A 144,179-nucleotide genomic window follows, 5' to 3' on the forward strand; every position below is an offset into this window, starting at 1 on the left:
TAAACGTCGCAGATTCTGCAGGCAGGGAATGCAGGCACGGCTCAGCTGGGTGATTCTTGCGCTTCTGGTGGACCTTGAGATTACTTAGCGGCACTCAGTCAGCAGGTGGGTTAGTCTGAGGGTTCACAATGCTAAACATCCAGTAATGCGCAAGACAACCCCCACCCACTCTTCCTCACAGAGGATTATTCAGCCCGAAATGTCCATAGTGCTGATACTGAGAGATTCTGTAGTAGATCCAAGGACCCAAGAGAAACAGCAGCTGTTGTAAGGCCTTCTGAAGCCACACAGGGTCACTTCTCCCCCGTTGCTTACAGGAGGTTCACAAAGCCGGTCTAGGGACAGGGACTGGACTCCACCTGTTGATGGGGGGTTGGCAAGTCACTTTGCGCAAGAGATGTGGACAGCACAATTTTGGAAATCACAATTTACTCAGACAGAGATGGAAACATAAAACAGATGTGGGAGGGGAGCAGTTAGTGCCAGAAACGTTGGGATCCAGAATATATATAAAATGCAGTTGGGGAAGGGAATGGACCCAGTCGATGTGCTTTATTGAAAAAGCCAGGAGGGAAGACTACCTCCCCCCATCTCTGGTATGATTGATGCAACAAACCAGTGACAGGGGTGCCTGTTGGGAAGACCTGGCCTTCCCCTCCTGCTGGTTCCTTGGAACACTGATGCTGAGGTCACTGACCTTAGGCCACCAATATTCTCACCAGAGGTACTCACTCTCTGAGCCCTTGGTACCCAGGGAGGTTATGGGGAACAGTTGTTAGGCTCGTGTTCATTCTTGTGTTGCCTTCCCCTTAGGGCCGATCTCCTGTGAGGCCAAACCGCTGAGCCTCCACTCTGCCTTCTGTCAACATGAGTTCTTTTCCGAGAGGCTCCTTGGGCCTCTGTGTAAGTCACCAACCAGTCAAATTTGATTTGCAGTTGTATTTTGCTTATTTTAAAAAAGTATTTATTACAAATCTTTAAAAGACATTGAAACAAGTTGTCAATATCTATAAATTAGAAATTTCACACAAAATTAAAAAAAAAAAAAGACTTTCTTGCTTCCTTTGAAAGCCTAGGAGATCTAGCTATACTGGGTCCACATCTTGACAGCAACAATTGTCAGAATTGGGTAGCATCAAAAAAGTCTGTGAAATACTAGAGAGAGTCCCCATTTAGGGATCCCCATAGCACACTGGCATATTAAACTCCCTGGCACGCCCTGAATCATGCTGGCAATAATGATAATAATCACTGTGTAATTTTATTTAAGGCAACGTTTCTGATGGGCAAGAAAACTTTCCTTTAAAAAAATAGACTTTGAAAAAAAATAGACTTTGAGACATGTAGAAGCAAAATGTAAGGAGGCCCTCGTGAGAGCCTGTGCTTTGCACTTGCATGAAAATGCCTAAATCTAGGATCTTTGGTATTTTATGATCATATATATATATGATCATAAAATATCATCATAAAATATATGCTTGAACCCAGTCAATGTGCTTTGTAGAAAAAATGTGATATGTGATATCATATATATTATATAATAATATTTATATTATGCTTTATATCTGTATACATATATATTTTGCAGAAATAGGTACAACAGTTTTCCTGTTTGTGTTCGTGCCTTTGTTCAGTCGCCTTTCTTAGTGACTTTGACTCGTTTGGCTAATAGAAGAATAACAAATATGACACAGGCATAGATTTAAAATTCCTCTGTCTTGCCTCTCACTTGCTGAGCTTAGAATTCTGAGAGCTGAGCTGCCTGCTGGAGAGGCCAGGTGGTGAGGACTGAGGTGTCCCAGCCTCCAGCCCCGCCAACGGGCACACTTGGGAAGGGGCTCTCTGGGACCAACCAGCCTATAGGCGATTTTCCAACTAACTGCAAGTAAATACACGAACCCAGCTGACGTGGTTTGGAACAGTTTGGACTGTTCCTAGCTGAGCCCAGCCCAAATTGCCAGTGCCCAGAATCATAAGAAAATAAGTGGTTGCCATGTTATGTTACTAAACTTTGGGGTTGAACGGCGATGGAGACAGACAGCTATCACCAGCTGAAATTACGTATGAAGATTTCCTTAGTCACTGTCCTCCTTTCTAGGATTTAGACTCATGAAGGCAGGAGCTTCTTGTCTACACTGTGGTTGGCAAGCTTAGAGCAGAGTCTGGAAGCCACCCACGGAAAGCTTCAGGAAATATATGTTGAATGAATGAGATCGTCCTGGGAATCTCTCATGGAGCAGCCTCACCTGCTCCTCCTGCTTCCTGGAGAAAGGGACGAGGAGGAGGCATCAGGAGAAGTGAGGGGACTACAAATCTAGGTGACCTGGGGTAAACAACGCTTGACACTTTTTTAAGAGTGGAAGATTTCAATCCGCACAGGGGTAGAGGGACTGGTTGAATGCCCTCCTCCTGAACTTGAATTCCTTCTTCAACAATTATAAATTTATGACCCATACTGTTTCACTTATTCCGAGTGAAAACATTTCTCAACCATCTGAACTTGGCCACCCCGTTAGACACAAGGTGTGCCTGCCTGTTTTTTAACTCGGTTGATTCTTGGTCTGTTAGAGAGAAAAATGATTTGAAGGCCTTTTAATTTTTTCCTGAATGTAATATTACAAATGAAGCAGCCACACTTACTCATAAAATTCCAATTCTCTCAAAATCTTGGTGTACCATTTTAAAGACTGCTCTAGATAACTGCACACTGGGAACTCAGTCCAGAAATCTGAATAAAGAGAAAATTCCTATTTGGATGGGGAAAAAAAAAAGGCAATTAATTTTAACTGGTAAAGAGGAAGAAAAGAAAGAAAATGCAAGATTAAGACCAAGATTATTTTTTTCATGTGAAATCATCAACCCAGGTGAAATTATTTCAGAGGAAAGATCAAAGGCCTGATATCTTGTGAGGAAGCCAAAGAATGTACCATATGTGCTCTGTGGGTCCACACATATGGAGGCCTGGGCTTATATCCTCTTGATTGAACAGACTCTTTTAATGGAATCGGTTCAAGTTCTAAATGAAGTTTAATTTCAAAGGACCACCATTGAGCATCAGCCCTTTATTACTCAGAACTATTTTACTACCCAATGACTTTACTGTCAAGTTACCTCTGCAGACACTGTTGCTTCCATATTTTTTTTGTTTAAATAGACTTTCTTCGGTTTACAAAATTACCTGAGAATCTCAGGATCAAGACCTGTGAGACTGTAAAGGCCATATTATTCCTGCCTCAATTTTTACCGTTAAAATAGGCAAGCAAAACAGTTGAAACAAAACTTGGGCATAAAAAATAGGTAACTGTATCACGTACCCTCATCAAAACTGTAATTATTATATTTTTGAAATTATGCATATGGTCAAACATCAAATGTTACAAAGGATATATAGAGAAAAGGAGCCCTATATTGTACTTTGCCCACCGGTCCCACAGGGCTTTTTCCCAGAGTTAACAATCTGAGTTGTTTCTTGTCCCTCTGTAGAGATCCTCAAGGCACACACGAGCGTCAGGTAGGTGCCTCTGTTTTCTTCCTCTCGTTCGGGCGATAACATGATACACACGCTCTCAAGCACCCTCTTTCCTTTTCCCACCGTATCCAGCGTACGCTGGCCATCGTTCTATGTTACAATGCCTGGCACTTCCTCATTGTTTTCGACGTTGCCTAGGATTCCATTATAAGATGTTTTATCATTTTCTTATTGACGGATGTTTAAGTTTTAATCTTTAGCTACCATAGAACGTGCCACAATTAGTAGTCGACCACACTGTCTAGGTACAGGCGTACCTGTAGGATAAAAACACTCGAACAGAATTGCGGAGATACACACATTTTGAATTTTAATATCTACTGATAAATTTTATAGAGATCATAAAAAAATTGTACCACCGATAACAATGTATCATGTGCTTATTTTTCCAATAAGCTCAGTGTCTTACAGAATCTTGCCAATACGATAGGTGAGAAATGGTATCTTACTGTAGTTTTCATTTGCAAGTGTCTTATTTTGGGGTCACTATCTTTTCCTAAGTATAAAGATATTCCTATTTCTTTTCTGAGAATTTACCTATTCATGAACTTTTTCTGTGTGCCTAGGATTATTGTTTTGTTATTAAAAATTTATAATAAATCAATAATATTTATAGTAACCATCATATATCTATTTATATAGTTAGAGACATTAACTTTTACATGAATATGGCCAATATTTTTTTGCAGTTTCCTATTTATCGGTTGACTTTGATCATGTTGTGGTGGAATTTTTTTATATCATTGATTTATTTTTTAAATGATTTTATTTATTTATTTATTTGACAGAGAAAGAGAAAGAGAGAGAAACCACAAGCAGGGGAAGGAAAAGCGGGAGAGGGAGAAGCCCGACGTGGGGCTGGATCCCAGAACCCTGGGATCATGACCTGAGCCAAAGGCAGGCGCTAACCTGACTGAGACACCCAGGTGCCCCCATTAATTTATTTTATAAGCAACCTGTTCTACCTTTGAAGTTCCCTGTCTGGGAGTCAACACTATTTTGTTCTGAGAGTTTTGATTTAATCTGAATTTTAAAAACTGTCTGCTGGGAACCGTGCGTGCCAGCATGCTTCCTGGGTGAAATCCAAGAAGATTCTAGCATCGGCCAGTGGGCATGAGCACACTCAAGTAGAATCTGACCACAAAGAGTTGATCTCTGAGAAAGTTCTACTGACATTTTAGAGGATAAAGAACAGAGCACTTAAGACACAGGAAATGAGTCTCCATTTGAAAATATTTACTGTGGAGCACCTGGTGACTCCATCAGTTGAGCGTCGGACTCTGGGTTTCGGCTCAGGCCATGACCTCAGGGTCACGAGATCCAGCCCTGCGTCGGCCTCCAGGCTCCGGTGAGAGGTCCCCTGGAGCCTCTCTCTCCCTCTCCCTTTGCTCCTCCCCCTTCTCTCGAGTGTTCTCTCTCTCTCTCTCTGAAATAAGTAGAATCTTTTAAAAAATATTTACCGTGAAAAACAGAGATTACCTTGGGGAAACATTTGCTTCCATGCTCAATAAAGTGCGGCAGCACGTGAATGCTGTGAAATAAGAGACTGATGACAAGATGAAAGTCCCAGTGCTAAAAAAATATAAATAAATAAATAAATAAATAAATAAATAAATAAATAAATAAATAAAAAGAAAGAAAGAAAGTCCCAGCGTTGTCCGGGTAGGCATGTACCCGAGAGGTGGGTGGAAATAAAAGATAACTGGATGCGGTGGGGAGGAATGAACACGATGCCAAGATGAAATTATGGAGGTAAGAGCGTCGCTGGAAGACTAATTGCTGCTGCAGACAAACACCAGTGAGAGAGAACACAAATACCTCGGAATACGCAGGGAGAGGACAGAAGTACAGTACGAGGGGCGCGGGGAACCGCGAGGAGAGGTGGCTGTGCAGAGGCCACGGGCCGCCCGCGATGGGGACAGCGGTGGCCGCGGACAGCAAGGCCCAGGGCCGTCTAGGCCTCGACGCGGCAACTGCGAGCTCTGGGGCCCCAGGAGCCCCGGGCGGAGGCTGAGCTCGGGCACCTCCGCGGAGGCCCCGCTGGGCGAGGAGGCCTGGTGGCCGGGTAGGCCCAGAGCTCGCGGCCTGGGCCCGGGGACTGGGTGCGGCCTGGAGCGGAGCCTCGGGGTGCCTGTGCGCCTCGGCCTGTACGGGGGCACCGGCTTGGCCAAAGGAGAACCTTCATCACTAAAAACAGGAAACACCTTGGAGTGCGGGCTGGACTTCGAGACGTGTTTCTCATAAATAGAACACGATAAAAGTGAAGGCCTAGCCCTACGTCGCCCAGGTCCCAAAGGCCGACTGGCTGCTTGTTGGACCCGGCCGCCCGGCGCTTGTCCCCTGCTCACTTAGGGACCCAGGCTGCCGGGCCAAGCTGCCCCCCCACCCCGAGGAACAGGAGGCGTCTCAGGCCAGGAGCTGAGTCCCTCTCGGTTCCACATTCGGTGGAAACGTGGACCCCTGCCCCGGGGCTTGCAGGCAGATCCTGCCCCACCTGAACCTGGAGGGAGCTCCCAGCTCACTGACACCTTGACTGTGTCCTGGGAGACGGGCTGAGCCCGAGCGCGGCTGGGCCGCCCCGGGGGTTCCCGACCCACGGAGATGGTGACATAGGCCGAGCTGTTCGAATCTGCTCGGTTTTACAGAACTTGTTATGAAGCGATGGAAAACCAAGTCAAAAACGGACCAAACTACTTCTTAATGAGTCTTAGGTGCAGAGGTAACCAAGACTAAGACTATTGATTCCTTGTGGGGCGGGGGGGGGGGCAATGAAAGGAAAATCACACGTCAAAACATACAGGTGAGCTGTTACTTCTGACCTCAGAGGTAGAGTTTGTGGCCGAGCTGTCCCCGGCGGGAGCGGCCACAGCTGGTTGCAGCGAAGAAGAGGGGCTGTTTGAAGGACTCAGCGGCCGTGGAAGCGGCTTGGAAGGAAGGGGCCAAGCTCCTGGAGAGAGGCCAACGTATTGACCTGGATTTCTGCCCAGGCTGGGAGCTGAGGGGCTAATATCCCAGAGTGGAAGGAGAAGCTGGAAGCTGGTAGAGAAACTGTTTCCCTCTCCTCGCCCTTCCCTCCCCTGGAAAGACCAGGTGGGTGCAGCTTGCCCACGTGCAGGCAGCCGCTTCCGCAGCCTCGGCCGGCGGCCCTGGGCCTCACCCCAACTCCTGGGAATGCTAATTCCTAATAAACTAGCAGCTCCCGACACCTCTGCCTGACGCTCTGCTCAGTGCGGACACCTGATGCAAAATAAATGAACAGAAACTAAAACATTTTTAAGACACCAACAATAGCTAATTTAGGAGACCTAAGTGGGAAATGCACCCCAGAAATTTTCTTAGGTTGTGTTTTCATTACCAGTTAAGAATAATTTCTAGTTGCCATTTGTGATTTCTCCTCCAGAACCATAAATCGATATACGTGAAGGGCTAAAATAGGTACCTACGGGGTAAGCACTGTGTAAGTTCTCGCTCTCATCGAAAAGCGTAAAGATACATGAACATGCTCCTATATTTACACACGTACAAGCAGACGGTATAACAAGAAAAACTTACAGTACGTATGACAAACAGAACAATAACAGCTGGCGTTTCCGGGGTGTCCTAGATGTCTCTATGACACGACCCTGTACTTTTATCCACATTTTACAGATGAGGAAACTAAGGCCCAGGATTTTGTCCAGGTCGTCCAGCTGCTAAGTGACAGAGCCCAAATCTGAACAGAGGCAAACTTCTTTTTATATAAAGAGCTTTTGAATTCTGGTCCAGTTTATAAATGACAAGGAGTGACCTAATAAAGACTTTCTCTTTTCCAACCCTATAAAAACGTAGCAAATATGCAAGCAAACTCATGCGACACTGGAAGGCCCGTGGGGGTGCCCGCGGCGTAACAGGACAGGGAATTCTGGAACGTGAGTGCTGACAGAGCTGAGAACGCCCAACCCACACCTTCCCGCACTGGAACTTGAGCTCCAAGAGGTCAGCGGGCACAGGAGGAAGCAGGGGCGGTGGTGGCGTGCCACGTGACACACGGCAGCAGCCGGACAGGAGCGCTCTTGTCCCTACTCAGAGAGACAAGCCGCCCTGGAACACATTCTCAGGCTGCTGGTATAGGTGGGAGCTCTGGGGCTGGGCCGTCGGCGCAGAGCTCCGAAGCATCCAAGGTGCCCCAGGAGCCCACGTCTCCAAGACCCCCTGAGGGACGTGGAGAGCTCACATCCACGCACGTGGAGAGCCGGTCCAGCCCTGTGTCTGTGGGTCTGTCTGTCCGCATGCCTCTCCTCTCCACCTTGCCTGCCTCCCCTCCCTCCAGCCCTCACCCTCCCTCTACTCCGTTCAGCACCAACTGCTGTGTTGAATGGAAAACATGAACCAAACAAAGATCCTTCCAGACTAAATTAGGCAACAGAAAGAGCTAAATTATTATTATAATTATATTACATAATGTGTGCATGTTTATGTAAACATTACATACATATCTGTTATATTAAAAGATATAAAACTTTAAAAATAAAATATAAATGTATATCATATAAACATAATAATGAAAAAGCTCAATAAATAATCATCAGCATGTTCAGAGAGTTTCAATATAAAACTAAATGAATACAAATCCAACAGACTTACTGGGGGATTTTCAGAGCTATCTTGAAAATCAGCATGTCAAGTAGAGAACAATTGTCAGCATATACATGACTTTGTACCAAACAAAATAAGAACTTGAAATCTTTTCAAGCACTTATGGAAAAATTACAAATGTTCACCACAAGTACCGGGTTACAAAGAAAATCTTAAGTCTTCCAAAGCAAAGAAACCACGTCCTCAGTCCACAATGATATAAAAGCAAAAATAAATCATAAAAAGGTATGCTCTTCTCTTAAATATATGGTCTTTGAAAATTTTTGAACTATTAAAAAATACTATCTAAGTGAAATAAAAAAATAAAACAGAAATTACATTGTAGAATTGAATGAAAGCAGTGGATTTCTGCTATGGCAATACTTTCAAAAATTATTTATAGTTTTCAAAATACAGCAACAACCACAAAAATAAAGTTAATTGAATCAAAACTTCAGTTTTTGAGAAGTCACAAGTGAGACAGCACAAATAAACTATTAGGCTTAAGGACATAATTATAAATATTTTTCAAATAAAATGTGAAACTCTGCATCATTATCTTTGAAAATCTATACGAAAAAGGGTTTTCTAAGGAAATACAAGATGAGGGAAGAAACCTCAAATAATAGAGGCTAACAACGTAAGGGGGGAAAGCTCACAAAGAGAGAGCAAAAAAATATTTGCTACGCATGTAGCATTAGGGATTAGTGACCAACGTATACAAATTACCCTTAAAAGACACCTATAAGAAAACTAAACATTTTTAAAAATATTCAAAAGATATAAGTAGGCTATTCACAGAAAAGGAGAAAAATGAATAATAAACAGAAAGTAACACAATGCCACTGGTCATCAGGAAAATGCAGATAAAAACCAGAAGACTGGTTAGGTGCTCTCTCTGTCCACATTATAATTTCAAATATTCAAGAGCTGGATTAGGTCCTCTTCTTTGTGAGGTGAAGGAAAACAGGTGGAAGATAAATTAATGAACCAGTTTGCAATGTATTGGGGCAGCACCTATCAAAATTTAAACCGTGCCATCTATTTTTTATTTTAGATTTCTACTTCCAGAGACCTTCTGTATGGAAATATTCAAACAAAATGTGTTAGTAGAAGCCTCCTATGGAAAACAATGGACACCTAAACAATTAAATAAATTAAGCACATTCAAAATAGGAATTAACGCCTACGGTTTTAAAAAGAATTATATCCAAGGTATTTTGGAAAGAGACGTTTAATGTAATTTTAGGTCTCCTTCTAGAACGCCATTTGGCTATGGTACCAAAAGTTGTGTCCATAAGCCTTGGCACTCTTCCTGCTGCCATCCTGGGTCTGTAGGCCCCCCCCCCCCCCCCCCCCCCCCCCCCGCCCAACACTGTCCCCATCCCAGAGCCAACGGTTGCCACGGCGCCAGCCTGCAGGGTAAGATCAGCATCTGACATGGGTGAAGCAGTATCAGCGGAGGAGAAACAGGACCCCTACAGGCAAGCACATCGCAGGCCCGGCGGGGACTAGCACCTGAAATGGAGGAACCTGCCAGGAAAAGGAGAGCAACGAAGTCAGGGTGAAAAGAAGTCAGCGGAAGGCCATTTCCAAACTAAGTCCGCAACGGTTTACACAGGTTGCTAGAGTCACCATCCAGAAGTCTTAGAACGTTCTCTTGGTCATCACAAGGCCACATGTCTACAGGAGCCCAGCTTTAGACACCTACATAATTTGGGGGGAAGAAGCCAGGGTCAGAAAGCGCATCTAGCAGCGGCTGAGAATTTCAAAGTTCAAGGTGAAGCTGCCTAGAACAGTCCAGAAAAATAGAGACTCCAACTGCATAAGAGGAGGATGCAGAAAAGGAAGTTAAGGCAAACGATGTGAACGCTCAGGACGTGGAACTGATCACGTCATGAGCAAATGTGTCAAGCGCAAAGGCAGCTGAAGCGCTGCACAGCAACGGCAATGGCACCGTAACTGCTGTTACGGAATTAACAGTGTGACCCTCCCAAAGTTAGGACTCTTACTTATTTTGCTGTTTCAAAAGAGTGACTGTAGCTTGGTTTTACGTTTGTACTGTCTCCATCATTAATACAAGAGCGGCTTCTGTTCCATGTTGCTTGGCCTGTTGGTTCTCATATAGTGATTCTTCTTTAGGAAATAATCAGAAAACACAAAGAAAAATTATTTTTCTATTTGCTTTTCTAGCAAAAATCTCTATTTTTGCTCATACAACTATTATTGAAGTATAAAAACCCAAATAAACAACAATGACAAACACAGAAAAAAATGAGAAGAATGAACAATACTCTAAATGTCCTTGGAGAAAATAAATGGGACCTCCACATGGTTTAGTGTCATCTTGATGATGTGGGGTCGTCGGGTGCAACGGTCAAGAAGGAATCCTTGAGATGGTTTATGAGGAAAAATGGTGCTTTTACTACAGCACAGGGACAGGACCCGTGGGCCGAAAGAATGGTGCTGGTATCGTGAGGAGTGACTGATTATATAGGGTTTTCTAGCCTATGGAGGGGAACTTGATTTTAGGGCTCCAGGAAGTTGAGTCTCTAGGTTCCTGGAGGTCCGGCTATTATTAAGCTTGTGTTTTACTTGTAAATCATTAAGACAGTTACAAACTGTGGTGGAGTTTCGTGTCCTGAGGACTGTGATCTTTATCAGTTGACCATTTGTTTCTTCCCTGCCCTTTGTTCTTGGGCAGTCACCAGTGCCTGAGGAATGTGCCTCGTTACTGCACCTGTGGCGGGAGCTGGGTGGTATGTGGGCTGTCCCCTTGCCTTTTGCACTCTCATCAATCTCACCCTCAATCTCACCTCATATCTTAGAGGAATATGAGGAAATGATCAAAATATACTGTCTGTAGAGTAGACTTCCCTTGGCTGAGCCATAATGTTTGGGAGGACGACAGAGCCTAGTTGATTCACTAAAGGAAATCTTTCTGATGAGTACGCATTCCCCAAGACCAGCCCGTGGAGATTTCATATTCTGCTAATAGGTGTTCCTATTATGAACGCCCGGTGTCTGGTCCTCACCCCTCCACCCCTGCCCCACACCGAAATCCCTCTTTGTCTTTCTTTCCCAAGGGTGTTGGGGAAGAGCTCTGATGCCTTCCAGCCCTTCAGGGAGAAGCACTGATGAAACAAAAAGGAAGTGTTAATTTGCATACCCTAACTTTTCTCCCTTAGCAGGGACCCCTCTTTGGGGGACCCCTCTTTGACTCCCACCCCCTCCCGCATTGTTCCTACAGTGGAGAGTTTGCCTCTTTTCCTGCTCCTACCGAACGCCTCTCCTGGGAAGGGGTTTCTGGGGTGGACAGAAAAGCTCTAACACTGCAAAGGCATGTTTATTAAGCCTGAGTAATAGAAGCAGCCATCACATCACTGTTTTTTCTATTTTATTTTCTGTATTTTTCAAAATTTCAACAAATAACATATGTAGGGAAGGAAAGATAAATTTCCCTCTGCTCTTCTAGGTTCTTGGCTGAGAACCTCCCCCCTCCCTGTAATAAAAGCGTAACAGGAGAAAAACAAACAGAAGGTTAATCCTGTAGATACATGGGAGACACCTCCCTCCCCTAAAACATCACCTGAAAGCTAAAGACAGAATGATGCTGGGGGGAGGTGCCCAGGGAAAGCTCGGGAAATACGGTGAGGTTTGTTATGTTCATCTAAACTGAAGCCTTCTCCATTGACGAGATTCTCCATGGGCTTTAGAGTCATCCTCCTGGTACCAGAGGGAAACACCCTTACGCCTGCAGATTTCCCTCTGAAATATAAAGGCCCCTAAATGAGGGTAACCTCTTTATTTTCCAGGGCTTTTGCTGTGGCTGCTTTTTCTTTTTAAAAATAATCAGTTCAAAATAATCTTTAGGCCAAAGAGGCATATGTTTTGGGGTGGCATGTTTGTCTTCCCTTCTTATAGAAAATCTGAAAAAAATATTATCAATGTTATTAAGTTTTTTTTCTTTTTGTCTTAAGAGTTACTAATATGACATCTGGAGATTAGGGATTTCTTTCTAAGTGTTTTTGTTCCTAAACCCACCCTATGAGGATTACATTTTCCTCTACCAGTCACATTTTTCCTTTTCATCACTATTGCCTCTCTTAGAAATGCAGGTGTCATTCCCATCGCTTTCATCAAAATACTTACTGTTTAGTACATGAATTTCAGGATGAATTAGAGAAGCATATCTTTCTATTTTCGGAGTTTTGAAGTCTATATTATTGTGAGTTCATAATTCTTCACATCTAATTCTTAGCTTCCATGAAGCTAATGTCAGAACCAAAATAGTCTTTGAAATCGGTGGGAAGTTTGTTCACTGAGCACTGGAAAAGATGAAACATTAAGCCAAAAGTGACTTTCAACAGTTTGTGAGGAGTTACCTTTCGCCCATGCATTACTTTCAATCTATTTTAAATTAGCTCTTTAAGCCTGTGTTCTTGTATTATGCAAAGGCTAATGTCTTTGGACCCTGTCCTTCTTTCGTAATTGTTTCTACTTCTTTCAGAATTAAAAAAAGAAGGAACTTTAATACTTAACTACTCATTTTTTTTTTACTTCTAAAACTTTTCATAATATCCTTGTTTGAATAGTTTATAATTTCCTTTTCAGTGCTGCTTTTTAAAAATTTTAACTATTTCTCCTATACTCATACTTCCAGAAGAGTTTTGCAGTTATTTGGGATGGGACCTTGGCATTATTGACGTCTGGGGCCAGACAGGTTTTTTTGAGGGAGCTATTCTGTGTATGGTAGGCGATTCAGCAGCACCGTGGTTCGCAGCCCAACTCCTCTCCAGAAGCACTGCCCACTGATTGGGACACCCTCATCTCATCTCTGTGGGGTGATCAGACAGGGGCCTGCAAGTGTGTGGAGACCCAGAAGGTTGGAAGCCTGCAGCAAGGGTGGTGAAAGGATTCAGCAGAGGCAGGACAAAGGAGATAGACGTTCACGGAGCACACCACAAGGGGGCAGTGGGCAGGCCAGCAGAGCAGAGGAGAGGCTCGATGGATGGATGGATGTGCTTATCTTTAAAGATTTGATTTTTTTATTCAGGAGAGACAGAGAGAGGGAGGCAGAGACACAGGCAGAGGGAGAAGCAGGCTCCCTGCAGGGAGCCCAATGCGGGACTCGATCCCAGGACCCTGGAATCAAGACTTGAGTCAAAGAAAGACACTCAGTCACTGAGCGACCCAGGTGCCCAGAGAGGCTGTATTTAAAGCAGAAAGGTCAAGAGGAATGAGAATGCAGTTTGCTTTTTTTGGTGGTTGTGCCTGGTTGTAAGTAACCCATTATTTAGTCAAGGCCTGTGGGTATCTTGGGTGGGTTGCCTGATGGGCTGTCTGTATTCAGCTCAGGGATCGCTGTGGGCCCTTTTGCCTGGAGCAAGTTGCCATTGCTCAACCTGGTTGCCTGAAAGCCGGCTCTAGAGTCTCCAGAATGGACAAGTATCCCCTGGGATGGGAGGAGACACAAGTGGGCAAAGTCGCTCCTGGTGGAGATCCACAGAATTAGGGTGGGTTTTAGGCTTGTGCCGCCATTTCTCAGTCATGATTTATAAATGAATTATTCTCTGAAACGTGAAAGTGAACCAGCCTTTTACACCTGGATATTTGTTTAAGGCGGTACACAGCTGAGAGCCTAGGAGGGTGTCATACTTACTCAACTCAATGACCCTTCACTTCTGTTATTTTCTCCCTGCCACTGGTCGTCAAAACACAACTTTGAAAGAGTATGGCCCTGATACTTCAGGTTTTCAATCTCCAAAGGTCGGGCCCATAATACTCCTACCTCCCCGGTGCCCTGTCCTCACCCCCTGCTACTCAGGAGCAGAGACGTGAAAGCGTGGAATACCCACCATTTGCTTCAACGTGGATGGAACTGGAGGGTATTATGCTGAGGGAAGTAAGTCATTCGGAGAAGGACAAACATTATATGTTCTCATTCATTTGGGGAATATAAATAATAGTGAAAGGGAATATAAGGGAAGGGAGAAGAAATGTGTGGGAAATATCAGAAAGGGAGACAGAACATGAAGACTCCTGACTCTGGGAAACGAACTAGGGGTGATGGAAGGGGAGGAGGGCGGGGGGTGGGGGTGACTGGGTGATGGGCACTGAGGGGGCACTTGATGGGATGAGCACTGGGTGTTATTCTGTATGTTGGCAAATTGAACACCAATAAAAAATAAATTTATTAAAAAAAAAAAGAAAGTCAAGTTTACCTCTATCAGAAACAAGACATCAGGCCCCCAGTGGGGACTCCTCTGCTAACCACCACATTACCAATCCAAGACTTAATTATGGTTTCTGTTCTCCCAGAAGTGGAATCTGAACCTGTCAGTCAGGAGTCTCCCGACCAGCACCAGTCATCTGCCTCATGGACCCCCGCCAGCCCGAAGGGAAAGTGACCTTGCAATAACCAACCCACTTTTTTGCTCAGTGTAACTTCCTTGCTCCCGTTCTCTTCTGCCAAGGCTTTCGTTTTGTACGGCTGCTCAGAGCTGCTCAGAGCTCCTTTCCATCTGCTGCATTGGGTGCTACCAGGGTAGCATCGATTTTCGCTCAAACTTAACATTTTTAATATGCCTCCACTTACCTTTTGACACTACACTCCCATGTTCGCTGCAGCATTATTTACAATAGCTGAGATATATACATGGATGGAGAAAATGTGCTCTATATACACAGTAGAATATCATTTAGCCTAAAAAAAAGAAAGAAATCCTGCCACTTGGAGCAACATGGATGGACTTGGAGGATATGACGCCAAGTGCGATAAGCCAGAGGAAGACAAATACCGTACGGTCTCACGTGTATATGGAATCCAGAAATGTCCAACTCACAGAAGAGTGGTTAAAAACTAAGGATTCTTTTTTTTTTTTTTTTAAGGAGAAGGCCACCTCTAGGAGCAGGAGTTTCTTTTTTGGTCTGCTATCAGTTAGATAGCACCGGAGGCATCAGGCGAGTAGGTCAGGGGATGGTCTGCTGCCGCTGACTAGTTGCCTGAACGGGCACCACTCACCTTCTCCGGCTTTCCTCTCCCATCAGGAGAGTGAGGATAACCGCACCTGCTCCACAGCACCGTGGAGAAGATGAAATAAATTAACACGTGCTCAGCGCTTGGAATGGTTCCTGACCCAGTAAACGATCCATCACTCTTAGTTATCGTTGGTTAAGTGCAAGAGAATTGTTCATGTAGTTAAAGGTTCATTCATTTTTAACATAGATCTTTAAAAGTGCTAAAAATCACTTCATTTCTTTTGTTCTTTATATAAATTTTTTGGGCTACCCATTAATACCAACGCATTTGTACTTAGGACTGGGAGCAAACCATACATTTCACATGTACATAAATGATCTGGCTTCAATAACTTCTGATCTGTTGGTGGAGAGAGACAAGTAGAGAGAGTAAGAGGAGAGGGCTGCGGCCCAGGCTCGCTAGGGACCTGCGTGATCCCTGCCCCACCTGGGAGGGGGTCTCAGAGGGCTGCCCAGAGGACTGTAAGGAAAGTTTTTAGGGACGCCTGGGTGGTGCGGTTGGTTAAGCATCTGACCCTTGCTTTTGGCTCAGGTCATGATCTCAGGGTCTTGAGATCGAGCCCTGTGTCCAGCTCTGAGTTGGCTTGAGACTCTCTCTCCCTCTCCCTCTGCAACCCCTCCACTATCTAAAATAAACAAAACTTTTTAAATCTGGTTACTTTAAGTGGTAGAAATTTGTAATTAACAATAACGATTTAACAGGTTTGTAATACACAAAATTGGGAAACAATAATCCGTAATTAATAATTAACAATGATGGACAATATTGGAAATTCGTAATTATCAACAATATTGTTTTAAAAAATTTGACAATAATCTTTAAATTAAATTGTCATCAACAATATTGGAATCTTCTGAACACTTGCCTCAGCATTCTTTGCAGATTGCCCAGGCTGTAAACTTTTCTTGGAGACTCGTGCCATGCCCTTCATTGTAAACACCAGTGATTATGCAAAGCTACAAGGCGAGCGTACTTCCAGTGGCTTAGTAAACTGCCTATAGAGTTGTTTGCTCTTAAATGAACTCTTACTGCTAAGGTTTTTATTTATTTTTATAATACTTTATTTTTAAAAGTAGTTTATTTGTTTTTTGGTAATCTCTACATCCAACATGGGGCTGGAACGCACAACCCCGAAATCAAGAGTGACATACTCTTCCGACTGAGCCAGCAAGGGTCCCCCCCTCCACCCCAGCTAAGACTCTTAAATCACTGGCTCTGCTTCTTTGGGAGGAGACCTGGAACATTAGCTGCTGTTTTGCAAAACTCCTACTCTGCTTACGTTTCTAGATTCATTATTTGTAATTTGCTGTGGATAGGGAAGGCGAGCAGAGATATTAGGATTATATTTAAGATCAAATATAACAGATCTAGTGGTTTCGCTTGATAGGAAAGTAAAGCGCGTGGGGTGGGCTGCAATGGTCTTCTGGGGGCCGATTTGTTTATTTCCTCGTTCTCAGGTGGTTCGAGGTCGCATTGGACGGAATAGTGACTTCTCAGTAATTGAGTGGTCTACCGTCTTCTGTAGTGACATTGTTCTTCCACTATTTCACTATGTACCATGTTCACTTTTATCCTGCTTATCACTGCCTTTATTTCTTATGAACTTGAGTTGTACCCTCAGTCACCCTTCCTCGTCCCTGCAGTCCTCATACGTGAGTCTAATACCCACAGCAGTTTCTCTCGCCTCTTGATTTTGTGAGTTGCTGAGCTGGAGGCAAAGCCGGCATACTCCTATCTAGCCTGCAAAGCCCAGTTCAAATGACTCGCTCGGAGAAACTTTTTCTTACGATAATCATGTTTCTCCTGCAGAATAGTTTATATGTGTAGTTCCATTGTGATTTTAATCTTCCTCCTGTAACTCTTAATCTGCACAACATGTTCATGTCTATATGCCTGTCTTTTTACTTGGACTATGGCTCTTTTGAAGTCAGGTCCATTCATCTCTCAAAGTCTGTTACCCAAAAAATTGTCACTTGGTAATTGTTGATTTTACAAAATATGGTGTTTTATGGTTTGCACTCAATCTCTTTTTGATAATGCCTATCATTTGTGGGATCCTCCAATTCCCCCACTCACTTAACCCCCCTGCCAGCACATGGAGCTCACGCTTATAGCATCAAAAATTATTTTTTAACTGTATTAACCTAGTCCACCTATTCACAACTTCCTGCATTTAAGAAACCTTCTTACTCTAGGTTTTGCATTTCAGTATCTTTTGGAGTGCAATGTCACCTTGTCGGTTTAGCCGGGAGGGGCTAAGTTTGAGCGTTCTGCTGGGCAGGAGGGTAGGAGCTGACAAGTACTGTAAATCCAATGGGCTAAAAGTCAAATTCCAAGATGGGGGGAGGGTTAGCATCTGTTTGTATCAGTCAAAAGTCATGTCCCTGGAAACATTTCTCTTCCCTCGAGGAGTAGCAATTTGGCCATACCAGCCATGTCATTCCTGCCAAAGTCTACCTTTGGTGATTGGCCAGGCTGAGTCTCTCAGGTCATTTTTGGAAACTTTTAAAGTCTGGAAAAGGGGTAGGTCATGGTAGGGTTGGAGGCGGGACATGGGATTTATGATCTGGTGTAAGCACGGAGGGGCCTCCTCCTCTTTTCTGAACAAGGACCCTCTAAAGGGAATAAGAGCAGACCAGTTCTCCTCATGGAGGCAGAGGCCCAAGGATTTTTATGGCCAGAGCAACCAGGGTTCAGGTCAGTACCCAGTTGAAGCCGAGCTCCAGGATAGTATCCTTGATGATTCTGGCCTCATGGCTCCACTCTTCTCAGACTGGTGTTGAACTGACCACGTGGTGGCCCAGGTGGTAAGAGAAGTGTCCTGAGGGAGAGTGGGCAGGGAAAAGGGAGGAGGAAAAGGAAACGGGAGTGTTTCGCTGTACTTAATTCAATTTTTAAAAAGATTTTATCTTTAAGTAATCCGTACACCCCATATGGGGCTCGGTCTCATAACCCCAAGACCAAAAGTTGCATGCTTTACCAACTGAGCCAGCCAGGTGCCCCTCACCATACTTATTAATCTTAGATTGATCCTTAGGGACTCTGATGAAAGTCTGTCTAGAAGAATTTGTCTTTCTAGCAAACTAATTTTCTGCTCTCCATCCAAACATCACAGAAGCATAGCTACCTTTTATTTAGGGAACTCTATCAAAAACTTTAGAAAAAGTAAATAATACTTTTAACAGAAGTGAGATTTCAGTTAAAATTTGCTTATTTGATCCACATTTATTGTGTTCCCACTAATATCAGCCATCATAGTACATGCTTCAGAGAAACTCCATTTAAACAGACAGATTTGAATTCCAAATAGCTTACAATCTAGCGCAAGAGTGAAAAAAATCCAGATAAGTGTACATACCTAACCGCAATGCAAGGCATAATGTGAAAAAGGTCATAAAAATCTATCTAATTTAATATGCAAGTTTGGTATAAAAATAGATGATTTTCAGCTGAGGGGAATCAAGGCTGGCTTTATTTCAGGTCCTTCTAAAGCTTGGGTGACCCTACTGGGTCATGTTGATTTGACTGCATTCTAGATCTCAGTCAGCCTTAGGATATTCAGTATACATAATTATCCCACAGATTTCTCTGCCTTCAACTTATCTGGTAAAAATCCCTTTTGCATTACCAAGTTTCAAGGTAGTGAGACTAAGACAGAAAATAATGTGTGTGGGGTTTTTTGTAATTTTAAAAATGCAATATGATTCTTTAAAAAAATCACACATGCCTTTAATATTTTATTGTTTTGAAGGTTTCAGAGTATTGGGAGAAGATATAGGAAGTGTTTTGGGTAGAAACTAGGAAATTAATTATTCCATTACTTTGATGATTTTGTATGTAGAATTTAGATATCCATGAGTGTCCAGAGAAGATACCAAGTTCTGGGAGAGATGACGGGTGAAGGGAGGTTAAATGAAGATCAAGGCACCTAGGAAAGGTAGAGGGATGACTGGCCAGTCAGTGTAGATTTGGAATAGTTTAGGAGTGGAATAGCCAGTGGGAACAGAGAATGATGGAGAGATGAAAGTGACAGAGATAGAAAGACTTGAAGGAAAGTATGGGACCAAACTTATGGGTAGAATTGAGAAATGCTAGAATGCAGTGTTGTGTAAAATCATATAGGGTCCATCATGGGTGATCCGTTAGATTGGTCAAATGTGGAGACCCATCCATCCATACCCCTTCACTTTCCTTTAAGACCAGTGACATGCATTTTCAAATTACTGACATCTTCATTGAATACAAAAGCAAGGTGTAGGGTGGCAATATTTTTTCTTCTACCCTTCTAGGTTCTTTTGGCTGGTCTATTGGTTAAAGTAAGATGAGACAGATTAATAGGAAAAAAACATAAATTTGTTTTTGTTTTGTTTATTATTTTGTTTTGTTTATTATGTAAGTATGGGAACCTCATAAAACAGGATACCCAAAGGCAAGTGAAGCAGTGTGGCTACCAGGCCATCCTGAGTTAGGGAATGGGATAGGGGCCTGAGGAGTCAGAAGGAATGAGGGCAATTGACAGGACAATATGAAGAGTAGATGTTTTGTAATTAGATGTTTGCCTTGCCACCTAACTTTTAGATAAAATTATCTCTGGTGATAGTTCTTTTTCTAGGCTGTGCCCCTTACCTAAATTCTTTAGGTAGTTAAGGGAGAGAAAAGTTTTTCTTGAATCTGCTGGGTCTCGTCTACCTTCACCCCATAATAATGTACATACCAAAATGACATATTTTGGGGTCATGTAATCTGCTCACCATCAAAGGTCAATCAAGACTTTGATTTCACTTCTATAGGGTAGAAAATGACTAAACAGCTACAAATTGCTAAGAGAATAGCATAATTTTAGTTAATTTGGTTAAGCAATAGAAAAAAATATACTACATATATAGTGCATGATATCCTTCATTGTCCTACAGATTGCAATTCCACCTGGGAACTATGGTTTAACCAGATGCACAGTGCCTTAAAGACAGAGGCTGGTTAGTGATTACCTGCTTGGTTGACTGAATTATTCATCTATTTGTTCAATAAATAGCATTCTATGAACACTACTGAACCAGGCACTGTTTTAGGCATGGGGGACAGAACAGTGAACAGAAGTCTCCAATGGAGCCAGTGTTTAGGTAGAAGATATAAGATAAGAAAAGAAGCAAACAAAATACACACAATATGTAAATGCAGGCACATCTCAGAGATATCGTGGGTTTGGATCCGGACCACCATGATAAAGCAAACGTCATAATACAGTGAGCCCAGTGAGTTTTTTGGTTTCCCAGTGCATATAATAGCTATGCTCACACTATACTGTGGCCTATTAAGCATGCGATAGCATTACGTCTAAAAAAAAAGTACATACCTTAATTAAAAACTACTTTATTGCTCAAAAATGTTAACTATCATCTGAGCTTTCAGTGAGTTGTAATCACTGATCACCGTAACAAACACAGTAGTGATAAAAAAAAAAGTTCAAAATATTGTGAGAATTACCGAAATGTAACAAAAATGCTACTGCTATTGGAAAAATGGTGCCAACAGACGTGTGCTATGCAAGGTTTCCACAGCCCTTCAATTTGTAAAAAACACACTATCTGTGAAGCACAGCGAAGTGAATGCGGTACACCAAGGTATGCCTGCATATAATGCTGAATGGAAATATGAAAAAGAATAAAACTAGGCAAGGGTTAGAGTTAAAATGGCAGCGGAGGATTCCATCTCTGATAGGAAGGCTAAGGAAGGTCTTGGGATGAGGTGCGTCTGAGCGGTCATTGAGTGAAGTGAGAGAGAGAGCTGTACTGACTGAAGAGAGGAGTGAAGAAGGAGTGTACTTGGGAAGTGGTAAATTTGTAAGCTCAGTGTAGTAGGAATGAATGACAGGGAGGGGGGCTGGGGTAGGAGGGTAGGTATGGACACGTCTTCAGAGATGTAGCCAGAAGCTAGCGAGACCGAAGACTTGGCCGGCACGCTGAGGTTCTCGATGTTGCACAAAGTACGATGGGAAGCCACTGGTGGGTCCTGGGCGGGGGTCTGCGTGATCAGGCCTACATTTGAATTGGATCACCGCAGCTGCTGCAGGGGATGGAGTCAAGAGTAAGGAGCAACCAAGAGAGGCTACTTTGACCTTCCTGGAGCACCGTGATGGTGGTTTGAATTGGGATGGTGGTGAAATTGGGATGGTGAAAAGTAGTAGTGAGATTTGCAGTGTATTTTGAAAGTACATCTGAAAGAATTTCTTGATACACTGAATGTATGATGTGAAAAAGTCAAGGATGACTCCAAGGATTTTGACTTAAGTAACTGGGCGAATGAATGACTCGCTTACTGGCATGAAGATTTGGGAAATGAGCAGGTTTGGGATGTTGTTTGCTTTTGGACTGGATTAGTTTGAAATGGCTCTTCAGCGTCTAAGGAGAGCAGTCAAGGAGACACTTTGATACGTGAATGTGAGGTCCTAGGGAGAGGAGAGAATAGGAGAAATAAATTGTGGACTGGTCTGCATACAGCGTTTTGTCTGATACTGAAGCTATTTTTGTATTAATGTACAACAAAGCTACACTCTGCACTGGATACTCACAATACACACATTGCACTTCACTATCCTCTTTTAAAAGTCACCCTCCCACCCAGACAACATAACCTAATTGCTCTATAACATAGAGTTCTTTTCTCTTAAGTATTTGAAGGCAATTGAGAATTCTGTGTATTGTACTCATTGACCACGGTGACAAATTAGCGCGCCCCAGACAAGTAAATATTCTCTAAAACATTTTTCAAAAATATGTAACCACCATGCATCTTGCATATATTTATTCATCTTATAATCACTAAATTATTCAATATGTATAATGAATATTTGCTATGAATTTATATTTACAAATATGGCATCTCAAAGAGCATTCTTCATCAGTTTGGGAAAGAGAAAAATGTCTCCATTAAATAATTTTGTGAAAACGCAAGACTGTCTTAAACTAAATGTCAGGATTCATGGCACAAGTAAGAAACACAAAGGGAATTTAAAGGAGAGAAAAGCTAACCCCCACCCCCCCAAAACAAAACAAAACAAAACAAAACAAATGAGTGTACCCCAAGGTGCCAAGTGTACAATTCTGGAACACCTCAAAGGGTTTAATGTAAAAGAACTGAGAAGCAATTCTGAAGCGCTCTCCAGGCTAACTCTCCAATCGCTAACCCTCCTATGGAAGGGCATTTCAAAGTCATCACACATTATCTAGCTTCAAGGTCATGGAACCCATCGTGACCTAGTGTAGCCTGAATTGTTTTCTATCTAAAATCCCTGAAGTGACCCCATAGGACAGGTTCAGGATGGGGTAACAAGGGAAGTTCAAGGAGAATTCTTAAAGATATCCGCTAATATCACCACGTAACTTTTGGGACATGCTTGCCTGGGCCCCTCCTATCTATCCTTCATTTTTAGACTCTGCTCAAGAAACTCCCGGTATCTAAAGGGTTTGCAACTTCATAATGAAAGACCTGTTTTGGTGAAGGATCCATTTCACTCCACATGCATGTGAGGGGAGGGAGACAGGGACACTCTTCAAGCATTTGTTAAGTTATTTATATCTTTCTTCTCTAGGCTGACGCTGGTTGGATGTGCCTTTCAGTATTTGCTCGGATTGATAGAACTGCCTCTCCTCTCATTCATTTTTCAGTTGGTAGATGCATTTTGGCTACTGGATGCCTGTCAGTGGCTGCTGTGCCCTGATGTTGTTTATCAGATGTCTGTGTCTCTATCATCTCTTTCACTCGGATGCCAGCAGCTAGAGTGGTTCATCCTTTCTGTGCTCCCTGATGTTTTCTCTATTTTTATAGGAAAGGATGCATTTAGAGTTACAAAGGTGTTTTTCCTTGATCCGTTTAAGATTCACTCAGTTAAAAAAAAATTAAAAAAAAAAGATTCACTCAGTTAACTGAAGAAAGATCAGTAACAAATGTCCCTTTTTCAGGGAAGGGTCAGCTTTGGAGGTCATAGAACCTACAAAAAATAATGCTCTTACGTGGCCACTCAGTGTCTCAATGAAAGTTAATTTTCTCTTACTGGAATTATTTTTTTCAGAAACAATCAATTGAGAGGACTCATCAAGCACTCTGGCTGTTTCCTCCTTTATCCGTGCTACTCTGCTGCCTAAATCTTTCCACAGTGTTTATACACAACCCACAGCTTTTATGCTGTCCTTTAAATAATAATGGACTTTATCATACTTGGCAGAAATTTACTTGTTATAAATTGAATTATTTAGTTTTATTCTTTTTAAAGACAATATAGGCAGCTTTTAATTCATTAACTTAGGATCAAGGCTTAGGACTATCTTGAGACCGTGGCAGTGTACACACACGGCAATGTCATTTTGACAGGTGCAGGCTGAAAATGAAAGCATATCCACAACCACATTTCTTCAATGTGATAAGTTCCGAGGGCATTCAGGGATTATTATTTTAAAAATATGCTTGCTGGCTGCCTCTCTGCTACCAAAAATAAGCTAGTCTTAGGCAGGCTGAGCATTAGAGGACATTCCTGGGAACTATTTCATTCAGGACCATTTGTGACAAAGCATTTTCTGAACTCCTTTTTACTACCTTCTTTTCTCTGCTTTGCAGCCAAACCAGTTAATGTCAAAAGAAGCAGGACTGCTCTTTGTGTGTGTGTGTGTGTGTGTGTGTGTGTGCGCGTGTGTTTTAAACCAAATATACTCTTTACTGCCAAAACGTATAACAGACAAATTAATTTAAGCCCGTAGTTTATCTCAGTCGTTTCAGATCATCCACTAATGGGAGTCGGTGCCATAAAACATACCATGTTTTAGGAGACACGACAGAGGACTGGGGGAGAAAAAAAAATCATTGGGTGTCTGAGCTGGAGAATCTGGAGTCAGGGAGCCCAGAAGTTGTCTGCTGGCAGCCGGGTGACCTTGAACGAGTTGCTGCCCATCGGATCCTGGGTCTTCAGCTGGGAAATGCAGCCTAAGTGCCGCCGGAGAGCGACTGTGCCAAAGACGTTGTTAGAAGAATGAGAAGCAGCAGTGACTTGGGGGCACGTCGCCCTGCACGGGGGCGGCGCCGGCGGGTTTGGAGGCCGCAGCAGGTGCCGCTCGGTCCGCTCCCTGGAGGGGACGCTGCCTGCCCACGGGGGGCCCGGAGGCGGGGGTGCGGGGTGCAGGGTGCGGGGTGCGGGGTGCGGGGTGCGGGGTGCAGGGTGCGGGGCGCGGCCTCGGGGCGCTCGTCGGTCCCTGGGGAAGGGCCTCGCGGGGGTCCCGGCCCGGGGCGGTCCGAGGGTGCCGGCGCCCCCGGGTCCTGGCCGCAGCACCGAGGGGCGACGAGCGCAGGAGGAGTCGGGGCTCGGGAGGGCCGGGGACGGTGCCCTTGACCCCGGGGCGGCGGGGGAGGAGGAGGAGGGAGGAGGAGGAGGAGGAAGGGAAGGGGAGGGGGAGGAGGCTGCGGCGCCCCGGCTCGCGCGCCCTTCCCCGCCGCGCCCCCGCCCGCGCCCCCGCCCCGCGCGCCCGCAGCCCCGCAGCCCTCGCAGCCCTCGCAGCCCTCGCAGCCCCCGCCCCCGCCCTAACGGTCCCGCCCGCGGCCGCCGCGCCCTCCGCCTCGGAGACGGGACCGACGTGAGCCGCCCGGGCGGGTCCGCGGAGGCGGCGGGGACCTCCCCTCCCTGGGTTCCCGCCCCGCGTCTCGGCGCCCAGCCCGCGCCCGCGCCCGCCGCCGCCCCCGGGACGCCCCCTGCGCTCCTCCCCGCCTCCCCCTCCCCGTCCTCGTCCCGGTCCCCGTCCCCGTCCCGGTCCCCGTCCCCGTCCCCGTCCCCCTCCCCGCGGCTCCGGTCTCCATCCCCCGCCCCTCCCCCTGCCACCCGCGGCGCCTCCATCCCCCGCGGCTCCCCCCTCCCCCCGGGTACCCCCCGCGGCGGGGCTCCATCCTCCCCTCCCTCCATCCTCTCCTCCCTCCCTCCATCCCCCTCCCTCCATCCTCCCCCTCCCTCCATCCTCCCCCTCCCTCCATCCTCCCCCTCCCTCCATCCCCCTCCCTCCCTCCATCCCCCTCCCTCCCTCCATCCTCCCCCTCCCTCCATCCCCCTCCCTCCATCCCCCTCCCTCCCTCCATCCTCCCCCTCCCTCCATCCTCCCCCTCCCTCCATCCCCCTCCCTCCATCCTCTCCTCCCTCCATCCTCTCCTCCCTCCCCTGCTCCCCGCCCCCCCGCGGCGCGGCTCTCACGCGCAGCCGAATCGGGCGCCGCCTCCATCAGAGCCGAGCCGGCGGCTCCGAGGAGCAGCAGCCTGTGCCGCCGCCGCCGGGCCCCCGCGTCCCCCCGCGTCCCCCCGCGTCCCCCCGCGTCCCCGCGCGCCCCCGCGCCCCGCATCCCGCCCCGCCCCGGCCCCGGCGCCCTCCGCAGCCCCCCGGCCTCCCGCCCCCCGGGGCCCTGCGGCTGCTGCCCGAGCCTGCCGGCCGGCGGGGCTCAGAGGGCGGCGGCGGCCCCAGCATGAGCCCCGAGGGCGGCCTCGGCGGCAGGACGGGCGGCGGGGACCCCGGGCCGCCCCCGCCCCCGCCCCCGCCCCCGCCCGGGGAGCCCGGGGAGCCCGGGGAGCCCGCCGCGGCCCCCGCGCCCGCCCGCCACCTGCCGCCGCCGCCCGCGCCCCCCGAGCTGCCCGCGGGCCCGGAGGGGGCGGCGGCCGGGGACCCCGGGGCGGGGGCGGGGGCGGGGGCGGGGGCGGCGGGCCGGGGCGTCCCCGCGGAGCCCGAGGGCGAGCCGCCCGAGACGCGCTCGGTGTGCAGCAGCCGCAGCAGCAGCAGCGGCGGGGGCGAGCGGCGCGCGGGGCTCCCGCACCAGCACCACCAGCCCATCTGCAAGATCTGCTTCCAGGGCGCCGAGCAGGTAAGGCCCGGGGCGGCCCGGCCTTCAGCACCGCGGACAGCGCCCGCCCCGAGCCGCACTTTCCTTCCCTCCTTCCTCCCCGCCCCCCCCCGCCCCCACCTGGTTTCGCAGCTCTGCATTCCTCAGGTGCTTGAACCGCACTGCCCTAAGCATCTCCTTGGCCAGCTGCTAAGTGGCCTTTGCTTTATGGACGGAAAGTGATCGACATCCCTTTTCTCTCCAAATGCATCCCGAGGCAGGTAGCCTTAGACTGCAAACTGAGCATGAGTCATGTCGGAACCAAAAAGGGCAGGCTCTTTGCACATTGCACACTGGGCTGACCTAATCTCACCGACGCGAAGAGCTCGTCACCGTTTTTTACAAGAAGACTAGGGATGTACTTTGACCTTGTGAAAGAAAGGCTGTTTGGCTAACTATATGCGTTTTGTATTTTGTTAGTCATCAAAAACTCCCCTTGGAGGTGCATGCAAACTTGCACGAGAAGTAATGCGTTTTGCGTTCCGTTAGTAATTAAAAACTCCCCTTACAGGTGCATGCAAACTCCCCTTAGAGGTGCATGCAAACTTGCACAAGAAATAATGCGTTTTGTATTCCGTTAGTAATTAAAAACTCCCCTTAGAGGTGCATGCAGACTTGCACAAGAAGTAATAATCGTGGAGACAACAGCATAACCTATCTCCCGCAAAGTGTGTGGTCTGAGGAAACATGAGGTTTAATATTTTTAAAAGTAAGGAAATTGCGTAAGAATATGCAGGCTTTCAGGAATATAGTGCCCCAAGTCAATATTTATGATGCTACATTTAGAAGAAAATAAAAGCATAATGCTATTGGAAGCTACTTTCTGGGATGCCAGGCATTTCTTCTTTAGCAATGATTAAGAATAACTGCAGAGGAAATGCATCTGACCATCCACTTAAAAGTTATTAAAGAGATTTAATAGTACAGCTTTCCCCCAAGGGTATTGGGAGCTATATCTTGCAGACATTTGGTATGTCGGTACAACATTTATGTCATGACTCTAAGCAATATCTTTGAAATACTTTTAAGACTTTAGTTTCCTTCCCATCAAAGGTATAAAAATTTAATTTCATTTTTTAGGGTAGTTTGATGCTGTATCCTTCTGGGTAAACGGCTTTTAAAAGCAAAAGCAAGTGTGTGTGTGTGTGTGTGTGTGTGTGTGTGTTTAATAGAGACACAGATATAAATATTCACATGAGCTTTTTTCTTCCCAGGGGGAGTTGTTAAATCCCTGCCGATGTGATGGGTCAGTTCGGTACACGCATCAGCTGTGTCTGCTAAAGTGGATCAGTGAGAGAGGTTCCTGGACCTGCGAGCTCTGCTGTTACAGATACCATGTCATAGCCATTAAAATGAAACAACCTTGCCAGGTAAACATTTGTGACATTTTTTTTTTCCTGAAATGATTTTGCTAAACATGTGTGTGCACTTGAGTTTAGTTATTACCAAGGATATTTACATATGCTCCTTAAAAACATTTTATGCAAATCAAAGATTTAGGATTTGTTGAGTTGTGCTTTGAGAAATCTGTGATATTTTTATCTGAGAAACTCTAGAAACATTTTATTCAAATGGTTTCCCTTACTAGTTTGTTGCTTTTTGATGAAATTATACCCATTTTGTTTCTAAAAGGGCAAAGTTGGTAAACCGTCTTGTAGTTCAATTACATTAATTTTATTAATTAGAAATGCCACACAATTTATTTTAATAATAATATTTTGTTTGATTTAACATTGAAGCCCAGAATGGGATCCACTTATGGAAAATACATGCAAGTGAAGCAGGACTTTACTAGTCTGGAAACTTCAGTTGAATCTATTAGCTTTATCTGAAAACTTTTTTTCACTGAAATAGGCTCTCTTCTCATATGATGACATGCTTAGAAGCTTTGGCTACTTTCATCCTTTGCTACATAGTGGATGCAGAAGTATTTCCAACAGTTTCAATAAAATCACTGAAATTGTGTATATCCTTAAACTTTTTATGTATAGTCGTATAAAACACAATACCCATAACCTTACGAATGCCCTCGAAAATATAAGCTTTGGTTTTTTTCATAGTGGAACTGATTCAGGCTCTTTGAAGAGACTGGTGGGATATAAAATTCAAAGTGTTAAGAATGACATATTAATTAAAGCAGAATAGTGTATAATTGATAAGATCTGGTAGTGACATGGGGCTGAAGTTAAGCAGACATAAAAGAGTAGGTTCAAACCAGAGACAAAGGAGACGATGGAAGAAAGGGAAGGAAGGGGATTGAAAAGCTAGGAGGGTAAGAAAGTCATAAAATCTAGTGTTCCCTGTTTTTGTTTAAATTAACAAATGTAGTTTGCATTGAGTAATGTAAAAATAGGTGAAACCTGGTGATTTCAGAGGAGCCTGGAAGCTGAATTACTATTGCATTAATAGTTTAGATTTCATAGGTTTTAATTTGTGCATCCTTCATATGGCTTGCAATTAATTTGCATCTCTGATAGTCATCATTTAAAGCATGATTAGCAGGCATGAAATGAAAATATGCATTTTTTTTCCAAGTTGACCAAAAGCTTATAAATAATTTGGAAAGAAGACTAACTAATGTGGATGAATGATGCTATCATGCTGGAGATAGGCACAAACCTGGCACATGTTCCCAGGACTTCTAATTGATTGAACTACTTGGGTATCAATTTATGGATCTATCACAGTTGTCTTGAAAGCAGACAGAACCACGTCCAGATAAATGATAAGAGTAGTATCATTGGATTTACAATAATTCTATGACTAGAAACATGGGGGGATGAGAAAAAGGAAGATTTGGGACTCCAGTGAAAAGCCGCATGAGAAGCACTATAGCCAGATAATTCAAGAGCTCAAATGGAATACCAAGTATTTCAGACACTTATGGCAACTATATATTAACTCATGTGAGGTGATTAGTTTTGAAGTAAGCAGAAGTAGGTCCGTGATATAATTTCAAAATAAAGAAGAAACAAAGGGCTGGGGCAAAAAGTATTGTTTACTAATTCTATAGCAAAATGAATTGATTTCTACTATGTTTTGCTTCATTCATAAAACAAACCGTTCAATGTCATTTTAACAAGAGCAGTTCCCTAAAATGTGTTTTATGATATGACCAAAAAACTAAAGAAATTAAAAAAAAAACAACCAAAACCCCAAAACTAACCCAGTGTGGCTAATACACTGAATTAATTTTATTATGACATAGGCAAATACGGCCATGATCTGTAACGTGACCTGTTTGTGAGAGTGAAGTACAAAATAATAATTGGAAACAAAGTTGCTATTAATGTGATGATGATAGCTCAGATCATGCCCAAGAAAATAACTTTCCAGGACTAAGTGCATAAGACGCTCAGTACTCTTAATGGGTGGAAATCAGTTAGGAGGTTCCTGGAGTATGGATTCTTCTACCCAGGAGCAATTTATTCTCAGATAAAGTTTCATTAGTTACGTGACATTTCCGTTATGGATGACCTGCAAACTGAACGCTTACTCTCATTTTTGGTTTTTCTCCCTTGCTGTTGTGAGGCCGATCAGATTTAGCATTTATCACATTGATGCTTTTATGACCTGGCAGGAATCCATTTCTTCCTGGTGTAGGATCAAAAGGGAAGTATGTTTTGGCACTCCCGTTCACTTTCCCCATCCCTCTGCCCTAAGTATAGAGCCCTCCATAGCTGTGAGTGGGTGGTTCCTTGGATGGAGAACAGAAGAGAGAATAAATAATAATATTAATAGAGAACACTTGCTGAACACTTAAGCTGTGCCAGGCACTGTTCTAAGTGCTTTACATATGCTGATACTGATGGTTAATCTTCATAACAAACCTACGAGGTGTAGGGAACAGTATAATCACTATTTTACACAAATGGAAACTGAGGTAGGCACAGGAAAGTTGCATAACTTCTACTAGGGATATATCCAGTCAAAGGCAAAGCCAGGATTCAAATGTAGTCGGTCTGGCTCCGAGGTCCATGCCCCATAGTAAAAAGTTGTTCTCAGTTGCATCATAGCCATTTCTGGGCCTATCATGGCTCGTCCTGTGCAGCACTGAGCCAGTCAGGAGCTGGTTTTAGCCTGGGTCTCCAAGATGATCTAGAGAGGCTTTGACTGTTTATTGTCGTATAACAAACTGCTCCAAATCCTTAGTAGTTTAAACAGCAATCGGTTTCCATCTCTGCAGAGCCTGGGTTAATTGAGGTCAGCTGGAAGGAAGGTTCTTCTCCGTATACGATGTCCGTCTGGAACTGTAGTTATCCAGAGGTTTGACTAGATGGGAGCATCCAAGATGGCTCACTCGCATGACTTGCTCTTGCTGCTGTTGGCTGGATGCTCAACTGGGGCTGTGGTTGAGGTGCCTCAGTTCTCTTTCCACGTGACTCAGATTTTTCACAATATTTTGGTTGAGTTCCAAGTACATACAGCTCTCTTAAGGCCCGATCTTGGAAGTGGCACAGTGTCATGTATGCTGCATTCTCTCGACTGAAGCAAATCACAGGGCCAGCCCACATTGAAGAGAAGGGAAAATAGATTTCACCTTTGGAATCGGTCCTTCTTTTAAAGAGAGTGGCTATCTTTAATCCACAATAGGAGATAGCTTCTAAAAATAGCTCCATCGGCCTACCCTGGTCTCTGCATTGAGTACTTGTAAGGTAGGTCAACAGACGCCACCATAACTTCCCTCCCAGGGCTCAGAAATAAAGAAAGCTTCAAAAAAAAAAAAAAAAAAAAAGTATGGGAGGTTGATTTCATCAGTGGTGTTTGATGCGTAGCCTCAAGCGCCTTCAGGAGTGATTACTACCCTGAGGTACCTCCGGGTGCTCAGGGGGATGTGGGGACAGAGGAGGGAAAGGAGCAGCTAACCAGGAAGCAGGAGTGTGTGTGAGGGCAACGTGCTGCAAAGAGTCCAAAACTTTAGTTTTACTTGTTTTTCTCATTGAGATTAGAGTTCTTTGAGAATGTGGGTCTAAAACACCCCATTCCATCAGATTTCAGTGATGTTCAGCAACGTGACCCAGTAGAAAACCGATGTATCCTCTAAACATATTTAAACCTTAATTGCTGTGTCATTAGCAGCAGGAGTTAATTAAGACATTCCAAGTAATTAACATGCATTTACCCTCCTACCTACTTGCAGGATCTATTTTATTGATTAACATATTCAAGATGGTGCACTAATAATATTTCAAGAGTAAAAGCTAGTTCTGTTTTGAATCTCATAGTATGGTATGAAGTTAGTAGAATCTAAGAATACATAAAATCAAGTTTTTCTGGAGATGTTGGTGACATTGACTAATTAAGCTATATCCAAGCTATATTTTGAATGCTTTCAGTACTTTTTTTTCGAGAAATATAGATGTTTGAAGAGATATCATTTATTTGGTGACATGTTGTATGGGAAGCTTAAGACTTGTGCTGGAAGGACTGAGTGCACTGCCTCAGCATAGGAGAGTACACTGTAGTTGGAAGGTGCTTGCTGTATTACCTTGCACAGCTCACTTAACTCTTTGTGCCTCGGTGTTTAAAAGTGATCTCGAAACCCAACATGGGGCTGGAACTCATGACTCTGAGATCAAGAGTCGCAGGCTCTACCTGCTGAGCCATCCAGGAGTCCCTCAGTTAACTCATCTTCAAAAGACCTTAATGGCACCTATTTTATCCATTGTTTTGGGGACTAGACGCCTAATAAATGCAAAGTGGTTGGGGTAAGGCCCAGCACATAGCAGGTGCCATTTAACGTTGGCTCTGATGCTTATTACTTGTTTGTTCAGCTCACAGGTGGCCACACACAGAGCAGTGCTGTTCAGCTTCTGAAGCATCATTTGTTTACACTTTGGAAATCCCCCTGCTGAGTGGGATGTGTGTGTGTGAGTAGGAGAAGATTGGAGAAGCCCCAGAGATCCCTGGGGGGTGATCCCAAAGAGGCTCAGACAGTTGGCAGAGCATCAGTCAGAGTGAATAGCGGCGTCCATCAGCGTTCCTTCTTCCTCCCTTACTTAGAGCACCCAAGAACTTGCCTTGGATGGCATCGAGAGCTGCAAGCGGGCCGTATATCTTTGCGAATATTAGGCCCCTGGACGTTTTTACTGGCCTGTAACATTTTTATCAGCCTTCCCCTTATGGCTTTTCCTTTCAACACGTACAGTGCGTTGTCGGCAACAGGTGTTCTCATAGCAGTAAGAATGACTGGAAGGTCTCCTAGGAGGAAGAACGACCTGAGAGTGTTTTTCCTTTTTATCCATATTCTTAAAACCCTGGGGCTCATCGTGACAGTTCCAGATTAGAGAGGAAGTTGGCACCAGGCGGGTTCCTCTTGGCTAATGTTCTGGACCTCATTCGTAAAGTGTTTATAGAACCTTAGCTGCTCTAGGAACCCCGTAGTCACTATCTTCTCTGAGTGAGGCTGTGTCGTGAAAGGGGCGGTCTACCCTCAGAAGTCCTGTGTTCTCACGATATAGCCCATACACCAGAAGGCAGCAAGTTGTTATAGAAAACCGACTGTGATTTTGAAAATGTAATAAGAAAACATCAGAGCATGAACTTTATCTGTAATGCATGCTGCCATTTGAGATACTTCAAGGCATTTGCCTTTTATGGCTTAAAAATGTCCGCATACATACAATCTGGCTGGTGTGGTGAGCCGCCCCTCTCCTCCTTTTCCCTGACTGTTGCTCTTACTGACGTTCTCTGTAGGCTTGCTAGCAAATGGTAAGCTGAGGAGAAGCTTTTCATTACCATGCCTGAACAACTGAGAAACAGCATTAAAATGGAATATTTAAATGCATATGTTGGCATATTTTATAGGTAATTTAAAATGTCAAAATAAACAAAGAACACATCATGAGGCAATTTGCTCGCCTTTGAAATTATTTTTGTTTCATTTGCTTACTAATTCTCAAAACACATGAATCTTCATTTTACTCACTAGAACAGATTAATGGTTCTCTGCTGAATAAAATATGTAAATTACACCTTGTGTACTACTTATAAGCCATCTTATTTATTGTATAGGCCACATGTACAGGGATTTTACAATTTGTCTCAAGGCCAGACTATTCTGAGATGATAGTAAAAGGAGATGAGGTCCATTTAGGCATCATGTGAGGGTGTCGGCCTCTACCTTTTATTGAAAGAGGATTGGGGATGGTGTTGCCCAGATGGGTGATGCTCTCCAGGACTGTCTTCCACATGCATCTGCTTTTCTACAACCCTACCTTTTCTTAGGTGTATTTCCATTTTGATACCTTTCTCTTCTTTACTCCACCCAGTTGCCTGTAGAAGAAAGAAACTCGACCCCCACTGGGATAGGACTGGGCAGACTTTTTGGTCAAAGCAAGTTACGGTGGCAAGAAAATTTGGTAGTGGTTGTGTAGAGGAACCTTGCTGTGGCTACAGAATGTCTTCGCTTGATGACATTTATCTTGTTATATAGACTAGAGGTCAGCAAATCTGTTCTTTTTTTTTTTTTTTTTTTAAGCAAATCTGTTCTATCAAGGGCCAGAGAGTAAATATTTTAGGCTTTGAGGGCCTAAAATACTGTAGTTACTGTCCTAGCATGAAAGCAGTCATACACCTTGTATGAAGGAATGAGTGTGTCTGTGTTCCAGTTGGTCTTCACTTAGTAGACCCTGAAGTTTGCATTTTGTATAACCTTAACGTGTCAGGAAATTATATCCTCCTTCTGTCTCCTCCCGTTTAACCCCAACCGTCTAAAATCTAAAACTCGTGGGCAACACAAAATGAGGTGGTGAGCTGGATTGGGCCAACGTGGATTTGGCAATAGCTTGCCAACCCCTGATTTAAACAAATTGAGGGGCAGCCCGGGTGGCTCAGCTGTTTAGTGCTGCCTTCAGCCCAGGGCCTGATCCTGGTGTTCCGGGGTTGAGTCCCACGTCGGGCTCCCTGCATGGAGCCTGCTTCTCCCTCTGCCTGTGTCTCTGCCTCTCTCTCTCTCTCCCTCTCTCTCAAGAATAATAAATAAAATCTTTTAAAAAAATTAACAAATTGAGTATTGATATGGACTTAGGTGCCTTCTGACCTCTTAGAAAATGAAATGGGTGAAGTTTTCCAAGATTTTATGTGTTTCTTTGTAATTTTGAGTGAAATCATCATAAACCTATCTCATTTAGAAATTGGTGGTACGATAGCTCCATAACAAAACGCTGTGAACTTCTTCCAAACTGTTTCTTGGTTGTATCAGACTCACATCCTCCATTCCCAGGAGCAGCTTTAGTTAAGTTAGAAGCAGAAGATAGAGACATCCCAGAATTAGCCCCTTGCATCCCTGGAATAGGCCACCTTCTTATCTCCTTAAGTTGTAGAATGCATTTTAGAGTATTCGTGATCCATTCCTAAAGCAAGTCCTCCCAGGCTGTCTGCAACTCAACAGGTATGCTCAGAATACCCCGTTTTGAATGTCTTAGGATGATATTTAGTTTGATTGGGGTTTCCAAGCTTACCTTCTGGGAGGGCAAGCTTATCAGTGAGTGGGAAGAGTTTTAGAACAAATTCCGTAGCACAGTTCGACACAGCTTGGGAAAACGTCTCTTTCTTGGTCACTCTGTGGTCATTCAGTGAGTACTTGTGGAATGAATGCATGAATGAATGAATAAGTGAGCATCTTGTAAGACAAACAGAACCATGAGGGTCATGTTCATATTTGTGCAGTGAGAATATGTCTTAAGGAAAATGAGTTGCGTTCATTGCTCACACATCAGCCATCTACTGGCTGTTAGTTCCCAACTTGTTCTTAAATTGCTCTTCTAATAATTCTGTTTCCAGTGTGCTTGGGCAAATATGTTCAGTTCTTCAGACCACTGGAGAAAGTCTTAAGGGTAATAGAAGGATCTATTTTTAAAAACCTAAAATTAAAAAAAAAAAAAAAAGGTTCCAGAGAGACATGTCTGCTCTTTTCACAAAATCAAATGTCATGAAAAAAGACTCTGTGAATGTGAAATTACCCATGTGTGACACACTTGCTTTCTTGAGGTTGTCACTGGTTGAAGGATTTCATCTAGGGTTTGTTCAGAGAATTTAAAAAATTTGTTGGAAATTTTGCTGTATGATCATAGGTATAGGATGTCTGTAAGAATGTCTATTGGGTATAGCTTTTTTGGTGTGGAATCTGTCACCAGATTGAAAACAAGGTGTCTTTTTTTCTTTTGTTTTGTTTTTTTTTTTTTTGACAGATTGTACAGTTGTAACATAACTTCAAAAGTGCTTTTCCACTGGTGATAACAATACTCCAGCACAGGGAGATGTAGCAAGAGAACAGACTATTTCTTCCTTGCTCGTTTCCTGCTTGGCATGTGGCTTTGCTGTGATGTGACTGATAAAGTCAACTTCCTTCTATTTTTGGACCTTGTAAGAGGAGAATGTGGTGTAACTGAGGGCAAAGCGAGTGTGCTTCTGACCCTTGAGGGCAGTAGGGAGTGGACCCACAGGAGATGGTCACCTACAATTACAATGGATGCTGGACTCAGAGGTGTTTCCAGGAAAAACTGCGCTGTGGCTTGTGCTTTCTGTATCCTTGAATATTTGACAGGATCTTCCCTGTGAGCATAATTTCTAATTCAACAGCTGTTCTACATGATTTAGCTGAGCAAAGTCCCATGTAAGTACGGGTAGACGACCTCAGCAGGAAGCAGTCACGTGGGAAGACAGGACAGAAACCTGGAAGCATTTCTCTGTAGGCAACGTCAATAAGAAAATCTACTGAGGAGACATTTCTTATTCCATCCTTCCTTTTAGGGATACTTTGCTCCAGAAACTCCTGTCTAAAAACCTGCTCTCTCTCTCTCTCTCTAGGTTTTATCTCTTCAAGACCGTTCACCTTGATAACACTTGGGCAGTGTATCCTTATCCTTCTCTTAGTAGTCCTTCTCTTAATGTGCCTTTTGGTTTTGTTTCTCATTTTGGTATGCTAATTATGTGCAAGTGGCCAAAGCTTAATTCGGGCGCAGGGGGGCCTCCCCTATGCATCTAGCTCTTATTACAGGAACCCTCAGGCACTCCTTTGTTATATATGGACTTGCACTTGTGCCATGACACTCATTTGGGTCATGACTCTGAGTTACATTATAGTTCAAATAAACAAGGAACTATTTCAAGATATTTATACAGGCTCGCCTTGGTTTGTTCGGCCTGTTAAAAAAAGATTTTTAGGAATGATAACATTTCTTGCAAGTATCAGGGAATCTTACTTATATTCTTGTGAGAGAATATTCCAGAAACCATAGAAAATACTTTTGCTTTTTCCTCTCCCCCCTGCTACCTCCCCAGTATTAACTTTTTCTATGTTACATTTGCAATTTTTTTGCATAAATATGTATGTAAGAGGAATCTCTCTTTAGTTTAAAGAAAAAATAACTTTAAAAGTTTATAGTGAAATAGAACACAGTGTAAGATTTACTAGGAATATATTCAGTATTCAGTAAATATTTATTTTATACTCATTCCATCTTTTTCTTCCTTTTCTTGACAACATCTTCCCCTTATTTTTTTTTAAGTGGGAACAAGTAGATGGGGGGTTTTCCAGTCCTTTTAGAGAGGAAAGATTATTGATCCTTACATTGTTTCCTCTAGGACCAAGCATGCCCAAGCTCATATATGGAAACTGAAAGAAAATCTTGAACGTAAAATCACCTTTTTCATCCCTTCTGAAACTGTGTTCCTTTACCTTTCGTGGTGGAGTCTCAGTCCTACTCCTATAGTTTCTATTGAATTCATTTTCGGATCCAGACAAGACTTCTCAGCAATTTGAGAAGTAGTATAAAGAAGTGAAAAAATGCTAAGCCAACAAGATTATCAGTAATTGTGCCAGAATTTGTTGGGTAGCTTTGGAAGAAGACATATGATTCTTAGACTATGGAGGGAAAGACTCTTGGATATTGAAAACTGTTTGAGTAATTTGGTGAAACATGTAACAATGGGTGACTCATCTCCCTACCTCCTGCCTGCCTCTTCTCTCTGGTCTGCACCCTACTGTTGTTACAGAAAAGGAAATTTGAGATAGAAATATGCTACTTTCATTCTGGACCTGATTAAGCTCTACGACAGCAAACTTTAGAGGGAAAACAACCATTCCTTGAGTTGCTTGTAGGGAAAACCACTGCTAAGTGGTGATGAATACATGGAGATTATTAATACAACAGGGCACAGCGATGGATTAATACGTGCTTGTTTTTGGCCTAAAAGATTATTTTCGGAGGTTAGCCTAAAAACACTTCATCTTTGTTATTTTCTACTGAAAATTACACAATCAATACTTTTCTGTTGATCATTTTTTCACTCATTCAACAAATTGACCACTGTTATGTAGCAGGCACTGTTCTAGGCCCTAGAGCTACACAGTTAGGTAAACCTCTGCTTCTTATTCTAAACCCTTGATGGTGAGGGACAGACTGTAAACAAGTAAGCATATAGAATTTGAAAACTAGGTAATTAGAGATCATGTTAATACTTCTCCTGGAAATAAACTTCTCCTGTGGTTAAAACAGGACATGCTAGAATGAGCCATGTGGTACTGGATTAGAGTTGGAGACATTAGTATAAATTCATGTTTTGCTTAAGATAGGTACAAATATTAATAGATATGCACTTAGGGGGGATCCCTGGGTGGTGCAGCGGTTTGGCGCCTGCCTTTGGCCCAGGGTGCGATCCTGGAGACCCGGGATCGAGTCCCACATTGGGCTCCCGGTGCATGGAGCCTGCTTTTCCCTCTGCCTATGTCTCTGCCTCTCTCTCTCTCTCTGTGACTATCATGAATAAATAAAAATAAAAATAAATTAAAAAAAAGATATGTGCTTAGGCATGGGTTAGTACGCACACATCCATTTCCCAGCTCTGTCTGGTGAGAGGGCCTAATGGTAGTGACACTCCAGTGATAGTAAACTCACCTGGCAGCAGATCTTGGTTTCTAATACCATTTTCCAATAAAGGGAACCAGTCACATACAAAATGCTGTTCTTACCCAAGATAAGGCTGGAGTATCTTGTACCAGAAAGTAAAGAAGTGCTCAGAACAAAAGGGTGGAGGCATAACGAGGCAACTTAAAAGCCAACCTGAAAAGGCTAAATCTGGAACACTTTGAAGCAATGACATAAATAATGTAATATTGGATTATAACTCAAACTGTAACATTAACATGCACGAGTGCATAGATGTAAAACATGATTGAATGAGTGAGGGAGAAGAGACAAATCTCCTTAACTGAAGAATTCCAAATATATATATATATATATATATATATATATATTTTTTTTTTTTTTTTTTTTCATATCATACAACAGAGTTGTGCTCCAGGAGTTCCACTCTCCTGGGTGTGGGATGTACTTAGTGACTTGTTTCCCAAGAATAGGTGACAAGGTGGAAGGAGGCAGGGGAGTGGCCTTCCAGTAGAAAAGCCTGACAAATACTACAAATTAGCCAGGTAATCAAGTTTAACATTTTCCATGGTAAGTCATATTCATAACATAACATCTGTTACAATGAGATGAGACTACTTAACCTCTATGGTCTTCTTCTCAAATACCTGACCAAGGCTCTTCCACACTGTGAAGGAAAAACAAGGAAAGTCTGAGAAACTGTCACAGACCAGAGGGAGCTAAAGAAATATCATGACTAAATGTAATGTTGTGGTATCCTGGATGGGTGGCTAGAACAGAAAAAAAAGGACACTGGAGAAGAACTAGTGCAATCCTAGGAAAGTGAGGAGCTTGTCAGTTAATAGTAACACACCAATGTTAGTGTCTTCGTTGTGACAAATGTATCATAGCAATGTAAGATGCTAACAATGAGGGAAACTGAGTGCAGGGTACGTAAGAACTCTCTATGCTACCTTTGTAACTTTAACGTAAGCCTAAAAATACTCCAAAATACATTTTATTAGAAAAAAGATTATGGGGATGTCTAAGTCTATCCAGGTGTAGTAGAAGGGGTCGAGAAAGTCTTTCTGAGGAGGTGACATCTGAGCTTAGACCTAAAGGTTGATGATAATCCCACCTTTGAAAAACTTTTTGAAGAGCGTGCTGAAGGGGAAAGCAGCTAAAGCAAAGATTCAAGAGAGTAGGAAAGAGCTCGGTGTGTTCTCTGAGGGAATGAAAAGAGGACCATGACTGAGGAGGAGCAAGTGATGCCGTTGGGGAAGCAGAGGTGCACCTCACCATGCAGGCTCTCGTGAGAAATTCATATTTCATTCTAAGAGCAAGGAGAAGACATTGGAAAGTCTCAGGCAGAGGAATAATCTAGCAGTAATAATAGATGTCTTTGATTGCTTTGTGGAGATTGGATTGGAGAGAGGATGGGCTGGGGCAGGAATGCTGCTAGATTCCTAGGCGAGTAGATGGGAAGGACCTGACAGTACGTCATGATGGCAGCAGAGATGAGGGAAAGTGGATCCATTTGAAAGATGTTTGAAAGTTGAAGCAATAGGTGCTTTAATTTCTTTTTTTTTTTTTGTAATTTATTTGATAACAGAATATCTGAATCGACTTGGCCTTAACTTGCTACCAGTTAAGGCCAATATTCACGTGTTTTGCCATAGACATATTATGGTTAGTTAATACGATGTTGGCCTAGACCTTGCTGAGGATGTGGGATGTTCCATTTATGTTGAAAATGTACCATATCACATTTTAAGAATCTGGACAGTTCTAAATTCCGAAACATACATGGCCCAAAGTACTTCGGGGAGGGGATTTTTGCCCAATACATGATCCGTCCAGGAGAATGTTCCGTGTACTTCTGAAAAGAATGCCAGTCTGCTGTGGTTGAGTGGTGTGCTTTATAAACGTGTTCTTGGTGTAGTTGATTGATAGTATTGTTCAAGGCTCCTATCTTCGGTTGATCTTCTGTCTGGTTGAAAGTGGGGTATTGAAATCTCCAACTATTATTATCTCTCCTGTCAGTTTCTGCTTTTTGTATTTTAGGGCTCTGTTATTAGAAGCAAATATGTTTAGGAGTTTTATATCTTCTTGAGGGATTGACTGTTTTATGATGACAAAAAGTCCTTTGTCTCTAGTAACAGTTTCTATCTTAAAGTTGTTTTGTTTGATATTGTGGTAACAACCACTAGAGTGGTATAGCCGCTCCCACTCTCTTTTGGTTACTGCTTGGATATATATCCTCTTTCATCCTTTTACTTTCACCCTATTTGGTCTTTGAACCTAAAGTGTATCCTTGCAGACAGCACATATATAGCTGGATTGCTGGCGGCTAAGGGAACCTGGACCTGCTTATGATTATTCCTGGAACTGAGCCTTATGAAAATCAATAAATATTGTTGAGCTAGCTTCCTTGTGAAGTCATCAATTTAGGGAGAGTCTGTGATTCCTCAATCATGGTGATTATGTGCTGAATGAGATTATGTGTTTCAAATCCCTAATCAAATATTCCGTTAACCCGTGTATTTGTACAGTTGTCCTCTCCCATAATCATGAAGGAACTGTGTGATTTTTCATTATCTTCTTTTTCCCCAATCACCTGAGACTTGGTGTGGGTAATTGAGGAGTGGTGGGCCTCTGTGCTTTCCAATAAGTAGGAGATGGTTATTGCCATTCATAAATATTCAGCTGCTTCTTCCAGCTCTCCAGAGAGCCTCCTGAGTATGATGAGTATGTTGACAAATTAGCTTTTGTAACTTAAGCCCATACTTTAAAAAATTTGTTACACATCTTCCGGAGGGGTTCAGATTATATGAGGGTCAGTGTGATATTAGGAGAAAAAAAGCATGGACTTCAGCAATATGTAGACCAGAGCCCAAATTTTAGCCCAACCACTCACACAGCTGTGTGGCCGGCAGTGATGCCATATGTATTAATTTTATCAGGTTGTTGGGAATCAAGAAACATTTTCAGAGTTCTTGGCATGTGATGGTGCCTTACTAATCCCCGACTTCTAACCTTGTTAGAACAAGAGCTGGAACACAGAGGATTCTGCCATATTCTGTATTTGTTGTTTATTCATTCTCTAAATAATACAACAAATATTTACTAACTGGAGTCTTCCAGTGGCTGGGGATGAACAAAACAGGAAACAAGAGAGAGAAAATCCCTGCCTTCAGAAAGCATACAATTCAGAAAGGGATAAATACATAAATTCCAACTAAAATAATAAGCAAATTAATTGGTGGTGAGTCCTAAGGAAAAAATGTTGGGCAAAGAAGGAGAGATATTAAATCCTCGGAAAGGGTGGTTAAATTTTTAGGTAGGTGGGTCAAAGAATGCTTACCAATCCATGATCTTTGACTTTGATTCTCAGAATTTTTAAATTTATGTCTTTCTAGAAATAGGGTATGCTAGTGAATATTCACTGTGACTAGTTCTCCTGCTGAAACACATTTCATTCTCGGTTTTAGTTTTTCTATGAACTGGAAAGGTTGTTATTTATAGCCTATAGTTTTATGATTTGCATCAATATATTAAAAGCCTTGATAGTGGCCAGTTTCCTTAATCCATTGTAATATCCAGGTTATTATGGTAAAGATTCAATACATTGGTTTTAGAAGCAAGGAAAAAGTACAATCAGATAGATAAGAGAAGAAGAATAGTGAAGCTGTGTTTTAGAGTCACAGATGCTCAATTTGTTCTTCCTGAGTTATTCACTGTTCAATCTACAGAATTATCAAGGGGTTAAGATTTTACAATAAAACCCAAGACTTATGAGAAATCCAAATTATTTTGGATTACAATTATTTTTTAAAAGTAATCTCTATGCCCAGCATGAGGCTCGAACTCACAACCCTGAGATCTAGAGTCATATGTTTCACCGAATGAACCAGACAGGCACCCCTGGATTATAATTATTTCTAATAATGACTTTTATAAGTATAGTGATAATAAAACAAGTAAAAAGTGAATATCGGGCTGATTTTCTCCTGGTTTTGAAAAACATACAGTTTCTGAGGTGGATTGTTTTGAAGAGAAGCTCCATCATCTCATTAAATGTCATCTAGAAAACTTAGCTATTTGGAGAATGAATGTTTGAGGCTGTGACTTTCAAGGTAACATGATTGGGAGATACTAGACGTGACTTGCCCACTACGAAAGTCATGCATTGACTTGAAGATGGGAAATGACTTTTTATGTTGCTTCTGGAGCTACCGAAACTGACATCTAGGCTTGGAATAAATGGTTTCCATTAATCAGTGCGGTGGGATGCTGGGCAGCCCATCTTTTTAAATCTCTGCCATCGACAGAGAATATGAATATAAAGGAGTTTTGAAGGGTGAACACTCCTTCCTTCTCTTCAGAAAACTTTTAATAATATGAAGACATTTTGTTTGAGCTTGTGGTACTTAGTCAACCAAAATGGAATAATCAGTTCCCCAAATTTGATGGGAAGTGTCATCCATAACTTACAACCCTTGGCTTTCAGAGGCCATAAGCAAAGTGGGTTATGAAGAATCCTTTATTCAGGAGAAAAGTGATGGTCATTTCATGGGGAGTTAAGATTTATAGTTAAATGTCAGAAGAGCTTCACTATGCAACTCCGCCCTCTAGTGTTTCCTGTTAACTCCAGTTGTGTTCTTGAAATGTGTCTCCTGGTGCACAGAATTCCATCACATTTGGGGTGTTTCTCTACTTTTCCCATCTTGTTTGAAAATAAATTTGGCGCAGGTGCCATTTACTTAAAAGCCTTTGCCATCTGTTTTGGTTCACCTGATTTGTTTCAAAAATTGTGCCCATTTTTCTATTTGATTCTATTTGATTAAATCAAACATTTCTGTTTTCTCTCTCTTTATTTTTTTTGTATTTTGCAATTTGGAGAAGTTAAATTTTACTCTGTTCAAAGATTTTGCACAACCACTTTTTAAATAGTTTAAGAGTATGAAGTATGTGAACTCAAGCAGAATGTTAAATCCATTTAAAGTGATTTTAGTGGGGGCACCTGGGTGGCTCAGTCCGTTAAGCGTCAGCCTTCGGCTCAGGTCATGATCCCAGAGATCTGGGATCAAGCCCCACTGGGCTCCACTTCGACTCAGTGGATGAGTCTGCTTCTCCCTCTGCCTCTGCTCTCCACCCCCGCAAATAAATCAATAAAATCTTAAGAAAACAACCACAAAGTGATTTAGGGGAATGCATACACATTTTGATTGCTCATTGAGTATCAGTGCACAAGTTTATTTATTTATTTTTAATTTATTTTTTATTGGTGTTCAATTTGCCAACACCCAGTGTTGGCAGAATAACACCCAGTGCTCATCCCGTCAAGTGCCCATCCTCAGTGCCCATCACCCAGTCACCCCCACCCTCTGCCCTCCTCCCCTTCCACCATCCCTAGTTCGTTTCCCAGAATTAGGAGTCTCTCATGCTCTGTCTCCCTTTCTGATATTTCCCACTCATTTTTTCTCCTTTTCCCTTTATTCCCTTTCACTATTTTTTATTATCCCCAAATGAATGAGACCATATAATGTTTGTCCTTCTCCAACTGACTTATTTCACTCAGCATCATACCCTCCAGCTCCATCCACGTCGCAGCAAATGGTGGGTATTTGTCGTTTCTAATGGCTGAGGAATATTCCATTGTATACATAGACCACATCTTCTTTATCCATTCATCTTTCGATGGACACCAAGGCTCCTTCCACAGTTTGGCTATTGTGGACATTGCTGCTAGAAACATCGGGGTGCAGGTGTCCCGGCGTTTCACTGCATCTGTATCTTTGGGGTAAATCCCCAGCAGTGTGCACAAGCTTAAATAGAAGATAATTATACCACCTATTTGGTCTCTGCCAAAATATTTGCAATATTCATGATTAAGTATATTAGGTATTTTTGTCAGCAAGACAAAAAATCCTTTATTTGGAATCATAAACATTGGGGCAGTTTTGTTTTTGAAAAAACAGCGATTATATTTTGGCTTTTTTTTTTTTTTTTTTTGGTTTGGTTTTAGTTTTTTTTTTTTTTTTTTAAAGAGGGCCTTTTATTTTGCTCAGGGCAACATTTTAAAAGAGAATTAGATGAGAAACAATTTTCTTGATGTAAAACTTATGAACTATATTTGAAAATGAGGTTTTTAATTACTGCTGATTGTTTTACTAATGGCAAGTCATCTTGCTTGAGGGAGAAGATTTTTCCAAGCAGCTTGAGTTCTTAGTTAACAACCAGAGGAACTGTAATTAAGCCGTAACTAGGCACTGGCCATCTCCTGAGGTTCATCACTGGCGGGAAGGGATATGGAGAACGAGTCTCTCTGGCTGGTTGTGAATCCCCAGGAAGGGCTCCGTTACCTTGGAAATAAAGAAACAGAAGAAGGAAAAAGGAGAGATAAGTAGAATTTTCTCTTTCTAAATGGGAAATGTATTTTAGTTTAGAGGTACAAGCATTTCAAGAACACTAATAGTGAGCATTAGACAAATGCTGTTGGTCTGGAGTCATGTGTATGTCCTTCCCAGATCAAGGCGGCCACGACCACTCTTCTTTTGATGCATAGAAAATAGGACGTATTAGTTACTGAAAGTAAAGGACGCATAGAGACTCCAAGACCTTGGTTTGTACGCTGTCCCTGCCTCCCTAAGTAACTCTTTTATTAAATAGTACAGGAGAGTGTACAAGGCAAAAGGTACAAGGAATGTTACGTTTGGTCAGGGAAAACCACTTCCACTGTCGTTTCCAAGAGTCTTCGGTGGGACTGAGGACTGTAGGGATATGAAGCTGCCGTTGGATGATGATGCGGCCATAACCTTCATTAAATGTATTTTAAATAGGGTCAAAGTGTGGGCGAATAGAAGCGAACAAATAAATACATAAAATAAAAACAGTATGTTTGACATAGAACTGCACATATAGTACTTTGGCCTTATCAAAAATTGAAATACGTTTGTAGGCCAAAATAAATTCCAGAGAATACTTAAAAGAAAGGCTAAATATGATAATAATCGTATACATTAGTGTCGTTAATTTGCAGCTGAACGTCTTGGTAGCTAGTGTATATTTTAGTTTGGGTGGCTTGAAAAATATTCTTCATCAGATTTTGATACATGGTCAATAACAGGTTTTTAGCAGTTAAACCTTGAGCAGATGCTGAGCATTTTAAATTTTTATGGCACTAGTACAGCAAAAGGTTGGTACAAAATTGGGCCAGTTTTCAACAAGATAGAATAAGGTTTCCTTGAGCGTAAGGAGAGAAATGCTTACACGGAGACTGTCTCTGCGCCGCGTGTTCTGTATTGAAACCATTTCCCAGCAGCTCCACGCTCGCGGAAGATCACTAGTCCCACGAAGGACTAAGAGAACATTGGCTGTGGTTTAAGGCATTTTCGTTTGTCACTTGGAGACAAGGCGCCAACTATACACGGGTACAGCCGTGTGATGCGAAAAGAAACGCGGCGCTCCTTACCAAGCAGGGGTCTGGGTGTTTCTAGCTCTTCAGACAGGAGAGGGCTCACTCCCGCGCTGTCAGTCTGGTAGCGGAGTCTCTTCCAGAAGTCTGGTCTGAACCTAGCGGGGCCAGCAAAGGGCCTATCCCGTGATGAGGGCACACGGTTGTTGTCTTTGTGACTTTCGTGTAGCAAATCCGTTGAGCCCTCAGTGCAGCGACTCTGTTGCTCTAGTGGCGTCCAGTCTAGTGACGTCCAGATACGGCTTCAAGCGGACTTGACTGCACAGTAAACAGCCGTGGAAGTGACGTCGTGGATGAGACGCGCGTTTACTTTGAGCGAATCGCAGCGTGTCATTTCCAGGACGGGAGGGAGATCCTGGACCACGCTCCAGGATGGCTGGGGGCCTGGCGGAGCAGGAGGCCAAGGAGAAGTCGGGGCACTCGGCCGGACGCACCTGCTGGCGGTGCCCACGGCCGAGCCGCCGATGACCTGGGAGGGGGCACGGTGACTATCAGGTGTGTCACACCAGGTGTGTCACAGCGGCTGCTTCGGCGCATCCTCACAGAGATAGGAGCTGCCACTTGGTGCGCACTCGGGCGCCAGGCCCCTTGCAAGGTGCTCAAGAGGCATTGGCCCGTTTCCTCCTCAAACTGCCCCAAGAATGAGCGGTCTAGAAAAATGTGTCTTACTCTGAGGTGCCTCAGCTTAAGTTGTGCCAAGATCTACAGGATTACATTTGAATCAGTTTGGGATAAAGGGAGGGATGCCTCCCCGTCAGTGAAGGAGCCCAAACACTACTGGTCCATGAGCCGCCCCACATCACTATGGGATTCGGGGTAAGTCTAAGGATTTACTAGACTGCTTTGAATCACACAAATAATTCAGGAAAATGCAATATTGTTAAAATGTATGTTAGATTTTAAATGATTCAGATAGGAAAGAAACCAGTGGAATGAAAAGTGGGTAATCCCTCCTTTTATCTACCTCCCTGGGCCCACTCCCCGTTCATTAGCACAATCCGGGTGATCCCTGTTAAGACTGTCCATCACCTTCTAAGACTTTCTGAAGAATGCATGTACATGTATACATGAATTCTGTGTATCTATAGTATTTCTCTTTCCCTACTGCCTGCCTTGTTCTGTGGTTTCTTTCACTTGACATGTGACCCTCTATTATTTTTTTTAACCGATGCGTATATTCTTCACAATGAATCCAACAATTTATGTAACAGTTTTCCTGTGGAGGGACATTTAGGTAGTTGATAAACTTTCACTGGGGTAAACACACTACAGTGAACCCTGTACACGCATTGGGTGTATTACTGTAGAGTGGGGTCAGCTGCGGACGTGTTGGGTTATGGAGTGTGCACCATTACAGTTTTGAAAAATACTTCCAAATTGCCCACTGTCAGCACCCTGTGAGTATGACCTTCCTATCAGCATTGTAGGACAGGGGCCATTTCCCTATTCTGACCAACATGGGAAATTACCAAGTATTAATTATTAAGAAATTAATGATTAATGTTGCATAAAAGTGAAACCTTGTTACTTTGATTTGCATTTCCCTGATTACTAGTAAGGTTGGGCTTCACTTTCTATGCTTACTGACCATTGGTAGTTCTCTGTGCTTGGGAATTATATGTTCATATCCTTTGTTTTCATTTTAAGTCAAGCTTATTAACTTTAAAAATTTATATTTACATCATTAAAAAACTTTCCCCTCTTTTTTGGTCACCTTGATCTGTCAATTTCTGTTACGTAGCTTACAATCCAATGGGGAAATAGAAATTAACAGATCCTCATGCCATTGATTTTTAAACTGTATATCAGGATTGTCCCTGTGTTTCTGATTTCTAGCTTAATTGCCTTGTGACTAGAAAATATAGAGAAGTTATGAATTCATCCTTTCAGCATTTGCTGAGACTTGAATTTCGGCCAAGTGTGTGGTTAATTTTTACAATTGTGTCATTTGTGCTGGAAAAGAATATGTTTTCTCCGGTTGTTGGATGCAGTTTCTCAGGTTTGATTAGATGGTCCATTAGGGACTTGCCCCAGCCCCTACAGAATTCTTTGAGCTCCCATGTAAGGTGAAACTAAGAGATTTGCTGGACATGGAGCTAAAGAAAGCTCCTTGCGTTACTTCCTAACCATGTCAGATAAGGTTTGCTTTAGATGCCGGTGGTGGATACCCAGACTATCTGGAACTCAGAAGAGATAGGAGTTTCTTTTCTTCATAGAAGTGTCAGAGATGATGCTCCTGAGCTGTGAAGGGGTTCCATGTGTCAGAGTTCAGGCTCTTCCCTCTCTTATTGTCCTGAAATATGTGACCTCCATTCCCAGGTTCATCTCATTGCCCAGAATGGCTGCTTCACCTCCAGACATCACATCCATATGCCAGCCAGGAAGAAGGCAAAAGAAAGGAAAGCACATCCCTCTAGAAATGTCTAAAAATGTCTATCTAGAGGCCATTTAGCATCAGGGCAAGCTAAAGACTATGTAGTTTTCATTCTGGCCAGCCTGTGACCAACTGAATTTTGGGAATGTTTTTTAACAAGAAAGGAATGAGTAGGTACCGAGCATCAACTAGCAGTCGCTGCCACCACCAATTCTGTCAATTGTACATCCATCAATTAATACTCAATTTGTTGAATCAAGAGTCTTGAAGTATAAAGAGAACCACACTTAATTTCGTGTATGGGGGGATCCCTGGGTGGCTCAGCGGTTTAGTGCCTGCCTTTGGCCCAGGGCGTGATCCTGGAGACCCGGGATCGAGTCCCACGTCGGGCTCCCTGCATGGAGCCTGCTTCTCCCTCTGCCTGTGTCTCTACCTCTCTCTCTCTCTCTTCTGTGTCTCTCATGGATAAATAAGTAAAATCTTAAAAAAAATAATTTTGTGTATGATCTTTGCTAAAACACTTAGACTTTCACCTTTTCTGCACCCTCCTACACAACTCTGAGCATGCTTCTTAGGAGCCTCTCTGGCAGCTCCCGGTCGCCAGCAGAGTGACGTTCATGCTCCCAGCATGGTGGTCACTTCTTATCCAGGCTAACCACAACCAAGCTGCCAAACGTGAGCCTACTTCCTTGCTTCTGATCACTTCCGTGCTCCTGCCAAGGAGTTATCCTTGTTTTTCCAGCACAAACCAGGAGTCCCGTCTTAGTTCCTGAGCTGAAGACACTCCTTTCTCATCTAGAAATGTCCCTTCTCTGTTTTCTACATGGAGAAGCTCCTCTTGCTCTCCAAGTCTAATCTAAAGGACTCTTGTCTACCAAGTCATCTTTGAACACTCCAGCATGTGTGTCATCCTCTCCACCTTGCGACTGCCGCAGCGCTTTATCTATTCTGTGCTTCTGTGATTGTGCACGCATGTTTACCTTGGCACTCGGGGGCAGGGCTGGCTCCTTAGTATTCCATTCTCCATAGCGCCCAGCGTGTGTATAGTAACATTGAACAATACATTTAGAAAGGAAATTAAGTGAATGATTGACTGCTTGTAAAATGTGTGCATTTAGTGTCATAATATTTATTTTATCCAGTCTACATTATCATGCTGTGCTAACAGAACTTATGCTCTGTGTGGCCCGAGTGACATGGTTGCTGCTTGATCATCGTAATAAGCTGAGAGGTGCATTTAGTTCAAAGATCGCGTAACCAGCTGCAGGTGGCAGGGGAAAGCATGATACCACTTACTGGATCTTAATATTTTAACAGACTCACTCTTTGCCAAGTAGAGGAAGCAGGATTTAGAAACAATGCCAGTTCCGGCCATTGGCTTCAACAGGGGGCACTTTATTTCACCAGCTTTGGGAGGGGGGTGATGAAACTTCTTGAGCCCCATTTGTGTCTCTGCGGAGGGTAAGAAATGGATCCCCGATGTTACCGTGAGAGCTGTTTGTAGATAGTCTCATCTCGTGGCCTCATACCTCTCTCGTCTCCAGGTAGAGATGTTAGATAGATAGGTAGGCAGGTGGAGACTGTCTGGTTTGCATCGCACTCATCATAAACATATTAATTACTATGTATTTACCTTAATAGGACGATCATTATATGGTTTCACTCATATGGGGAATATGAAAAATAGTAAAAGGGATTATAGGGGAAAGGAGAGAAAATGAGCGGGAAAAATCAGAGAGGGAGCCAAACCATGAGAGACTCCTAACTCTGGGAAACGAACTAGGGGTGGTGGAAGGGGAGGTGGGCAGGGGGGATGGGGTGACTCGGTGACGGGCACTGAGGGGGGCACTTGACGGGATGAGCACTGGGTGTTATATGTTGGCAAATCGAGCTCCAATAAAAAAATATACATATTTTAAAAAGAAAATAAATAAATAAATACAAGATGCATTTGGTAAAGGACATTTGTGTATAATAGAACCGCAAGCGAAATAGAAATAAAAATATAAAACTCAACTGAAAACCTCTTCGTGCTCTGTGACTCACATATTGGGAACATGGCTGGCACCCTGGTCTCTGAGTTTGTTCTGGAAGTGCTAATACACTGAGGAAGGAGAGCCAGAACACGGGCATAGGTGCCTTTCTTTTTCTCACAGCCAGCAACAGCAAAGAGGACGGCCCTTTGCCTTCACCCCAAAATGACAACAACAACAACAAACCCCCAAAGAAGTCACTATTATTTTATTTACATTCCTTTGGTTAGTGGGGAGATTAGGTGTCTCTCCATGTTTTATTGGCAATGTTAAGAGTGAGGTATGAAACGTTTACTTGTGGCAATAACGAGACACGGAAGGAAGAATTCTAATTGACATTGGCTTTCGAAAGCTTCCATCCCTCTCCCTCTCTCTCATACACACACACACACAGGCTCTTAAGGCAAAGATGCAAGACTGTAGGCTGCCGGTTTTTTGTCCTTCTAGGAGACAAAATAGTGAATCAGTCTCAAAGACCGGGGTATGGTGGGGGAGTGGTTCCGGGAAGAAGATTTGGGGCCTATAAATTGATACTGTGTTTTCAGAGAGTGGTCTAGAAAATGTTTACCTGAATATAAAATGAAATATGTTCAGCTCTTTGTCTTGGCAATCACACCCCAAGAGGTTTACTCTAAGGATATAATTACACAAGTCTAAAGTGATGTATGTATGAGGATATTGGTTTCAGCCTTGTTTGTGGCAGAGAAATAGTGAAAAAGACCTAAATGCTCATCCGTAAGGACTGGTGAATGGTTATGCAGTGAGTACTGTGAAGCCAACGAAATGTGTTGACTCGAAAAATTTCCGCAACTCGTTGTTGAGGACAAAGAGCAGGTTACAGAGCATGTGTGTGTTCTAATCCCACTTCGTAGTAGAAGAGATAGGTAGACCTCTATCTATGTATCCCAGCGCATCTGCGAAAGTACAGAGATAGCGAGAAAAAAATGCTAAAATATGGACATTGGTAATTAAAATCCTGCTGGCAAGATACGTGCAAAAAAGAAGCTGTCGGAGAGTAAGGGAAGATATTTACAGTGACTCAAGGTCACAGGTTTTCAGAGAAGGGAAAGATCCAGGAGATCAAAGAGGGGTTCACACAGCGGGAAGCACTTGAGCTGATTCATTTAGCAGAGTCTGGGGAGGCAGGAGCCGCATCATAGGTAACAGCCACATGCCCGCTTCTTCTAGAAACCTCCCTCATGCAACCCTCACTGTCTACTCCTGTTCACCACACTGAAGTACCCATTTTTACTACTCTCACAGGACCTTTAGAGATGGGTTTTCCACACTGGATTGTGATTTATGTGCTTTTATTCTCCAGTACGCTATAAGCTCCTCCAGGCTGGGAGCTATAACTTACAGGTGATTCCTAGTGTCTGCCTCACTGCTTCACACAAACCTTGTAGGATGAATGTTTTTGTATTTTGTATTTTATTTTATATATATATATATATATATCATTTAAATGTGTGTGTGTATATATATATATATATCCTACAAGTGGGTTTTCTCTCAACAGAAAGTAGGTTCATGCCTTCTGTTTCCTAACAGTGCACTTACTTCATGTTCTGATTCTTTACGGGATCTGCTGTTGATTGCACCTTTCCCCCAGTTTTTCCTTAATATTCCCTAAAATGTGCAATATAAAACAGGGGCAGAAGATGAAGAAATGACTCACTTTATAGGAGTTTGCTCATGGCCAACAGTGTACTACATGGCCTTGCAGGTGGTGTAGATGTTTCCTAGGGTATACGGTTGTATAAACTATGAACCAATTGTCCCTCCTTGGGTTCTGTAGCTTATTCCATCCATTCACATGTGGTTGTTGAATGAATATCATACTCAGGACTTAGTGAACCCAAATGACTAACTGCAAACCCACATGCAGAGTGTTCAGAATTGCTGCGTGTGCCACACAATATTTAGTTAGCAAAAATAGATCCTGTGGACTCCGCCATCTAGGATGGGCTCCTCTTGGGTTGGGGGAGGGGCTATTCATGGTCATTTAACATACATGTTAAAGACCTTCTGGACCAGCCCTCTTTACTGAAAGAGGAGATGAGGGAGCCAAGCTCCCAGAGACAGTGGCTGAGCCCTGCCTAGAACCAGGGTCTCCTGTTTCTTCCAAGAAGCATGATGTAAGGCAAGAGCATGGTTTAATAAGCCCAAGGGTTGGGTTTTGAGTCTCTTAATTGTTTTTGTAACTTTGGGCCTGCTTTTTAACATCATGGTGCCCTAGTTTTCTCGATTGTCAAAAGGGGATAATAATAGCAGTAACTGTGTCGTAGGGTTTTGGAGGATTAGATGAGACTGTGCATGTAATGCATTTAGCAGAGGGGTGCATGCAGTAGGACTCCATAAATGTCAGCTGTCACTAGCAGTGTTTCTAAACGAAGGGCTTTATGGTGGAAGGCAGAGAAAGACTAAGTACTGATTCAAGGTGTTCTCGAAAGTCCCTCTTGATTGACCAGTGAAAACCTGCCCTACTTTACACGCAGTTCCCTCAAACATGGCATCTACCACAGTATCAAATGAAAGGGGGGTTCTTTGAAATGTTGCTTCCTTTGAGAAAATTGATGGAAGGACTATTGAGATACTTCCAGGATTTGCGCTCCCGTACACTTGAACAAAGCATCTGCTCTTTGTCTCTGTTTTTGTTGTCTGTCTGTCTGTCTCTACATATGGTGGGGGTTTTTTTGTTTGTTTGGTTGGTTTTTTGTTTTTTGTTTTTAATTTTTATTTATTTATGATAGTCACACACAGAGAGAGAGAGAGAGAGAGAGAGAGAGAGGCAGAGACACAGGCAGAGGGAGAAGCAGGCTCCATGCACCGAGAACCCGATGTGGGACTCGATCCGGGGTCTCCAGGATCGCGCCCTGGGCCAAAGGCAGGCGCTAAACTGCTGCGCCACCCAGGGATCCCTGTTTGTTTGTTTGTTTTTGTTTCTGTTTTTAAGATTTTTAGCACGGAATAGCTAAGCTAGACTTTCCAGTTATCTAGTCTCCTCCAGAGTACTATATGATGGAAGGCAAGAGTTGTACTGCTTACAGCATAGGGGTGCTAAGCCTGTATTTCTGCACAGGCCGGCCTGCTTTTAAACTGTTAGACCCGAAGGCCTACATTGAGGTTATTGATGATCCCCCAGTTTAGCTCCTGTGCCACCAACTTAAAAACTTGGAAACAGCCCACCCTGAAGAATTTCTCTGCTTCTCACAGAAGTTTCAAATCAGAACTTTGGATTAGTTTGAGATTTTTAGTTGTTAGAGCTGTAGGTACCTTAGTCATCACACACTCCAAACCCCCACAGTCATAAAGCTGGTGGACTGAGCCCCGAAGTCCTGGCTCCTGAGGTCCAGGGATCTTTTCTCTCTTCTCTAAGTGGTAGTGAACCAGAGGACATTCTCCAGTTCTGAGTTGGCGTCTTTCTCTCTCAGCATGAATATTCTTTGTGAAACTATTTCAACCATCAGAGCTAAAGAGGAAAAAATAGAACACTGTTAGCAAATTAAAGGTTTTGCTTAACTGTACCTTTTTTTTTTTTTTTTTAATTTGTGATCTTAACTCATGTGTAGCAGGCCTCATCTTCTGTGAGTTAGAATGATTTGGTAAATATGAAGAAAGCCACTGTGAGAGGCCATGGAAACACTGCCTGGCCTTTTATTTTGAGAAGATAGAAACAAACCAAGTCTTGAGATTAACATCATCACCTGCTCATGATTGAGGAGGTTGACCTTATGTTCCAATTCTTTTGATTATTGACAAACTCAAGCAATCTTCTGCTGTTCTTGAAAGATGGCCACATTTATGAAATTTGGAAGAATGTTCATTGAATTTAGGTAGAAGAGACTCAAAATGCTTCCACACAGAGCCCTCTTAAAGACCCACGGCATAAAAAAAGGTAAAGTCATATATAATTATTTCCCTTGGACAAATATGGACAAATCTTGTGTAGAAGTGGAAGGACACTTATTACTAGGGCATCCATCTGGGGGTCATGTAACGCATGAATATTGAAATGTAGAGATAGTGAGTCTGTGAAAAGTAGCACCACTGACATTCTTGAAGAAGAAAAACATCTTTCTGCATTTATCTGGTTAAAGGCATCTTCTGGAAAGGGGAATAATAGACACTTTTTATATTTTCCTCCCAAATATATTTCTATCAATATTGACAAACTGACCTTTTCAACCCACATATCATTTTATATGGCATAACTGTGTTTGGTGCTGTATTCTAAAACCACTTTTTCTTTGATAAAGAACTATATTAGTCATTTGGGCTGCTGTAGCTAAACACACGGACTGGGGGGTTTCACCAACAGGCATGTATTTCTCATAGTCCTGGAGGCTGGGAAATGTAGGGTCAAGGTGCCGGCTGACTCTGTTTCTGGTGTGGCTCCCTTTCTGGCTTGCAGAAGGTCCCCTTCTTCCCATGTTCTCCATGGAGGACTGTCGTCTTATATGGTCACATTTCTTTCAGCTTAGGGCCCTATCTTTGTGGCCTTTCCCCTTAATACCTCCTAAAGCTCTTATTTCCAAGTATAGCCTCACTGGTGATGGGGGCTTGAACGATGACTTTTGTGGGGGACACAGTTCTGTCTACAGCAAGTACTGCTGGACTGAAAGTGGATACCTACGAAACAAAAGCCTTTTCGTTGGCACTTCCATTTAAAGTCTGGCAAGGATACTGAGATTTAGTTCATAAATTCCAACCAGATGTCTTGGTGAAGAGTGAGCTCTTTAACATTCCCTGGGCATGATGAAAAAAAAAATCCAGAGAATCTTGCTTTGTCCCCCAAATTTATGGGCCTTTCCACATTCAATTCACTTCTTTGCCTTTAAACATTATTCCAGGTAGCATCGTGGATCTGACTTCAGAGCTGTTGATACATTAACATCAGCTCTTACCCGGGGAAGAGAGGGAAGGTCAAAGTGAGGGAATCAGGAAAGGGACTGAGTTTAGGGTCCTGTGAGTGACAGCTGGCTAGATACAGACGGAGGCCTGTCTGGTGGCAGCAGAAGACGCCGCCTCGCACCAGGGTGCAAACGAAGACGAGAAGAAGAAGAAAATGAGGCCTGATCTGGAATTTGAGGATACAGAAACAAAACAACAGCAGGACATAATTTACCTGTTATTTATTCCAGCCCTACAAAATGCTTCTGATTGTTTGGGACACCTGGTTGGCATAATCAGTAGAGAATGGGACTCTCAATCTTAGGGTTGTAATTTTGAGCCCCATGCTGGGTATAGAGGTTGCTTAAAAATAAATTAAAAAAAAAAAAGAAAGCAACTATTTTAGTTTTTCCAGTGTTGGTGATCTTTGAAATTTTGATAGATTTTTAATCTTAGAATAGCTTTATGTTTCCAGAAGAGTTGCAGAGGTAGTGCAGAGAGTTCTTGTACACCCCACATCCAGCTTCCCTTGTTAACATCTCGTATTTACTACAGTATACCTGTTATAACAGAAAGAAATGTTGGCACCTGATTATTGACTAAGCTTCACGTTTTACTAAAATTCCACTAGTTTTCCCTTAATATTCTTTTTCGGTTCCAAGAACCTCTCCAGGGTCCCATATTATGTTTAGTTGTGGTGTCCTTAGGCTCCTCTTGGCTGTGACGGTTTCCCCGACTTCCCCTGTTTCTGATGACCTTGAATTGGTGGATTATTGGTCAGGTATCTTCTAATATGTCCCTCCATTTGGGTTTGCCTGCTGTTCTTCTGTAGGGTGGACCGAGATTGTGGTTTTTTTTGAGGGGAAGTCCATCTAGATGAAGCGCTACCATCATCCCATCATATCAGGGGTACGTGCTGTCAGTGGGGTCCGTGTGGATGGTGACCTTGACTGGTTGGCTTGCGGTCATGTTTGTCAGGTTTCTCACCGAAAGTCACTCTGTCCTCTCTGCCCCTCAACGATAAACTTTTTGAAAACCAGTCAGTTGGTACAGCCCACACTCAAAGGGTGGAAGATCGTGAACTTTTTAAACTGAACATATTCCTTTCTCTTCTGTTAACTTGCAACATATAAGAGCATCTCAATTCTAACACTTTAGCGGGAAGGTTTTGTCTAGTGATTTTCTCACAAGTTCTACATGCCATCTTTTTTTTTTTTTTCTCATTTCTGTCAGCTGTCACTCTTCATTTTGCAGGTTTTCTGCTGTGTGCACATGGCATTTAAAATCTAGATTAAGATTGAAAAAGTTAGGCAGCTATCCCCATGTTCCCACTTAATGTAAATGTTTGCCTAATAGCCTAAAAATTCAAATAACGCCCTGAAAAGCATTTCTGAATCTCAGTGTTTGGCATTGCTAAGTGATATGCTTACTCTGGCACTGTGAATGCCTCGCTCTGCTATTAAACTAGGATGTAATTTCACTGGATGTGGAGCCATGTGACTCATGTGAGCATTCCTCTGTGTGCTCGATAAACAGATTGCAATATGTTGCTTTGATTAAGAATCAAAACGGACGCTTTAACTAAAAGCTAAAACCCCCAAGTCAATCAAACAGGCTGATGAAAAGACAAGAGGTAGGATTAGAGGATGAAGAGGAGAGAAGGTCAGTGAGCACATGGTTCACAGTTAATGAGAGAATGAAGGAGGAAACAGGGAGTGTGTGGGGTGATGCTGTCGGGAAGCACTCTGTGGCAGTCAGGGCGGGGACCACTGCTGCTGGTACATGGAGGGGGGTGGGACGCTGGGAGAGAGTGTGTGACCTGGGCATTCCGGTGCAATTTGATAAATTCTGCTTGAAAGACCACAGTCACTTTAACGGATATTCAGAGAGTATTCGAGAACATGTTCTCAGCTTCTGTATTTACTAAACTCATTTTACGGTGTTCATTCTGAGTTTCTCTGAGAAATAGTAACAAACATCTGCTTCTTGTTTTTCCATGGATTAAGTCCTTTCATATGCGTTAGTTCATTAATCCCTTACGAAGAAGAAAAAGAAGCAGCAGCAGCAGCAGCAGCAGCCGAGGTGTTAATTTTATTTTATCATCGGTCCCATTTTGCACATGGGTCCATTGAGGCCTAAGGAGGACTTAGTTATTCAGGGATCAAGAACCAGGAATTTCAGTTTGTTTCAATTCAAGCCCATTGTTTCAGCTAAAGGAGAGGGAGCAGCCTTCCTTGCTGAGCCAGGGGGAGTCATGCATCCGTGAAGCTACTGCCTTCCATTTAAATAAAACTACCTAAAGCCTATTTTATTTTATTTTTATTATTTTTATTTTATATTTATTTATTTGTGATAGACCTAGAGAGAGACAGAGAGGTGGAGACACAGGAGGAGGGAGAAGCAGGCTCCATGCTGGGAACCCGACGTGGGACTCGATCCTGGGACTCCAGGATCATGCTCTGGGCCAAAGGCAAGCGCCAAACCGCTGAGCCACCCAGGGATCCCAGCCTACTGGTATTTTAAAGAGATTTTGCTATCAAGATGTTTAAGTCACCTCTCTTTTTTAGTGAAAGGGGTGCTTACCCAAACCAAGGCCTGAGGATTATGACTGCACCTCCCACCCCTTGCTCTTATTCCCCTAGATCTGAACAAAATTCTCCCAAATGCCCACCTCCCTGTCTTTGACCTTGCTCTGTTATTAGTCTCTCTGGTTTAGGGGAAAAGATTAAATTATAGTTGAGGAAAAAAGCCTGTGTTCCTTGGAACACTAACTGGGCCCAGCTCTTGGTTGGGTAGGACAGTTCTCTTCCATGGGCACGTTCTTGTAGATGAGCTGAGCCGTTTGAGAGATCACCCTAGAGGGGATTGTTGACATCTAGTGGCCCACTGAGCCTGCTCCTGGAAGATGGCGAGACGGTACAGAGCAGTGGCATTGCCTTGACCCAGTAGGGCGGATGTAGGGTTGTTGGAAGGACAGAGAATAACTGGGCAGTAGAAGCAGAGGCAGGTCAAGACATGTCTCCCCATCAGCCACCCTCTCCCACCCGGCTCCTACCTCCCTGCCTGCCTCCACCTCGGTAGGGTCTTCACGTAGGACTCAGAGACGGAACAAAGGGATAAGCGAGGTGAGCTTGGTTAGAATGAAGGTCCACGGACAGGTAAGGCAGTTGAGGAACACAGAAAGGAGAAAGAAGACAGAGAGGCATAGGATGTCTCCACTTGTTTTTTAGAGAGGGGGAGAGAGCGTGAGCTGGGGTGGGGGGCAGACAGGAGAAGGGCAGAGGACGAGGAGAGAGGGGGGTCTCAACGGGCTTCCAGCCCAGTGCAGAGCCCGACTGCTTGGGGCTCAGTCTTGCAACCGTGAGATTGTGACCTGAGCCTCAACCGAGAGTTGGACGCCTAACGACTGCGCGCCCCGGCGCCCCTGCCTCCCCCTCTGGAGGTCTGACGGCCTTGCCTGTACGCGTTACTAGGTAACCTGCACAGGGGGTAAGCCCTGCTCTCCCTCCGAGCGGTGCTAACAAAGGAGGGAAGTCGGGGTCCCGGAAGCGATGATGGTGGACCTCCCTGGGTTCACCGGATGGCACAGCGCACCGGCCTCTGCCGAAACCCTGGCCTCCAGGGCTCGAGGCTGCCTGAACCCCAGGCCACCACCAGGCCACCTGGCACACCCCACAGTGTGTTTTGTTATCTGGTCCTCTGTGAGCCGTCTGCCTGGCTGAAGACACTGTTGAGTTTGGAGGAGGGATTTTTGAAATCTGTCCCAATGGTCCTAGAGCAGAATTAATTTTGACGTCATTATTGTCACAAGGGCGGCGAGCTCGGCTGGAGGAGACGATTACATAGGCGCGCCCTGGATCATGCAGAAAACTGTGCTGGGATTGCCTGTTCTTGGACGCTTTTGCCTCCTACAATCTCACCGTAGGAATCGCTTGTCTTTGTGAACTAGATAGAGCACAGTTTAAGAATTTCCCCCCAGGTGTAAATACTTGTTGATAATTATTTTGGTTTTGGAAATAGTGATGCCAACTCCTCCCAGTGAGGTTTTTAGTCATTTTGACCCGAATTGATACTGTGAGACTAAGATAGAATCTGCTGTTTTTCCTCTTTAAAATGATCACAGGGCTGTCTTCTAACTTTTTGGCAGTGAGTCATGTGGAAACCGTAGGGTGGCTCTGTTTTGCCTTTTAAAATCTTTGTATTATTAAAGTGATTTTCCAGGAAGATGGAAAAAAAAAATCCCTCTAAAAATCAGGCAACATCCTGGTTGCTGAACACCCTGAGGGTGTCCTTGTGCCATGAGGTCATAATGAACGTGAAGAACTTGGACACTGGAAAGTACTTTCCACACCATAGATGCTTTTTGGAGGCAATGCCACCTATTTTTTTTCTCAAGGTCATAATATATTGTTCTTATGTGTTTCTTGGCTCTTGAGTTTCAATTCACATTTTCAAGGTGAACGGAAAATAGATTTTATGTTTTTTTTTAAATGTCATTCTCCCCCCCCCCCCACCCAATATTAAAGTGAACGTGCTGTGTAGATGAGCGTATCCCAAGCTCTTTAGCCTCTAAGGACGTGTTCCTCTCACATTTTCGCTTGATGACCTTCCAAGGACATGGAACGTGGCTGAGGTGGTTGCAGGTTGCTGGTTCCCAGACCACCTTCACGACTTTGTGGACACTGTGGGCTCCTCACAGGAAAGGCCCACGTTTTTGTTGTTATTTTACTCAGTACCTGAGATCTGGGGCGTCTTTACCACCAATAAAGAGACTTTATGTTGCTAAGTTCCTCCTGCTTTTCGGTGCAGGACCAGAAAGTGAGCTGCATGAAGGTAATTTATCGGTACTGGTTTATCTCTAACCCCTGGAAGAGCATCTGGCACCCAGCAGGCACCCGATAAATATTTGCACACTGAATGAATGTGTCTGCTCTCCGACGTGTCACACGCCAGTTATTAGATAAAGCAGAGTGCTTTACACACAGTCCCTCAGGTGTCCTGTCACGACGGCTGAAAGAATCCTGGACGGTGGACTTTGGAGGCTGCTTCCTCTGTTAGTTTGGCATCTAGATGATTCCTTCAACTTTCAGCATAAATCAAGAGTCCCGCAGCATCGCTCTACCCGCTGCCCCCGCCTTGATTCATTGCCTCGCTTAACCATGACTTTAGAAGAAGAAGGGAAAAAGAACAATTCTGAGTAGGTGCACACGTCCACTGACAGCACAGCAGGCACCCGAAGCGCACTCCGTAAATGCTCCTTATCTTACTCATTATCGTGATATTGGTGATATCTCCACATTTTTCTATTTTATCAAATGTCTTAGGAAATTTTAAAACACGGATGAATTTGAGATTTTACTAAATTTTGTCCCATTCTTTCTCAGCATTGATAGACAACAAAGTTTCTCTTTTACTTACTAATATGAAGAATCATATTGACATATTTGATGATGTTGAGCGCTCCTTGCACACTTGTTGCGAGCTCCATTGTGCTGCATAATTGAGCTGGTGCATATTTGAGATTTTTTGCACTAAGAACGTAAGTGAACGGTCGTCTGTGGTTTCCTTTTGTGTAGATGTGTTGCCTCGTTCAGATGTCGGTGTCGATGTCATGCCGGCTTCTTAGAAGGAATCAAAAGCGGCCCCTCATTTTCTATCTGCATTGTAAATAGCATTGAAACGATCCGTTCCTTTAAGGATTTGCAGAATTCTCGAGTGTGAAACCGATGGTGCGTTATGGGAGGGGCTCTTCTTTGGAAACACTCTGCGGTGTCATTTGTGGTCATTGGTAACGTATGAAATAAACGTCATCCATTCATTTAGGTTTTTGCATTTATTATAATATTTTGGAGCACAGTATTTTTTTATGATTCACATAGTCCCTGAAAAAATGCATGGTTATTTCTATATTCTTGATTATTTTTTCCTCTTTATTTTGGTGAGCTAAGGGTTTAATCTCATATAATGGCCTTAGATTTCTTGACTTGAAAAACAGACTCTTTGTCTCTTATTTATTAATATAAGTAGTGTAATCTGTGAAATTTCCTCTGAGCCCATCACAGCTGTATCCCAGAGTTTCTGATCTACAGCATTCCATTTTTGCTATTTTGTGCATATTCTGTATTCTTGGTCTTAATTTTATTTTTGACACAAAGTTTATTTTGAAGGCTTAAAAATTTTCAGATGGTAGGGTTCCTTCATCTTCCGGTTTTGTTGTAGATTTTAATTTTTATTGCATTGTGAGCAGAAGTTATTTTTTATTTCACTTCTGATGGAAGCTTTATTTCCTGTTTAATTAATGATCAGAATATTCCATGGATATGGAAAGAACTTGCATCTTTTAAGATATGGAATTACATTTATAAGTCAGTTATAAGAGTCTTGTGATTTTATTCTTATTTTTTGTCCATGTGATCATCCTTCTGCCAAAAGAGATAAATTTCAAGACTCCTGTATTTCTTATACTTTGTACGTCATACGGTTTTGCTGTACAAACGGTGATGCCATATTTATAACTGTTAGATGCTCGTGTGGATCATAGTCTCCTCAGTTTTAGAGTAGCTTTCTCTTATTGGAAGCAAATTGCTTTGAATTAAATGTATCTGAAATTTAGATCAGAATTCCAAGGTTTAGGGGTGCCTGGGTGGCTCAGTCGGTTAAGCATCTGTCTTTGGCTCAGGTCATGACCTCAGGGTCCTGGGATCGAGTCCCACATCAGGCTCCCTGCTGGGGGGGGGGCTGCTTCTCCCTCTCCATCTGTCCCTCCCTCTACTCGTGTGCATGCTCTCTCTTTCTCTGAAATAAATAAATAAAATCTTTTTAAAAATCCAGAATTACAACATTTGATTGGGTCTCACCTGGTAGGTCTTTGCCCAATCTTTTATTTTCAATTTTTCTGAGTCACTTTATTTTAGGTGCTTCTTAAATAATGTAAGAACGTACCATTTTTTGTTTTTTCCCCTCTGGGAGCCAGTCTGGGGATCTTTTTGTTTGGGTTTCTTAATATACTGCAAATATGCTTACTTATAAAATAGATGTGGTTAATCTTAATTCTGTGATCATATTTTATGTTATTCTTTTATTTCTTAATTTCTTATTAGATGGTCTTGGTTTAACTGTATGCTTTTCCCTCTTATTTGCAAAGCTCCTATCTTTTATGGTGTAACTCTTTTAGTAACAACCTTTGTAACTATAGCTTCATAGATATATTTAGTTAATGATGTTTCTTTAGGCAGTATCTATTTCTGCCCCCAAGACTCACCAAGAAGTAACTGTCATTCCCCTTCCTGTGCTCCTTCCTTCTACACCTTATTTTAGTTGATTATACTATATATTTTTAGCTATTCTCTATTTACCTTTATGCTGTTTAATATGCTTACGTTTCTTTTCCTTTCTCCTTTACCAGATTTAAATTTTATGTTTTTGCCCGAGCCGTGAGAGGTGAGGCAGTCAGGCACTCGCCTCCTGTCTTTCTACCTGTTGCGGGACAGGCGCTTCCCTTCTGTTCTGGCGAGTTCTCCCGGTGCCCCTAACTCCCTAACTCCCTCCCGTTCCTCCTGCAAATGCAGCCAGGGGTCCCCGCTCTCATTTTGCTCAGGGTTTTTATTTGTCTCTTGAGTTTCTTTGAGGGCTTGACTCCTCGTGCCACGTCTCAGTGTTGAACGTTGCTGGGGAGCAGCCCAAGGTTAGCTGATGTCTTTCCCTTCAAGATAAATGTCTCTCTTTCTCCTGGCCGGATGCCCAAAGGATTGTTCTTTATCGTGGAAGTCTACTCACTTCATGTTTGTTGTTATATATCACATTTATATCTGGTGTCCAGCGTGTGCTTTCAATCGGTTCCTTTATTTCTCAAGCATTTTCTTGTATTACACTCTCCTCCTGCCCTGCCTCGCTCTCTCCCTGCTTTCTTTCTTTCTCTGTCCTATTTGCTCTCTTTTCTTATTCCGGGCCACCATTTGTACAAATATAGTTTCTCTTTGTCTAACTGCTACCACTTTCTCCTTGAATTTATTGAGAGCATATTCCTTAATTTAGGGATGAGAAACTGAGGCACTGTGAGCCACAAGACTGGCTAGGATTCAAAACCAGGTGCGTGTTCCTCTGTCTTTCCAGATGAGCACCTTGCTTCCTACTTCGGATCTTTCCAAGTTTGTCCCATCTTCCCTCCTCCTCTCCCTAGACCCTCCCTTTCTTTTTCCCTTCCTTACTCCTCCAACTTCTCTCTCTCTCTCTCTTATTTCTCTCCCCCTCCATTCCTTTATTCTTTTTTATTGCCTTTTCACATCTGTATGCTGGGGAACATGTTCAATATAAAAATGCATCTGTTTGGGGCCAGGTAAGGGGTTAGAGGTGGTGAGAAGGGGGAGATGATGTGATTATCACATGATTTACTCATACTTTTGGGGGGCATTTTTTTAAAGGGTTTTATTTATTCATGAGAGGCACAGAGAGAGAGAGAGAGGCAGAGACACAGGCAGAGGGAGAAGCAGGCTCCATGCAGGGAGCCCGACACGGGACTCCATCCCGGGACCCCAGGGTCACGCCCTGGACCCAAGGCAGGTGTTAAACCTCTGAGCACTGGGGTTGCCCTTTGGGGGGGCATTTTATTAGTAGACATGGAGACCACCTGGCCATTCCCAGCTACATGGTAATTACTTATCATCTATCCCAAGATTTAAATCTTGGGAAATAAAGGATTTTTAAAGAAATAAAGAAATTTATTTAAAGAATAAAATTATTTTAAAGAAATAAAAAATAAAGGATTGCTTTAGTTTTGGTTTTGGTGGTGGGAGGAGCTCCATGATCTCATTTCTGAAGAAACACTATTATTTATAATGTTTTCTTTTGATTCTTTCTTCTTGAATTGTAACTATAGAAACTGTAGATGATATTCATAAAAGCCTATAATGACCAGTAGGGTGGGGGGTGGAATTAATCTCATGTTTTACTTGTCGATTTAGGTTTCAATAATGCACTTGATTTTACACACAGCTTTCAAATTCATGTTCGCTTTCTGGTTTACTAACTCCTGGATCTATTTGAGACACACCTGTACCCATTGTCTATTATGTTGTGTGATTTACCTATCCTCTGTAATCCTCTGTAAATGACCCATCAGAGGTCCCTTTGGCATCTCATTCTTTTTTTTTTTTTTTAAGATTTTATTTATTTATTCATGAGAGACAGAGAGAGAGATAGAGAGAGAGAGGCAGAGACACAGGCAGAGGGAGAAGCAGGCCCCATGCAGGGAGCCCCATGTGGAACTCGATCCCAAGACTCCAGGACCACACCCTGGGCCAAAGGCAGGCGCTAAACCGCTGAGCCACCCAGGGAGCCCCGCATCTCATCTTTTTTGTTTCTGATCACCTCAGCATTTAGCAATGTCATTCTGAATTCATAAAGTCTTCTGTTTCAGTAGAAGACCCAAAGCTGTTAAGTTTATATACTGTCCAACGTGTCATCACTGATGAAAAGATCATAAAATGCACCTGACCAGGAATTGACCTCTAAATTCACTCACAACCAAAACCAATCATTAAAAAAGTGAATTTATTGGTTGTAGTTATAAAATTAATGTATGGTTACTGTAGGAAGTTTGAAAACGGTGTGTGTGTGCGTGTGTGTGATATATCACCCATAATCCTGATCCTAAGGGTATAAAGATTACTTACCATGGCTTTTGCATTTCCTTTCAGTCTTAAATATGCCTTCAAACATATAATTCTATTAAATTATAGTCCTTCTGTGTACACCTAAAATTTGGTATCGGGTTTTTCTCTTTATGTTGCCATGCTATCTCATTTTGGTGAGTATTCTTTACATGTGGTTTTTGTAATGACCACATAATTTTTAGATTATAAGGCTATTATAAGGCTATACCCTAATTTACTTAGTCACTCCCTCATTGTTGAAATTCTTGTTATCAAATTTTGTTCACATTTAGAGATATTTCACTGAGATAACATCTAAGAAGTAGAATCAATAGGTGAGCATGAAGACTTTTTTGGTGCCAGGTTTTTGGGTTGTTTTCCACGTGTTTTATTTTGAAAAGCTGCACTCACAGAACTAAAACATGAGTGTGAGCATTTGTAGGCTGAAGATGTAAAGTGAGACCGATGAGAATGGCTGTGCCCTTTTACCTCTCCCCAGGAGTGTGCTTGTGTGGTTGCCTGCCCACGCCAACCTCAGCGTTTATATGAATCTTAGATTTTGTTGTCAGTTTAATATGGTAACAACGGCATTTCTTTGCCTTAATTTGTTTACCAATAGAGTTGAGTAGATGGTTGACGTTCATATGTATTTTTTTCTGTGAATTGTCTAAAGAGACCTCTGCCAAAATATCTATTGGAGTATTAGGGTTTTGCTTATTTCCTTTAAAGGCACTTTCAATATTTCAACATTTTTCATGTTTTTGTAGATGTGTATGTGTACTTGCATCTCTCTGTGTGTGTGTGCGTGTGTGTCCATGTGCATATGTTACAATTTTTTTGTTCCTCTTCAGGTAAATTAGTTAGCTAGTGCTGTGTAACAAAACTTTCCAAAACTCAGTGGCTCACAACAGAAATCCTTTCATTGGGTAGTCTACGTGTTGATCTGGTCTTGGCTGGACTCTCTCCTGCCTCTGTGGTCCACCGTAGGGTAGAGAGATCCTTCTGCTGATTTTAGTTGAGATCTCCTGCACTTAAGGCCTGGGCAAGGCTGGCTGGACTCTGATGACCTGGGTGCTCCCTCTGTCTCCGGGCTGGCATGGCTTGTCCAAACGCAGGCTTCCAAGAGAGGCTTGGAACTGGTACACAGCTCTTTCTGACGTTTCTGGCAATCTTTTTCTCCTCCTCCTCCTCCTCCTCCTCCTCCTCCTCCTTCTTCTTCTCCTTCTCCTCCTCCTTCTCCTTCTCCTCCTCCTCCTCCTCCTCCTCCTCCTCCTCCTCCTCCTCCTCCTCCTCCTCCTCCTCCTTCTTCTTCTTCTTCTTCTTCTTCTTCTTCTTCTTCTTCTTCTTCTTCTTCTTCTTCTTCTTTTCTTTTTCCTGACATTCGTAATGAGAAAGGTAAGTCACAGACCCAGACCCGATTCAAGGGATGGAAAATGGACTCTTACCTCTTGATGGGAGGAACTACAAAGTACCTTGCAAAAGACAAGGGGAGGAGTGGGTAATAGTGGCCATTTTTTCAGTTTTCCACAGTAGGTAGATGGCTTTTTGGTGGTGGTTTTTTTTTTTTTTAATTATTATTTCTTTCCTGGATCTTTTTAGGATATCTCTTCACCCTTTTGTTTCAAAAGGATGTATTTAAGAGACATTTAAAAACTAATTTTGCTTTCTGTTTTTAAGTGCAGGAAAGCATGTCTTTGATTATTGCCTCTATTCCTCTATCCTCTATTCTTGTTGTCTGTCATAATGTCAAGTGCTTACTACAATTGGAATTTTGATTTGGCTGTTATGTGTTATTTCCTTGCCGTTATTTATCTTTATCTCTATTGTAGCTGGTTGTTTAACTCTGTTCCTACTGACTATTCGTCTAAGGACTTGGTCCCCTTGTTATTTTCTAATTCCAGTTTTTGCAGGTCTTTCTTTCTTTCTTTCTTTCTTTCTTTCTTTCTTTCTTTCTTTCTCTCTATCTCTCTTCTTTCTTTTCTTTTCTTTTCTTTTCTTTTCTTTTCTTTTCTTTTCTTTTCTTTTCTTCTTTTCTTTGATTTTATTTATTTGAGAGAGAGAGAGAGAGAGAGAGCATGAGCCAGACAGAGAGGCAGAAGGGAAGGGATAAGCAGCCTCCCTGCTTAGGAGGGAGTCCAATATGGGGTTCAATCCCAGGACCTGGGACCCAAAGGTAGATGCTTAACTGACTGAGTCACCCAGGTGCCCCTGCTTTCATATTTTTGAAGCTTCTAAGAAGTCTTCTAAAATGTTCTTTGGGTTCCTTTCATAAGACCTCAGCTGTCGTACTCTCTATCTCCAGGCTAGCCCACCATGCTGTGTTTTCCTCCAACACTTTGAATATAAATCACCCGCATCTAAATGCAGCCCTTTGTTTTCCTGTTACTCAAACTTTTTCCATATCCTAGTGCTTTGCTTGTAAGAAAGCTTTCCCGATAGCCACGCATAATCTTTCCATCATGGGCTCCTCTTGTTTTGGCAATCCATGCAGCGGGGGAAGGTTACGAGGGCTGCTTCATAGGAGGAAGAAGCCAAAGATGGACACAAAGTAGAAGCTCCCAGACAAGCAAGGCATGGGGTACTGGTTTGACTGGTAGGCCCCACGCGACTGAGCTGAGGTTGATAATATCAGGCCAAAAGGAACGTGTCCAGACAGCTGCTCATCACACTCTGTCCCTTCTCCCTCTCAGGTGTATAATTATTCCTCTCATTATCTTTGCTCGTAGGCCATTTAAACACCTTGAGAATAACTCATTTTATTCTTGGTTCTCAACAAGGCAGCATACATGCTCTGCAGGCGGAGGGAGAGCCGCCCGGCTGCCTTCTCCAGCCCAAGTCGGGTGCTTTGGCCTTGGCCGTGGGGCTTTTCTTCTCAGGGGTGAAAGGAGTCCTCGGTGGCCTTGGGCTCTCCCCACGGACTGCAGGTGGTGGCTTCAGCTCCGCTTCTCTTTCCTGTTCCCTTCTCTCTGCCCGTGAACTTGACCCCACCTCAGAGCATCTGTGGCCTAACTACTGAGCTTCTCTTTTAAACGGTGCCACGTCACCACCATTTACTATCCCACGTCAGAAGTTGGCAGAAATTAGGAATTTTAGGGGATAAAAGGATATGTATTCGAATTCCTAAGCACAAAGTAAAATGAGCTCTCTAAGTCGTCCTCTGTGAAATGGCCGTATTCCCAGGATATGTGAGTGCACCCCGGTCCCCTCAGTCTGCTGCCTTTTATTCCTTGTCCGCGCCCCCCTGGTCTTCACACAGCTTTACTGATAATGTCGCATTTCATCTTATATTGTATTTCCCCTTCTCTTTCTGCTACCACAGTACAAGTTCTTCACCCTTGTCCTAGTATAATTACACATTTGTCTGTTTATTATATTTCAAAACTGAAAACATTTCCAGTCTTCTCTTATTGTCTAGAAAATAATAAATAACAAACTATAATTTTCCGCTTCCATTTCTCCATACAAGGTAATTCCGATGGGGATTATATTCCTACATACCGAACCAAATGCTCTGTCTTTCATGCTGGCTGTCTGAGTTCTTCCTTACAGCTGAATTCGGAGTTATCACCATTGGGGTTAGAATTTTGAACTTTTTTCTTTTCAATTTTATTTTTAAGTAATTTCTACGCCCAACCTGGGGCTCAAACTCACAACCTTGAGACCAGGAGTCGCATGCTTTACCGAGCCAGCCAGGTGCCCAGAGTATTTTGAACTTTTTTTTAAAAGAATCACTTTTAACTGTTATAACCCCGGCCCCAATATTACATGTGGATTCGTGTTAATTTGCCCCTCCCTTCTATTTACTTCCTCAGGCTATCCTCTGTTAAGTGGAATAATCAAGGTACTGCTGGCTTTAAAATGTGTATTTCAAGGCCTGTGTAAATATTCAACATTATTTCGTCTATTTAAAATGAAGGCTCCATCAGATCATATTTGCATGGTGAATTAACATGAGGCTTCGGGCATATGGATTAAAATAAATTTTGCCAGATAGGAAAAGATTTAGGAAGTGAATTTCAATGAGAAGGGGAAAATGTGGTGCCTCCTAAACATATCTAGAGATAGGCTGACAGCTTCCAACCCTGGCAGTGATGTGACACTGGATTGATTTGTGGGTGATGACGATTGTCTTCTATGCTAGTAACTACAAGTGGGGAGCATATTTCCAACGCCCCTAATGTCCTTTACTAGTGTTTTCTTGATTGTTTCCATCTATGAAATTGTTATTGCCTTTTGCCCTTTTATGTCTGCTCCTTTCATGAATGTATCAAGATATTTTTGTTTTAAACCAGAACCAAGGGTGTTTTGTTTTCCAAAGAGGGGTTTGTCCTGTGTTTAGCAGCACCCTGCATTGATTATGTTCTGTTAACAGCCCACAGCTCTGCAGAAGCCCATATAACAACAAAACCACTTCTAATGCCCAGACCTCACAAGCACAACATTTTGTATCAGAATATTCTAATTTGCAAGCATATTTAGCATAGCAGAAGTATTTAAGTTCAGGGTTTGTGCACAGTCTCCCTGAAGAGTTTGTGATCTTCATTGGTTAAAAACATGGGCTAATGATTAATCATTGTTTAATGAAGATATGAACACACCTATTATATGTGTGTGTGTGTTGATCACCTAGAATTTATGGTATTTTCATCTGTACCACAGTTAATATGAATTGTTAGCTGAGAGGTAGACCAAATTTCTGAAATCGAATCTAGATATAATTATTGAATTTATTAACATGAAATTTTATGTGTATTTACATAATGCAGTTAGACAAAATCTTAGGAGCAGCAAATAATTACCTCCCATTTTCTTTGTAACTGATGAAGTATTTTTTTTGTATTAATTTCAGAGAAAAATGTATCTTTAAAGTGCCAAAAAAGAGAAGGCATGAAAATCTTAGCTATTTTGGATTTCATAGCACAAATTTGATTGTATATTTTTATTTTTTATTTTTTGGGGGGACAGGTCCTTGTCTCACTGATAAGTATGCTTCACTCGGGTAACACCCCCACAGCGCCATGGACAGATAAAAGTAGGTTGGGACAGGTGTCATAAAATGACCTTAAGCAAAAGAATTCTGTAGCTCATTGAAATGAATGTCATTTGGAAATCACTGTTTCTCTACTGAAATACCAAAGACAAACTCAAGCAGGGTATTACAAATATCTTATTCAATTCTACATTAAATTCTATAAAATCTTTTCTGGGTGGCTAAACCTTAGTGTAAAAATGAAGTATTGCTAAGCCAGCAAGTTGTTGGAGAAATAATTTACTTACGGCATACCGGGAATGTAAAATAACCCTAAGATAAATCTTTCAAATGTCTTTATTTGGACATCTTCATATTAAGTAAAGTTAAATTTGACATAGCTATTTCAATATAAAACACAGAATTAGAAAATAAATTTTTCCCTTAGTAAACTATGACTTTAAAATTTGTTTATTTTAATGCATTGCTTTATATATATATATACATATATATGTATATATATATGTATAAAGAAAGGTGCAAACTATCCGCTAGTAAAAGCTTTCCTGAGCAGTGCCGTGAAAATATAACCAAAGAAACACTGGTAAAAGTGTGAAGATGATGGAAAACATACCTACCTGTTCCACAACTTTAAACCTATACATGTCTTTGGACAGTCCAGCATACACTGTTACATTTGCAAGACATATGACTCTTTAGAAATAAAAATAAAAAAAAGTAGCGCGCCTAGATAAGCCGCAGAGTACTGGCTCGCGATAATCACCTGGCCAGTGTGTGAACCACGGGAGCAGCTTACACATTCTGCGTCACCATGTAAAGGACTAAACGATGGTAGTAAAGCGCATCTTCTAGTCAACCCTTGCGAGTCAAGGGTTAACAGGACTTCTTTGTATAAAAAAAATAAATGTTGAGAGGGGAAGTGGTTTTACATCCAAACTAAAAGACTATTTGGTAAAATGAAAACAATGAGGCACAAAAGGGTAGAAAAAGTGAATGTCTAAGGTTTAAATATCCATCTGGAATTGATGTTTTATGAATTACTTGTATGAACAGATGGCCAAGCTTGCTCACATTTTTTTTCCTAAATTTTTGAATATTGGATCAGTTATTTTTTTATGAACTCTGAAATATGCATTTGAAAGTGATGTTCTTACACACACGCACACGCACACGCACACGTGCACAGACGGTTTGGCATATGACCAGCGAACTCTAAAATCCATTTCAAGGTGGTTATTTGTTTTGTTAGGGCACATTCCTTACTCAGAGACTTTTCCCACGCCACCTGACTAGGGGAGAGTATCTTCCAGGCTCAGCATTACCTAGGTGGTGCGAGGTGTCAAGAGCGCTGGCTTCTGTTCATCTGAGCCTCGTCCCCCCTCCTATCCCGGGGGCCCCTTGGCCTGCAGATGCCCTGGAGCCCTGGGGGGCTGGGCAAGGGCACTTCTGCCAGCCAGCAGGTGGGCTGCCCCTGCCTGGAGCCCGAGCCGGAGGAGACCCTCAGTTCCTCAGTTGGGTCCCTTGGCGTGGTGGTGCCGCCCCGGCGGGCCTCGGCTTTTCCTGAGCCCCTGAGCAAGACGGTAGCCTTGCTCGCTATGTGTAGACCGCATCAGCCCCTGTGGGGAAAGGCCGGATATTTCAGTGGGTTCTGTGGGTGGGATGAGCCGGTTAGGAGAACCAAGAAGATGGCAGATCTACCCGGGAGGGGAAGGGCAGGTGACAGCCCCCGGGCTGTGTGTGGAGCAGTGGCCGAGGGTGGGGACTGAGTGATGAGTGAGGCTGGAGCCACCCCATAATCGTCCGGGGAGTGGGGGGCAGGTACTCCGCCTTCCCCGTCCCTCCAGGGACCAGAGTGTAGGGGGCTAATATGGTCTCATAAAGATCAGGGCAGAGAAGGATGGACATGGGACAAATGAAGAGTGTTTGGCACACGGCCCTCCTCCCTCTTCCCTGTCCCGTGCCCACCAGCTATGGATCCTAGGAGCTCGGTCCCAAGCAGAAATTTGCAAAGGAAGAGAAGGAAGAAGCAGAGAGGAACATAGAAGGTGACTTTATGGCCTGGCCTGATGTGGCTGATCTGGTCACTCACATCCTATTGACTATGTATGTAGTCACACGGCTCCAACCTAAATCCAAAGAAAGGCAGGACGTTTGAAGAGCATGACAGTCCCGGTTCTGGGCCCGAATCCCAACAATGAGCATAATCCAGAGTGAGCTGCTTCTCCTTGGACACGTGATAACCGAATACTCGGCCCCCATGTGTGCACATATCCGTTAACTCCTGTTGACCTATGAATTTGCACCATGTCCTGTGAAATGTTTGACCAGTTACTCTAGATGTGCTACTTTAATCATCTAAGTTTTAAGTGCTACGCAAGTTGAATTATATACACCATTCATTATTTGGAAGAACCATGGAAGGTGTTTTTTTTGTTGTTGTTGTTTGTTTTTTTGTTTTTTGACTGGGTTGAGATGACATAAGTAGGTAGATTTATGCTATTAAAGATTTATAGTCCTTTAAAATATTCCTACAAGTATTAATTAAAGCAAATATTAATGCTTTAATCAAGATTTTAATTGGACTTCTAATAAAATGTCCATACCTGCTACAAGTAGGTGCTAACCAAAGCAGGACTATCGTAGATGCCATTTCTTAAGGTTAGAACAATGAATGGTATTATGGGAACAGTTAATATGGCAAATTGATTTAATGTCAGTACTTTTAGAATCTTAAGTCTGCAATTAGAATCTTAACTCTACGTATCTACTACACGAGAGATTTTGAAAAATTTGAAACTAAATATTTAGGACCATAGAGAAATCCAGAGGAAGACTATATTACTTAGCTTTCCTTGACATAGAAAATATAGGACCACCATCTGATGCTATTTTTTCCATTCTTATAAGCTGCTAGTTCTTATTTATAAAATGTCTATGTAAGGCACTAAAAAAGGGAACTGTTGTAACAATAAGAATGCTATCAAATGGGGGCTTTGCAATTAAGAACTTTAAATCCAGATGCAAAGTATTATAATTTGAAATAAATTACAAAATAATTCATGTGTTAAAAATTAGTCTATCTGCCAACATTTTCTTGTAAATGCTTTAGTTGTTAATTAGCAGCATTTATATGGTACATTCTTGGCATGTGAATTCATGGACTTGGTGAGCACCGTGCAAATGAGAAAATAATTTATCTGAATTTCTGATTCTCCTTTTATTAGATGTCAAGATCCTCGTGTGCCCCTTCCATCCACCATCCCGATGTAAAACCATCCATGGTTCACATGACGCTCTTTGCTCGTTAACGGTTTCTCCTTGACTGCACCAGCCTGCAGTGCTTAGTGTGCATAGTAACTGCTAGTCAGAGTGATGTTATTTAAGAAATCCTGACTAACAACTATGAAGCTAAGGGATTCGTCTGAATCTTCACAATGAACACTCAGAATGATTATTTTTCTAAAGATTTGCAAGCAAGAAGTTATGCCCACAAACCAGAACGAGGAAATTCTCATCACGTTGACTTAGTATCTGTAGATTTCAGGGGCATCATGTCTTTGCTGTAACTTTCTTCTCCTGAGATAAGTAAAAATGTAGGTTACCTCAGGCCTACTGGTATTTATCAACCGAACCTGAAAAGGATTTGTACTCAGTTTCTGCTGACTTATTTAGGTAGCTTTTCTCTCTCGCACAGAGCAACTATAGCTAGATTTCCTCATAACCAGGCCACATATTCTGGGTTTCTTGACAAGGGTTGAAATGAAGCCGTGGTCGGACAGCCAGGGTCCACCAGCTGAGAGCTGACCATGGATGACCCCCCCACCCCCCGTGAGGCCTTGGCTACTCATTATTCAAGCTCCAAATCCATCCCTGGACACCAGACTTGGGACTAGAGTCTTCGTGGCAGCCCAAGAATTGCCGGGCAGCGATTCCACGCTTCAAAAGCCACACAGCAGGGGCACTGGGTGTCTCAGTTGGTTGAGTGACCAACTCTCAGTTTCAGCTCAGGCCCTGATCTCAGGACTGTAGGATGGAGCCCGCGTCAAGCTCCATGCTGATGGGAGCCTGCTTGGGATTCTCTCTCTCTCCCTCCGCCCTCCCCCCTGCTCCTGCTCTCTCTCTCTCTCTCTCTGATGAATGAATAAGTCCTTAAACAACCATTTTAAAGCCACAAGGCAAGGGGCTATTTTGGGGATTCTGTTAGCACCGAGGGCTCTAGGATAATGATAATATTGGGATTTACTGAACTTGAGCCATATGCCATCCTGGTTCTTAGTTACGTGCGTCATCCCAGTGCACGCAGCCACAGCAGGACCAACGCTTAGTCTACGGCTGGCGTCTGTGCCAGTGCTCAGTTCAAACCCGAGAGGGTCATGAAGGTGGCCCGGCCGTGTTGCGGGGGAGCTGTTGGCATTCCCTCACGCCGTACACCGCCTGCACTTCACGTAATACCTCAATTATCAGGGCCCCCTGAAGCTGATATTGCACATCACAGTACAAGCTTTAAACTGCACTTTATCATCACCTAACTGGCAAGAGGCTGAAAAATACGCCTGCAAAGAAACTTTGGGTTGAAGGAAACTATCATAATGCAAACCTAAGCAAACAGTAAGAACATGGCCAAACGGGCATTCCTCGTACCGGTGTAGTCATATTTCTAGGAAAAAAAAAGAAAAAAAGACTAATCATATCTGACAAAAAGCCAAAATCCGAGAACCAAGTCAGAGGTTTTTTACGAATGTGGATTTGCACCTTCCACTGTTAATTGCAAACCTTGCCCTAAGTGCAGCGTCGTGTACTAGATAAACACCAATCCCTGGCTGGGAAACTTACCGCCAGGACTTGCCAGGGGCGCCACCAGCTACTAGAAGATGTCAAGGAAAATTCGGCGTCACCCGCCGGGCGCTGGCTGGATTACGCGTGCGAGGCAGCCCAGGGGTTTCGGATTTTAACCTCAGATCGTGCCCATCCCGTTTGACAATATCGCACGTCTGTGAAGCTAAATTTTCAACATTTGCTGTGACAAAACGCAAGTGCCCCTCGGCGATCCAAGTAGAACAGGGAATGGAAGTGGCGATGTCTTATTTGAGCCCCGAGATGGAGAAGACGTGCAGGGTCACAGGTCCTGTTACACGTGGTCATAGTCGTTTAATAGTGACACTTAGAATATTATTTATTTTTTCAAACGGCTACTAAGTTAAGGAATAAATACTTATTAAGCTGTCTGGATCCAACTACTTAATAGACAGAACTATAAGCTATTTTTTTTAGGCTCAGAGTGTCGTAAGAAAATTTACTGTCACACTAAAGGCTCCATGAACCGGGGCCCCTGTATGGCTCAGCGGTTGGGCATCTGCCTTGGGCTCAGGGCGTGACCCTGGGGTCCCGGGATCGAGTCCTGCATCGGGCTCTCCGCAGGGAGCCAGCTTCTCCCTCTGCCTGGGTCTCTGCCTCTCTCTCTCTCTGTGTCTCTCAGGAATAAATAAAATCTTAAAAAGAAAAATTAAAAAAAAATAAAGGCTTCATGAATCTGGACAATCTGGGAACCTGGGTTGTAAACCCGTGACAATTACCAAGACTCTTTCAGAGTCTGATATGCAGGAGAGGGAGACAAGCCTCTTACGTTGTTTCTACGAAGATAGTTTCAAATCCCATTTGAGCAGCGCAGACCAGTTTTGTTCACAAGCTTGGAAACTTTTTGGAGGTTTTACGAAAGCTGATGGTTCTCACCATGTCCACAAACGTGCATCAGATGGCTCTCATCTCTCACTGCCCCGGATTGGTGACTGCGTTTCCAAGAGTCTTGGCCGCCTTGGATTCTGATTTGATTGTGCCACCGAGAGGAGAGGCCCCGGGCCCCGTGGCTGGCACCGCAGTGGCCACATGTGAGGCTCCCTGGGGCAGCGTGCGTCACCCTTCCCCGTGGGGGTAGAAATCTTTCCTAATGGAGCATAGAAGGTAACAGGCCAGGACTCTAGTTTTGGCTCCGCTCCTAAAGGAAGAAACTCTCGCCTTCTCCGTGTGTCCCCTGTCATCCGTGGTGCTGGATGACACTCCAGATCCAACGCTCTATCTCACGTCGAACTTCTTTGGCCACAGTTTGCCCCCGGACTCACGGTTTTGCCCTCTCCTCGATTAGTAAAGAGGAAGGGTCAGTGTTGTTCACACTACTGAGACTTGCCTTTGAGTGAGTCCATTATCCCTGCCACATTCCTTTTTTTTTTTTAATATTTTATTTATTTATTCATGAGAGCCATAGAGAGAGAGAGGCGGAGACACAGGCAGAGGGAGAAGCAGGCTCCATGCAGGGAGCCTCACGTGGGACTCGATCCCCGGACCTTGGCGTCACGCCCTGGGCCAAAGGCAGGTGCTCAACGGCTGAGCCCCCCAGGCGCCCCAGAAGCTCATAAACTTAGTGACTCACGTGTTGGCAGTTGGCCAGGCTCACCTGGGCAGTTCTGTTGGTCTTGACTAGGCCGTTGTGTGTCTCTGGCTGCTGCCAGGAAGCTGAGTACTGACTGGGGATCTCTGGCCGGATGCTTCGTCCCTGGTCCACATCGGATGCTGGCCCACGAGGCCAAGTCACTTGTGCCACGTTGTTTTGAGTAAAGCGAACCTCACAGCCAATCCCAGATTCCAAGGGTGGGGAATCGGCTTCACACCTGGGTGGGAAGACCTGCAAAGCCTCGGAGCCGGGAGGCCAGAGAGTGGGGCAGCCTCGGACGGTGTAAGTTTAGATTTCATTCACAATGAGGGTTGGAAAGCCATCTGGGAGTCTGGAGGGAGCTTTTTTTTTTTTTTTTTAAATTTTTATTTATTTATGAGAGTCACACAGAGAGAGAGAGAGAGAGGCAGAGACATAGGCAGAGGGAGAAGCAGGCTCCATGCACCGGGAGCCCGACGTGGGATTCGATCCTGGGTCTCCAAGATCGTGCCCTGGGCCAAAGGCAGGCGCCAAACTGCTGCGCCACCCAGGGATCCCTGGAGGGAGCTTTAACGCGATGTGACTTCGTGATTGAAAGCTCCCTGTCTGCTGCTCTGTGGAGGAGAGCCCGTCGGGGCCGGGACGCATGAGCAGCTAGGGGGCTGTTGTGATGACCTCAGCAGCCTGCTAGCAGCTTGCACCGGAGGGTACTGGTGAAGGTGGGGAGAGGTGACCGCAGTCTACATGCACACTGGGTACCGTCTCCTGCTGCTGCTGCTGCTTTTTTTTTTTTTTTTTTGTCACCTTGATCGAAAGCTCCTTGTGGGCGAAGGATGCCTTATTTCTCATAGCGCCCTCAGCGCCCAGGGCCAGGCCAGGCACATCGCACATGTTCAGCACCTATTTACTGAATGAATGAGTCTGTCGAACTTCTGACTTCCAAGGTGAACCTGCAGGGAGAAATAGAACCCCGTTCCGGGAAGCTCCGTGGGGCCCCTCGGGCTCTGGGCAGCTGGTGGCGGCGCTTGGCAGGCTGTGCGAACGCGGGCCCCTTCCTGTCGTCCCCGCGCACTGAGCGCAGGCGACCGGGCACAGGAGGCCTCGGGGGTCTTCCCGTGAAGGCTTAGTCGGCCGCGCATTCTGAGCTACTTCATCTTGCTGCATCTGCATGTTTACTTGCGTCTGCGGGGTGCGTTTTTATTACTACCAGGAGAAGTAGTAAAACACAGAGCCTTGGGGTCTTGGCCTCAGAGGGATACCCAGTGGGGTGAACTCGGAATTGGGGCGTCCTATAGCGGTGCTGGGCGCTCGGCGGTAACACGGTTCTGTGGGCCGATCGGGACTCCGCAGACGTCCCCTAACAGCCTAACGTCGCGAGGCTGCCAATCACGGGGCTGCAGGACCTGGGAAAAATTCAGGTCCATCTTCCTTCAAGTCGTGCGGGCAGAGACTGTGGGGTGCTGCCTCCTGGGGCTGGCCACCCCGCGCCCCTGGAGAGCCCTCCGCCCCCCTCGGCCCGGTGCCTCCTCCCCGGGGTTCAGCCCGCACCCGGCCGTCCTCTCTGCCCGGAGGCCTCCGTGTGTCCCGCCCGTGAGGCCGGCCCGCAGTGGGTGCGGGGGAGGGGGGGGGTGCGGGCCACGGCCGGAGGGCGCACTGTCGGGCCGCTTGCCCTCCTTTCCTTCCCCGGGCCCCCACTTGAGGCCATTCCCCACCCCCTGTCCCTCTTCTGCCCCCTCTAAGCTGCAGCCCAAGCTGTGCTCACCGAGGCCCAGGAGTCCCCGACTGTGCAGGGGCCACCTCCGCGGCCGTGCCCCCGTCCCGCTCACATGCCCCCCGCTCAGATGCCCCCTCCTGCTCACATGCCCCCCCCTCCTGCTTCCCTGACCCGCCTGCTGCTCTGTTTCGTTCTGGTTCTCGGATCTTCCTTCTCCCTCAACTACGGTAGTTGTCTCGTGATCCGAAGTCAAACCATGTACTCAACGTCCCACTTGAGTGCTCGTGGGAACCTTGACTGGCCGTCGGCCCCTGGCCCCCTGGCCCCCAGCAGCTCCCCGTGCCCGCATGTGCCCCCCACGCACCCGCCTCCGGAGCCGCGGGGCCAGGACCACGGCCGCCTCTCAGTGGCACAGCGGATGGCCTGTACCTGGGCTCCCGTCTCTGCCCTGCCCGAGCCTCTGTCTACGCGGCCCCCCAGAAGCGTCGCCTTCTGCTTGAAAGCCCGGCGGTGGCTGGTGCCCCAGCGAAGTGGGGGGAGAACCTCCGGCCGTGGGCGCCCGAGGCACCGAGCTCCTCCTGCCACCTCGGGGTGTGCAGGTGTCCAGGCCTCGGCCCCCTCTCCTGCTAGGGACGGCCTCTTGCCCGCCCCTCACGCCCAAAGCCACGGGAGCCCTGGCGCCCTCCTCCGTCGGGGCAACCGTGCGGGCCCCGGGGCCCTGGTGGCCATTGGCCCTCGCGTGCGGGGCCCTTGGGAGCCCTCGGGGGCCCTGGGCCTGGTGTCTGGGCCTCTGCTCTTCTGCGGGCACCACGTGAGCAGGAGCTCGCCTGGCTTCTCACCGACGTGTGCGCAGCGCCAGGCGCAGCAGGAACAGTTATTGGGTGAACAGTGACTTGTGTTTCCTCGTTTGTTTTGGAAGACAGCGGAGCTGGAAGGAAGCAGCCCTCGTGTCTGTGGGCCTGCGCCCTCCTCGAGGGACCGGCCAGTCCAAGTGGCCCAGGACTGTGCCCTGCTGCCCTGTGTGGCCCGCCTCCCAGACACATGAGCTTGTGTTGTGTTGTGTTGTGTTGTGTTGTGTTTTGTTTCCGGAGGCTTCCGTGAAAACTCTTCAAGAGAGCAAAGAAAGAAGCTACTCCTGCGGCATCCTGCCCAAATAAATCAGCTTAAGAAAAGCTTTGCATCTCTTTATCGGGTGGCCCTTAGAGGTTCGTGAATAAACATGCCGAGTGGGTACGGGCAGGAATAAATAATGCACAGCCTCCCGAGTGAGCCGTATGAGAGCACAGCCGATCCGGTCATATTTTATTTATCTCTGTGTTGAAGAAAATCAATTTGAGAAACTTTCCAGGGCAATCCTGGTGCTGAGCTGACCCCCCCCCCCCCCCCCCCGCCTCCACGCGTAAAGTCAGGTGATTCTTTTCCGACAGAGCAGCTGCTAACTCATCCTTCGTCGTGCTCTTCCGACTCCTGGAGGATCCCCGCTGCGGTTACTCTGCAGGACTTGCTCTCGGGTCCTCTTCAGTGTGTTTCCTGCTTGTTGGTATTTATCCATTTATTTATTTTGGAAAGAATGCGAACGAGCGCTGGGCCGGCGGGGGGGGGGGCAGAGGGAGAGGGAGAGAACCGTAAGCAGTCTCCTTGCTCGGTGCAGAGCCCAACGCGGGGCTTGATCTCACGACCCCGAGATCATGGCCTGAGCCGGAAGCAAGGCGGATGCTTAACCGCCTGAAGCACCCAGACGCCCCTCCGACTTGTGATCGACGATGGCTCTGCGCTTCTGATCGCCAGAACGACATTTTGCATTAGACTTGAGTTCTCTTCCGTTGTCCTCGCCCTTCTCAAATGTCCTCGCTGGGCAGCCTCCACGCTCCTGAAAGCCTTTGTCCCTGTGCCGCCCCTGCGTGAGGTGGTGACATTATTTCTGAGAAAACAACTTCTGTTACAGAAGGTGTTCTTCGGGAACTTTACCCAATTCCAATTCCTTAAACATTCGACTAAGATATCTAAACCTACGTGAGATGGCTTTGTGCAACTGTTCATCAGCGCATGAGGATATACTTTCAAATTATCTCAAAATATTCCAACATATTTGTCATCATACGCAACAGGATAGCAGGGGTTACTGGTGATCCCAGTAGGATTAATTTCTCTAACATCGTTATAGGATCTCTTTACTGTATGAAGGTAGGCGAGGTGTAACCAGTAGCTCAACAGTGCTTTCTTTCTTTTCCCCCCCAAAATTCATATGGTCACAGAAACTTTTCTGTCTTGCCTGTGACGGCAGTTCTCTGCAGTTTAGGGGTAGGGGTCTCACTGAACTAAGCCATTCGAGATATTTGGGGTTGTTAGAGCGAATCATAAAAGTGATTCTCCCTTCATAGAGAACTTTCAAGGAAAGCTCTTTCCAAGGAAAGCATTCTCCTTCCGTGCTCTTGTTTCCGTGCCATGGTCCACATTCCAGAGCTCCTGATTCAGCCTTCCCGAAGACTTCATTCTTTTCTCATAAACCGATGAGGCTATGGCATCAAGCTGCTCTTGATGGGCTCCCCAGCTGAGGAGAAAGCCAGTGTCGCACAATAAATACGCCGTTGGGGGACACGCGGGGAGAGAATCCAAGTGCATATCCAGTGCGAGCGTTATGACCGAAATGGATGGATTAGGGAAGGAGAGGGCACTCACTACAAAGTAATGTTCTAAATCAGACTGACTAATTTTCTCTTAATGAGCAGATTGACTAAATATTTCATTTTCCATGATTCTTAGTGCAAAATGCCCTTTGCAGAGTTCTACCTCAGTCTTCGTTAAAAATGTCACCGCCAAGTCAAGGCTCATAGTCCTATTCATGAACTTCACTGGTAACGGGAATTTATTTACTGGAAAAGGGTGAAACAGTTCGCAACGGTGTGAGCCGGGGTGTGCGGTTAAATGCTGTGGGTGAATATTGTCAACCGGCAAAGCTCAGTTCTCATCTCACAACTCAAGTGTTTTATTCTTAAGAACAATAATCCAAATAATCGAAGTAAATTGAATCTTGGCGAAAAAAAAATATGAGAAGTCATGTTGTATTTCATCTTCATATGAATAGTTAAGGCAGCCATTGCTTCTTGATTATAAAAGAAAGACTTCCAAGAGTGTCAGCCCTGGTACTCCTGCCAGTCGGTCCTCCACGTCTCCTGGTTGTGCAACTTAGCAACTGTGGACGGGAAGGGGAGCCTGCCACTCTCCCAAGAGTAAGGATGCTTTCCGGATGAGAAACAAATGAGAAGTAAGCAAAAAAGGGCATTTTGGAAATGATGGCAAACATAATCAGCACAAAAACAGAACACAAAGAATCTCTTTCAGATTCTAAACTCTTTCTATACCATTTTTCTTTAGTTGTTTAATTTCTGTTTTCATCTTAAAACCAAGGTCTCTGTGACTCTGTTGAGAAAGTAAGATAATGACCTTTCCTTTGAAAATAAAAATGCTCCCCTGATATAAAAATATTGGAAGTAGGAGAATGGATTGTACTGTTAACAATTTCTCAAAGACCGTGTGGTGTTGAGATTCTAATACCGTGTCAATCATTAATTATGCCCTTTTTCTTAATCCTCACTCAGATACATGTGTTGGTTTTTTTTTAACTGGGGAAGATAGACTCTGATCTAAAAACTATTTTTCTAAAATTCTATCTTTTAGGGGTATTTGGCTGGCTCAGTCAGTAGAACCTATGGCTCTTGATCTCAGGGTGGTGAGTTTGAGCCCCATGTTAAAAATAAAATCCTTAAAAAAATAAAATAAATCCTATCTTTTAAAAAGTGGAGCAATAATACCATCATGAATTTCTTCACTATGCTCAGGAATATTCCAGATTTTAGTCATATTTTTCATCTGGTTACTACTTAACATCAGTTATGGTTGTTGCATCGAAATGTGTAACTATAGGTTGGATAGAGGTGACCTCCTTCGGATGGGAAGTCTCAACTCCCCCCCCCACCACCACCACCAAAAGGAAAAGAAAGCATGAGGTACCTTGAATATATAAAGAGCATTCTATAAATTATGTTAAGCTACTAATAATTTTAAGGAAAAAAGAGTATGTCTGCCAGAGACAAATCTATTTTAGATATTCAACATATTGCAAAGACTTTAGTTTCCCAGGGGTGTTGGCCACGGTACGAGCAGTTTCCTACCATGGATACTGTAACCGCCATGCTTTCTGGTTGTGTCTTTCTATGATTCCTCTGCTTTTGATATGGAATGAATCGTTGTCTTGTTGGACCTGAAGGGGAGCAGTAACCATTACTTCAGAGGCTGGAGATTAGACATATAAAATCGCACCATTTTGAGTCTGCTATTTATCATTAATTATAATAATGAACGAGACCTGTAATACCAACAGAAAAAGATCTGTAACTTACGTTGGCCATTAACTAGCTGTTCTCAGTTTATGTAAAATGGGGATTTGGACTAGATTGTTTCTAAAGTACCTTCTCTTAACCTTTAATATTCTCTGGTCCAAACAAATACCCATTGTATCTGCTATGGTTCTATCATATTGTATTATGATTGCGCTCTTCCCTACAACTACTGGCCCGTATGTCACTGGTGGGAAAGTGCAAGAGCATATGGGATGAATGGTCGCCTTCATTACATCTGATCCCCGCTGAGTCAGTGACACGATTTAAGGATTCACTTGTGGAAATCGATCCTACGGGGGGTGCCCGGGGCGGCTCAGTCTGTTGGGCATCCTACTCTTTGTTTCGGTTCAGATCATGATGTCTTCGTTGGAGATTGAGCCCTGTGTTGGGCTGGGCATGAGCCTGCTTGAGATTCTCTCTCTCTCTCTTTCCCCCACTGTCCCTCCCCACCTTAAAAAAAATGATCTTACAGATACTGAAACTGAATTATATGATCTTGGTCTCACTTGGTGTCCTAATCAAAAATTCTATGCACTGTCATTTTTGTCTTTTAAAGGAGACCATCGAAATTGCATATGTTCTAAAATTTTCTAAATTAGTAACAAAATATATGAATATAATCTGCCCAGTTTTTCTAGAGAACCAGAGAGAAAATATATTCTCCAAAATGGGACTCCACTGATAAGTTATGAGGGGGTAGTTGTGTCTTTGTGCATGTGATAAACCATCCTGGGCCTGCCCTCCCTCAGAGCCCAGCTGGTGAGTTTCTGGGAAGTCCATCCTCCTAACAGTTGATAGTGAGATGTTGCTCCCTGAGCCCATATGTGCCGGGGATGCTGCTAAGCATTTTATACAAATTATCTCTTGTGATGCTCACAGCAGTTGTGCACGTCGGTATTATCATCCCTATTTTGCAAAATGAGTCTCTGAAATGTCCCACCGATTTCCCAGGTTATACAGAAAATGCCGTCGGGACTGTCACTGAGGCCCCGCTACACTGAGGCTTCTGACGCTGAGCGCCACGAGCGCCTGTCGGAGGACACAGGCCCGTGGCCATGAGGGCACACGCGCACACTGCACGAGTGTCGTCTCCATCGGGCTGTTCGCACAGGGCCCTGCAGGAGGGACCCCTCCCACCCGGCGCAGCTGCCTGGGAATAGCTCGCCCCGTTTGGCGTCGCCCACTCTCCCCTTTCCCGGCCTCTTAATGTCGCCCCCCCCCCCCCTCCACCCAGGCAGCTTCAAGGGTCGCTCACGGTGATAGCGACTGCCCTCGGCGCCTCCTCTGAGTCTCTGACTTGGAAGTCCCCCCGCCCACCTCCCCTGGCCTCGACCCCTGGGGCTTGTGCAGGTGACCGCATCTGGCCCCCTGGCTCCTTCTCCCCCCTCCCCTCCCCCCCCCGCCGAGCTTGTCCTTCCCCGGGCACAGCTCTGCCACCAGCAGGCCCCGCCCCGTCCCTGGCAGACGCTCAGGACGGTCCAGGTTCCAAGGCCACCGCGGCCAGCCAAGGCCTGCCCGCCCTCTCCTCTCACTTCGGCTTTGCCCGCAGTGCCCAGGGACACGCTTCATTTCTCCTCGTGTGTGTGGTGGGAGGGGCATCGAGCGTCACTCCAGCCATTTAATACTTGGAGGAGGTACGTGGAGGCACAAGTTGCCTCATCCTGCTGTTTGCAAAGCACGCTTAGCTCTGGTCCTCCTGTTGCAAAACTCGTCAAAGAAATTTGTTGAAGAATAAATTATCCTTCGCTAGGGACGCAACCTCCTAAAAAGCAACAATATGGTAATACAATTTCCAAAAATATCAATAGTGCTTCCCTCGAGCCCTCTTCGTATCTTCAAACCACTTTGTTGATTTTCTTTTTTCACTCTAAACATCTTTCCGGGGAGGGAAAACCGTAGAAAATTTGCTTCCATCAGATAAATCTTGCTCATCAGTAAAGTTGCTTCGAAGCCGGTGCAGCTGTCAGAGGAGGTTTCACTCTCTACGTGGGAATGTTTTCCAGGTAGAGCTGGCGCAGGAAGCACAGGGGCCGCTTAGGGACCACGCACCTGGCGCCGGGCCGCTTCTCTGCCTAAGGGAAAGCGCCGAGGACCTACCTGCCTCCCGCAGGTGCTCGCAGGGGACGCTGTGAATTGTGTGTGTTCCTCCCGGGCTGCGGCGGATGGGCCTCGGGGGACCCCGGGGACACCAGGCGGGAGGCCGAGCAGCAGCAAGCTGTTCCCGCGACAGCGGCCTGGCTCCCGTCTGTCTCTCCGGCACCCGTCCATCCATCCATCCATCCATCCATCCATCCCCCCCCACTCCGCTCGCTTTCTTCCGTCCGTCCATCCCCGTCCACATCTCCTATGGTACAAAGAAATCTCCCCTTAAGCAGCCTGCCTTTCGCTCCCTCGTCCATGCTCTGCTGAATCACGTCTCTCGGACTGTAAAGCTCAGCTCAGATCCGTGGAGCTGGCTGCACCGGCTCGCGGGGAATGTGAGCTTGTGTGGGCCGGGCACCTGAGCCACCCTCTCACACCGTCCTCTCTGCACCGTGTCTCCCACGTTTTCCAGACTCAGCGACCATGTAATGTAGTTTGCTGGCCGAGGAGATGACCCATGGCCCATCCTGCATGTCTCCGCTGTTAAGTTTCCCAGGAAACTAAGTTCAATTATCTTGAAAAGAATCAAGCTCTTTCCCCCACCCTCCTTTATTTTGCTTTACGTTCAGAAGAGAATACAACTAAAATGCCAACAGTCCGGGCCCAGCATCTGTCCTAGTCTTCAGCGCGATAGCCTAGAAGAGGGCTTCAGGACCTCGGCACCTGCGATGTTTTGGGCCAGATACTTTTCTGCGGCGGAGGCTGACTTGGAGATTGTAGGGTGTTGAGCAGTGTCTCTGGCTCCTGGGCCCCAGATGCCAGGGGCTCTATCTCCAGGAACGACAAGCAAAACCGTGCCCAGATATCGGGGAGTGGGTGCGGCAAAATCATCCTTGGTTGAGAACCGCCAGACTTGAAGCAGAAAGCTGACGGGACTTCTGGGATCCTTCGGTGCTGGCGGAACAAGTCAGTCACATACAGAGACAAAGCAAAACCCAAGCCGCGGTTACTGACCCAGTGTCTCTCGAGCTCCCGCCACGCGCCACCGCGCTGCCCGGGAACCGAGACTCGACGTCAGTGAGGCCCGGCCCCGTGCGCAGAGCTCAGTGAGGTCGTCGGGGGACCGGTGTGTAACGGGTCACGCACAACAGGACGTACGGGGAGAAGACAGTCATTCTGCCAAGTCCTCCGAAGCCAACTCTCACTGACCCCGCTTTCCCCTTCTCAGACGACTTTCCCAGCTTCCTGCCTCCCCAGGCCTGTTCTGTAGAACTGGGCGCCACAGAAACATCTCTTGCTCGTCCTCCCAGCTTAGAGCCTTGTTCACGTTGCTCTTGCTTAGGCTTTCGCTCAGACTCTCCCATCTCTGAATTCTCCCTCCACTCGCAGGCCTCCCTGTCTCTTCCAGGAAGCCGTTCCAGATTGCCTTGGCTTAGACCGATGACGGTCCACCAAACCCCCTCCAAGACACAACCCCTTGCGCGCAGCTTGTGGCGTGAGGACAGGCAGTGCCGTTTGCACAGCGTGCGGCCCCCTGCTTGCCAGGCATCGGTCCAATGGCTCGGGAGGGCGGGGGCTACCTGAGGTGCAAGCCAGAGGTGAGCCTAGAGCATTCGCACGAGCGGCCAAGCGAGTCACTATTTGACTGCCGTGGGCTCGCAAAAGCTGGTGCGGGAGGAGAACTCAGAACCATTAGGAAAGGGGAGTGGTTGAGGCCGACCTGAAGCTAGAGAATGACAGGCACCTGCTCCCCTGTGTGGCACCTTCTTTTCCACCTGATGAGCTTCCGCCGACGCTTCAAAACCCCAGCGCACAGGTCACCTCCTCCTCTGTGCTTTCCGTTGCTTCCAGTTTTGCAGAGTCTCTGCTGTGACAGCGTCGTGTGCACTGCGGGGCGGTCCCCGGGGGCCCCTGGCCGTGGGTCAGGCTCCTCACTGGACGGGCAGGCGGTGGAGCAGGGGCGGGTGCATCTCGTGGGAGCGCCCTGGCCTCGCTGTGCGTGGCGTCGCACGTGATGGATTCCCCATCAGAATGTGAGTGAGGGGAGGATCTCGGTAGTGAGGAAAGGCTTCTTCTTTATTATTCCTATAAAGCCCCTATTAATGGAAAACTAAGGGTGAGTGAGGAATTTCTGGAATCAGGAGGAAGGCATTTGTGTGTTTTATTCAAGTTTCACTCAAAATAATAAATAAATATGAGAAGCTGTCCTAGCTATGCCCCCCTTCCCCCCCTTCCCCCCTTGCCGAATCTCACTTAAGAGATTTCCTACGTCCGTGGAAAGGATTTCTTCACAGTCAAGCAGAGGGGTGTGCTGGTGATGGCAGCATGTGAGGAAGCGGGACGTGGTTTGGGGTGTAACTGGGGATTGGGCAGAGCAGCCTTGCCCCCCCCCACACACACACACACTGATGATCATTCTTCCATCAGACTTCATCTAGAAGCATCTAGAAGCAGGCAGCTCAGGGATTTCCTTCTCTCAGAGAAGTTCTCAATTAGGGCTCTTTGGCCTTTGTGATAATGATCATAGTCAAGTGAGCAGTGGTCCTGTGCCCTCTGTCTGCCTGTCTGCTTGTCTGTCTGTGTGCTCTCATTTCATCCTTACCACGACGTTTGACATAGCTACTATCACCTCTATTTAAATGAGAAAAAAGAAAAAGACTCTTTGTGTCCCAAGCCACACAGCAGAGAGGTAGAAATATGGGACCCTGTATTCAAATCTCATCCCAGAGCCCAAACTCTTACTCCAGCGTGTACCTTCATGGGCATTGGAAAGCTAAGCAGAGTGAATTTGGGTAGAAGGCCTCCTTACGGGCTGTGTCCCAGGTTGCACTAGGAATTATGTTTGATTAACCAATTAAACACATTTCAAGTATTTTATGATAAAAGATAGCACACACCAACCAAGCAAGTATTGCTGAAAAATTTTCACTCATTTTGCTCTCTTCAGGATTTTTTGAGGAGTTGAAAATAGTTCATTGAGGGGCACCTGGGTGGCTTTGGCTTAGGTCCTGACCTTGGGGTCCTGGGATTGGGAGCCCCCATGCCGAGCTCCACGTTTAGCAGGGAATCTGCTTGAGTTTCTCTCCTTCTCCCTCAGCCACTCCTCCTGCTAGCGTTCTCTCTCTAAAATAAATAAATAAATCTTTAAAAAAGTTTTAAAGTATAGCTTACATACCACTAAAATAACCCATTTTTTTGGTGCACAATTCAATGATTTTTAGTAAATACATTGGCTTGGGCAACCATCCACACATTCCAATTTTAGGTAATTTCCATTGCCCCAAGAAATCCCCATGCTTTTATTATTTTATTTTATTTTATTTTATTATTTATTTATTTATTTATTTATTTGTTTATTTATTTATTTATTTTTTCCTCATGCTTTTAAGGACAATTTGTTTTGGGACCCCTCGGTGTCATGCGAGGAGATGGGGGAGGGTTAGAGGCACAGTGGGAAGGTAAGGTTACATAATAAAAAGGGGTATCTGAGAGAATTATAGAGCAGGAAGGACCTTTACAGGCGCTTTAATTGAAATCTTCATTTTAAAAGTGAGGGTGAGAAGGGTTGGGAAGTTGGGGAACCCGAGAGTGAGTTGGTGGCACATCGAGAGTCTGATTTTCTGATCCTCAGCCTGTTGCTCCTGCAGTTGCCACGATGCAAAGAATCATCAGTGGAGGGAGCGGCTCCACTAGTCTCTTGTGTTGAAAGAGCTATCCCGATACTTAGTGGTTTAAAATAATCATTTTCTTTTGCTCGTGACCTTGTGGTTGGAAAGGCTTCAGCTGGGTGGCTGTGATCGCTGTGGTTTCCGGGGAGGGTCTGGGGCTGGAGGAGCCACTTGCAAGGTAGCTTCTCATTCACATGTCTGGTACCCCAGCGCCCTTTGGTCTCCCTCTTCACATGGCATCTTCCTTACCCAGGGCTTCTCGGGGCTTGAGATCCTCACAGCGCGGCGGCCTTGAGGTGGCCACATCCCTCCCAAGTAAAAGCTGCCCTGACAGGTACCGTCTGTGCTTGGAATTGATTTAGGGTCATTTCTGCCATAATCTGCTGCTTAAAGCCTCCATTACTCAGGGAGCGGAGAAAGCGGTTCTCCTTGACGGGGATTGGCAAGGCCGCGTGGCGGAAGAGCATGTGGGGTGGGCCGTGTTGTGTCCCTCTCTGGGAAACACCACGAGCAAGAGCAGAACCGGGCAGGTAAACCCCTCAGGGTCATCCTGCCATATTCAGACCTGGTTCTTCCTTGTGATTGTCTGGTCGGCATTGCCTGATAGCACAAAGCTCAAACTCCACAGCCAGTCCTGGAAGCCCCTCAGGAGCTGGCTCCCAGCGCTTGCCCATACGGGTTCCTCTCTCCAGGAACAATAAAAAATCTCATTATTTTCCAGACTCATCAGCTCCTTTGCACATGCTTCTTCCTGCCTGCCTTTCCCATCCCCCTCCCCCCAAGTCTTCAGGGTACTCTCCACTGAACAGATGCTTCCTGCCCATCCTTTCGAACTCAGGTCACCCGTTGCCTTGTCTTAAAAGCGTTTTGTGTTTCTTTTAACTTTTAAAAATTAATTTATTTTAAAACATTGTTTAAAAGATTTTATTTATTTGACGGAGAGAAAGCACAAGCAGGGAGAGCAGCAGAGGGAGAGGGAGAAGCAGATCCATGCTGAGCAGGGAGCCCAACATGGGCTCATGAGCTGAGCCCAAGGCAGATGCTTAACCAACTGAGCCCCCCAGGCGCCCCTTGTGTTTCTTTTTAATGCTTATTAGATAGTGATTCCCGTGAGAATAGGGTTTCTCCTCAGCCTACTTAACTGCTGTAGGGCCTGGCATGTAATAGGCAGCTGGTACGTATATGGTGAAGGGATACATTTAGACATATCATAAATTTAAAGCGGGTTCTGGTCTGTGCACACCTTGATGGTGGTGGTGTCATCTCATGGTGATGAGGAGGGTCTGCGGCTAGAGGGAACTGAGGCGAAGCCCAGTGCCATGGAGTAGACACTGTGTTTAATACTCAGTGTGATGGGCTGGCCTCCTATTACGGATGCCACTTCATGACCTCATGGGCTTGCAGCCACTCCTTCAGTCCCCAGAACCCGGTGAAGAAGGAGAGCAAGGCATGGAGTGTCGCTACATGGAGTGTCTGAGAGACCACGTCAAATGTCATCTTGTAGAGAAGAACACTGAGATCCTTAAGAGGATAGTTCCACCTGTTATTAGAGCCAGTTCACAGCTGTGTGTTTGTCCCAGCACATTATGCTGTCTCCCCGTAGCTAAGAGAAAGCCGCTTGGTAAAGAGTCTGCACAAACTCCATGGAAGAGGGGATGCACCGCATGCGATGGTCCCTAATTCCCAAGGGCACGGTTCTGACCACCAGAGTACCCAGAGCCTGGGGGACTTGAGCTCAGGTATCTCAAATGGGAGGATAGTTGCTTGCCATGACAATTCTGCTCCAAAATCAAGACTGAAAACAGCAACAGTCCACTGAGAGTTTAAGTAAACTTTAGCAAAGGTAGCTTTCAACTCTTTGTGGAGAAAAACACCTAAATGTGGTTATGGCCACCTACTAATTACTTGGATAGAAGTCTCCCAGGGAATCTGGTTTTAAACACAATATTGAATATTGAGAAGAATAATGAGCTAAAAATGGATTATAACCAGGCACACTCTTGATTCATATGGGGCGAAATCTAGTTACCAAGACGAAACCCTATAAGGCAGTTGGCACTTGGAGCAGGTTTCCCTGATTGGAAATAATAGATCCGCACCTGCTTTTGTTATAGAAAGAATTAGCAGAAAGGGAGAAAGCAATATAAGCTCTTGAACACCGAAGAGCTAAAGTGTATTTCCACCTTAACTTTCGAACTCTGAAGTGAGGATTAGCAAGCCTCCGACAATGATGGCATATTCTATAACTATCACAACAACTGAACAACGGAGAGCATATAGAGATGAGATGGGGGATAGCTCTGGAAGAATTAAGAGGAAAAAAAAGGGGAGACTCCATGTGCTCTTGCTTAAGTGAGACCCGGAGTCTTTGGTATCTCCGCTGTGGACTCTGTGCCCTGTAGTTGCTAAAGTAATGCTTGTTAGCTCAAGCGTCGTTGCGTCTGCTAATGGTCACTTGAGAGATGTTTCCCAGACAGACCCTTGCAATTAAGGACACTCATCTCTTGTAAGAAAACGTTTCACAGCGTCCACTCCTTTGATCTACCATCGTCCTGTGAGTCTGGAGACAGCCAGATAGGGTCTTCGCCAGGACTTCGTCGCCTATTCTGGAGATTTGGCATTGGGATACAGGGTAGCCTTTATTCGAGGGCCTTTTCCGGGCACACATTTCTTTAGAAGGCTTGTCTCCCTTGTGTAGTTAGTGTCCTGGTCCCCGGACGTTCACAGATGCCCCCCTCCCATGCAGCATCCCTTCCCACTCCACACCTCTGGGCTCTGCGAGTTGTGCTTCTCAGTAACCAAACCTTTACTTTACACTCATTTCCTCCCCCACCCCCTCTGCCAGAACTACATTTTCAAACTTTGCAGACTCTCTGGTCACTTTGGTCTCCCTGACTCTGGGTGGGTGATCCCGCTGCTGCCTTCTGTGGCCTTGGACCAGTTTTACCTTTGTCCCAATTCATCCGGGACTTTATTCTCCTGACCCCAAAGTCAAAGTGCAGCCTTGCCTATTTCTGCATCTAGCGCAGTTGAGCCCACTTGTCATGAGGAAAAGTGGGAAGAACCTTCTTACCAGAGGAAAGTCTTAGAGGCCGTCTTCTCCCAGGGGCTTTATTCTGGGGAAAGAACATTTCTCTCCTACTTCATTCCATCTCAGGACCCAGACCCATAGTCCTTGACACTCATCCCAGGAACCCCCAAGGTGGCCCTCCCCATGAGGTGCTCAGTTTCTTCTTGAGCTGCAAACCGTGTTGAGTACGATCTCTGTAGTCCTGGAACGTGGCTTGTCAAACCTCTTGGTATCTCCAGGTTTCCAGAAGAAAAAAAACGTCATCGGTGCTCTGAGGTCTGTACAATAAAATGAAACCCTCATGACATCCCTTAGGACACATGGGGAGCTGCCCATCCACTTCTCTGCTTTTCTGTGGGTCGCGTGATCTAGCCCCAAGCACTTTAACTAAACAAAGTGATGTTCTGTGGCCAAGACACGGTACCTCGCAGGAGAGACACTCCCACCAGCCAAGGGAATGGCGGGAAAGATTGTTCCCTATGAGACAGTCTGGAGGGTTTTCTGCTGAACTCTTGCAGAAATTGCAACCGATGCTTTGGAGATTTGCTTTTCATTTTTAATCACTGTGAGTTAAAATTAGATTGATAATGTCAACTCTGATTAGTGATCGTTCTAAACCAGTGGCCTCTGTTTTGAAAACGTAAGCAGTAACAAAGAATCTTATTTTTCTGATACTGCTTTTCTTCTGCTTTAACTGTTTTTCTTCTGCTTCTGAGTTAAAGTTAAATTAATGGGTTAATTTAGGTTAACTGTAGAACCTAAATTATTTGGGGAGAATAATTACCTGAATAATAGTGAGTCTTCATAATGACCATTTATTTAGGTCTTCTTTCATTTCTTTTAGTAGCGATTTGTAGATTATCTTTAAAAAATTTTAGTCCTAAGTAATTTATGATTTATGGTATTTTTTACATAGTATTGTTTTTTTGTAATTTCATTTTCCAACTCTTTGCTGTTGGTATTTTGTACAATTGGCCTTTGTTTATTGACCTTGTATTTGGAGGCTTTACTAAATTAATTTCCTAATTCTGTTAGGTTTTCTGGTAGACTCCCCAGGATTTTCTACATGGAGAATCATGTCATCTTCAAATAGAAATAATTTTATATTTCTTCCTTTACAGTCTTTATACCATTTTTATTTTCTTGAATTATTCCCTTAACTAAAACTTCTAGTTCCCTAGTGAATAGGAATAATAAGGGTGGACATGTCTGCCCAGTTCCTGATCTTAGGGTGGAAAGCATTTTTTTTCTCCCCATTAACTATGATCCTAGCTTTAAGTCTTTTGTAGATGCCCTTTTTGGGTAAAGAAGTTTTCTTTCTGTTCCTAGTTTTCATCATGAATGTTTGTTATATAATTTTACTGCATCTTTTAAGAGGATCTTTTTCTTTTTTTAGTTTTTTAATATCATTAATTACATTGATTGACATTCTGTTATATCAACATTTCAAGCCTAGGATAAATCCTACTCATTCAGGATGCACTATTCTTTTTATATACTGCTGGATTTGATTTGCTTATATTTTGTAGAGGATTAATTTTCATTTATGCTCATAGTGAATATTAGCCCTGAATTTTTTTATAACCCCCCCTTTTTTTTTTCTTTTTTGGGTTTTGGTATGAGGATTTTGCATGACCTTATAAAATAGGTTGGGAATATTTTGCCCTCTTTTATTTCTGATAGAGTATATATAACTTTGATATTATTTTTTTCAAATGTTTGATAAAATTCTCCAGTAAAACCATCTGGTCCTTGAGGTGTTTGTTCATTTGTTTGTGGAAGGCTTTTAATTATAAGTTCAATTATTTTGTAAAGGATTAGTCATAAATTCTATTTCTTCTTGAGTCAGTTTTGATAAGTTATGTTTTATCTATTTCATTTATGTTATTGAATTAATTGGCATAAGGTTGTTTATGATATTCCCTTACTACTCTTTTTTTTTACCTGTAGGAGCAGTTATGTTATACCTCCTTTTACATTTATTCATTAGCCTTGCTAGAGTTTTATCAATTTTTATAATTATTTTAAAGAAGCAATTTCATGTTTTCCTATTTATTTTCCCTGAGTTGTTTAGATTTCACCTTTCTCAAAAAAAAAAAAAAAAAGATTTCACCTTTTTCAGGCAAAGCAAAATTTTTTTGTCTGATTTTTATTTCAGTTCTGATAAGTTTATGAAGATGCTTTTCTAGCAGAGAAGACCCACACCAAAGCATGAAATCATGTTTAATATGCAGCCTATAAATACAACTCTACAAAGAATGGGCATATAATTAACTGAATGTTGTATCCACATGTCAGATTGATTACACATAGAGATGTTTCTGCCAGTATTTCAAATCCCAACTTATAGTGGTTCAATTTAAACACCATCTAAAAATGATTGAAAATAGGTTTTAGCTAAATTCATTTTTCTGAAGAGGACATTTCTTAAGAGCAGGTGTTCTCTCCTGTGACACTGGTAAGTAATCCCACCTGTCATATTGCATGTTATAAATCATCACACCACAAAACTATTAGCTTATGATTCATATCTGGCCTGCCTTTTAAAAACAAAGGTGAAACAGTACTTTAGAATGAAGGATTTAATGCACACTGAACGAATCTACTTTCTTTGAGTTCAATTTCATTCCCTCTGAGCATGTGTTATTTTCGGGGAGGAAATTGGGTTCTAAATTGAGAAGGTACATTAACTATTTCAGACAATGGAATGACAGGTACATCTTTCTAAATAGCTTCCTGGAGACCTGATGGAGTATATGCCTTTCTCCAGTTCTTATCTTACTGGCTGGAAGTGATTTATATGAGGAGATGACTTGGTCTTACCTTGGCTTGGGCTCCTGTCATTTCTTAACAGAAAATTCCCAGCTTATTCTTTCATCCTTCTTTCTCTGTGGAAGTTATAAATCTGTGTTATTTAGTTAGATTTCATTGGGAAAGGCAACCATTTTGCCGTGGTTTCAAAGAAGTCTGTGGTAATTACTGGGATAGTTATTTAATTTCCCATGAAGAATGTCACACTGACATGGACCGTCATACACAGTGATACCCAATTCCAGGCCATGTGCATTGTCTGTCTTTTTAGGCCTGGTGGACCTAACTTGGTGCATCTCTGAACAGCTTGTATAGTGAGAATATTAAGTAATTTTCAACGTGAATTTATTTAATTCCTCTCAAACTTTAGTAAAATGAAAGAGGTCTCTCTGCTTGAGATTGTCTTCTTTATGTTAATATTCATTTAACAAATTGCAGCTTTCAGACTGAGGAAGTATTCGAGAACGCCATTTAGAAAATGATTGGTCCCATTTCGTTGGCACTCTGCTCTGCTCAACTGCTTTTTGCATTTGTTGACTTTTCCCTAACTGTACAACCACCTTTTAGAGAGGTATAATTATGCCCAGTTTGCTTTTGCTTTCAGATGTAGGATGTGTCAGTTTATGTAGGTGGAGAGAAGAGCGTTTTAGAAAGTACTTGGGCTTTGAAAACTGATCAGAATTTAAATTCTTGCTTGTCTACTTGCTGGTGGTTTGGCCAGAGCTGGAACTTGATCCTGTAGTGAGGATAGAATGGACGTGCAGAGAATGACGTTGCGGCAGTCAGATGATGGAAACCGAAGTCAGGATACCAAGCAGTCAAGCATTTTCTGAGACTCAGCTTCTGCCTTCATGAGTCTTGCAGTCTGTAGACAACAGGGAGAGAATCGCTGGGATGCAAGAGAAATCCGCACTAAGCAGAAGTATAAACAGTGGTTTATGGGGTCCAGACAGAGGGATTCTGCACGAGGAGAGATTGGGACATGAGAGCCAGTTATGGGTGGGTGAGAGATTTCCACCCAGGAGAGAGGGGAGAAGGGCATGGCCCGCTGAGAAAGGAAAGTGCCCAAAGGCAGAGAAGGACCAAAATGAAGAGTACATGGCATTTGGGACAACACAGGGAGGCCGATCAAGCAGAATTGGGGAATGTACAAGTCCCTCTCCTCCTCCCTCCGTCCCTTCCTCCTTTCTTTCCTTCTTCCTCCCTTCCGTCTTCTTTCCTTCTCTTCCTCGTCATATCCCTCTACCCCTTCCTTCTCTCCTGCAACAGTTATATACCAGGCACTGGGGGTATCTACTGAGCTGCATACATAGCCCTCTTTCATGGGGCTCCTTTCATTAGGAGTGTAGACTTGGGGGTGCCCTGGGGGATCAGGAAATGACTCGTGGCTCGCAGTCCAGCTGGATAGCTGTTTCAGGAGACCAGAGAAGACAGCCTTGAAGCTGTTTACCAGGAAAACTGTGGTGTCACCGCAAAGATGGGGTGTATGTAGTTAATTGTCATCAGAGCTCAGTAGAACTATTATATAGTACCGTTGACCCTTGGACGACACAGGTTTGAACTGCGTGAAGTCACTTATACGTGGATGTTTGTGGATAAATCCAGTTTAATATTGCAAATGTATTTTCTCTTCCTTATGATTTTCTTAGCATTTTCCCCCTCTAGCTTACTTTATGGTAAGAGTGGAGCATATAATACATATAACTTGCAAAATAGGAGTTAGTCAACTATTTATGTCATTGCTAAGGTCTCTTTTTTATTTTTAAAGATTTATTTATTAATTTTAGAGAGTATGCAGACACGCATGGTGAAGGGGGGCAGGGGCAGAGGGCAAGACTCGCCAGGCAGAATCCTTGTTGAGCGTGGATCCTGGATCTCACGACCCTGAGATCACGACCTGAGCAAAAATCAAGAGCCACACGCTCAACAACTGAGACATCCAGGCACCCCTGTCATTGCTAAGGCTTCTGGTCAAGAGTAGGCTATTAGTAAAGTTTTGGGGGGATTCAGAAGGTATATATGGATTTTTGGCTGTGGCGGGGGTTGGCACCCCTAGCCCCTGTGTTGTTCAAGGATCATCCCTATAATGTAAAAGCATGAACCTAGGAGCCAGACTGCCTGGCTTGTTTGTCCTCTCTCTGCCTCAGGTTACTTATCTTTAAAACAGAGATTATAATAGTACCTTCCTCACAGAGTTGTTGTGGGATTAAATGAATTAGTATGCATAACCTCTTAGAAAAGTGCCTGGGACATATTGGCCATATATAAATATAGACTGATTATTCAACTGTTTCTATACACCAAATGAGGATGAACTTTCAGAAGAGGAACCACTTGGTCCCACTTTTGCTAGAAACAATACATCCAATAGTTTGCGTAGAAGTGAACATCTTTTCAGGAATATAAAAGTCGAATACATTCAAATGTTATGGAAAGAAAGAAATAATAGCAATTATTTAGAGTCAATCTGCTTGTTGGTACAGTGCTTACCTTTCTAAACTTGGAAAGAAATTTAAATAACTACATACGCACACAGATACAGACACACATACATATATACATACATCCATATGTAGTAAGTTTTAGGAGTGAAAAATACATTCCACAGTTGACAAATTCTGTTGAAGATTCAGGAATATCTTACAGACTGAAATCCAGGCCTTGGATACCATTGGGATAGAGAGAGAAGCCCCGAGAGACTCATTTTCTATTTTTATTGTCTAAGCTAATGGTCCATTAACACAGCTTCTTGAGGCTGAGCCCCTTAGATCATGCGTGCCTTCCAGGGCAAAGACGCCAGGTGGGTGTTTCTTAGTGGTGGAAAGCAGCATTATTTTTCCTAGGGGAAGAATGTGAACAATCCCACTCTTTGCACATGGTGGTAACAGTAAGAAAGAGCATTATATAATGGGCAAAGAAATTACCAAGATGATATCAGCGTTCAAAGGGAAAATCCCTGTGTTCATAATCAGTTTAATGATTTTGGTCTCAATAATGATTTGCCCTCATTAGCTATGCAGTGAAGTGGTGCTAATTTTAAGGTTCATCAGTGTATGAAGAACATCGATGCACTTTCAGACACGCTGGCATATTTGCATTATTACCGGAGTGATATAAAACCAGAAATTTCAGGGAGCTTATTATAGATGGAGCGGTTTATCCTTCTTGAGAAATAAGCTTCAGAAATCTCAAATTATTTCCTATCTCTACCACAAAAAAAAAACAAAAAACAATTTCTATGGTAATAATAAATAAGCATCTCGGTGAACTGAAATTGAGAATTGTTCTCTTTTTTATCCCCTAGCTTTCTGGACATAACTTTAAAACACATTAATTCGAACCCGACAGGTATTTGAATTTTAAGCCGTTTTAAATTTGGTGTCATCAAACAAGTGTGAAACACAATGTTTCTTAGTCCCGGTAAGTCTGCTCCTTGGCTCATTCTCCTTCCCAGCCGAGGAACAGCTAAGCCTCAAGCATCAGAAGCTTCCAGGCCCAGTGTGGACTGCCGTCATGCTGACTCTCAGGTGTAAACCACCACAGTTTCCCGTGTCCCAGGAGACACCTCAGCCTCATGCCTCCGTCCCGAGCAGCTCACCAAACTCTAAGCTGTTAGTAGGACCTCACCACATAGGCCTGTGGCTACCAGGTTTTTCTAAATTGTCATGCAGGCAGTCTTGGATCCATTAATTAGTAAGCTTAATTGAAGCTAAATATAATTAATTGTACAATATTGAGCTGTCCAAAGTTAACGCCACTGAAATTACAGTATGAACCTGGAACATAAAGGATTTCTAGAAAAGGAAAGTAGATCTCCGTAAGACCATTCTCTCTCTCTCTCTCTCTTTCTTTTCTTTTCTTTTTTTTTTTAAGATTTTTATTTATTTACTTGAGAGAGAGCCAGAAAGAAACAGATTCCCTGCTGAGCAGAGTGAGATGTGGGGCTCAATCCCAGGACCCCGAGATCATGAGCTGAGCCAAAGGCAGATGTGTAAGCAATTGAGCCAGTCAGGTGCCCAATACCATTCGTGATAAATCCTCCTTACTCACCACTGCTTAGCCAAGACTCCTGTGATTCAGACTTATGTATTTTGGAACATAAGGCTCACCGTGTGAAAATCTCTCTCTCACACACACATACACACACACGACTGTGTACCTTTGCCTCATGGATTTAAAAGTATGCTTTGTTCTCATGTATCTGATGTGATTAATAAATTGATAAAGAGTATTGTAATGTGTACAGACATGATAGGATCCCTCTGGAATGAGTGCTAGTTGGAAGTAGTTTTCTGCATTGCTTACCATGTTGTTGAATTTCAATGCAAATTTTAGTGAGCCCTGACACTAAACAAAACCAACAAACAGTGACACTTCATACTTGTTCGATGACACCAAAGTTAAAATGGCTTTAAATTCAAATGCCCGGCAGTTTGAAATCAGTGTGTTTAAAATTATGACAGGAAACTAGTAGAGGAAAAATAACTTCAAATACATGCTTGAAGTAAATTGATTCGGTTGAAATGATAAAATAATGTCAACAAATTTAATTATTACTCATCCAGAATTGTAAAAGTAAGACCCATTTTTCAGTAAAGGAATCTGCATATTAAACCCTTGTTGTAGAATGCCACCAAACTCTCATTTGGCTCTGAAATTTTTATTTTATTTTATTTTATTTTATTTTATTTTATATTTTATTTTATATTTTATTTTATTTATTTTATATTTTATTTTATTTTTTATTTTATTTTATGTTTTATTTTATGAAAGAGAGAGGGAACATGAGTGATGGGAAAGCGGGGAGAGGGAGGGAGAGAGAGAGGGAAAAGCAGACTCCCCACTGAGCAGGGTGCCCGATGCCGGACTCGATCCCCGGATCCTGAGATCAGGACCCGAGCTGAAGGCAGATGCCCAACCAACTGAGCCACCCAGTCTGTTCTGGTTCTGAAATTTTTAAAGGAAAAATAAATGACTTCAGAGAATTAAATATTTCAAGTCCACTTTTGGATTTAATCTTTAACAAATGTAGAATTTAATAACACCCATGAATATGCCAGGTAAGGCGCACATTTAAATACAATGTGCAAATTCTCTATGGTGAGAGACAGAAGCAGTGAGGGAGAGAGGGAGGTTATGGGTAGCGATAGACTTGCCATTTGGGATGCGCATGTTCAGACCTCAGGTAAGTAAAGAGTTTAAGGAAATGTCCGATTCACCCAATGGATAGTGGTTGTTCAAGCTCATTTGTGTTTAAAGCTCATTTAAACTGTTTAGGAATTCTTCTGACAAGCCATATGTTGCACCAGCCAGAGCTCTTTCACACAGAATGAAATTGTGCAGGTTGTTTTGAGTTTCATTGTTTACTGACAAACCATAATAGCAATTCTAGTTTTCTTTCTGTCTCAATTATGCAAAAGGGAGAACATGACTAATTAATTCTTTCAAGTTGATAACACCCTTGAAAGACTTTTGATCATCTGTATTGTAAAATCCTCCCAAACACTGATACTTAGGACACCAAATTATTCTCCCCATTGAATAGTGTGCTACTTACGCATTTGTGAATTTGAAAGATACTCCGTTTGTTTTCAAATTCTAAATCTCGACAAAATGGCTTTACAGATTACCCTTTAGATAATTAAAATTCAGTAATATCTGAGTATATGAAATGTACCAATGACGGATAATGTACGATCTTCTAGTTCCCTTATAATTCTAGTGTGTTGCCTTAACGGTTCTATGTAACTTATATATTTGTTTCCTGCATTTTTTATTTTGCAAAAATAAGAGACAGTTCCCCTTTTTGCAGTTGCCAAATGTGTTGAAGAGCAAAATAAGTTTCCGAATAAAGGAGTCTTCCACACGTATCTTCAGAGTGTATTTAATTTTGTGCATGCGTGAAAGATAATAATGTGATCCCGGGCACTAAATATTCTTCAGCCGTTCACTCTCAGCCCTATTATCTGGAATAAAACTAGATTAAATTTGCAGAACGGTGAATTACTGAAAATAATGAAGCTAAGGCAATTCATTAATCTTTATCTGCTTGTCTATTTTTTATAGCCTGGATGAAATGGAAAAAAAAATTCATTTGGGGGCTGATCAGATTGAAAAGGGTCTAATGTTATGAAGAGAAACATGGGGCTGAAAATGTTTTCTTTTTTTTTTTCTTTTTAAATTAAACACAGCACCTTTTTCTCACATGCCTCTGTTTTTCTTTTAGTGGCAAAGCATTTCTATAACACTGGTTGAGAAAGTTCAGATGATTGCTGTAATCCTAGGATCCCTGTTCTTAATAGCGAGTGTGACCTGGCTCCTCTGGTCAGCGTTCAGCCCCTATGCAGTGTGGCAGAGGAAGGACATCCTTTTTCAAATCTGCTATGGAATGTATGGTTTTATGGATCTAGTGTGCATAGGTAAGACCATGACGTTAAACATTAACTGTCAGTAACGCATTTCTTGCAGCTGCCGTGTCGCCACCGGGGGGATCTGACATAACATGTCGTGGTTCACGTGACCTTGGTTCTCCAGTTACCTGACTGTTGGGGTGTCACAATCTGCCCGCCTCCCTCCAAAAGCGTAATATCCCTCTTCCCAAGGAGTCCGACAAAATTAACGGGATGACGCCCATTTAAAGCGATTTAAAGGAAGGAGGAGTGGAAGGAAGGACGGGGGTGGGGGGGCAAGATAAGGAGAGTCATTTGTTTCTGCGGCGTGAGAGCCAATCAGCCCCCCTCCCGCAAGCCCAGGAGGGAAGCACCGAGGGCCGCTGGGTGCTCCGGGCATCTGGGGAGAGGACGGAGGGGCACCTGCAGGCCTCACCTCTCGGCCGGGCGCCTCGGTTCCTTGGGGGCATGAAGTGCTCTCTGAGCGGTGGGGACCAGGGGTCAGCTTTGCTGTCTTGGGCTCCTTTTGTTTTGCTTAATAACTTCAGTGGCTTAGAAGAGGAAAAGGATCAAATATTTTAAACAGATCCTACCAAAAAGGTTGCTTACACGCTTCTCTTGGCCGACCTGCGGTTCCCCGTCCCAGGAGGTAAGGGAAGCCGATCCACGCAGCGCCACGTGGCGTGTGAGGTGCTGCCCCAGCGCCGGGTGGTGGCTGCTTGGCGGCAGGGCCGAGGACACAGAGAGGTGCTCGCTGTCCTCTCGGGGTGCAGGTGTCTTAGCGGGGCGTGGAGGTTGCAGGGAGGCAGCCCTGCTTTCCAGCAGCGGTTCCCAAAGTGCGGTCCCGCTGCTGCTTTTTAAGCAATGCTCATTCTCGGGCCCCCCCATCCGCCCAGGTAGGAGATTCAGGTTAGGGCCCCCCCATCCGCCCAGGTAGGAGATTCAGGTTAGGGCCCCCCGGCGTCTGCGCCTCCCAAGCCCACTGCCATGCTGCCCCGAACCACTGCTTTCGGGGAGTGGCGCGACCAGGGACCCCGCGCCCGGCTCCCAGTCCTGGCCTCCCCGGGGCAGGGCCGCGTGGTTTCTCTGTGTCCTGTTTTCTCACCCACGAAGGAGGAAGTAATCATCTCTAGCACAGAGGCCTAAATAAAGGAAATCATGATCATAAACAATTACGTTATTAATTGGAAGTTATAAATTTGAATAAGTCACAAATGTTAAAATAGTTTGAATCATTTAAATTAATGCCTCTACTCACCAGAGCCTTAATTTAACCAGAAGTTTTAAATATTCTCAGTGACTTCTTTTCCTAAAAGAACTCTATAAATTTTAAAATAGGATTAGCCTGAATTTCCTCTCCTTTCCTTCCTCCCTTGCCACTCGTACAAGACTAATAGGAAGGAAAATGATCACATTTCAGGCCAGGAAGGAAAAAAGAAAGGGGGGGAGGTGGGAAATGTCATGAATAATATGTAAACTGAGCAGATGTTGCCTGAATAATTGAGCTAATCATGTATACGAACAGTTTGCATTAAATGTGGTAATGCACTTGTAAGCATTTGAAAATGCTAAGTCTCTAGACAAATATACTCTCCGGGGTATTGCTCCAAATAAAGGAGAGTCGCAAAATTGTCCTACAAATTAATTCCTCAATCAGTTCAGAGATAGATCATATATGTATTTGGTCTTCCAACACAAATGTCATATGAAATGTGATATATCCCGTTGCTATGAAAAGGAGAGATGAAAACACAAAGGAAAAATAAAATAAATTAAAATAAACAAATAAAAGAAAAAAAAAAAAAGAAAAGAAAACACAAAGGAACCATCAGGCTCCCAGGCCAAGCTGGAGGGAAAGGGCCCCGGTGACTTTTGATATCGTTACGGCACGAAAGAGGACATACCCGCAGACCCACGTCCTGTTGAGGAAATCACTTTCCTGGTTTTCACAGCTTGCCTTTAGTGCTGAGTCACCGTGTCTTAAATTTTGATTGCGAATGCCACTCTTTTAATCAAAATCATTACATTCTGGTTTTAAAAGCACATGCATATATGAGCTAATGATTTTTTGGCAGAATATGACCTACTTGGGCTCCCCCTTTTGAAATCTGGGTATCCGCCCATTTTATAAAGTTACGTTTCTTGGGAACAAGAACCAGTTGATATTTTCCTGGCTTGCACTTTGGAGGGTGAATTTTTATTGAAGTTTTAAATATTGACAATACCTTTCATTACATTTCGACTCATTAAATCCACATCTCATCACCTAAGGGTTTATTTGTATTTTTGAAAAATGTCAAAGAATTCAGATTGAACAGCATTGTTCCTTTCACTTGGTAATCACATTAACTAGCCTGTTTGGGCCCAGAGAAAATCTCTCTCTCTCTCTCTCTCTCTCTCTCTCTCTTTTTTTTTTCTCAAGAAGTTGGGAAACTACTTTAGTCAAGTTAGCGAATACACGTGGACCATCCATAGCCAGCTGGATCCTAGCCAGTAATCGCTCCTGCTGACATTTCAGATTAATTCCAATGTCTGTTAAATTAAATGTAGACGGTAACAAAGTAGACTGCATTGATTATACCTCAGATACCCCTCCCTGCAGGACTTAGGGTCTGAGTTAGGGTGGAAAGCACGTTTACAGCTTTGGGTCCAGTTTGCTCAGCTCAGTTCAAGAAATACTTATTGAGAAGTTTCTTTGTGTTGGACACGGGGCGAGGTGCCGGGGACACAAATCAGGGTCGGTCACTGGCTTGCCCCCAAGCAGCTCCCGGGCACGCAGGGGGGCAGGCACATCAGTAGGTGATGGGAAGACGGTGGGATGTGCATAGTTCTGGAAGGATGTGCAGGGGGTGGTAGCTGGACAAGCAGGGAGACGTGAGTGCTGGGGTGTTGATGCAAGGTGGGGGTGGTTCCAGGCAGAGTCCAAGGGGAAGGGACGGCCAAGCAGGCTGACAGGTGAATAGATGCTTAGCAAGTGGGGAGGTGGCTCCCTTGTCACCTTTGGAGGATGTAAGATTGGCTCCCCCCGTTCTGAGGGCCTTCAAGTGCATGGAGACGTTCCCACATCCCCGTTTGCTCAAGCTTTTCAAGCTTGTTTATACCTAAATGAGAAGGAGCAGACTGATGGCTTCATAAACATTCTGTTTAAAAAAAAAAAATAGTTCTGAAAATCTAGAGTAGATTGTTCCTGAGTGAAGAAGTGGTATAATCCAGCCAGGGGTTGTAAACGCTTAGGAAGACATTATTATTATTGGACTGTTGAATGGAAAATGCAAAGATTTGTCGAAAACGTATTTACTTGGGGGAAATTTGTTTACTTATTTCTACACACAGTGAAACTGTCTTTTTGCTTTTATTCCTTATTGTTAATTCATGCCTTTTCTCCTTTCCCAAGATTCGGGGTTTTTTTTTTCTCATTTTCAAGTGTCGAATTCTCGCAGGGGTCTGGGTACTATGAGAGTTGAGATGCCCGGGCTCTGGTTGCTCAGTAGAACTTACCGCAACGATAAAAATGTATATCCGGTGTCCAGCACCGCAGACGCCAGCGCCGAGCTACATTTGGCTCTGGAGCACTTGAATGTGGTTAGTGAAAAGGAGGAACTGAACTTCCGATCTAATTTTCTTTAAATTAACTTAAATTTCAATAAAGTAGCCACACGTGGCTAGTGGCTATCATCCTGGACAGCGCAGAGCCTAGACGATGATCGAAATGCAACGTGTAAGGGTTTCGAGTCACACCGTTCCCCTCACCTGGACGAACAGGTTGTATTTCTTAAATGACCAAGAAGCTCTGTGCCGAGAGAGGCGAAGAAAGTAAGACTAGAACTGAAGAAGGCTGAGGGAGAGCTGGTAAAGCTGAGCAGGCGGTGGCCGAGGCGGTGGGGGGCGTGTGTGCCTTAAGGAGGTCGGAGTGTGGAGCGATCACGCGCCCTTACACGTGGGGAGCCCTCTCAACACTTAGGCACCCGGCACGCCAGCTGTGCTTGTTCCCAGGAAACCCGCTATCCAGGATTTACATCACTGAGCCCGGGGCAGTAATTTACGGAGAAAGGCCGAAGCAGGCCGGGTTGGCTCCCTCCTGAGATGTGCTCCGCGGACCAAGGAAGGTTCCGAACCCGGAGTCGGGGGCAGGTGCCCGGCGGCAGGCGTGGCGCTGGGGGGCTCGCGGCTGGCCCCTGGCCCCAGCCTTTGCACGCGGAGAGAAGGGCAGGCGGCCCCGTGCGCCGGCGCAGGCTTCGGAGGAAGCTGTTCCACGAGGACAGTGCCCGTCGTGGTGAACGGAAGGCGGGGGACGGAGCTAGCCACGGGCACCGGGGGCCGCTGCCTACCAGGCTTCTGACACGGGACGGCGGTGGCGTGGGTGGCGTCCGCGTCCGGGAGGACCCGGTGACGACGGCCCAGTGGCCAAGCCAGACCGCAAGCCCGTTGCGTGAGCGGCCTCCGGAGCAGGGACAGCGGAGCCCGGGCCTCGCGGCGCTGACGCCGCACATCGGGGCAACCGCGTGCCCGCAGGATGGCTCGGTCTTCCCTGAGATGCCCGAAAAGAGGCCGGTTGCGCCTGTAAAACTTAAAAACTTAGATCACGCTTGTTCTTTTAAAAACATTGTCCTTAATTGTCCATGTGGCATCAACATGACCGTGTTGGAACAACCTGTCCTGTGAGCACAGGCCTCCAGGGAGACCAGCCCTGCCGCCTCCACCGGGGGGGGGGGGGGGGGGGGTGTTCACTCTCACCGGGTGTGCACGGCCCGGATATGTGGTGTCTCGGTGCAAGTGGATCGGGCTGCTCAGCTCGTTGGAAACACGGTCGCCTTGTGTGGCCACATGACCCAGAGGTCTTCCCTGTCAGGGCCCACGGGCGACTGCTTACCGTCCTCGTCCTGGTGGGTGTTCAGGCTCAGCACCTGCGCAGGTAGAAACCCACAGCCTGGGAGTGTTTCCTTGGGCGGACAGATGCGGGCAGATGCGGGCAGGCGCGGGGAAGTGGGGCAGGTGGGGGCAGGTGGGGGCAGGCGCGGACAGGCGGGGCAGGCAGGCTCGGGCAGTTGGGACAGTTGTGGGCAGGCGAGGGTAGGTGCGGGCAGGTGCAGGGGGCAGGTGTGGGCAGGCACAGGCAGACAAGGGGGGGAGTGGCTCAGCAGTAAGTGCACGTCTCACTGCTCTCCGAGGGCCCTAGGCTCCCACTGCCCCGGCCAGCCAAGAACCCCACTTCCCAAACTTGGACACAGGGGCCCCCGCTTTCCTGCCATTCTCCTCGGTAGTCTCCCCGTAGCGTGCTCTCCTGAAAGTCTGTCTCATGACTGTTCGGGCTCGCAGGGGAGTAAGGACGTGCACCCTGAGCCGTGTTCTCAGTGCGGCCTGTCCTGCCTGGCGTCTTTGGGGGTGCGGTCGGAGGGGCGCCCACCAGCTGTGCCCTGTAAACACTCCCCCCTTCTTCCTGTAAGTGAAGCCCGAAGATGGGATCAAGGTCAAGGCTCGCTGCCTCTCCACCCCCTCCTCCCCTCCCCGCACACGTCAGGAGCGCAGGACCAGATCTTGTATCTGTGATACCATCAAACACTCAAGGGGTTTCACTTCTCAGTCTGTCTCTTTTTCCACGTGGGAAGTGCTCCCAGAAATTGCTTTTAGGAAAATTGCCTCCTCTGGCACTTGGGTCTGTGGCTGAAGCACTGAGTCTGCTCCTGCCCGTCTCCGGGTTACGCCGCTCCTCAGCTTAGAGGACAGGCACACGACCCACCGGGAGCCAAACGTCTCTCCGGGGCCGTTGTGGAATAATGAAATTAAGTATAACCTGATTGCTTATGTTGTCCTGCTTTTGAAGACTGTGGAGATTGGGGAATTTTTTTTTTTTTTTTTTTAAAGAACCTGATAGAGGCTTGGATGAGGATCAGATCAAAGTAACTTCTCCTTAATGTACCAATTATAGTCAATACTGGGGAAAAAAAAATGCTCCTTTTGCAGAAATTCCATCCTCTCCAACGTCAGGTTTTATTTTCCTCTATTCTAAATCTAATTAATTTAAAAAATCATGTGGATTCTTACAGCTATTTAGTTTTGAAAACTCTGTTTTCCGTAGTTGATGATCTAGGAGCTCAAGGTTCCTGGGCACACACAGATAAACTATGTAGAGAACCCAGTTGGTAATATATTCCCATTTCATTATAGAAGTTCAAATAAATAAATACCACATATCCCTGTGGTCTTTGGTAATATCAGACAGATGCTTACATGTTGGAAAGCCAAGGTAATATTTCTCTCTCGCGTTCCATACTGTTTCACTGTGCTGGGTTTTTTTTTTCCCCAGGCAGAGCAGCTAAAAGTTACACATGTGATCGAACCTTTTACTGACATGAAACTTAAAAATGCACCTTTTCTAATTCTGTGATATTATATGAGGGAACGTGAAGAATTTTGGCCAAGAATTTCAGGTTAATCCAACTCTTGGTTATCACAGATGAGTTCTTCTCATTGAGGATGGCCAGTGGTCTATTTCATGCCAGGGTTGTTTCTTCCTAAAATGATGCTTTTAGGTTGTCTTCCTTCCTGTGGCTTGCTTTCAACAAATACAAGCCAATTAGCATAAGCAAAGCATGATTAAGAAAGTAAATCAACTAAGGGGAAGGAATCCTAAATGCATTCCAAGCAAAATATAAATGACTTTTGGACTATCTCTTGTTTAAAATTTTCCATGCTCTCTGGCGCTTCTCAGCGTGATTCAGAAATTGACAATATTTCCTGAAGTATTTTCGGTGAAAAACAAGATATTTACTTAAGGAGTTTGAAAGAGATTAGCATTGGAGGTTGGAATATGCCGTGATTTAGAGCAGAAAGAAAAGAAGTTTTCTGGAGACTGCAGGAGAGCCTTGGGTTCTTACACTGTCCCGGGGGGAGGTGGTCAACCATGCGAATGAAAGTGTCTAAAAGAGAAATTTAGGCAAAGTTGATAAAGTGTGCAGCCCTTGGGTCATTGTAGAGAGACACAATATTTATGGATAAATGCAAAAATCTGTCCGGGTGAAAAATGTGCAGGAGAACAGTCCCGCTCAGCACATTCTCCCGGGCCTGTGTAGGCACCGTCTTGCTCAAAGGGACTGAGGACGTCTGGTGGAGCCGGAGAGCCACGACCCTAGAACCCAGGGTGATCTGGGTGGGCCTCCTCTCTGGAAAGCGGGGAGGATGGATGTCAGCCAGCGACGCCCCCACACCTCTTCTCAGGTCCGCATGAGCAGGGCAGCCCCACCCCACTCAACACGGTCAGCAAGTTTGATCGGAAGACTCCAAATACATGTAAAAATTTTTATTTTTTTTTAAAGATTTTTTATTTATGAGAGAGAGAGGCAGAGACACAGGCAGAGGGAGAAGCAGGCTCCATGCAGGGAGCCTGATGTGGGACTCAATCCCGGGTCTCCAGGGTCACGCCCTGGGCTGAAGGCGGCACTAAAATGCTGGGCCACCTGGGCTGCCCTATTTTTTTTTTTTTTTTAATCACAAAATGCTGGGAACCCATTTCCGGCCTTTCCTGGGCCTGTAGGCTCTCCCACCCCAGTCACCAGCACCACGCCTGGGAGCTGAGCTACTGAAGCCATTCAGAGAGCAGAGCTTGAAGGTCCGTCGGTCGGCCTTCAGCGCAGAAGTGGGGAAGCAGAGGCCGTCTGGGAGCCATGGGCAGGGCTCTGGGGTGCCCCCGGGGGCGTCCGCGCAGGCCCGGGAGGCAGTAACGGGGATGCGTCAGGCGGGTGACAAAGCCCCTTGCTGTTTGGCAGAGTGATGGGGACTGGCCGGGGCCCAGGCGCTAAGGCAGGGCCCGAGCCCTCCCGTCCACACTTCGTCCCCGGCCGAGGGCTGGCTCGTGCGGGCCGCGGCAGCGGGTCTAAGCAGGCGTCAGGCCCCGGACATAGCACGGCCTCACTTAGCAAGAGTCTGAAGCGGGAGGCCGCCCCGATCATTGCATTTCTGGCTCCAGAGCACATCCCTGTCGGCTCCCAGAAGGGGGCCCGAGGGGCGCTCTAGTCGGAAGCGTCGGAGCAGGAGCACGTCTTCACCTCGTACGTGCTCTGGGAAGGGCTCCGTCCTTGGCACTCTGTCACGGATTAAATGCTTTTCTCACGCCTCAACCATACGGTGTTGGCCGATTTCTCTCAAGATTATCATCCAGGTTAGTCACCGGAGGGGCTGCTGCCCTCGAAGCCCAGGGACTAGACTAGAAGGACTGGGTCTCGCCCCTGGGCCTCCTTCAGAGCCGTCCCTGAGACGGGCTCTCCAAGCAGACCGACCCTCTGGGCCCCCACACGCCGGAGAAGACGACCCACTGCCCTCCTCTCCTTCGACCTTGTGAAGCTCAAGCTCTTTTGGAGAAACGTGGATACAGTCAGCGGAGCAAAGACCAAAACCGCGCACATTGTCGACTTCCATCGTCTGCAGAGAAAATGTGGTCCTCTCGGCCATCTCTCTCTCAGCTGGGGGCACTTGAGCCAAAGGGGAACCAGTCATCTCCGGAACCGAGGTTTTCCGAGTGTTGACCATGTAGTTATAAGCCTAGAGAGCGGGACAGACATGTCAATGGAGCACAGGGCCCGCCGACGCCTCTCGAACAGCCCGTGATCAAAGGATGCTTGTTGACATTTCGAAAAATGTCTTTAAAAAATATTGAGAGAAGAGTATTATTTCGTGACATATGATAATTAGACCACGTACAGAGTTCGGGGCCCATCGGTAAAGCTTTCTTGGGACCCAGACACGCCCACTCACTCAGGTGCTGCCGATGAGTAGTTACAGCCTCGTCACCGAGGCACCGTAGTGTTCACGTAGCCTAAAACATTTGCGGTCTGGCCCTTTCCAGAAAAGGTTTGTGGAGCCCAGAATATAGCATGTTTCCCTGCTCTCCAGCTGCTGGAGAGAGACAGGGAGATGAGCAATTAAAGTGGAAAATGGAAGGTTCCAGGAGACAAACGTATGTGAGAGCAGGTGGGAGCCTGGTTAAGCGTCCTTGGGGGCAGCAGAATCTGTGGGGAGGGAGAAATCTTGAGCTAAATTTTGAAGAGCGTGAAAGGGGCCCAAGCCCATCAGCACACGAAATCGTGTATTTCTGAGGACTCACACGTAATTCGGCATGACGAGAGCAAGAGATGCTTGCTGGGGAGCCACAGCGGGGATAGGGTCTGACCATGTAGAGGGGCCCTGTGGGCGGGGCACGGGTGGGGACCCCTGGAGGGCGGCCGCTGTGGGTGGCCGGTCAGCCTGGTACTGAAGAAAGAGCGTTGGCAGCGGGGGGCTTGAAGGAGCGGGGGACGCGGGCGCAGAGGGTGTGCGAGGCCGAGGGGTGGCCATCCGGGCATGCCCGGGCCCTGCCTTAGGGGGAACCAGGCAGCCGCTGGGCCCAGGGTGGTGATCCCGGGTGTGCAGTGGGAGCCACGGAGGCAGAGTGGGAGTGGGGGAGCACTGGACGGGATGCGGGAGGCCCACGGGCAGCTGGGGGGGGCAGTAGGTCTGTTGGAACATCTTCTTCGCCGAATGTCTGCGGGGCCCAGGGGTGTGTCCGGGGGGCTCTGTGCAGGGTCTGCAGCTCAGCACCGGCTCAGAGCTCGAGAGTCTGTCTGGTGGAGCGGGGTGTGCAGGGCTCTGCGACCGGGTGAGGCCACGGGGACCCGGCAGCCGGCAGAGGAGGGTGACGGCGCAGGACACTGCGGGCCGGGCTGCGGGAAGGCGGGCTGGGGGCACCGGGGGGAACCGGGGGGGGCACCAGGGCGCCCAAGGCAGAAGCTGGCGCTGGGCGTGGAGCCAGGACAGGTGCCTGTTCTAATGGTAGAGCCGCGCTTGGGGGGCCTGGGAAGACACCCTGGGAGAAGTGAGGGACCAGGCCCCGGACGGCAGCCGGGTGCCCGTGGGAGCAGAGCTGGGCTGCCGGCGAGGGGTGGCCCACGACCTCTGGGCTGGCGGCCAGGCCGGCAGCGGGTCCAGGCACCGCGGGGGAGCGAGGGGCCCTGACATGCACTGGGCTGCAGGGGGTCGGCCGAGCGCTGGCACAGCTGGCACCCAGGCTGGAGTGGGGGGCCCGGGGCCCACCTCCGCCTCCAGCGCCCCAAGAGCCACCGCAGGGTGGGGTGTGCGTCCTGGGCTCTGGGGAATGAAGGGGAGGTCCAGGAGCGCTGAGCCTGCGACAGTGGGTGAGGAGCCTGGACGGGGTGCTTGTCCCCAGGGCGGGAGCGCCGAGGGCCGGGGGACAGCGGAGGCCGGGGTGCACAGCAGGTTACGGGGGGGCCCATCCGCACCGGCCTGCAGCCGTGTGTGCCTCGCGGGAGCCGGGGACGGTCACCGGTGATGGCCGAGAGTGGCGGGGCGGGAAGGGGCATCTGTAGGGCTGCAGCGCGTACCATCTGTGCGACTTCACCCCTCCCTCCGTGCGCCACTACTGCTTCCTGGGAGACGGTGGTGGGAGCCTGAGGGCACGGGCCCCGCACACCGAGCAGCCCAGACAGGTCGGAGCGTGTCCCCGGCCACCTGGACAGTGGCTTCGTCCCGAGGCCACCGCGCCCACAATGGGAAGTTTCCTGGGGGCAGAGACCACAGTAGGTTGCGTGGCGGTGGGAACCCTGGCGCGAAGACGCAGCCCCTTAACCTAGAATCCGGGTGATTGTTCTTCCAAACCGGCTCCTGCTTCTTTGGGGCAATCTCCTGGCTTTGAACTATTTTGCAGCCAAGAACTTTATTTACTGAAGAGAATGTGAGCACGACCCCTCTGCTAGATGATGCTTCACTGCACAACACAGAGGCTTAGGGGTGTGGGGGGACCGGCAGGGAGCAAGGACACGAACTCGGGGCACGAGGCAGCACAGATAGGAGCACAGAATTGAAGCCTGTACGTGTTTTCAGCTGCTTCCAAATACATAGAAATAAGGTTTTAAAGACCATACCTGCCTGCAGTGCTATCTCAGGTTATGTTTTCTAATCCAGGTATTATTCAAAGCAATTTTCTTCAAATTCCCCATTTAATCCTCCCAACACTCGACGAGGCGTAGGTACTGTTGCTCTTCTCATCTCAGAAACGAGAGCACCTAAGGGTCCAGTAAGTAGTCCCCCCCCCCTCCAAGGTCACACAGATTGCAAGAGGGACCTGAGACTGGAATTCAGACCTTGTGGCTCCAGAGTCTGTGTCCGAATATTTATGTGATTCAGTTAATTCTATTTATTATTTAGCAAATGCCCCTCCTTATACGCTGAGCTCGAATGATTCATTTACAGGATGACGTTTGTTCATGAGGCAAAACCACACTAGTTGTGGTCTCAAACACCTAGGGCGTAACGATGGAAATGAAGGTTTTTGAGGTATAGGGGAGCTGATTTTAGATCAGAAATGGAGGGAAAAAGCGTCCCCCCAAATCCAAAGCAATGTAGCCATTTTGTGAAGTCTTTGCTCACTTATCTAAGTCAACAGAGCCTGTAGAACATGCTGAAACATTAGTAGAGGACGGGCAACATCTAACACAGCGTCCCAAGACCAATCTCTTTCCAATGATGTGAGTGAAACAATTTTCTAATAAGAATTTGTATGTAAAGAATCACATCTAAACCTTGAATTTTGTTGCTGGATCACAGAATAGAAGATTAAGGAAACTGAAGGTCTGAGCATTTTAATATTCAGGTTAAAAAATTCCATTAGTATTTTCAATTAAAAAAAAAATCTTACCGATGTCGTGTGAATGAAATCAAAGAGTTACAAATCTTATTTACGTTTAGGTGGTTGCTTTTGTGTGGAACTTCCACCCACCGCCTATAGGATTTAAGAGAAATGAGAAACAAAGCCAACAAAGACGCAGTAGCCTATTTACAGATGCAAAGATGAACGGGTTTTAATTAGATATTTCAGTTTACTTATTACTTACTTATTCAGTTTAGATCTTTTTTAGTATCATTCTCACTCTGAAAAAATAGAACGACCAATACACGTTTGCTTTACTCTAGAGATTAATAAAATGGTGTTCTGTGAGTTTGCCGTAGACTGTTCGTCCATTGGAAAAGGAGGAAAATTAGCTGTGCTTGTTTCTGCCCGCTGCTAGGAAGAGCCCACGGACACTTTCCTTCTAAGAACCGTGTCTGGTCTGGAGCGCCTGGGTGGCTCCATCCGCTCAGCATCTGACTCTCGATCTCAGCTTGGGTCTTGTTCTCAGCGATGTGAGTTTGGGCCCTGCATTGAGCTCCGTGCTGGGATGGAGCTTACTTAAGGGGGGGGGGGGGGGAACTGTTTTTAGTCCATATACCAACACATGGAAAACAAATAGAAATCTACCAAAGTAGATTCTCCATTCGGAAACTTTAGCACAGAAAATGGACGTTGATAGGTTTTTTTTTTTCACCCAATACTGTTACACTGGGGTTTTTGGAGTTACTTTTATAAATTGTGAGGGTCGCTGTAATCCTTCCCAACGCTGCAGCATACCCTTCAAGATAAAGACCAGAGAAGAACGCGCCATCCCAGCCTCGGAAGGGACTGTGATTCTATCTGCTTCATAATATAACATCCCTTGAGGCAACGAGACACTAGGGTGGACTGGCTTTGGCCAAGGATGGCTCCTGAGGTCTGAGTTCTTGCAGAGGAAAACACACTGGACCAGGCATCAAAGGTCTGGCTCTGATCCTGGGCTCTAGCACTAGCGGTGAACCCTGGGGCCTGCCGTGTCACTTCTTTGGGCCTCAGAGTCCTCACCCCCAAAAGGAGTTAGATTAAATCACACCCGACAATTTTTAATTTTGAAATTAAGTGACTATGTCCACCGCCGATCACTGTTTATGATGTCACCCCTTTGCCAAAAGGTGTTTCATCAGTTCATGAATCGAAGGAGAGACTTCAAGTTATATTCGGCTGAAATTAAACTAGTTCTAATCCACACTCCCAGTCATAGGAGGACTCCAGGATATCTTTGTCATCATCAAGGGCATTGGGCTTACTTATTCCTTTTATCGAAATAATCCTATCCATAGGTCAGTCTTTTCACAGGCCCTTTGGGTAGCAACTTAGATGATGTAACAGTTCTCTCTGGTGAATCCTCTTAAACCGTTTAAAAAATTAATGCATCGTGTGTTTTATAACGTGTAACAAAGCTTGCAGCTTTCGAGGAAGGTTCCGCGGCTATGCCAAAGGTAGATTTGAGAGGCAGGGCTAGTAATTGAAAGATCAGGAGTCTCGTATCTACTAAGGAATAAAAGAAATCATTAAAATAATTGATTGATGGATTGGCTTCTTAGAACAGCAAGTAGTCAGATGAACGGGCAGCATCTCTTTGAGTCTTCCTGTTTTGCCGGGAAATGGCAGAAAAGACTCCATATCTGCCTCTTAGGCTTTAGGCCTGAGCGCAGTCATTCTGTGACTACCTAGGTTCATGATTGTTAGACACAGGCACATATTAGATGACCAGGCCGACGAGACCACGGAGGAGTCGGCTGCAGTTAACTGGGACCGAAAATAAGTCCTTGTAAAGAATTTGAGCTCTTCCGTCCCCTGCCAGGCCGTGTGTGTGTCTGTGTGTGTACACATACGTATGCTCATATATGTATGAAACGTGGGCCCTGATTCCTAAACCCTTTGGAGTGCATGTCTCCATCTGGTATCTTAAGCTAGTTCTCTACCATTTTAAAGAACAATACTTGAGACCTTTGTGTTTGTGGCACCATCACAACTAGACTTAAGTTGACCCTTGTTATCCTTTAGATTCCAGGGATGACTACTCTCCTCTTTCTCATTCTCTCTCATTTAGTGAAGATTTGTTGAGCTTCTACTCTGAAGCGTCAAAGTAGGAGTAGGGCTCCTGTCCTCAGGGAGCACACAGCTGATTGAGGTCACGGGCATATGCACAAATTATTCCACAACGGGTAACGAGTAGAACGATGTGGGTAATTCCTATGTGGTGGTAGAAGGCGGGAGGGAAGGACTAATTTTGAATGGGTCAGAGAAGAAATCACGAGAGAATGTGGGTCTTTCAAATTTTATAATAGTTCATTGTGAAAATGTAGGAGCGATCATTCCACAGAAGTCTCTGTCTTACGGTTGCTGAGAAGATAGAATTAGCAGAATTTTGTGCGAGAGGATAGAGGAGTCTAGGTGATTCCAAGGTTTTAGCTTAATTGACTTGGAAGATGGTCATTAACTGCAACGGGGATGGTAGGTCAAGAAGCAAATTCAACCTATGTCAGGACCTTTCAGAAAAGAGTATGCTTCCCTCCCTGCCAATTAGTAAGCTATCACGCTCCTTATTAAAATTTGGCTCTGCCGTCTTGTTCCATCGCCAGGCAGTGATGTCATCCACATTGAAGATCCAGCACCGATGTGCTCTTGGCATCCAGGCTGATGGCTGCAGACTTCCCTGAGCAGGCAGGAGGACAGAGAGAGTGGCAGGGTCACAGGACAGACACCGTGAATTTTCTCCTGTGTGCTCTCAGAGAAAGGATCACTTAGGGTCTTCACTATGATGATAATCTTTTGGCCGGAGGCACTGTTATGTCCTCTACCGTGGGGCTGGGAGGATCAGGTCATCAGTACTGGGAAATCACCCAGCCTCTAGCTGCAAGGGTTTTCATGCTGTGGGAAGTTTGTGAATAATTCTTATTACAGTTCTTGAACAGAAGATTTTATTACCAGTAGTTTGAGTGTTTGAGCCTCTGAACTTTTTGCCATCGTGATCAAACCTGCCATTCTCAAGTTGAATCTGTGAATTAATACATACATACATACATACATATGTATATATATATGTATATAATTTATATTCAACAATGAAAAAAAATCAACTCATCTTTTATAGACGAAAGTGCATTTTTATGTGGGATATTTGTTCTGATATGAACAGCACTGGAAATACATTTTCACAAAAATCCCCATATAATCAGGACATTGTAGTTCCCAAAGACCTGGCTTTTAAGATACCAATTTATGATGGCTTTGTTTTGTGAATCTAGTAACTTCAGCATATATATATATACGGGACGAAGAGCTAAAATTCTTTACAAGGGCTTATTTTCGGTCCCAGTTAACTGCAGCTGATTTCTCCGTGGTCTTGTTGGCCTGGTCATTAAATATGTGCCTGTCTCTCTCTCTATATATATATATAGTCTTTCAATTTTCATCTCTGTAAGTTTTATATTTTTGAATTTTTGTTTTTTTCTTTAAGCTCCATACATGTTCAGTTCAACAAAAAGTATTCAGTAGACAAAGAAGGAATCACTCATGTTTATTTCTTCCGGATTCATATTAACAAGATTGAACAATGAGGGAGTGACTTTTAAACTGTTTACCTCTACCGTCACATCTAAGTTTCCGTAACTGTTGGGCATTTAAATTGGGGGTCGATCGGGAAAATACTCCAGGAAGATTAATATATTTTAAGACACTCTAGCAAAGATCATGCAACAAGGGGTCTCTTGGACCCCAGTCTTAATGATAAATGTTTCTTGAGCAGCCATTCTCTGGTCTTCAGCTAATAGAAATTAAGGAGCCAAAGTTGGGTCCACTTTATGAGATTGACTCTAAATTGTTCTTAAGTGGGATTAAATGGGACCCAAAGTGTCCAAAGTACAATGACTCCTCAGAATGACATTGGTTATGTTTTATAGAATATGTGTAGATTTCACTGAGCAAGGTGGGGAGAGAGGGAGAGAGACAGAAATCTTAGCAATGGATGATGGTGAAATTTAATCTAGAAATCTCGGACATCTTCACAGTCAAGAGCCATTTCTGGCCAGATAACTGCTGTGTGTTGCAAGTCCTTTAGCGCTCTCAAAGGTCGTTTTGATTGAACAACACGCAGGGCTTTAGCCTTTATTCCTTTGTGGACCTTGCACTTCTTGGGAAAGCTCAGGGTGGGTGCAGCTCCCCAGATGAGGCTATCACCACTTGTAGTGTTGCCTTCAACAACTTTCTTCTTGCAGGTGGTGAGAAGGAGGGGCTGTTTCATTGGCCCTCTTACAGATGTAACAGTGGCCTTTCCTTGGTGTTTCTTCTACTTTATATAAAGACACTAATCCTATCATGAGAGTCTCCCCCTCATGACTTAAAATAGCCCGAATTATCCTCCCAAAGGTCCACCTCCAAATACCATCACATTAGGGATTAGGGCTTCAATGTATGAATTTTGGAGAGACAGTCAGTCCATGGCAAGGACTCTTTTAGTTGCTTTTAATTCTATGACTAAGAGAGACTGCCTTACATTGAAATCTATCAAGAATAGGACTGTAATACTCAAGGTTTATATGTAGACACATCTGAGCTCCAATCTCTTCTCTTATTCTCATATCTTCCTGATGTTGGACAGTTCTTGAATCCCTGAGTCGCAATTTCCTCAACCATGAAATTGTTCAGTCATGGTATCTATTTGTAGAGTTGCTGCCAAGATTAAATGGAAATCTTGCACATAAAGCACCTAGTGCGGTGCTTGGCACAAAATAGATCCTTGATAAAAATTTTAGTTTTGAAAACAACCAAACCTATTTGAACAAGAGCTGACACTGGTAATACAAATAATTAAGTGATTTGATCAGTAGTTCGGTTGTTAATATCAAAAATGTTTTAGTATTTGATTATACATTTTTCAAGCCTCTGTTAATTATAACACATCATTGGTTTGTGTTGAAATAAACACAAGTGGTGGTGGTGGTGTGTGTGTGTGTGCACGCACGCACTTGTGTGTGCATGTGAGCATATGTACCTGGATAGCCTCCCCCATCATTTCTTTGGGTAATTAATTCATTTTCTACTACAATATGAGAATTTCAACCGATACAACACTCACAGATTTGGGATATATTTTATCTATACATAAACACTGTGCTTTTATTCCAGTGAAACCAGAAACATTTAAACTTACTTTTTTTTAAGAAGATTATTCCCTAACAAAAATGTTCCTTTGACATCAATAAGGGGATGCTCCAATTAGATGCTACTGGAAGGAAAATGATAGAGAAAGAACCAAACACACACACACACACACACACACACACACACACACACCTCTCAAAACTCCCAAGTTCCTATGAATCACACTTTGTTGACGTTCATGCTATTAATATAACAAGTATCCTAAAATATTTAATATTTACATTTTATAGACATTATCATTGCTTTTCCTTTTAGGTCTAGTGACTCAGATGCAAAAATAAATCTAAGCCTGTTCTTATGTGACCTGAGATGTCAAGGTGACAAATTCATTTTAAGACTTAACTTGAGGTATTACTCAGCAAAGCGACTGGAGAAAGGGAGTTTCTCAGTTGTGAAACAAGAGGAAACGAGCATCAGTAAGAAAGTATGGCAGTATGATTTTTAATAGTTGGATTTTCAGCATATGGGCTAAAGTTGAATGAATCCTTACTCTTGGATTTCAGCAATTGTAGTAGCCCTATGTTCTCATTACCTCAAGTAAAAACGGCATTTGCTGTAATTCTAGAAGATTTAAATAAGAAAGAGGAAAATGCACATTACAAAGGACAACCTTGGGAGTGGGGTGGCATTCCTCCTATTTCAGGAAAATTGAAGCTTCTAAAGGGCATGGAGTAATTCTGAGCGCTTATGGGAAATAAAACAAAATCTAAGCATCATTCATAACTTGAAATGCGATTAAGAAGCAGCAAATGGAGCTGGAAATTCAAGAGGACTATGTCTTCACGAAAACTTCAAGTAGCTCCCTCTCTAAATTCAGTTCAGAATGTACCATAAAGACCTGTGGGATTTATTTCTGCACACTGGGTAGATTTATGTATTTAGAAAAGGGCTACCAGAAATGTATTCCCAGAAAGTGGCTTTAAGCTCTAGTAAATGATCTGATTTCTGGCCTCTCAAAGGAAATCAATAAAAAAAGAATAGGATCCTGCAAAATGAGTGGTTTCCTGGGGTGAGGCCATCCCGCATCACTGCACTTCTCCAGAATGAACCTGTTGCAAGCTATAATGGTTATGTGATTAGTGTGAATGAATGTTTCTCACCACATAGATCCACTATTGACTTTTTAATTAATAATAATGTCTTGTGTTTATAGAGCTACCATCTTGAGGAATTTTGAGTGCTTTATAATTGATGAATTTCAATTTATCTTCATACTATCCTACTGAAAGTATAGATTAGGTACTCTGATTGTGTTTTAATGAGGAAAAATAGAGCCAGAAAAGTTAAATCATCTCCCACGGAGATTTCGGAATGCTAATAATAGAATCATCAATTAATATCTGCTAGTCTTTAGTTCTAATTCTGGATGTTTCCCAAAAATATCTATCAGTCGTGTCAGTTATTCCTTAGGAAAATGAATTGATCAAAACAATTATTTGCAATTGCTGTGATTAACAGAAGTTTACATTTCTTCTCATTATTTTGGTGGCATTCCATAATTATTATTTAGCAATTTTTGTTTATTAGACTGCATGCATGTTTTAGTGATCTATGTTCACATCCTTGGAATGTTCTTAAGTTATGTGTATCCGGAAGTTTATCTTTTGGTAAGAGATGATGTAAAACTTAAATTCTGGTATTTGGTAGTTGTGATTTTTTTAAAAACTGGGTATCTCCATCACCGACTTCTCATTGTTTTAGCTGACAAAAAAATTGAAGTAATCCCCCCAACAACACCATGTTCAAAACACTTATTGTACCTAAGGGAAAGTTACTATCATGCTTTCAATCCCCCATTCACCCAGCCTTAAAAATATAAGACTCTGATTCTTACTGCTTCTTGCATTACTGTTCTATCAATTTTTTAAAATCTGACAAGTGTGTTACTCTCTTCTTCTGCAGTCTCCTTACTATATCTACTTTGCTCCCCACAAGCAATGTGCTAACCTCCCTATTTGTCTCCACAACTTTAGTCGTCTATGCCTCAATATATCTGAGATAAATTTTCCTGATAAATTCTCTATAATTTTTGAAAGTATGAATTATTCAGGCACAAGGAAGTAAGCAGAGTATGTTGAACAGCCACATCTCCACCACCCAGCATAAAAAAATGTGACATTAGAGATAAAGTCGAAAGGCCTATTTGAAGCCTCTCCTGAACTTGTTTTTTCTCTTTGCTCCCCACTATCGTGTCTTTCATGGTTATTATTTTTATGCATGTTTTTATATGCTTTACATACATATCTGAATATATAAAAATGTGTAGCATATTTTTTTACCCAAGTCATTTCTTTCTGACACTTGCACTTTTTTCTTCACATGACTTTGAGATTTCTGCTCTTGTAAAATTTCTCCATGTTAGTGTGAGTGACTTTGTTCTTTTCAGTTGCGTTGCTGTGTCCATTCATCCACACAATGCAATTTATTCCTTCTTCTCTGAATGCACTTGGGTATTGTTTGGGATTTTCCCCATCAATATGAACAATTACATAATGAACATTTTTTAAAAGATTATATCTTTTAGAAAGAAAAAAAGAGAAAAGGAGGGTAGGGGCAGAGGGAGAGGGTGACAGAGAATCTCAAGCATCCCCCACCCCACCACTGAGCGTGGAGCCTCATGCAGAGCTCAATCTCACGACCCTGAGATCATGACCTGACCTGAAACAAGAGTTGGGCACCCAACGGACTGCACCACCCAAGAGCCCCTACATAATAAACATTTTTGTACATGATTCCTTGTTCACATTTGTGAGTTTCTCTAAGCCATTACTCAAGGTCTAAATAGTGGGAGGTAGGATCTGCTCACTTTCCATTTTATCATTCAACAGTGCTTGTGGCCAACTGACATACTGTACTTGCATGCCATATTCCATCTAAGAAAAGGCTCTTCATTGATCTATCAATTTTCTTTTTTTTTTTAAATAAGATTTTATTTATTCATGAGAGACACAGAGAGAGAGAGGCAGAGACACAGGCAGAGAGAGAAGCAGGCTCTATGCAGGGAGCCTGATGCAGGGCTCAATCCCAGGACCCTAGGATCATGACCTGAGCCAAAGGCAGACGCTCAACTGCTGAGCTACCCAGGTACCCCTGTCTACCAAATTTCAATGGAATTTCAGCTCCTGAAGGAGAAGAGCTCCTTCTCACATGTCAATCTGGAGGGACCTCCCCAAGGAATTTCTTCTTGTGAGGCGTCACCAATTCAAAAGCTGTTGGGCCACATGCTCAAATATGAATGTATGAAAAATGCATGGTGTGGTGAGATCTGGGTTGGATGGCAGAGATGGAGCCATGTGTCATCGTGCCGTATCGTACTTACAGGCTGCCAGCTAATGGTCCCAGGGGTTCTTGCGTTACCTTGCTTATTTTCCTGAGAGTCTGTCTCAGAAATGTGTAATCTTCCAATCTACTTTGCATCTTTGCTGATGCAAAGATCAAGGACTCTGGTGCCAGGCTACCTGGGTTGGAATCCCTCCTCCACTGTCACTAGGTGTCTGCTCCTGAGCTCATTTGTTGTTTGTAAATAGGAGAGACGTGCTCAAACTTATTTCGTAAGGCTGCGGTGAAAACTGAACGAGGTCATATACATGAAACTCTCAAGTAGGTGCTAAATACATTTTTGTTGAACTGTTGAAGAGATAAAAATAAGAAAAAGTTGTAGCATACCTCCTGTGTGTCAGACACTTTGAAGAACTGGGAAGATGGTAGTGACTTTAATATGTCTCTTTCCCAATTAACTACCAGTTGAGACTAAGCCGCCAACATATTGCTTGGCCCACAGTAAGCCCTCAATTAGATGGTGAATGAATCAATAAACCTAATGATTCTCTTAAGGCAATGTAAGTGCCCAATGTATGTCCTCCACCATGATGGAGCAAGTTAATTTGTCCTTGAGAATCTTGTTCTGTGCGTGTCAATGTATTCTCATTCTTTGGATGTTGATTATTCCTGTATAATCTGGAAAGTTAGCCATAATATTTGAGAAGTCAGGATACCATATTTTTTGATGATGATGAGTAACCGAGAATTGACTATTTCTTTAATCACTTACTTGTATACAAAATAATATTCTTAACTTTATTGATTATGATCAGCCCCCCCCCCCTTTTTTTCCCCTTGAATTTTAGGTCTCATTGTCCACGAAGGAGCTGCAGTTTACAGAGTATTTAAGCGCTGGCGAGCTGTTAACTTACACTGGGATGTATTAAATTATGATAAAGCCACAGACATCGAAGAAAGTAGCCGGGGAGAGTCTTCCACAAGCAGGACTTTATGGTTGCCATTGACGGCTCTACGGAACAGGAACTTGGTCCACCCAACCCAGTTGACCTCCCCGAGGTTTCAGTGTGGCTATGTGTTATTGCATCTGTTCAATCGGATGAGGCCCCGTGAAGATTTGTCAGAAGATAATAGCTCAGGGGAGGTTGTGATGAGAGTGACTTCTGTGTGACAAAAGTGTAAGGCGGCTTGGTGTAGACCACCCTGCACATGTTGGAATGTAATTGCAATGAATGGCGAAACCATAGCACTTCTAAAAACATACATCTATGAACTTTTTAAAATTTATGCTTTTTATATGAACATTTGAATTGCAAATACATTTTTCTGAAAAAAAAAAAAGTTCTCCGGTTCTTTGTTTTCTGATTTATCACATCTTTTATAAGTTGGTACTTGAAATCATTTTACATATAATTTAACTCTCTACTTGGTTAAAAGAATGATGAAAGTTATCCTTAAGGCTGAAACTATTTTTTCTTGCTTGTTTTAAATATATTTTTATCAAACTTTTTGCTCCATGTGTAGTTTTTTAGGCATGCTACGACTGGGAAAGAGTATAGAACTCTGTGGGCAGATGCCAAAGTGCCAATTGGCGCCACGATGTTGTGTATTGGTCCTCCATGTGCCTCATGCTTATTGGCAAATGTGAGCAGGACTTTTTTGCTGAGATGAAATAATCTGTCACCAGAAATGCAAGCTCTAGGAATGTTGGCTTGTTTTCTAGCTTCTGAAACAGTACAGAGAGCTTATAAAAACTTAAAGATGAGTGGGAAAAAATAGTTTTACTCCAGTATGTATGACATACTTGTATTACATACAAGTAGATGGGACATTCTGCATACTTCTAACTCTAAAACCCCCCCAAAACGTTGCATCATTGCTCACGTATGATAATAATACTGCCCCACATTTGCATAACCCTCTTACAGACCTATCGCAGTCATTTGGGTTAATTATTAGTGTCTTGATTTCTGTGAGCCCTATCTTAATTAGATTTTCTTTTTGTAAAAGCTTATATACCTACTTAATCATTTAAACACTGATCCTATTACTTGGCTTAATGAAGTCCAGGGAAATATATTCACCAGCAGGGAGAAATGTTTCTCTTTCACTAGATAAGTATTTTTTTTAAAAGAAAAGAGGAAAAGAAAAATGAGACTATTGATTCCCCAGGAACAGTTTGCTAACTTGTGGCACCTGGAGATTTTCCACCTTTTAATCCTCCTAATGAAGGGAAATGGCATAGTTTAATGAGCAATGACAGAGTAAATGAAGAGGCAGGCAGTCATGCTTTCCTTAGAAACATGAGTTGAACATGTAAGGCATTTGAAGTAATTGATGATTAGATTTTAAAGCATATGAAATGAAATGCTTTACATTCTATTTTCTAAAAATGACCTCCAAGTGATTAATAATAGAGTAGTTAATGTGACTAGGTAACACTGTGATTCCCACATAGCAAATCCCACCAGTACTTGAAATAATAGTTTCCCCAGTTAAACAGCTGTCACAAATGAGTTAAGGATGTGATCATTTGCGGAAATGGGAAGGAGTCGGGAAGTCACGAAAGGAGGAAAGCAACTAGAGTTTTAGGGGCAGATGAGGAAAGCGAGAGTATTATTACACATGCTCATTCAGTATGTCATTTGTTTTTTGAGGGGGAGGGGTTTCAATATTCATTTTAGGGAGAGACACAGCTTCCAAATAGCAGAGAGGCAGGGAATCTTCAAGGAGACTCCTCACTGAGCATGGAACCCGACAGAACCCAACACGGGGCTCTAGCCCACTACCCATGAGGTCATGACCTGAATCAAAACCTGGAGCCAGATGCTTAACCCACTGAGCCACCCAGGCACCCTTATATGTTGTTTGTTTTAATCTCATATTACATGAGTCAATCCTGGGTGAGGCACTGGGAGGTAGCCGTCGGTGCTATAAATCTGCTCTCTCAGAATCCTGCCCCTGGTATCGGAGCAGATCATGTAACAGAGACACCAGGAATGACAACCTGCTGTCAAAGAAATAATCCACTATTTGTATCTCATAAGTGTTGATGTTTGTCCTAGACTGTTCAATCGCCAAGAGGAGCCATCAACAACAGCACCATTAATGGAGAATAATTGTGGGTGCTATTTAGAGCATCTCATTAAAACTACTGGAAAAAGGGCTTAGGTACAGACTAGACTATCACTGCTCTGCATTTAGCAAGTCTGCCCTTTAAATCAGTGCACACCTTTGTTTTCATATCAACTCACTAGAAACAAAAAAGGGTAATGACAGAAACCCCTCTCTGAGGTGTCGGGTGTGGTGCGTGAGGTGGAGACGTCTCCGTGTGAGTGGGCTAGTCAACCTGGAAGGAGTATGTGCTCCCAGGCTCCCCTGCTTTTCAGCCCCTTGCACCTTGGATGTACGTTTTGTCTACATGCACTATTTCCCCTCCTCACCTTCCTAGCCCCCACATCCTAATACACACCCCCACGCAGTCACATCCCCACATCCGACCCACTGAAGGTTGAAATAAGAATCTGGCAAAAATTTCTACTCAACAAAATGTACTCTCCACGAAATGATTACGTAGAAACTCAAACAAAGCACTCCAGGTGGGGAGGGGCATGCGTTTAAAGAATTGAATTCACTGCTTAAAAATAATTAAAATTTTAATATGCAATGTGAGTTGTGATATAAACAATCAACTTTAAAATTTGTTGTAAATGCTGTAATTCAAACTCTGGCTGCCTGAAATATCAAAAACACACACGGTAAGGAAATTAGTTGGAAATATTTTAATTGTTTTAAAAATATTTTTCCAATATTATAAGCACTTAGACCTGTTCTGTCTCTTTTCAACTACTAATTTGGAGGACAGTCAGGTACCAAGCACCTGCTGGGTGCCAGATACTGCTAGTAGCAGGCCACAGGTTGACCCACGTCCACAGGGAGAATATAGGGACGTGCTGCACCACAGCATATGTGTTGAGATACAGGTGAGCAGAAGACAGTGATAGACCAGAGGAGCAATCAGAAATCCCTGGGTTGGCTAAGGAAGGCATCACTGAGGAGCTGGCATTACTTGGGTGTTGAAGCATGGGTAGAAGCTTGCCAGGCAGACGAAAGGAGAAGAACATTCTGGAACAGCTCCTTGGGGGTGAAAGAGAGGCATATTTCAGTAATGATGACAGATTTTACATTTGGGAGCAGAAGACACATGTGAAGATGTGATCCATCTCTACGGGGTTGACAAGGTAGCTGGGATTGAACTCCACAAGGAACCATCAGAAGATGGTGTTCTAATTGCAGGGGGTAAGACTTTGCAAGGTCAGTTTTGTTGGATGAATGTCCTGCAACCCCAAACCTGTGGGCAACACTCTCTGTTCTCAAGATGGGGCTAAAATATAATGGATTATGGTCGTAATCCTCAAGAGAGTTTGGAGAAATCCTGCAAAATGAGATAGTAGGCAGCAATCACACACAGGCGCTACTGCTATAAATTAGACAATTCAGTAGAAATATTGGGGGCATTGAATGGGCTTCCCTCCCTCTCCCAGAAGACGGCAACACCCATAATTTTGAAGAGGAAAGTACGTTACAGACCTTGTGCAGTAGAAGAAAGTGTCTCGGTTATTGAAAATAGTCCTAAACACTTCCCAGGATAAAGATCATCATCTGGTTTTTCTTAAACATAATTAAAATTTTTTCTTCTATATGTCTCATTAACTAAAAAGATGCCAAAATAAAAAAGCTCTCTGTGTTGATTCTGTTTCCATATGGGAAACTGCAATTCTTTTCCTTCTTGTTTTTTTTCCCCATACTATTAACATAGCCTATTATTTCTGATGATGTGCTAATCAATCTTCCTTTATCTATGAAGTGAAACAGCAAAATTAATGTGTCTTTGTTAATCTAGAATTAGATCAGCTATCATATAACAGTTGACATGTCATTTTAAACAGATGTCATAATTTGTCCATATTTTTCTTTGTAATTTACTTTTTTGACTTGCAAATTTTAATGACAGTAGATTACAAATATCTGATATTTAAAATTTTTCCTTCCAAGTTCATCCTGTATCGAACTTCCATGGCAAAGGTTTTTTTTTTTTTAATTTTCAATACACATTTGTAAAAATGACCTAACATAAAAATAATTTGATATTCGGTATATTAAGGAATAATTGGTTTAAAACCTTAAGAAGATACTTGAGGCAGTTAGTTCAGTCCCATTAATCAGTTCAGAAAAAAATGTTCCCATCATGTGTGTGTGTATGATACAGAACTGCAGCAGGTGCCATAACTTATAGCAAAGCTCAAAGTTCTAGGCCCCCGTGGAACCTAGAGATTAATTCATTATCTCATAAAGATGCCATTTTATACACAGTGGATTTATCTAGTAAATTAGCCAAAGACTTCAAAGTTATTTTAAGGGATTTTTCCCCCTAGGAAGTATAGATGTAGGACCCAGTGTTTTTTAAAAAGCACATCATAAACTTTACCCCAAAACATGTGTTATTTGTTATTTTCCACAACAAGTTAGTGGTCACTTAATTTTCTTGTTTTCATATTTCTGAGAAGTTTTTCTATATGTGACATGGCCTTTCAGGGGGAAAATTATCTTTTCTAATGCAGCAAGTAGAAAAAAGAGGTCTGCTCCAAGATGCATAGGGAATGGAACCTAATGTTTGTAGGTGGATAATGGTGACCTAGGCGCTGTGGAGCTATCAGGCAGGATGCTCAACCAGCTGCTGGACCACAGAAGGGGCATCGGCTGTGAGTGAGCGGGACCATGGGGGGGGACGGCTTCTGGGGTGGCACCTCTAGCTCCTCATCACAGATCCACTGGGGTGTTGGGAACACAGGAGATCTGCCCAGAAGCTGCTATGATAACAAGGACGATGTGGATGGAGGCTGCAAATGCTCTACGGGACACACTTCCAATCATACTCTTGGGAATGTCAAGAGTTAATCAGAAGGAAGAGCCAAAGCATCGATCTAGAGACCAGGAGAAGAGAAAGTGACGCCATGTAACTACGCCCTGCACCATGCATTGTTTTGGGGGCTGCAGTTCTCGGGATGCTTCCTTCTCTACCTCCCCCTCCTTACCCATTATTCTTGGCTTGGACGAGGCACAGTCATGATCACCGTGGGCCATTGTTAAAAGCACTGTGATCCCGGCACGTGGCGGGGCCCCCGGCTGCCCCAGCTGGTTATGTCACCACGGCCTGGCTCCGCTGTCGGGCTGGAGAGGCAGCCCCCGGGTTAGCCTTGGCTTCCTCGCAACAGCATCGCAAGAGCGTGGGGCGAGGCGACAAGGCCTCGGAGGCCTTGACTTACAAGTGGTCTAACAGCCATTCGGCTTGGTTTGTCTCATTGGTCAAAGCCGATCACCAGGCAAGCTCAGACTTAAAAAGTGGGAAAATTAGATGCTACCTCTTGACGAGAGGAGGGACAATGAATTTGGGCCCATGTTTAATGTACTGCATTTCATGAAGTTTCCATGGACTCTTGAAAAAATATGTGTTCTTACAATTGTTAGTTGTGATATTCTAGAAATTTCTGTTATGACAAACGGGTCAATATTGTTCAAATTTATATCCTTACATATTTTTAAAATCTACATGTTTTTTTTTAAATAGTAAATTTATTTTTTATTGGTGTTCAATTTGCCAACATATAGCATAACACCCAGTGCTCATCCCGTCAAGTGCCCCCCTCAGTGCCCGTCACCCAGTCACCCCCACCCCCCGCCCTCCTCCCCTTCCACCACCCCTAGTTCGTTTCCCGGAGTTAGGAGTCTTCATGTTCTGTCTCCCTCTCTGATATTTCCCACTCATTTCTTCTCCTTTCCCCTTTATTCCCTTTCACCATTTTTTATATTCCCCAAAAGAATGAGACCATATAATGTTTGTCCTTCTCCGATTGACTTACTTCACTCAGCATCATACCCTCCAGATCAATCCACGTCGAAGCAAATGGTGGGTATTTGTCATTTCTTACATGTTTTTATCAATCACTTCCTTATGATTAGGGATTTATCTATGTTTAGCTTATAAATTTTTGTTTTATGTGTTTTAAAGTTCTGCTTTTAGGTATGCATATATATGCCTATATATACGCATAGATAGAGATACAGATGATACAGATAGGGCTATTGTGTCTTGACCGTTTTTCATTATGAAATGTTCTTTATCTCTAGTATGGAAGTTCACTTAGTCGATATTAATTTTGCCATGCCAGGTTTCTTATAGCTTTTTATTTACAATGGTTCACATTTTCTTCTCCTTTTACTTTATTTATTTGAGAAAAAGAGAGAGAGAGAGAGTGCACACAGATAGGGAGGGGCAGAGGGAGAGAGGAAGGAGCAGACTCCTCGCTGAGGGGCAGCCTGACAGTGGGCTCCTCTCAGGAACCTGAGTTCATGACCTCGAAATCAAGAGTCAGATGCTTAATTGACTGAGCCACCTAGGGGTCCCTCCTCCTTTTCCTTTTAAATTATTTGTGTTTTTATACTTAAATTTCGTCTCTTGAAAACAAGATAGAGCAAAATCCTGCTGTTTTATTCACTCTGAAAATGTTTGCCTTTTATCTCTTTTGCCTTGTAAGACAACATAGTCCCCTGTTTCAAGGATTCAAATTTGGATATATTGGGGGGCCCTTCTATCTTTCCCTGCATCTCTACTTCTCATCCATTTCAGGCCCCAGTATAATTCTCCTTAGGAAGAGTCACAATAATAAATAATGGAACAAAAATCAAAACAAAACAAGGAACTATTCACAACAGGATGCAACCATAACCTTGGGAATGAAGGAATGAGGATTATTCTCTTTCATTTTAGTTTTTTATGGATGGGGGGAAACGATTAATTGTTTATAATTAATAAATAACCTCTCTACAGTTTACTTCCCCCCCAATTCATGAATCTCTCTCAAAATCTCTAAATATAAAAGTACAGTTTAAAACATCAATTTATGGGGCACTTGGGTGGCTTGGTCAGTTAAGCAAACAACTCTTGGTTTCGGGTCAGGTCATGATCTCAGGGTCATGAGATTGATCACCACATGGGTTCTGTGCTCAGCGAGGAGTCTGCCTTTCCCCCTCTCTCTTCCTCCCCCTCTGGTCCTCCTCCTCCTCTCCTTCCTCCTCCTCCTCCTCCTCCTCCTTCTTCTTCTTCTTCTTTCTTCTTCTTTCTTCTTTCTTCTCTCTATCTCAAATAAGTAAATAAATCTTTGAAAATAAAGTAAGTAAAACATCAATTTATGTAATTCCTTGTCAATGTCTATGCCCAGAGCACCAATCATGAATTTAGGCAGAGATGGATTTCCTGAAGTGAATGGACTTTTTAAATGTCAGAAGAATGTTCAAGAAGAGAGTGTGACATTTATTTCTTGCAGATTTAATCTTTGCTGTTTGCCTCAGATCTGATAGCCTTACAGGAAACAGAATTCAGAGTGCACGTTCAAATTACACCCTTTGGGAATTATGCCTGAATCAGCTCTGTTCCACTGGAAATCTTTACCTAGACATGTTTATGGAGAATTTGCATTAACACCCTTCCAAATAAAAGCCAATAAATTTATTGACAGAATTTTGAACTTAAAATGTTCTTTTACTTCCCCCCTCTCACTTTTATCTAAAATACCCTCAGGTATAACTTACTTTAGTCTTTTTTTCTGAGGCTTGTAGAATGTAGTTTAATCAAAATGGCAGGTGAACTTTTTGTTTTTATAAGACTTTATGACTCAAGTCGTTTCCATCTGGACTAAAATAGTATTAAAACACCTACTTCCAATTAACCAAAGCAACTACTTCCATGGGTGATGATTTTTCTGGACATAACAGAGAATGCACTTTGAAATGGCACCCAAGGGCAGCCCGGGTGGCTCAGCGGTTTAGCGCCGCCTTCAGCCCAGGGCCTGATCCTGAAGACCCGGAATCGAGTCCCATGTCAGGCTCCCTGCATGGAGCCTGCTTCTCCCTCTGCCTGTGTCTCTGCCTCTCTCTCTCTCTCTCTCTCTGTCTCTCATGAATAAATAAATAAAATCTTTAAAAAAAAAAAAAAAAGAAATGCCACCCAAACAAAGTAGGAGGGTTTGTGTCTATGACAAATACAAGTTTAGAAGTTCTGGTAGGTAAGTAGTCGTGTGCTACTATCGTTACCGATGTGGGGTTTGGAAGGCTCTGTAGCTCTACGGAGGCTGCTCTGAAGACATCATCAGGACGAGTAGTCCTTTTTAGGTAAATCTCCTAAATACACTTGCTGTGTCAAATACACGCAAGTGCAGTGTTTGACAGCCCTTAATTCCAACCATCTCCACGTTGCTTCGTTGTCATTACCAGAAGAGGACGTGTACGTGGGTAGGGAGGAGGGCGTGGGTGTGGGGGAGATTAGAGCAGTTCATCCGCATCTGTGGAAGATTCATCATCAGGACAAAAGGTTGGAACAGTCAGTGCTCGGGATTTCATTCTGAAGCGTCTGGTGGTTGTTCGTGCCACCATTCATGGAGCCGAATCTAATTCTCATCCACCGTGCTTGCTCTTCGGAGTCACTTAGGATCAATTTTAGCTGTGCTCAGAGATGTGTGGGAAGTCTGGCTCCTGTCCCAGCTCTATGACCTCACTCAGGGCTGACAGTCTTAAACCCCAGCAGCACCCAAGATTGAAAATGCAAAATTTGCCTTTGGGAACTAGGCTACTTTATCTGGTAAATATTTATTCATCTCCAATCTTGTGCCAGACTTCATGAGAGAAGGTGGAGAAGAGGGTTTGGAGGTGGAGTTGGTCCTGTCCTTAGACCTGAGAAGAGGCGCCCTTGCCATGTGTCCCTCTAGCTTCACTCCTGCACGTGGCACATAGCAGGCCAAGGCTACCTGTCCACCCAGAGTTCATCCAGAGCCCATCTCTCAACTTTGAATGTGCTCTAAGCACTGACATCCCAGAAGTTTCTACCTGAATTGCTCATGTCTACTTCCTGAGCTTGCATGGACCTCTTTCTTGGGTTCGTTCTTCTAGGGCTGACTATCCTCCGGCAGGACTAAACCTAGGGCTTTGGGGCTGGTTAAGAGGCAGCTGGTGGGGTGAGAGGATGCATGAATGAAGCCTGGATGTATGAGCTGGAGGTCACACACATGCGGTCAAAGCCCTTGTAGTGAGGAAAGAATCGAGGGGTGGAAAGAAAAGGGGGAGAGCCGTGGAATACAAGAACTCGCCCTGAAATGTAGATTTCAAGTTAAGAGGATAAAGCTTATTTGAGAGCTTTTAGCTTCATTTTTAAGTTTTAAATATTAGACATCTGGTATTTGTACGCCTGCCTTGAACCCTGTAAATAATTAAGAGCTTGTCTACAAGCCTGGAGTTAAGAAATCAAACTAAATTATTATCATCAACTGCTATGTATGGTTTAATAAGGGCTTCTAATTTTATTTTATTTTTTTTAGAAATATAGTAATATAATTCGGAATTCAGACTTCTGGGTTCAAAGCTAGGCTTTAGCTCTTAATCGTGGAAGATTTACAGAGGACATTTATTTAGCAAACTCACTAGTTGATCTACGTCCTCCATTCCCTCTGCGAAACACGAATGATACCCAAAACACTCATTGGCGTGATCTACTGCGGCACAGTGAACTACTTAAACGGGGTTGGCTTCAAGTAACAGTCTTTTATTTCATTCCCTAATCTGTAATTGGGAAGCGCTCAGCAGAGAGGGCTCCGCCCTATGCACAAGGTATAAGGTATCAGAGGGGCTCGGCTGGCACTGCAGGGTCTGCTTTCCTGGGAGCTCCTTCTCGGGCCGGGCCGGGGAGCTGAGCTGGTATCAGCCGGGAGTGCGCTGGGGCCCTGGCTCTTCCCCATGTCGCATCTCTGCAGGGTGCTGGGGCTTTTTTGCAGCATGTGGCTGGATTCCAAGAGGCAGGGAGGCAAAGGAACAAGGTAAAAGAGCGTGGCATTTTTATGACTTAAGGTTGGAAGGCACAAGGCACCACCTTTGCCATGCTCTGCCACGGTAGTTAGGGACGCTCCTCCAGGTTCCTGGGGAGGGGACAGAGAGTCTACACGAGCGTGTGAGGTGGTGCACCTAGTTACAAGCATATTGGAAATAGAATCCTCTGTAAGAGACGTATACATTTCTGCTTTTACCAGATGCTAAGGATTATTACTATTTTTAGTCCAAAACTCTTAATACCAATGTCAACACATAATTTAATCAATTATAACTGATGATGAAATTGAGTATTAAAAAAAGAAAGTATTTTTAAAAAGTTGCTTTTTGTCCGCCCTGTGAACATTAGGCCTAATGTTTTGGAAGGACTAGACAAGAGTGAGCCACGCTAGTTGGATGTTGGAAAAGTATCTACGGAAGATTATAGAAAACAAAAAGAAATCTAGAAAGATTCTGTGTCAGATTGTTTCACATGTGTCTCCAGGTTTATTTTGCATCAGAGAAACTGAAACCAGAAAATGTTAAGCATATATTATACGTGTGGTTTCTGCCAGAAAAACAGCCTTGAATTCCATTAGCAACTTCTACCAAAGGAAAAGCCTTTGTCAAATTGACGTATATTATGCATTTAAAAGAAATAGAATGTTTAAGGTATGCATGAATCAGTTCCTAAGTATTCCTTGGTTCGATTTTCAAGTCACTGATGAATTCCTGGGCCTCGCTGCATCCAATGGGAAAGCTTTTGTTGTATTTGACCCTCCTTTGCCTCAGTGTACTCATCCATAAAATAGATATCATTGTCATGATACTTATTTCATAGTGGTTTTTAAAGATAGATTATTTATTTATTTATTTATTTATTTATTTATTTATTTATTTATCTGAGAGAGAGCAGGGAGAGGGGCAGCGAGAGAGGGAGAAGCCTCAAGCAGACTCCCCACTGGGCGTAGAGCCCATCCCAGGGCTCACAAGGTCATGAGGTATGATCTGAGCCGAGTCCAAAACTCAGACACTTAACTAACCGAGCCACCCAGGTGCCCCTCAGAGTTATTCCCATCATAATTGTTTTAGGTCACCAGGAGGAGAGACAACCTTGAGAGGCCCCAGGTGATGAAGACCTTGCAGGGAACGTTCAGGAAAGTGAGGAGGGTCAGGAGACCACCGTAGCTCCCCCAGGTGTCAGAAGGAACCAAAGCATCATTCCAGACCCCCAGAGCTCTGGTGCCCCCTTGTCCTTTCTGTAAATAGCACTGGGACCTCCTACCGTGAGCTCACCAATCTCAACACTGAGCTTCTTTTCTGGCTGTTTCTCTTTCTACTCTGGGGTTTCCTCCATGGCTGCCCTGCTTCTATTTCTTCCTTCTATTTCTTGTACTAGTCTTTCAATTCCTCCAGAAAGAGGCTCGCACTGCGTTCCCTGATCTCCACCCAAAAAGAAGCACATTTATCTGGCACTTGACTGCCTTGTGAGCCACTGGACTACCATATGTGTCATGTGGTTTTTAGTCAAGGATCCAACTGCTGGCTCTCCATCCATTATGGCCAAGATATCTGCGTCTGAGGGCAAAAAGCAAGATAGCACATGCAATTCCACTCTGGTCGTAGGTTTAGGAAGGATACACCAACTGGCATTTGTTGTACTTGAGGAGTGCTGGTGCTGCTGGACCATTTGTCTTGACTCCCACCTTTGCACGGTGATTATTTGATTACAGCCATTGGAAAAAAAAAGGGGGGGGGGTATCGTGCAGAAGAACATGAGGGGGAATTGGACACTGGTTTTGAATCTTGGCCTCTCCACTAGAATCTCTCTCTCTGCCCCCAATCCGTGTGGGTCGCTCTCTGTCTCTATCTCTCTTGATCTTTCTCTCTCCATCTCCCTCTGACACATACACACACACACACGCACACTATCCTTCTCATTAAAATTACTCCTAAGACTAACTTAAAATAAAAATCATTTGTTACCATTGCTCCCTATTTTCAAAGTATGTACTTAGGCAGAGAAGTAGATAACTCATCCTGAAAACGTATCCTGTAATCCCTACCCTGTGAGGATTAGTGTCTCTGACGTGTAGTAGGAGCATCAAGAAAGACGTGTCACAGAAGCACAGAGAAAAACAAAAGAAAACAAAAATGGGAATTGAAACCATTTACCCAAAGTGACACCTGAACCCAGCAACCTGTCCTTCCTAGTTGCTTACTATTTCAGCATCCTTCACTCTTTGGTGAATACGTACATTCTATCTTTAGAACTCATTTAGAGAAAACAATTCCAAAAATGATACAAAGAGAATCCATCTGGAATCAATTGTTCAAATGCTCAGCAAAACTCTCCTTCTCTTTGGAACACTCCAGTCCTCTAAATAGAGTTAAGATTAAAATAACTCTCCCATATCACTGCTGGCCAGAAAGTGGGGGAAAGAGATGTGCCAACATAATGGAATGAGAATTCCCACAAAAGATTCCCTTATGGTGTTAACCTGCAGTCCGTCTAGCTGGTTTCTCCTGGCCTCACACCTCCCGACAGTCACTCGGAGCTTATGGTGGAGCCTGGCAGTTCATTTCCTTTCTAAATAGAGCAAAGGGGTAGAGAAATCACCCTAAGAAAGAGAAGTTAGCACCAGGAGGTACAAATAAAATGATCAATGATCCAGGGGCAGCCAGGCCATCACTCCAGCCCCCGCCGACCGTATCCAGACTGTTACTCCGTGGCGTGCATTTTATCCCTTGGGGCAGAAGGAAAAATGCTTTTCTATACAGGCCAGGAACAGAAGATCCGTTCTTTAATAGAGAGCCAAACCCACTCACCCTTCCCAGCGTGGACCCCTAAGACCCCTTGCGACCGGGCTTCCTGGGGTGTAGTTTTATCAGAATATGTTTGCTTCTTCCTATGTGCAAATTTCAGGACATAAATAATGGACCCGACTCTGTGCAAAGTGATTTTCCAAAACACCAGGAAAAATGGGTTTCCTCCCATCCACTGGCTTTCTCTACCCACAATCCCAAGCTTCACATCTCCTAGTGTCTCTTTTTATTCGTCCTAATTAGCAGTAAGTGAATCCAGTCGTGTTCTGTGGTCAGCCAACTTACAATTGGATTTTATGTGCACTTTATACTTAGCAACCTGCTGCTATCTGGCTCCAGACACCGCCTCATCTCTGGTCATGGGAAGTGTCTGCTTTTGATTTATTTCTACTCGAAATCAAATGGTTGATTCTGTGTGCATATCCGCCGCACTGCGCCCATGCTGGTTTTCTCGGTTTCTCGTTTTTGAGAAGTTTAAAGTTTTAATAGGCAGCGACCGATTTGTGCTGCTCTGTTGAATGCCTGGCGTGGGCACCAGGATTCGTTTCGTAAGGAAAAGCTATCCAAAGGTCACGCGCGGGGCGTAAAGGCGAGTGGAATGTCAGATCACGGAGGAGGACGGAGCATCGTCAGCTCAGAATGGGCTTCCTGAGTGAGGATTCAAGCTCGGTCCTCTCTGACATAAGTCCCCTTAAGGGACTCTGTTTGGGCACATTCTCTGTATCCCTTTCCCTCTGTGCATCCGCACTCTGTAGCTAGGACACTAATTCTGATACTGTAATGAGTGATAAATGGGGTCTGCACATATAATCCAATTCCAGACCCCCCCCAAAAAAATCTCAGTATCAGTGATTTGCTATCCAATTTTCATGGATCATTTTTAATGATATAACCCAGACCCCGCTCCCTTATTTATCTCATCCTGGGCTCAGGCTGGGCCCTCTGGGGTTGCTTAGCTGTTTCTAAGAGTGAGAGGGAGTTACTTCAAAGCCCCAAACGTCCCCCAGCAGGCAGACCCAAGAGCTGGGAACACAGAGCTGCTCTGGTCTCTCCAGCCCACCCCCAAGCTCCTGTGACCCCATAAAGTTCAGTGTCACACCCGTAAAGCCAAACTCGAAATCTCCCAGTGTTACTCATTGTAATTTGCAGTGAGTGCAGCCCACCTAACGTCATGCCCTTGGAAGAAGCCTGGGAGGGAAAGATTTCCTGTGGGTTGGCCACAACTTGACTTGAAGCTGCAAGCCTCTGTTACACAGCCAGTCAGGGTCAGAGGCCTCAGCAGCTTGATCCCACCTCAAGTCATCCTGCTGGCGGCCAACGTGGTGTGGTTCTCACGGCTTGAGGAAGGTGCGTCCTACCCTGTCCTCGGTTCCACATGAAACTCAGGGCCTCAGCACCTTCAGACCAGAACTGGCCAAAGAGCTTGCCATCTTCACTGAAGGTGTCTGCTGACGCTGACCCCTCATAGACCATAATGTCCATTACCATCCCCAAAGAACTGCTTTATTAGAGACCCAGGAAAAGGGCTCCAGGAACCCACCCTGTGCCATGCTTTTTATACTGGTCCCTGGAGGGGACGCTTCTCACACTCTCTTTCAGGTTTCCTTTCATTTTTCTCTTTAAGTAAACACTTTTTAAATGTTTTTTTTAAAAAATATTTTATTTATTTATCTTTTTGACAGAGAATGAGTAGAAGGAGGAGCAGAGGAAGAGGGACAAGTAGCTTCTAAGCTCAGTTCAGAGCTGGATGTGGAGCCTGGTCTCACGACCCTGAGATCTGAGCTGAGCAGACATCCAGAGTTGGACATCCAGCCCACTGAGCAACCCGAGGTCTCCTCTTTTAAAAGACCTGGTATAATCATTGATTACACCTTCTAAGCTACTTGTTTCCAAGTCATCTGTACTGGCAAACACCCTCAGTGGAGGAAGGAGGAGCTATATGCAGACTTTTGCATTCATTTACTCCAAAAACATTAATTGAGCACCTATTATGTGCACGAAGTGATGAGTGCATAAAAACATTTACAATCCCTGACCGGAAGGACACAACTAAGTCCAATATACAGCCAGGGTCCAAGAGACTATGACAGGGCCTTGGAATAGGAAGCCCTGGGGCCATGTGGGCACAGGGGTGGTCTGACCATGCATCATCAGGGTAAGCCCTGCCATCAGAGGAAGTCTACACAGCCACGTACTGTTTCAAGTGTTGTTTATGGATCAAATACATAATACCTCCACTGTATTATTTTTCCATAATACCTCCAGCGTATTGGTTGTATATGGAATCCTTCTGTCCTTATGTGACTCCTGTCCTTGTGGTTTGCAGTGCAAGTTGACCTACAATCCGGAGAAAGGATAGCATAGCCATTAAGACTAGGGACTGGAATTGGGTCATAACTCAGTTCCCCTCTAGCTGTGCTGTGACTTTGGGCAAGCTCTTTAGCTTCTCCTTACCTTGGCTTTCTCCTCTGTGAAATGCCACGATACTATTTTCCTCACAAGGATGGAATGAACATTAACAGAATCAATATACAGAAAGCACATAAGCAGGGCTTGGCTCATGATAAAATGTTGGCCATGGTTGTAATCATGGCGAGGGGGCATGAAATATTTTGTGGTTGAAAAAGGGTTTCTGACAAAACTGGAAAAGTTTGGGAATGAAACTTTTCTTCCAGGGGTCTGGCCGGGGAGAATGAAGCCAGTTGCCATCAACAGGCATAAATCCTGTCGTCACCAGTCTTAAGTCAGCAACACGTGTTGGGCCACTCGGTTCAAAGTTGTCATGTCCATTTCTTGCATGTGCCCTCTGCGCATTGGTAATGGCCAGTGAGGACATCATCACCTGAGATGCTTTCCTGCTCCAGGTGCGTGAGATACACCCGATTATTTCAGGGCATCCAATCTCGATGGACTGCGCTATATGGGGCTCTTTCTTCCAAGATCCTATGACAGCCAGACTCTATCCTGATCCACCCAGTGTGAACCTTAACACTCCTGGAATCCACAAAAACACTAATTTTACTTACCTCCCAGTGATACATAAAACCTGAGGTCATGGGCACAAATGACAGGGGGGAGGACGTAAGGGCAGGGAGGGGAAGAGACATTTATTGAAGTCATGATGGAGATAGAGGGTTGAAAATGTACAGTTAAATTGGGGAAAAATACACTCCAGTTTTCATTTGGGCCCATTTTTCTGAGTAGGTTTAAAACTTTTTCTTCCTCCCTTAGGACTTCCACTTTCCTGTGATATCTCATTACTCAGTAACAAGCAAGAAATATGAATGACCAGGACCTGCAGAAATCTCCCAAGTCTCAATGCCATTTACAACTACTCAGGTTTTGGATTCAGAGGGATTAAATGATAATGTCTCATGGAGGTGAGGGTGAGTCAAGAATAATCTTTCAATTCCCTATCCATAAATCTCCATTTCCTTCCTACCTGTCTCTCTCTTTCTCCCCCTCTCTCATTTTAATTTCTCCGTGGAGGTGAAGGGGGCTGCATCTGGGTGGCTCAGTCAGTTGAGTGTCTGACTCTTGATTTTCACTCAGGTCATGATCCCAGTGTTGTGAGATCAAAGAGTTCTGTGTCGGGCTCAGTGCTCAGCGCTCAGCATGGAGTCTGCTGGAGATTCTCTCCCTCTCCCTCTCCCTCTGCTCTCTCTCTCTCTCTCAAATAAATAAATAAATCTTAAAAAGAAAATTTCCACCATGTCTCTCTCCATCTCTCTCTACCCCTCTGCCCATTTGTTACCTATCATCTACCTGTCTATCTAGGGTCTAGACTGAAGAAATGATGATGAGTGTTTCCAGGAGATCTGCACTTTGGGAACCAAGACGGTTGTTGTAAATGTGTGCTTAGTATGAAGGACAGAAGCGCATGAAATCCCACTCAGAAGGTAAACAACTAAGCCACCTCTCTGTGCCAAGTATTGTCCCTCGAGGCTTCAGATCATCTCATTTTATTCCCTACAACAATACTGTGGCAGGTTTCAGTCTTTCTATTTCTCCAAAGTGGAAATATGAGGCTTAGGGAAATTAAAACATTTTTTTGGTGTCCATAGCTGAGAAGTGGTAAATTTGTCTCCATTTAACACACAGGGAAATGGATTCAGGAAAAAAAAATCATTTTAAAACAGTTGCAAAACTAAATTAAATAAAAATAAGGCATGTTTTGGGGATCCAAATGGTCTCCCCAATGATGAGGCAGTTTGGTCCTCCTGGGACACAGCAATTCCCCACCGCTCAGCCAGTCTCTGACATACATTTCCTCTCTGTCTTCCTCTCAACTCCTTCACCTACCACTCCCTCCTGGACCAACTTCCCTCTCTCTCTCAAAACAGAGCACCTGGCCCATCAGCCCTTTACCTGTGCCCCTGCCATGCTGGCTGTGGGATTGTTCTCGGACCATATTCAACAATGGATCCTTCCTTCCCTGGGACAGAAGACCTCCAGAAGCTCCCATGACACTTGCTTCTTACGCTACCTCCATCCCCTCAAGTCCTCACCAATGAATGAAGGGGAGTTTCCATTTCTGATGAGATTTCAGTGAGGTGGGATTTTCCAAACATTAACTATTTCAGGTATTTTTTTTTGGGGGGGGGGGTTAAAAATCTACTACGGTTTAAGAGGCTCCTGTCAAGTTTATCCACAACTCTCGTGCTGGCTGAAACTGAGTCATGAGTCATGCCTATGCCCTGAGAGTGGAAACAGGTCAGCCAGCAATTGAAGAAGTGGGTGGCACAGTGAAAAGAACGTGGGACATGCATCTGCCAATTGTTGGATAACTAGCTGTGTGACCTTGGTTACATCAGCTCTACTTCCTCTAAGACTCACGCGGTACATCCTGCTGTTCCCAGAAGGTGCTGTGTCAGTCAAATGAGACAATGGCTGTGGGAGAGTTTTAAAAACATTATATACGTATAAGAATACAAATACGAATATAGAATACAAAGATACACATTTTATTTACATATAAATTATATATACATATGCATGTATGCAAACATTTTTGACGTAGACATAGATGGAGAGTAGTCTATACGGCATAAACACCATTTCCATTAAGCCAGAAGCTGAATGACTCAGACTGGCAATGAGCAAATGATGAAGAAGGAAAGGTCATGGGACATCTAGAGGCAACACTGAGCTGAGTCATTCTCCCGAGGCCCTCATTACATTGTGGCAAGTCAGTACGGGTGACATGGGGAGGGCATATCAGGTGAGCAAAGGAGAGGGAGGGAGGTTGTACTTTTGTCCGTGAAGTGGCTCAGGTGGTAGAAGGTCAGTGACAAGGCAGAAACAGACTGGCGGCTGAGGACACTCCATCGGGAGCTGTTACCCACCCATTAACTCGTTCAATTAGGTAGTCATTCTTCTCACAAGTGTTGAGCACCTACTATGTGTAACGTACTGTGGGGGCGAGGCTGCGTGACAGAGTTCTCGCCCTCCCTCATGTAGGTAACAAAGGCCTAGTGAAGTCAAGACAAAGTAAATGCCACAAATGGGATATGGTGATCCCTCCCCATCCATGTCTTATTCTCCGTGGCGAGCTCAAAACACCACCCCAAGAAAGTGTAGGACTGGCCCTTCCTCTGCATGGGAGAGTTAGGTGTGCCCCCTGTAGGGCCTGGGCCTATGGTGGTAAAACAAATGGCAATACTGGAGTAGAGGTTTGGTTGTTTTGTTTTGAGAGAGAGAGAGAGGGAGGGAGGGAAGGGATGGATGGGGGCGTGGGAGAGAGAGAGAGAGACAGAGAGAGAGAGAATCTTATGCTGGCTTCATGGCCATCCCAGAGCCTGTTGCAGGGCTCAATCCTGAGATCGTGATTTGAACCAAAATCAAGAGTCAGATGCTTTACTGACGGAGCCACTAGGTATCCTTGAGGATTGGTTGTTTTGAAAGAAGACCTTCGGGATCCCTGGGTGGCGCAGTGGTTTAGCGCCTGCCTTTGGCCCAGGGCGCGATCCTGGAGACCCGGGATCGAATCCCACATCGGGCTCTCGGTGCATGGAGCCTGCTTCTCCCTCTGCCTATGTCTCTGCCTCTCTCTCTCTCTGTGACTATCATAATTAAAAAAAAAAGAAGACCTTCAAAGGAGTTAGGATGCTGAGGGCTAGTGCTTGGTCACCAAGTAGGGTGTTGGGCTAGTGTACAGGAGTCAAGGGATAGTTCTAGTCCTGCTTCCAGAGCACTGAACCCCCTCACCCACCCCGCTTATGCCCTCAGTATCTGTCTCCGCTTACAGATTATATCCCCCCTTTAGGAGCCTTGGGATGATGAATCTGGTAATAAATGTCAATCTCCACAGTGCTGGGTAGGTAAGTGCTTGGGGGAACTCAGGGCTCCTCATGCCAGCTTCTCCTCCGGAGTAAATACTGCCTCGGTTATTGGCGTCTGGAGGTTAATGTGGTTGGAAGGGAGTGGATCTTAATAAAACTTGTCCACTGACTACACAACTTCATTAAAATATCCTATTGATTTCAAACTCCTCCCCCTCGTCTTCCCCCACCCCGCCCCAGCTTTCTGGATGGTCTCATTATAAAGAAAGTACTCCTTCCTACAAGATCGAATGTTGTTCTAAATTGGCAATAAATAAATAAATAAATAAATAAATAAATAAATAGATAAATTGGTGGTACACACGATACTGGGGCTGGGGCAACGAACACGGGGCCTTGTGTGGCCTTTGCATTTGTCCAAACAAGGGGCACGTTCTTTGGAAGCGTAATTTTCAAGGATATTATGTGACGCTTCTTTGAGTCTGGAAATGGAAATAATTTCACCTGCAATATTTAGAGCTGGGACTAATGAATCTTCATATCTTTTCAAACTCATCTATTCTTATTTAAAAGTGATGAATAGTGGCAGTTTGGAAAGATGTACTTGTTCATTGGCGCAATAAAAAATAGATGGCATTGCAGCGCAAAAGTTCTTAATGTCCTTTCCCAAGGGGAAAAAATAATTGCTACAAAGAATTAGAATTTAACTCCTCGCTCATTCCTGCAGAAGGTTCACCAGCGTTTATTTTTATCCTTTGTACGACCTTCCCCCCCCCCGCCCCCCTTAATTCACTCAGTTCCTGCGCAGAACATTTTGTGTTTACGTAGAGAGATTCATGTTTTCTCACCTGTTTGGCATATTGATAACAAAGGAAATATTCGTTTTTAAATTCTTTTTCTAAAGAACTCAAGGCGCTTTAATAGCTTAAATTCCAACATACAGAATTCAGACTTTGTGTATCGCTCTCCCCCATTCCCGGATGAGTAAATACTACCTGAACACAAACTTTATCTCCTGTTTCTAACACGGAAAGGGTCTCAGGAGAAAAATGACTCTAAGTAAATGCAGAGTAAACACGTCCTTGAGGGAAGAAGGGATATATGGGTGCTTGGGAGGGAGGAACTTTTAGTTCTTCTTTCTGGATTATGGTTTCATTAGAGAATGAAGACCAGTAGCATCACCTGAAGGGCAGAGTTAAGTTATATTCATGCAACTAGGATTTTTTTCAGTGATGTGGTAGGAAGGGAGTCAGGATGTATTGATTCTGACTTCGGCTTTTTTTTTGGTAACTGATTATACGATTTGAGAATATCAAATAATATCTTTGGAATTCAGTTTCCTCATATACAAGAAGAAAGGATTTGACTAAGCGATGGAAAATACTTAGTATGTCTTTCTACTCCCCCCAACCTCGCGCCCACCACGGACCCCAGTAACAACCTCAGCATTACCTTCTTGCTGAGCCCACAGTTGGTTTTGGCACAGCTTCAACATCATGCTCTGGGTAGACACAATCAATTGATAAGACTTAACAATTGCAATAAAATCTATTTGCCACCCCTGGACTGGAAGGTTCCAAGGGTCCCATCTAAAACCCTAGGCTTCCCTTCCTTACACAGCCTGTCTACATTTAATAAGAAGGATTTAAAACAACTGAACATTTGGGAAGCATCCATAACACCCTTTGTTAGAGGGACTCCCCAGGGAACACGGCCCCAGGCTAATGAAGTACTTAAAACGTCACATGCTTAACCCACAGTGGTCATGTGCTAACTGATGGGCTGTTGGGGTCCGACCTCAGGATACGGAGATATCATCTGGGCTCTCCCAGACGTAAGCTGCACTACATGATTTTAAAACTATGCTGCAAGCAAAGGAGAAAGAGAACACTTAGCCATAAAAGGATCCAGATATTGGCAGCAATACACTATTAGATCTCTGTGGAATTTGTGTTGTTGTCGAGATGACACAGCAAAGACTTAGAGCTCTGAGCCTGATTTCTCTTAGCCTCCTGGACCCAACTGCAGAGTGACATATATTAGCAGGCTGGGTCTGTACTAAGGAATTACATATGTGCATACATTACCCAACTGACCTGCCAAGAACATGTTGTGTAATGATTGCATTGATGAGGTCCCTACGAATAAACCCTGATTCGTATCTTCCTGGCTTATCTTATTTTACTCTGGACTCTAAGATTCTCTGGCCTAGAGAAATTAAGACATTCATAAAGGAAACAAAGCGTTTTGAAAATGCACTATCGATTTATACTTGCAAATGGTCAATAGACTTGGGGAGAATAAGAGCTCCTTTTGTTTTGTGTGTTACTTTGGTATGATTTGAAGCCCAGTGTCCTTCCAAATGAATCTATAAAGTGATATTAATGAGGATGCTCTGCTTTTTCTCTGTCTGCAAGCAGCGGTGATTCTTCCCAGAACTTCCTCACTGACTGGAGAAGACAATTCAATGATGTTCTGGTGCCAGAAACCTAGAGCTCCTTGAGGTCATCTAGGAAGGTCAACTCAGGGGGTATGGGGTAGGTAACCACGTCCATTCTTCTGCAGTGGCCCGTGTGCACGTTCACTTCCCCCTCTCTGCCTTTCTCATCTCTGGGGAGCAAATACATATTGAACACTCGTGTTAGTCTGCCCCCGCTGCCTTCACAAAACCCTACAGACTGGGTGGCTTATACATCAGAAATTAATTCCTTCAAAGCTCTAGAGGCTTGGAGTTTAAGATCAAGGTGGCACCGGGGTTGTTCCCTCTGAAGGTCATGAGGGAAGGATCTGTGCCACATCCCCTCTTTGGCAGACAGATGGCCATCCCTCTGCACACGTGCACCCCTGGTGTTTCTGTGTGTCCTTATCTCTTCTTATGAGGACACCAGTCATATTAAGTCAAAGTCTACCCCAACAGCCTCATTTTAACTTAATTACCTCTTTAAAAGTCCCTATTCCCAAATATAGTCACATTCTGGGGTACTGGGGCTCCAGCACAACTGAGCTCACGGTAGCACTCATGGTTTAGACTCATAAATTCTTGACGCACACAATCTTCATCCAGTCCTCACAGCAAACCTATGAATTAGGTACTACTATTGCCCCATTTTACAGGTAAGGAAATGGAGGTCCTTGGAAAGAACTTATCCAAGATCCCAAATACACACACATGCAGTTATTTCATTTGATAGGTTCATTTCTTCTTTCTTTGAAGGGTGCTGTAAATAAGCTTCATTATATTTGCTAGCATGAAAACAATATCTTATACTTGTGTGTAAACTTAAATAATTATCCTTTTTTGACACGCATCTGTATCAGGATTCCTTACTGTATTCCAGTGCCTTGTATTTATGACGTGCTCAATAGTTCATAATCTGATTTAAAGGTATTTGAAGGCAGAAATAGAATATAGAAATGGTTAGAAAAGTCCAGAGTGACCGAATTCGCTAGATAGCAGTTTCATCTGTGATGAGAGATGCAGCATTATCAGGACACGGATACTGATCGATGTACACTTTTGAAAATTTGGCCAATATAAGGAGATGTTTCTTTTTCCTTCTTATTATAGAACATATTGATTGGCGGTGCCAATGAGTCCCAAAGTGCTTGAAGAAATTAAATGTGATTTTATAACTTTTTCTAGTAATTATTTTTATGTAATTGGCAGAGAAACGAGTATAGGAAAGAAAGTTATTATTTCCCCAAGGTCACAAAGAAGGAGTAAGGCGGAGGTAGGGCTGACACCCAGCACAGCAAAATATGTGGATACATATTAAATATTTATCACCACGGGGGCTTTAAGCTGTGATATCTCAATTTGTTATGCAGTCACTTTCCTCCAATTAAAAGATCTGTCAGAGAAGACAATGTTTCCTGCCACTTGCACATACATCACATATGTGGAAAGGCACATGATGAATTTAGCTGGAGAATATTTATATAATCAGTGCTTAATCATTATTCTGTTAGTTCAAGTCTAAAGCCTCCATCAGCTACAGTATTCGCACACAATCCACAACAAAATGTTTTCCGGTCTTCAGGAGGGGAGACCCCTACGTCCGTATCATAGGCAGAGGTTGCTTAGATACAGCTGAGG

At 44.3% G+C, this 144,179-nt stretch overlaps 1 protein-coding gene and 1 long non-coding RNA gene across 3 annotated transcripts in view; both read left to right on the plus strand.

Moving 5' to 3' along the window:
- Positions 1-14,886: 14,886 nt before the first annotated feature.
- MARCHF11 (membrane associated ring-CH-type finger 11) lies at positions 14,887-121,401 on the plus strand. Its single transcript, XM_038535477.1, has 5 exons — positions 14,887-14,944; positions 25,812-26,065; positions 27,298-27,453; positions 99,763-99,955; positions 120,914-121,401. Exons 1-5 carry the CDS (start codon positions 14,887-14,889, stop codon positions 121,234-121,236), a joined length of 984 nt encoding a protein of 327 aa, XP_038391405.1. The 3' UTR covers positions 121,237-121,401.
- A 13,546-nt stretch (positions 121,402-134,947) lies between these two features.
- Positions 134,948-144,179, plus strand: part of LOC102151207 — a 20,694-nt gene continuing 11,462 nt past the window's right edge. Inside the window, exons 1-8 of one of the 2 annotated variants that reach the window (XR_005357677.1) lie at positions 134,948-135,149; positions 135,485-135,654; positions 136,478-136,666; positions 137,034-137,188; positions 137,580-137,701; positions 138,146-138,355; positions 140,068-140,122; positions 142,504-142,620. This is a non-coding gene — a long non-coding RNA (uncharacterized LOC102151207). The remainder of the gene's footprint in view (positions 135,150-135,484; positions 135,655-136,477; positions 136,667-137,033; positions 137,189-137,579; positions 137,702-138,145; positions 138,356-140,067; positions 140,123-142,503; positions 142,621-144,179) is intronic. The other variant, XR_005357678.1, reaches the window with a different exon arrangement.

Source organism: Canis lupus, chromosome 4, assembly GCF_011100685.1.
Source record: "Canis lupus familiaris isolate Mischka breed German Shepherd chromosome 4, alternate assembly UU_Cfam_GSD_1.0, whole genome shotgun sequence".
NCBI lineage: Eukaryota > Metazoa > Chordata > Mammalia > Carnivora > Canidae > Canis > Canis lupus.

What these genes read in the sequence shown, in the direction of transcription:
- MARCHF11 (XM_038535477.1), top strand. Translation starts at nt 14,887, where the DNA reads ATGGATGGACTTGGAGGATATGACGCCAAGTGCGATAAGCCAGAGGAA. An exon ending in GCTTCCAGGGCGCCGAGCAG is followed by an intron (nt 26,066 to 27,297) that starts GTAAGGCCCGGG and finishes TTTTCTTCCCAG; the next exon opens with GGGGAGTTGTTAAATCCCTG. An exon ending in TATGGATCTAGTGTGCATAG is followed by an intron (nt 99,956 to 120,913) that starts GTAAGACCATGA and finishes CTTGAATTTTAG; the next exon opens with GTCTCATTGTCCACGAAGGA.